The 144179-nt window shown below is 42.3% G+C and overlaps 2 protein-coding genes across 15 annotated transcripts, besides 5 other annotated features; both read right to left on the reverse strand.

Moving 5' to 3' along the window:
* Nucleotides 40600-41104: an enhancer, noted in NCBI's record as "NANOG-H3K27ac hESC enhancer chr5:156441149-156441653 (GRCh37/hg19 assembly coordinates)". NCBI's record gives its function as "activates a minimal SCP1, AML or CMV promoter by ChIP-STARR-seq in primed H9 embryonic stem cells {active_cell/tissue: H9 hESC(primed)}" and the evidence as "EXISTENCE:reporter gene assay evidence [ECO:0000049][PMID:30033119]".
* Nucleotides 41105-41608: an enhancer, noted in NCBI's record as "NANOG-H3K27ac hESC enhancer chr5:156441654-156442157 (GRCh37/hg19 assembly coordinates)". NCBI's record gives its function as "activates a minimal SCP1, AML or CMV promoter by ChIP-STARR-seq in primed H9 embryonic stem cells {active_cell/tissue: H9 hESC(primed)}" and the evidence as "EXISTENCE:reporter gene assay evidence [ECO:0000049][PMID:30033119]".
* HAVCR1 (hepatitis A virus cellular receptor 1) lies at nucleotides 55875-95869 on the reverse strand. 14 transcript variants are annotated; one of them, XM_047417097.1, is made up of 9 exons: nucleotides 95821-95869; nucleotides 84360-84417; nucleotides 81663-81995; nucleotides 78823-79116; nucleotides 75500-75607; nucleotides 69089-69144; nucleotides 63709-63823; nucleotides 59316-59349; nucleotides 55875-56303 (listed from the first exon to the last, which is right to left on the reverse strand). In XM_047417097.1, exons 2-9 carry the CDS (start codon nucleotides 84403-84405, stop codon nucleotides 56195-56197), a joined length of 1095 nt encoding a protein of 364 aa, XP_047273053.1. In that variant the 5' UTR covers nucleotides 84406-84417; nucleotides 95821-95869; the 3' UTR covers nucleotides 55875-56194. The 14 variants fall into 14 exon arrangements, with proteins under 14 accessions (XP_047273053.1, NP_001166864.1, XP_047273052.1 ...); NM_001173393.3 differs by lacking the exon at nucleotides 95821-95869 and adding an exon at nucleotides 85383-85578; XM_047417096.1 differs by lacking the exon at nucleotides 95821-95869 and adding an exon at nucleotides 85383-85578 and having other exon boundaries at nucleotides 84360-84538.
* Nucleotides 76606-77165: an enhancer, noted in NCBI's record as "H3K27ac hESC enhancer chr5:156477155-156477714 (GRCh37/hg19 assembly coordinates)". NCBI's record gives its function as "activates a minimal SCP1, AML or CMV promoter by ChIP-STARR-seq in naive H9 embryonic stem cells {active_cell/tissue: H9 hESC(naive)}" and the evidence as "EXISTENCE:reporter gene assay evidence [ECO:0000049][PMID:30033119]".
* Nucleotides 98627-99826: an enhancer, noted in NCBI's record as "CDK7 strongly-dependent group 2 enhancer chr5:156499176-156500375 (GRCh37/hg19 assembly coordinates)". NCBI's record gives its function as "activates an origin of replication core promoter dependent on BRD2, BRD4, P300/CBP, MED14 and CDK7 cofactors, with strong dependence on CDK7, by STARR-seq in HCT116 cells {active_cell/tissue: HCT116}" and the evidence as "EXISTENCE:reporter gene assay evidence [ECO:0000049][PMID:35650434]".
* HAVCR2 (hepatitis A virus cellular receptor 2) lies at nucleotides 112294-135506 on the reverse strand. The gene is made up of 7 exons (NM_032782.5): nucleotides 135388-135506; nucleotides 133089-133424; nucleotides 131128-131211; nucleotides 125320-125363; nucleotides 121768-121921; nucleotides 115403-115439; nucleotides 112294-113756 (listed from the first exon to the last, which is right to left on the reverse strand). The coding sequence occupies exons 1-7, from the start codon at nucleotides 135443-135445 to the stop codon at nucleotides 113564-113566; spliced, it is 906 nt and encodes a 301-aa protein (NP_116171.3). The 5' UTR covers nucleotides 135446-135506; the 3' UTR covers nucleotides 112294-113563.
* Nucleotides 135293-135442: an enhancer, noted in NCBI's record as "active region_23497". NCBI's record gives its function as "activates an Ori minimal core promoter by ATAC-STARR-seq in GM12878 lymphoblastoid cells {active_cell/tissue: GM12878}" and the evidence as "EXISTENCE:reporter gene assay evidence [ECO:0000049][PMID:35858748]".

Raw genomic sequence — 144179 nt, forward strand, 5'->3', positions numbered from 1 at the left:
GTGGTTTTGATTTGCATTTCCCTGATCATTAGTGATGCTGAGCATTTTTTATATAATTATTTGGCCATTTGTATATCTTCTTTTGAGAATTGTCTATTTATGTCCTTAGCCCACTTTTGATGGGATTTTTTTTTTTTTCTTTCTGATTTGAGTTCATTGTAGATTCTGGATTTAGTCCTTTATCAGATGTATAGATTGTGAAGATTTTCTCCCACTCTGTGGGTTGTCTATTTATGCTGCTGACTGCTCTTTTTTGCCATGCAAAAGCTCTTTAGTTTAATTAGGTCCCAGCTATTTATCTTTGTTTTTATTGCATTTCCTTTTGGGTTCTTGGTATGACTGGTTTAGACCAATCAGGCCTACGCCTTGAGCCTGGGGTAGGGATCTAGGGTCCTTCAGATTGGGAGATGAAACCTGCTGGTTCCCTGAAGAAAATTAGAGTCCTGTTAGAAGAAGAAAAGGCTGTTGCCTGAGCAATGGACAGCAGAGCACAGAGACCAAGTACATACAACCCTGTGGCTGATTCAATGCCAGGCTTCTAATAGATAATAAGTACCTGAAGAATGAATGAATGAATGAGTCAACATTTTGATTCATTAATAGGAGAAAATAACACAAAGTGGAAAGAAGGTAAGAGTGGCTGTCAGAAGATGTAAATATTTCAGAAATCTTCGTGAGACCCTGTCTCACCTCTGAAATTTATTTTCTTTATTTGTAAAAAAGGATTGAATAATGCCTTCAGTGTAGAGTCTATTTGAGAATTAAGTGAGATTACTTATGGGCAAGTTCTTTAAAGTCATAAGACGTAGGAAAAAGTTTCAACTTATAAGCAAAGGAAAAAAGATGGGAAGAAGCTGGCATGAGTCAATTGGCCTCATAAATCAACCTGACAAAGGGAGGATCCACAAATAGAAAAGGAGAAATGGAGCTTGGGTGGATACATGTTGCAGTTGCGTCAAAAAGTCATTGTTACATTAGTTTTAGTCTCGGAAGAGGAAAGAGTTTCCATCTGAAGAAATACAGAAAGTACTGAAATATTGGAAACCCAACTTTTATTCTGCCGGCAAGGCCAGATGTTTGTTAAGAAATTGAAAGTGGATCACGCATGGTGGCTCATGCCTATAATCTCAGCAACTTATGGAGGCTGAGGTGGGAGGATCGCCTGAGCCTGGGAGGTTGATGCTTCAGTGATCTATGATTGCACCACTGCTATCCAGCCTGGGTGACAGAGCAAGACCCATTCGAAAAAAGAAACAGAGAGTGAGAAGAAAAGAGAAAAAAAGAGAGAGAGAGAGGAAGGAAAGAAAGAAAGGAAGAAAGAGTGGGGGGAGGGAGGGAGGGAGGGAAGAAAGAAAGAAAGAGAGAAAGAAAGAAGGAAAGAAAGAAAGAAAGAAAGAAAGAAAGAAAGAAAGAAAGAAAGAAAGAAAGAAAGGAGGGAGGGAGGGAGGGAGGGAGGGAGGGAGGGAGGGAGGGAAGGAAGGAAGAAAGAGAAAGAAAGAAAAGAGAGAAAGAGAGAGCGGGAGGGGGAAGAGAGAGAGGGAAAGAGGGAGGGAGGAAGGAAGGAAGGAAGGCAAGAATTGAAAGCGGAAGAACTGGATGTAAGAATCAAAAAGTACAGCATTAAACTCCCCTGGAAATATCCTGGTTGGTGCAAATATAGTGAAATTACTTCTTCCAGGTGCCATAGTGTGGGACCTCAGATGCATATAAATGGCTGCCATTGGCAATTGAGTTTAATTTTATTTCATATAGCCTTAATTATTTTTACAAATATTCTAGTTTTCTTCTAGGTACATAATAGTGTAATATGCCCCCATCACCATGATGCTCATTATGGACACATGACTGAATTTGGCAAGTGCATGTAACTAAAAGTGTCATGGACCACTTGCAGGTGGAAGCCTAAAAGAATTGGTGTACAATTCACTATGTTTCCTTTGTCTGGCTTCAAATAGTGAAAGACTCCAAACCTGGGTCTCTGATTAAGGATGATGTTAAGTAGAGCCCCACCCTCCACCCCCATGATCCTCAATGGAAACATGTAAAAATAAAAAGCAAACTTTGTTATTCATTTTTTTTTTTTTTTCCCTGAGATGGAGTCTCACTCTGTTGCCAGGCTGAAGTGCAGTGGCACAATTTCAGCTCATTGCAACCTCTGCCTCCCGGGTTCAAGTGATTCTCTTGCCTCAGCCTGCAGCTGGGACTACAGGCACACCCCACCACGCCCAGCTAATTTTTGTATTTTTAGTAGAGATGGGGTTTCATCATGTTGGCCAGGATGGTCTGGATCTCTTGACCTCGTGATCTGCCACCTCGGCCTCCCAAAGTGCTGGGATTACAGGTGTGAGCCACCACGCCCGGCCCAAACTTTGTTATTCTAAACCACTAAATTATTGTTTGTTTAACCACAGCATAATCTTACATATTCTGACTAATACCTCAGTCATGTGGAACCAGTAATGAGAAGTGGTTAAGAACATTCTTTGGAGTGAGACAGTCTGGGATCAACGACTTTGACACCAGGCCAGCTGTGGTGGCCCACGCCTGTAATCCCAGAACTTTGAGAGATCAAGGCAGGCAGATTGCTTGAGCTTAGGAGTTTGAGGCCAGCCTAGGCACCATAGCGAGACCCATCTCATTATTAAAAAAAAATTAAAAGGTTCTGACATTAGCTACATCTCCAACCATTCTGCACCCTTGTGCCTGGCTCCTGTTTCTCTCTCAGTCCAGAGCTGTGGTTCTCAGATCTGGTTACATCTTAAAATCACAAGAGGGATGCAGATTCCACCCCTAGACATGACTTCATTGGTCTGGGCGGGGGCCTAGGCATTAGCATTTTTTTTTTTAACTTAAATGTATAGCTAGGTCTGAGAACCACTTGCCTAAAATTCCCTAATCTTATTTAATTGGTTCACCCTTCAAACTCAGACTGAATCTTCTCCAACACATCTTCTTCAGTGCAAGTTCCCACTTGAGCTCCAGTGGGAACTTCAGCAACCTGGGCACACCTTGTCTCTGTAATTAGAACATTATATTAAGATTATCCATTTTCATATCTTTTTTTTTTTTTTTTTTTTTTTTTGAGATGTAGTCTTGCTCTGTTGCCCAGGCTGGAGTGCAGTGGTGCAATCTTGGCTCACTGCAACCTCCACCTCCCAGGTTCAAGCAATTCTTCTGCCTCACCCTCCCCAAGTAGCTGGGATTACAGGTGTGCACTACAATGCTCAGCTAATTTTTGCATTTTTGGTAGAGATGGGGTTTTGCTGTGTTGGCCAGGCTGGTCTAGAGTTCCTGACCTTGTGATCCACCTGCCTCAGCCTCCCAAAGTGCTGGAATTACAGGCGTGAACCACCATGCCCAGCCTTCATATCTATTTTCTAACCACAGTGTGATCTCCTGGAACACAGGAACTGTAGTGAAATCATCTCATAGCCCCAGCACTTAACATAGACCCTGCCATCATATATCAAAGTATATACCCAATAAATACTTATTGATCTCAACAGAGAAAAGACCACGTGATTAAAAATTAAGAAACCATTGATGACCTTTGAGAAAATAGCTTTAAGGGAAGGGTGGAAGAAATGACCATTGTTGGCCAGGCACGGTGGCTCACTCCTGTAATCCCAGCACTTTGGGAGGCCGAGGCTGGCAGATCACGAGGTCAGGAGTTCAAGACCAGCCTGAACAACGTGGTGAAACCCCATCTCTACTAAAAATACAAAAATTAGCCAGGCGTGGTGGTGCCTGTAAAAAAATAAAAATAAATAAAAAATAAGATAAGAAACTGTCAACAGGTGCGTTTCAGAAGAAAAGTAAAATTATTTTAATCAGGATTCAAAATGGGAGACAGAGGTGGAGAAAAGAGCACAGGTGTACAAAATGTCAAATATGGTTATTTTTATGTGGTAGGATTTGGGTGGTATGTTTTTTTCATTCCAGCAGGTGCTCACTAAGTAATAGTCAGATGAATAGATTTTCCTTGCATGAGTGAATGCATGTATTTTCTTCACAGGTGTAGAACTAAGTTCATCATACATTTTTTTTTTTTTTTTTTTTTTTTTTGAGACGGAGTCTCGCTCTGTCGCCCAGGTCGGACTGCGGACTGCAGTGGCGCAATCTCGGCTCACTGCAAGCTCCGCTTCCCGGGTTCACGCCATTCTCCTGCCTCAGCCTCCCGAGTAGCTGGGACTACAGGCGCCCGCCACCGCGCCCGGCTAATTTTTTGTATTTTTAGTAGAGACGGGGTTTCACCTTGTTAGCCAGGATGGTCTCGATCTCCTGACCTCATGATCCACCCGCCTCGGCCTCCCAAAGTGCTGGGATTACAGGCGTGAGCCACTGCGCCCGGCCTCATCATACATTTTAAGGCACAGTGTCATCATGGGTCTGGTAAGCCTCCTCAGATTTTTCCTGATATCTCAATACATAATGCAAATTTTTGCTAATGTATTAAATCAATGTCACTGGATATATAAGTAACCTTGAAAGATGCACAGTATTGCTTTGTATATTATGTTTTCAAATTACTAAACATTTTGCTGTGGATCTCCTTCTGCTTCCTTTTCCACCCAACTCTATGATCTTAAAATCTAACTGTGTCAACATATGTATATTTAGCTTATAGCTCCTAATTGCTGCATAATATATAATACCACTGTGGACATATCCCCTATTTTATTCATCCATTCTCTTTTTTTTTGAGACTGAGTCTTGCTCTGTCCCCGAGGCTGGAGTGCAGTGGTGCAATGTCGGCTCATTGCAACCTCCACCTCCCGGGTTCAAGTCATTCTCCTGCCTCAGTCTCCCAAGTAGCTGGGATTACAGGCACACGCCACCATGCCCGGCTAATTTTTGTATTTTTAGTGGAGACGGGGCTTCACCACGATGGCCAGGCTGGTCTCAAACTCCTGACCTCAAGCAATCTGCCCACCTTGGCTTCCCAAAGTGCTGGGATTACAGGCGTGAGCCACCGCGCCCTACCTATATTCATCCATTCTCTTAATGAGGAATGTCTAAGTTACCTACTAACACAAAAAGTGTTTCATTGAATAACCTCATACATGTCCCTACATGGACCTGAGAAAGAGTTTATCAGAGTAGGCACCCAGAAAGGGAACTGTTACATCATAGGCTAGCCACACACTTAATTTCACTAAGTACCATCAAATTTCTCTCCAGAGCAAACTGGCCAGCTTTACTCCAACCCCCCGCACATGAGAATTCTGTTAACCTGGGTACTGGCTAGCACTAGTACATCTCTTTATAATTTTTGCCAAGCTCTTGGATATAATGTGTTACTTTGTTGTTGTTCTCTTTTGATTTTTTTGATGATTTTGAGGGTTTAATGATTTGTTCACATATTTGTTAACTGTTTATGTTTCCCCTTCAGCAAACTGACTTCTCACATTTTTGCCCATATTTCTATTTTTCTTCCTCTCCTCCTCTTCTTCCTCCTACTTTTCTGTTTTTCTTTTCCTTTCTCTTTCTCTCTCTTTCTGCCTGGGTATCTGTATAACGTCTTTTCTAAACATTAAAAGTAATTTCTTCTACTCCATCATCCCTCTGCCAAATTTGTCCATTGAACACTGAACAGAAATCCTTAATATTGATATATTAATATTAGAAATCATCCATCTTTATCCTATGGCTCCTGCTTCGGAGATCTTGTTTAAGAAATCTTGGCTGGGTGCAGTGGCTCACCCATGATCTCAGCACTTTGGGAGGTCAAGTTGGGAGGCTCACTTGAGCCCAAAAGTTCAAGACCAGCCTGGGCAACATAGCGAGACCTTCTCTCTACAAAATTTTTTTAAAATATTACCTAGGTGTGGTGGCAAGTACCTGTATTTCCAGCCAATCAGGACACTGAGGTGGGAGGATTGCTTGAGCCCAGGAGGTCAAGGCTGCAGTGAGCCATGATCATGCCACTGTACTCCAGCGTGGGCAACAGAGAAGACCTTGTGTCTATTTTAAAAAAGAAGAAAGAAAAAAAAATCCTTTCCCACTGCAAGATTACCATAATATTTGTCTATAGTTTTTCTATTAACTTCTAGGTTTTGCTTTCCCAATTAGTCATTAATCCCTCTGGAGTTCGCCTTTGGATATAGTATGAGGTATGAATCCAGCTTTATTTTTTCTATGTAACAATATAGTTTTCCCACTACTTTCTGCTAAAAATCCATATTTTCCTCATTTTTATATGATGCTATGTCAATCATATGTGATGAAGGATATTAGATAGGTAGATAAAGGTATGTGATGTATGCATGTCCTATGCTGTTTATTCTGTGGCATTGGAGTTTGTTCTTGCACCAGTATCTCATTATTTATTATGAAGGCTTTGTAACAAACTTCAATATTAATAAAGGGTGAGTCCAACCCTTTCCACTGCTTTTGGTCTTTTTAAACAATTTTTAAAGCTATTTTATACGTTATACTTCCATGAAAATTCCAGAGTCAGCTGTTGAGTACCCCAAAAAATCCTATTAGATTTTCTTATTGGAGTTTCCTTGACTGACCCTATTGACCCAAGAAGAATTTACATCTTTACAAATGTTAAATCATGCCATCCATAAACTCAGCATATTCATGTTTTCTTATGATTCTTAATAAAGTTTTAGATTTTTTGCCATAAAGATTCTGTATACTCTTGATAAGGTTAATTACTACATACTTTAGGCATTTTATTGCCAATGTGATTTGTATGTTATTTTTACATTTTCTAGAAAATTATTGATGAGATAAAGAAATGTTGTATATTGACTTCTTAACTATTTTCTACTTTGTATTTAATCAGCATGGGTTGCTTTTCCAAAAACATTTTATGAAACAAATGGAAAAAAGAAAACACAAATGAAAAGTTTGCCTTTGCAAAGGAACAAGGCTATTTCTTCCTCTAAAATAAGGAGTGAAACAAGAAAGATTAAAGATACAGAAAAATGTAGTCAATTAAGTGGAGAAAGCCAAACAGTTCACTCCTTAAGTTGAAGTAGTCCTGAGGGGTTTAAACCTCATCCCCTGAAGAGGAAAATACTTTCCTGTTAGAAAACTCAGTTCAGTCATTATGAATTAGAGAGTTACTAGTTACTAGGGAAACAACCCTTTTCAAAAATGGTTACAAAGACCAGGTGCAGTGGCTCACACCTGTAATCCCAACATGCTGGGAGGATCACTTGAGCCCAAGAGTTCAAGACAAGCCTGGGCAACGTAGTGAGACTCTGTCTCTACAAGAAATAAAATAAAATAAAAAATGGTTATATAAACCAAGAATTGAAGAGCCAAGCCTTTACAGCAAAAAGAAAACAAAGATCAGAATGAAATCTAAACGATATATTCTCCACATACTCCCTCATGTAGAAAGAAGAAGAGTCTGTACTAAATGATACCTAAACTTCCTTTTGTCTCAAATCTCTGAAAATAGTCTTTTTAGAAAATGAACAAGTGGGGGTAGACAACAATTTTGTGTGAATTAATCTCCACCATTGAGTTTTCTATCATTTTCTTTGTCAAGAAGGCTTTGAGAACAATTCTTCTACTTTTTTTTCTTTCTTTCTTTCTTTCTCTTCTTTCTCTCTCTCTTTCTCTCTCTTCTTTCTCTCTTTCTTTCTCTCTCTTTCTTTCTTTCTTTCTTTCTTTTTTTGAGACAGGGTTTTGCTCTGTTGCCCAGGCTGGAGTGCAGTGGCCTGATCACAGCTCACTGCAGCCTCAACTTCTCAGGCTCAAGCAATCTTCCCACCTCAGCCTTCCAAGCAGCTGGGACTACAGACATATAACACCAGGCCTGGCTAATTTTTTAATTTTTTTATAGAGACAAGGTCTCACTATGTTGCCCACGCTGGTCTTGAACTCCTGGGCTCAAGTGATCTGTGCACCTCAGCCTCCCAAAGTGCTGAGATTATAGGCATGAGCCACCACACCTGGCCAAGAACAGTTATTCTTTAAGGGAACTTGAGGGGAATAAGTTTAGTCTACATAAGTGCACAGATACAATTCAGGAATGGATATTTTTGGACAGGAATTATTTTTACCATTGTCATTTTGGCTAGTTACTGAACTGGCTCTTTCCCTGTCATCAGCTTATCAGCTATATCACCCCCCAACCCCCCACTCTAATACTGAAGCTCTTTTCAACTGGGCCCATGCAATTTAAGTGTTTCCTAGTTTGAAAAGAAAAGAGGAAGAGGGAGAAATGAAACTTCTGGAGTTGTATTGCTAAAGGAAGCTTGTCCTTTCAGACACTTTTCTACCAAATTTTTACTCAAACTTCCTCTTTTGTGGGCTAAGAGAGTTTTTTTCATATTCAGATAAAAAATATATTAGAGAAAACATGCAAAATCCACCACCTGAGTGTCTTGCATAACAGATGTATTTCTTCACTTACATGAAGTTCATTTCTCCATCTATGCACCAGGTCCAATTTCTTCCCCAACATCTCTAGGGTACCTGGGAAAGAAACCAATGTTATACTTTTAAAGAACAGCAGATCTTAAAATCAAATGATCATCTCAAAATGCAAAAGTATGGTTTAGAAGTAGGTGGAGGTACAGTAAATTTCTTAAAAATGAATGCAAGACTAGTGTTAATATCATAAAATTGCAAATAATCTAAGTCTCATGTGCCATCAACATGCATCAAATAAAGATTCTGAGTAATCAAATAAAGATTCAGCAACCATTTATAAGAATATTGTATCACTGATCATTAGAGAAATGCAAATCAAAACCACAATGAGTACCATCTCACACCAGTCAGAATGGCTAATACTAAAACGTCAAAAAGTAACAAGTGCTGATGAGGTTGCAGAGAAAAAGGAACACTTATACACTGTTGGTGGGAGTGTAAATTAGTTTCCGCTATTGTGGAAAACTGTGTGACTATTTTTTGAAGACCTAAAAACAGAACCATCATTCAACTCAGCAATCCCATTACTGGGTATATACCCAAAGAAACATAAATTGCTGTATCATAAAGATATATACACACATATGTTCATTGCAACACTGTTCATAATAACAAAGACATGGAATCAACCTAAATGCCCATCAATGACAGATTGGATAAAGAAAATGTGGGCTGGGCACGGTGGCTCATGCCTGTAATCCCAGCACTTTGGGAGGCTGAGGCAGGTCAATCACCTGAGGTCAGGAATTCGAGACCAGCTTGGGCGACATGGTGAAACCCCATCTCTACTAAGAAACTACAAAATTAGTAGTGCATGCCTGTAATCCCAGCTACTCGGGAGGCTGAGGCAGGAGAATAGCTTGAACCTGGGAGGCGGAGGTTGCAGTGAGCCAAGATTGTGCCACTGCACTCCAGCCTGGGTGACAGAGCAAGACTCTGTCTCAAAAAAAAAAAAAAAAAAAGAAAAGAAAAGAAAGAAAAAGAAAAGAAAAACAAAAATGTGGTACATACAAACCATGGAATACTATGCAGCTATTAAAAAAAAGAATGAGATCATGTCCTTGGCAGGAGCACAGATGGAGCTGGAGGCTATCATCCTTAGCAAACTAACGCAGGAACAGAAACCCAAATAACTCATGTTCTCACTTGTAGGTCGAAGCTAAATGATGAGAATGCCTCGTGGACACGTAAAGGAGAAAATAAACACTGGGGCTTATCAGAGGGTGGAGGGTGGGAAGAGGGAGGGGATCAGGAAAAATAACTAATGGGTACTAGGCTTAATACTTGGGTGACAAAATAATCTGTATAACAAACCCTCATAACACAAGTTTACCTATGCAGTAAACCTGCACATGTACTCCTAACCTTAAAATAAAAGTTAAAAAAAGTAATAAAGAATGTTGTAGGTGCATATTTATTGATGTGAAAAGATCCCCAGGATAGAAGTGAGGAAAATGATCTTCATCTTGAGTGTGACAATTAAAATACAAAAGATCAACAACCTTAACCCACTCTTGTAAGAAGGAGCACATACATACACAGACAAAAGCCTGAAAGGTTATATTTTTAAAATTGTTTAACAATGTGTCTCTTCTGGGCAAAGGAAACAGGTGATTTTTTTATCCTTTTTCTTTTATATATATACATCTTCTAATTTTGTATAACAATTTTATTTTTGAGACAGGCTGTCATTCTGTCACCCAGGATCGAGTGCAGTGGCATGAATATGGCTCACCGCAACCTCCACTTCCCAGGTTCAAGTGATCCTCCCACCTCAGCCTCCCAAGTAGCTGTGATTACAGGTGCACACCACCATACCAGACTAATTTTTTGCATTTTTGGTAGAGACAGAGTTGTGTCATGTTAGTCAGGCTAGTCTCAAACTCCTGAGCTCAGGTGATCCACATGCCTCAGCCACCCAAAGTGCTGGGATTACAGGTGTGAGCCACTGCACCTGGCCCTGTATCTTGAGTGTGTTGGTAGTTATACAATTGTATATATTTGCCAATCTGAGGTATACCCGAAATGGGTGAGTTCTACTGTATGTAAATCATACCCCAATATAGCTGTTTTTACGAAGCATGCAACAAAACTTAAGAAAAAAACACTATCAAAGTATGTGGAAATATAAAATGTAAAGCTCTATAGAAATATAAAGAATTTTTCTTTAGTGCTTTTCTTTGAAAACAAAACAAAGAAGTGGCTGGCAACATGGCCAAATAGGAAGAGCTCCGGTCTGCAGCCCCCAGCGAGTTCACCGCAAAAGGTGGGTGATTTCTGCATTTCCAGCTGAGGTAGCCAGCTCATCTCATAGGGACTGGTTAGACAGCGGGTGCAGCTCACGGTGGGCGAGCCAAGCAGGGTGGGGTGTCGCCTCACCCAGGAAGTGCAAGGGGTTGGGGAACTCCCTCCCCTAGCCAAGGAAAGCCTTGAGGGACTGTGCCATGAGGAACGGTGCATTCCGGTCCAGATACTAAGCTTTTCCCATGGTCTTCACAACCAGCAGACTAGGAGATTCCCTTGGGTGCCTATGCCATCAGGACCTTTATTTAAAGCACAAAACTGGGCGGCCATTTGGACGAACACCAAGCTAGCTACAGGAGTTTTTTTTCATACCCTAGTGGCACCTGGAACACCAGTGAGATAGAACTGTTCACAACCCCCTGGGAAGGGGGCTGAAGCCAGGGAGCCAAGTGGTCTAACTCAGCGGATCCCACCCCCATGGAGCCCAGCAAGCTGAGATCCACTGGCTTGAAATTCTTGCTGCCAGCACAGCAGTCTGAAGTTGATCTGGGATGCTCCACTCCAGCTTGGTGGCAGGAGGGGAGTCCACCATTACTGAGGCTTGAGTAGGTGGTTTTCACCTCACAGTGTAAACAAAGCTGCAGGGAAGTTTGAACTGGATGGAACCCACCACAGCACTGCAAAACCACTGTAGCCAGACTGCCTCTCTGGATTCCTCCTCTCTGGGTAGGGCATCTCTGAAAGAAAGGCAGCAGCCCCAGTCAGGGCTTATAGATAAAACTCCCATCTCCCTGGGACAGAGCACCTGGGGGAAGGGGCAGCTGTGGGCGCAGCTTCAGCAGACTTAAACATTCCTACCTGCCGGCTCTGAAGAGAGCAGGGGATCTCCCAGAACAACACTTGAGCTCTCCTAAGAGACACACTGCCTCCTCAAGTGGGTCCCTGACTCCCGTGCCTCCTCACTGGGAGACACCTTCCAGCAGGGGTCAAGAGAAATCTCATACAGGAGACCTCCAGCTGGCATCTGGCGGGTGCCCCTATGGGATGAAGCTTCCAGAGGAAGGAACAAGCAGCAATCTTTGCTGTTCTGCAGCCTCTGCTGGTGATACCCAGGCAAACAGGGTCTGGAGTGGACCTCCAGCAAACTCCAGCAGACCTGCAGCAGAGAGGCCTGACTGTCAAAAGGAAAACAAACAAACAGAAAGGAATAGGATCAACATCAACAAAAAGGACATCCACACAGAAACCCCAACCAAAGGTCACCAACATTAAAGAGCAAAGGTAGATAAATCCGTGAAGATGAAGAAAAACCAGAGCAAAAAGGCTGAAAATTCCCAAAACCAGAATGGCTCTTCTCCAAAGGATCACAACTCCTCTCCAGCAAGGGAACAAAACTGGACGGTGAATGAATTTGATGAATTGACAGAGGAGGTTTCAGAAGATAGGTAATAACAAACTCCTCTGAGCTAAAAGAGCAGGTTCTAACCCAATGCAAGGAAGCTAAGAACCTGAGAAAAGGTTAGACAAATTGCTAACTAGAATAATCATTTTAGAGAAGAACATAAATAACCTGATGGAGCTGAAAAACACAGCACGAGAACTTGTGTATGCTTTGTGAAGCATACACAAATATCAATAGCAGAATTGATCAAGTGGAAGAAAGGATATCAGAGATTTTAAATCAACTTAATGAAGTAAAGCATGAAGACAAGATTAGAGAAAAAAGAATGAAAAGGACCAAACAAAGCCTCCAAGAAATATTGGACTGTGTGAAAAGACCAAACCTACATTTGATTGGTATACCTGAAAGTGATGGGGAGAATGGAACCAAGTTGGAAAACACTCTTCAGGATATTATCCAGGAGAACTTCCCCAACAGAGCAAGGCAGGCCAACATTCAAATTCAGGAAATACAGAAAACACCACAAAGATACTCCTTGAGAAGAGCAACCCCAAGACACATAATTGTCAGATTCACCAAGGTTGAAATGAAGGAAAAAATGTTAAGGGCAGCCAGAGAGAAAGGTCGGGTTACGCACAAAGGGAAGCCCATCAGACTAACAGCAGATCTCTTTGCAGGAACCCTACAAGCCAGAAGAGTGGGCCAATATTCAATATTCTTAAAGAAAATAATGTTCAACCCAGAATTTCATATCCAGCCAAACTAAGCTTTATAAGTGAAGGAGAAATAAAATCCTTTACACACAAGTAAATGCTGAGAGATTTTGTCACCACCAGGCCTGCCTTACAAGAGCTCCTGAAGGAAGCACTAAACATGGAAAGGAACAACCACTGCAAAAACATACCAAATTGTAAAGACCATCGACACCATGAAGAAACTGCATCATCTATTGGGCAAAATAACCAGCTAGCATCATAATGACAGCATCAAATTCACACATAGCAATATTAACCTCAAATGTAAATGGGCTAAATGCCCCAGTTAAAAGACACAGACTGGCAAATTGGACAAAGAATCAAGACCCATCAGTGTGCTGTATTCAGGAGACCCATCTCACATGCAGAGACACACATAGGCTCAAAATAAAGGGATGGAGGAAGATCTACCAAGCAATGGAAAGCAAAAAAAAGCAGGGGTTGCAATCCTACTCTCTGAAAAAACAGACTTTAAACCAACAAATATCAAAAGAGACAAAAAAGGCCATTACATAATGGTAAAGGGATCAAGCCAACAAGAAGAGCTAACTATCCTAAATATATATGCACCCAATACAGGAGCACCCAGATTCATAAAGCAAGTTCTTAGAAGCCTACAAAGAGACTTAGACTCCCACACAATAATAGTGGGAGATTTTAACATGCCACTGTCAATATTATACAGATCAATGAGACAGAAAATTTACAAGGATATTTAGGACTTGAACTCAGTTCTGGACTAAGCAGACCTAATAGACATCTACAGAACTCTTCACCCCCAAATCAACAATCTTCTCAGCACCACATCGCACTTATTCTAAAATTGACTGCATAATTGGAAGTAAAAGCAAAAGAATGAAAATCATAACAAACAGTCTCTCAGACCACAGTGCAATCAAATTAGAATTCAGGATTAAGAAACTCACTCAAAACCACACAACTACATGGAGACTGAACAACCTGCTCCTGGATGACTCCTGAATGAAAATGAAACTAAGGCAGAAATAAATAAGTTATTTGAAATGAATGAGAGGAAAGACAAAACATATCAGCATATCTGGGACACAGCTAAGGCAGTGTTTAGAGGGAAATGTATAGCACTAAATGCCCACAGGAGAAAGCGGGAAAGATCTAAACTCGACCCCTAACATCACAATTAAAACAACTAGAGAAGCAAGAGCAAACACATTCAAAAGCTAGCAGAAGACAAGAAATAACTAGGATCAGAACAGAACTGAGGGAGATAGAGACACAAAAAACCCTTCAAAAACACAATGAATCCAGGAGCTGGTTTTTTGAAAAGATTAACAAAATAGATAGACTGCTAGCCAGACCAATAAAGAAGAAAAGAGAGAAGAATTGAATAGACACAATAAAAAATGATAAAGGGGATATCATCACTGATCCCACAGAAATACAAACTACCATCAGAGAATACTATAAACACCTCTATGCAAATAAACTAGAAAATCTAGTAGAAATGGATAAATTCCTGGACACATACACCCTCCCAAGACTAAACCAGGAAGAGGTCGAATCCCTGAATAGACCAATAAGAAGTTCTGAAATTGAGGCAGTAATTAATAGCCTACCAACCAAAAAAAGCCCAGGACCAGATGGATTCACAGACAAATTCTACCAGAGGTACAAAGAGGAGCTGGTACCATTCCTTCTGAAACTATTCCAAACAATAGAAAAAGAGGAACTCCTCCCTAACTTATTTTATGGGGCCAGCATCATCCTGATAACAAAACCTGGGAGAGACACAACAACAACAACAAAATTTCAGGCCAATATCCCTGATGAACATTGATGCAAAAATCCTCAATAAAATACTGGCAAACTGAATCCAGCAGCACATCAAAAGGCTTATCCACCACGATCAAGTCAGCTTCATCCCTGGTATGGAAGGCTGGTTCAACATATGCAAATCAATAAATGTAATCCGTCACATAAACAGAACCAATGAGAAAAACCACATGATTATCTCAATAGATGCAGAAAAATCCTTTGACAAATTCAACAGCCCTTCATGCTAAAAACTCTCAATTAACTAGGTATTGATGGAACATATCTCAAAATAATAAGAGCTATTTATGACAAAAAAAAAAAAAAAAGCCAATATACTGCATGGGCAAAAGCGGGAAGCATTCCCCTTGAAAACCAACATGAGACAAGGATGCCCTCTCTCACCACTCCTATTCAACATAGCATTGGAAGTTCTGGCCAGGGCAATCAGGCAAGAGAAAGAAATAGAGGGTATTCAAATAGGAAGAGAGGAAGTCAAATTGTCTCTGTTTGCAGATGACATGATTGCATATTTAGAAAACCCCATAGTCTCAACCCAAAATCTCCTTAAGCTGAAAAGCAACTTCAGCAGTCTAAGAACACAAAATCAATGTGCAAAAATCACAAGCATTCCTATACACCAATAATGGACAAACAGAGAGCCAAATCATGAGTTAACTCCCATTCACAATTGTTACAAAGAGAATAAAATACCTAGGAATACAACTTACAAGGGATGTGAAGGACCTCTTTTCTTTTCTTTTCTTTTCTTTTTTGAGATGGAGCCTCACTCTGTTGCCCAGGTTGGAGTGCAGTGGTGCAATCTCGGCTCACTGCAACCTCTGCCTCCCGGGTTCAAGTGATTCTCCTGCCTCAGCCTTGTGAGTAGCTGGGATTACAGGCGCCTGCCACCAAGCCAAGCTAATTTTTGTATTTTTAGTAGAGATGGGGTTTCACCATATTGCCTAGGCTGGTCTCGAACTCCTGACCTCGTGATCTGCCCACCTCAGCCTCCCAAAGTGCTGGGATTACAGGCGTGAGCTCCCATGCCAGGCCAAAGGACCTCTTTAAGGAGAACTACAAACCACTGCTCAAGGAAATAAGAGATGACACAAACAAATGGAAGAACATTCCATGCTTATGGATAGGAAGGATCAATATTGTGAAAATGGCCATAATGCACAAAGTAATTTATACATTGAATGCTATTCCCATCAAGCTACCATTGACTTTTTTCACAGGATTAGAAAAAAACTACTTTAAATTTCACATGGAATCAAAAAAGAGCCCGCATAGCCAAGACGATCCTAAGCAAAAAGAACAAAATTGGAGGCATCACGCTACCTGACTTCAATCTATACTACAAGGCTACAGTAACCAAAACAGCATGGTACTGGTACCAAAACACGTATGTAGACCAATGGAACAGAACAGAGGCCCCAGAAATAATGCCACACATCTACAACCATCTGATCTTTGACAAACCTGACAAAAACAAGCAATAGGGAAAGGATTCCATATTTAATAAATGGTGTTGGGAAAACTGGCTAGCCATATGCAGAAAACTGAAACTGAACCCCTTCCTTACATTTTATACAAAAATTAACTCAAGATTAATTAAACACTTAAACGTAAGACCTAAAACCATAGAAACCCTAGAAGAAAACCTAGGCAATACCATTCAGGACACAGGCATGGGCAAGGACTTCATGACAAAACACCAAAGGCAATGGCAACAAAAGCCAAAATTGACAAATAGGATCTAATTAAATTAAAGAGCTCCTGCACAGCAAAAGAAACTACCTTCAGAGTGAACAGGCAACTGACAGAATGGGAGAAAATTTTTGCAATCTATCCATCTGACAAAGGGCTAATATCCAAAATCTATAAGGAACTTAAACAAATTTACAAGAAAAACACAAACAACCCCCATCAAGAAGTGGGTGAAGGATATGAACAGACACTTCTCAAAAGAAGACATTTATGCAGCCAAAAAACATATGAAAAAAAGCTCATCATCATTGGTCATTAGAGAAATGCAAGTCAAAACCATAATGAGATACCGTCTCACGCCAGTTAGAATGGCTATCATTAAAAAGTTAGGAAACAATGGATGCTGGAGAGAATGTGGAGAAATAGGAAAGCTTTTACACTGTTGGTGGGAGTGTAAATTAGTTCAACCATTGTAGAAGACAGTGTGGCGATTCCTCAAGGATCTAGAACCTGAAATACCATTTGACATAGCAATCCCATTACTGGGTATATACCCAAAGGATTATAAATCATTCTACTATAAAGACACATTCACACATATGTTTATTGCAGCACTATTCACAATAGCAAAGACTTGGAACCAACCCAAATGCCCATCAATGATAGACTGGATCAACAAAATGTGGTACATATACACCATGGAATACTATGCAGTCATAAAAAAGGATGAGTTCATGTCCTTTGCAGAACGTGGATGAAGCTGGAAACCATCATTCTCAGCAAACTAACACAAGAACAGAAAACCAAACACCGCATGTTCTCACTCATAAGTGGGAGTTGAACAATGAGAACACATGGACACAGGGAGGGGAACATCACACACCGGGGCCTGTCAGAGTGTTGGGAAGTAGGGGAGGGATAACATTAGGAGAAATGCCTAATGTAGGTGATGGGTTGATGGGTGCAGTAAACCACCATGGCCTGTGTATACCTATGTAACAAACCTCCACGTTCTGCCATGTCCCAGAACTTAAAGTATAATAAAAAAAAGTACAAAGAAACAACCTTAGAATATATTCAGCTAATGATGATCTTCCTTTGATGAAAGGAGAAGTGGGTGTAAGCAAGGAGACAAAGAAATAATTGTTATCTGTTCCATTGATTTCTTTTACCTGTGTTAAATTTTATATAACAGTTCAGAGGGAAATATATATCCTCTAAGTTATTTTAATACTGTTCTCTGATAAATACTTAGAAAATAAAGGGAAAAAAAACTTCCTCATCTCCAGCACAAAACTCCGCCAATGGAAAACTTGCGAAAGAGCCATCAGGTGTTAAATATTTGAAAAATCTTCAAGTCCACATTTTCTGCCTCCAGTGACACTTTGTAAAAACTGAATCTAAGAGGATTTTTCTGTTTTTATTTTTATTTTTATTTTTTATTTTTAGAGAGAGGGTCTTGCTCTGTTGCCCAGGCTGGAATGTAGTGGTGTGATCATTGCTCACTGCAGCCTCGAACTCCTGGGCTTAAGTGATCCTCCCCTCAAGCCTCCTGAGTAGCTGGAACCACAGACATGCACCACCACTCCTGGCAATTTTTTTTTGGTAGAGACAGGGGTATCTCATGATGTTGCCCACTCTGGTCTCTAATTCCTAGGCTTAAGCAATCTTCCTGCCTTGGCCTCCAAAAGTGCTGGGATTACAGGTGTGAGCCACCACACCTGGCCTAAGGGTTGTTAAATACTTGCATGATAATGTATATTAATAAGTGGTAGTTACAGTCACAAGGCTGTTTGAAAAATAATAAGTGGTAGAGCCAGATTCTATAGTCTGATGGAGCCTGAATGCCTGGTCATCACCCTATACTGCCTCAAAGAGAAGTTCCCTGCAAACGAATAGACAGTAAGAGTCAATGAGGGGATGGTAGCTATGAAGGAGAAGGAAGTCCTTTGGAAATAAGAAGTGGTAAAGGTGGTGGCCACACAGGGAGGAGGAACCCGACGGAGAAATGGCAAGGAGCTGAATCAGGTCCTCCTTTCATAGCGGTGGCCTGGCTGGCCTCTGGTGTCCCTTTCCATGGACATGGGGGGAGGGGTGACCACATGACACAATTGGGACTGTGTTCAGGGTGACTGCTCAGTTTGTCTGAGTCAGGGATGAGACATTTGTGTGCTAAGAACTCTGAATCTCTGGGCTGAAAGGAGTAGCTACAACCCTAATTGTTAAGCTACTCTATATTCAGCAGACCATTGACTAAAATGAAACACAAAAATAAAAAACAGGCCTGGCATGGTGGCTCACGCCTATAATCCCAGCACTTTGGGAGGCCAAGGTGGGTGGATCATCTGAGGTCAGGAGTTCGAGACCAGCCTGGCCAACATGGTGAAACCCCATCTCTACTAAAATACAAAATTAGCCGGGCTTGGTGGTACACGCCTGTAATCCCAGCTACTTGGGAGGCCGAGACATGAGAATTGCTTGAACCCAAGAGGTGGAGGTTTTTAGTGAGCCAAGGTCATGCTACTGCCCTCCAGCCTGGGTGACAGAGTAAGACTCTGTCTCAAAAATAAAATAAAATAAAATAAAATAAAATAAAATAAAATAAAATAAAATAAAGTACAAATATAAAACAAAACTACTCTACATTTACATTTTGTTTCTAATGTGTCTTGTCTTCCCCCTTTCACAGGTTTCTGGGCTCCTAATATTGGTAAGAGAGCCCTGAATCCATCATCTCTGCTTCGTCACAAATTCCTTTATTAAAGACGGTAGTCTGGAAGAGTTGAAAAACCTACAGACCACAAAGGTTTACACTGCCTTTATACCATTTAATTTCTGGGGGATGTTTTTATAGATAAATTCCATTGGTTTTATATTAGTATTATTACAAAATAAAGCATGGTTATTATTCATCTGTTTATTTCCTACAAAGAAAAAAAAGGTAAATTGCATATGGTCCCACCACTAATCAGTAGTTTGTGATGTAGATCCTGCCAGTCATAATCACAAATAGTATACATATGCTTTCTAATCAGCTTTTTTTTCAGGTACTGCACCTGAACATGTTTCAAATTCACCATATGAACATGTTTCATATTCTTAAATTTTAATTTAAACTTTACTACGTTTTTTTTTCTTTTAATTGAGACCAGAGTCTCACTCTGTCACCCAGGTTGGAGTGCAGTGGCACAATCTCAGCTCACTGCAGCCTCAACCTCTCAGGCTTAAGTGATCCTCCCACCTCTGAACCTCCTAAGTAGCTGGGACTACAGGCACCCACCACCACACCCGGCTAACTTTTGTACTTTTTTGTAGAGACAGAGTCTCACTATATTGCCCAGGCTGGGTCTTGAACACCTAGGCTCAAGCGATCTGCCTGTCTCAGCCTCCCAAAGTGCTGGCTTACAGGCGTGGGCCACCACACCCAGCCTTACTAAGTATTTTTTCTTTCTTTTCTACAGATGGGGTCTCACCATGTTGACCAGGCTGGTCTGAAACTCCTAACCTCAAGCAATCCTCCCATCTCAGCCACCCAAAGTGCTAGGATTATGTGCATGAGTCACTGTGCCCGGCCTTTACTAAGTATTTTTAATATCATAATGATTGTTTGCATTCTGCATGGGTATGTTATAATTGACTTTATATAAGTCCCCTTTATGGGATAGTTAGATTTTCCCCCTCCCCAAATTTTTACTATTAGAAACAATATTTAATAACACCACCTGAGGTAATTTTTTCAAAAATATTAAAACTTAATCTAATATTTCCTAGCAAGCAGAAAAAAAACTATTTGAAGGAAATTAAAAATAATAATAATAAATAGAAAATTGTAAGGCTGAATCTAATAAACCGTCTAGCTCCAACTTGAAGGTTATAGGAAATGAAACCATATGAAAAGTCCACGATGTGGGACATTTTATAGAAAAATTCATCTAGTATCTTCAACAAGTCAATGGCATGATAAAAAGGGGGAAGTCACTATTCTAGATAAATACTTAAATAATACACCATGTTGAGTGGTATCCTGGTCTCTAAAAATGTCTACAATTTGTTTTATTTTTATTTTATTTATTTATTTTATTTTTTTTATTATTTTGAGAGATGGAGTCTTGCTCTGTCACCTAGGCTGGAGTACAGTGGCTCGATCCTGGCTCACTGCAACCTCCACCTCCTGGGTTCAAGTGATTCTCCTGCCTCAAGCTCCAAAGTAGCTAGGAGTACAGGCGCACGCCACCACGCCTGGCTAATTTTTATACTTTTAGCAGAGACAGGGTTTCGCCGTTGTTGGCCGGGCTGGTCTCAAACTCCTGACCTCAAGTGATCCACCCGCCCTGGCCTCCCAAAGTGCTGGGATTACAGGTGTGAGCCACCACAACCAGCTGAATTTGTTTAAAATACTGCAGGAAAAAAAATAAGGGAATCAAATTTAATAACCACCACTAAGCCTAAATCAAGGTGATGAATAAATGCAGGCTTACTTCGGTGCTTTCCATTTCATCTGTGCTTAAAAGAAAAATATCTGAACTCTTTTATTTTAACAAATTCCAAACATGTAAAAGTAGAAACAATATTAAATGAGCTCCCTTTTATCCATTACGCAGGGTCAACAATCATTAGTTCACGGTCAATATTGCTTCCTCTGTATCACCTCCCATTTCTCTATCCCAGATTGTATAAAACAAATCCTACACCTCATATCATGCCATCTGTAAGTATTTTAGAATGTATGTCCATAGAACAAGAACTCTTTTTTTTTCCCTTCCATGATACAGCCTCAGGAGGTCCTGAGAACGTGTGCCTGAGGACTCTTTTTTAACATAATCAAAATGCCATTATTATGCCTAAAATCATTCAATAATAATTTCTCAGTATCATCGAGTAAGCATAAGTGTTTAAATTTCCCTAATTGTCCTAAAATATTTTTCAGTTTTATGATTTGTCTGAATCAGAATCAAAGTAAAATTGATATACTACAATATGCTTTTTAAGGGTCTTTTAATCTACAGATGCTCTACCACCTCTTTTTCTTTTTTTTCTTTAAATTTTTGTTGAAAAAACAGGTTAGTTGTGCCCTAGTGGTTTCTAAAATCTAGATGTTGCTGATTCTGTTCTCACAGTGTTGTTTAACATGTTCATCTTTCCTTTGTATTTCCTATAAATTGATCATAATCTACGAACTTGATAAAATCTGATTTTTTTGGCAGAGTTGGGAATGTGACTTTCTGTCAGGAGGCACATTATGTCTGCTTGTTTCTCTTTTGTGATGTTAAGAACTATTGGTGATCATTGCTTAGCTCCATTAAAATGCCTGAAAATTTTTATTATATAAAATCAAAAAATAAATTTTAACACTTAATAGTAGAAAATGCAAATAGGAAAGAGGTATTCCTATATTTACTAACATGAAAATAACTGAGATATATTGGCACATGAAAAAAAAGTTGGGAAATATTATGCATAGAATAATCCCATATATTATTACAATTATGTGTATGTAAATATGCACATGGGAATATAAATGTACAGAAGAAAATCGTTAGGCAGTGGGTGAGTGGGTGTATGAATAGTGAAAGGACATTTTTTTTTTTTTTCTATTTTTTGAGACGGACTCTCACTCTACCACCCAGGCTGGAGTGCAGTGGTGTGACCTCGGCTCACTGCAACCTCCACCTCCCAGGTTCAAGTGATTCTCCTGCCTCAGCCTCCAGAGTAGCTGGGATTACAGGCATGCACCACCATGCCTGGCTAAATTTTGTAGTTTTAGTAGAGATGGGGTTTCACCATGTTAGCCAGGCTGGTCTCGAACTCCTGACCTCATGTGATCTGCCCACCTTGGCTTCCAGGAGTTCAAGATCAGCCTGGGCAACATGGCAAAAGCCTGCCTCTACCAATAAATAAATAAATTAGCTGGGTGTGGTGGCATCAGCCTGTGCTCCCAGCTACTTGGAAGGCTGAGGTAGAAAGATTACTTGAGCCTGGGAGGTCAAGGCTACAGTAACCCATTATCTCCCACCACTGCACTCCAGTCTGGATAATAGAGAGAAATTTTGTCTCAAAAAAAAAAAAAAAAGAAGAAGAGGCCAGGTACAGTGGTTCATGCCTGTAATCCTAGCACTTTGAGAAGCCAAGGCAGATGAATCACTTGAGGCTGGACATTCAAGGCCAGACTGGGCAACATTACAAAACCCCATCTCTACAAAAAATTAGCTGGGCATGGTGGTGTGCACCAATAGTCCCAGGTACTCAGGAGGCTGAGGCAGAAGGATCATTTGAGTCCAGGTGGAGGCTACAGTGAGCCAAGATCACCACTGCACACCAGCCTGGGTGACAAAGTGAGACCCTGTCTCAAAAAAGACAAAGAAAAAGGGAATGCCATTAATTTTTATATGTTGATTTTGTATCCTGCAACTTTACCGATTCGTTTATCAGTTCTAGGAGTTTCTTGGTTGAGGTTTTAGATTTCTCTCTATATAAGATCACATCATCTGCAAAAAATAAATAAATGACCTTTTCTAATCTGGATGCCTTTTATTTCTTTCTCTTGCTTGATTGCTCTGGCTAGGACTTCTAGTACTGTGTTCAACAAGAGTGGTGAAACTGGGCATCCTCACCGGGGCAACAGAGCAAGACTGTCTAAAAAAAAAAAAAAAGGCAGCCTTGTCTAATTCCCGTTTTTAGAGAAAGGGCTTTCAGCTTTTCCCCATTCAGTATGATGTTAGTTAGTATGATGGGTTTGCCTTATATGGCCTTTATTATATTGAGGAATGTTTCTTCTAAGTTCCTAGTTTGAGAGTTTTTATCATGTAAGGATTTGGATTTTATCAAATGTTTTTTCTTTGTATATTGAAATGATCATATGGTTTTTGTCCTTCATTCTGTTGATGTGATGTAGCACATTTATTCATTTGCATATGTTGAACCATCTTTACATCCCTGGGATAAATCTCAATTGATCATGGCATATTATCTATTTGATGTGTTGTTGGCTTTCGTTTCCTAGTATTTTATCGAGGATTTTTGCATCTATGTTCATCAAAGATGTTGGCATGTAGGGTTTTTTTTGTTGTGTCCTTGTCTGGTTTTGGTTTGAAGCTGGTATCACCTTGATACCCAAACCAAACAAAGATGGTATGGAAGAGAGTATCACCAATATCCCTCATGAATATAAATACTAAAATCCTTAACAAAATATTAGAACATAGAATTTGGCATTGTATAAAAGAAATTATACAACATGACCCAGTGCTGTTTATACCTGGCATGTAAATATGATTCAACATTCAAAAATCAGTCAGTGTAATCTACTATAGTAACAGACTGAGGAAGAAAAATCATGGAATCATATCAATTAAGGCAGAAAATATTTGATAATATTTAGAACTCTTTTATGAGTAAGATTCTCATAAACATAAAAATAGAGAACTTCCCCAAGAATATAAAGAGCATATACATGAGAACCTACAGCTAGCATCATATTAAAGGTGAAAACTGAGTATTTTCCCCTTAAAATTGGTAAGGAGACGAGGATGTCTTTCTCCTCTCACCATCCTTATTCATGAGGATGAGGGCTGCAAGTTCTATTCAGGTCAATAAGACAAGAAAAGGAAATGAAAGACATACAAATCAGAACAGAAAAAATAAAACTGTTCCTGTTTCTATATAACGTGATTGTCTACATAGAAAACCTTAAGAAATCTTCAAAAAAAAAAAAGACCCCTCCTAGAATAAGAGAGTTCAGTAAATATGGAAGATGTAAGATAAATACACAAAAATTTATTGTATTTCTATAAAAATGCAATGAATATATAGACACTGAAATTAAAAATACAATACCATTTTAAATTGTTCAAAAAGAAAAAAGAAATACTTAAGTGTAAGTCTAACAAAAATGTATGGGACTTGTATGCTGAAAACTACAAAATACTAAGGAAAGTAACTTTAAAGAAGATCTAGGCTGAGCGTGGTGGCTCACGCATGCAATCCCAGCACTTTGAGAGGCCAAAGTGGGAGAATTGCTTGAGGCCAGAAGTTCAGGACCAGCCTGGGCAACATAGCAGGACTCTGTTCCTAAAACAAGGAAGAATAATAAGAAGAAGATCTAAATAAATTGAGACATACTGTGTTCATGGATTGTAAGATTTAATATAGTAAATATATCAATTATCCACAAATTGATATATATGTTTAAAGCAATTCCTATCAAAATCTCAGCAAGATTTTAATAATATAGACAAAATTATTCTAAAATATGTATGAAAAAACAAAGGAACTAGAATAGCTGAAATAATCGTAAAAGTAAAAAAGCAGAACAATTTAGGAGGAATCATTCTACCCAATTTCAATATTTACATAGCTATGGTTGTCAAGATTGTGTAGTATTGGCTTAGTGACAGAGTCGTCAATCAATAGAACTGAAAAGAGAACCCAGAAATAGACCCACAAATGCCCCCAATAAATTGTATTTATTGATACAAAATATTTGTATGTATTTATGAGGGGCATGTGATATTTTGTTACATGCAGTGACCAAGTCAGAGTATTTGCTATAAATTTGTACAAAGTTGCAAGCATAATTCAGTGAAGATAGCCTTTTTAACCAATGATGATGGAGCAATTGAATATATATTCATAAGCAAAAAATAAACCTCAACCTAACCTCAGACCTCATATAAAAATTAAACCTCAAATGTATCATGGACTTAAGTTTATATATAATATAAAACTATAAAACATTTAGGAAAAAACATACTAGAAAAATCTTCTGGATCTAGAGCTCAGCAAGGAGTGTTCAGACTAGACACCAAAAGCATGATCTGTAAAAGGAAAAATTGAGGTACATCAAAGTTAAAACTTTTTCTCTGCAAGAGACTCTGTTAAAAGGAAGAAAGGCCGGGTACGGCGGCTAATGCCTGTAATCCCAGTACTTTGGGAAGCCAAGGTGGGCAGATCACCTGAGGTCAGGAGTTCAAGGCCAGCCTGGCCAACATGGTGAAACCCTGTCTCTACTAAAAATATAAAAAATTAGCCAGATATGGTGGTGCATGCCTGTAATCCCAGCTACGCAGGAGGGAGGCATGAGAATCACTTGAACCCAGGAGGCGGAGGTTGCAGTGAGCTGAGATCCTGCCACTGCACTGCAGCCTGGGTGACATAGTGAGTCTCCGTCTGGGGAAAAAAAAAAAAAAAAAAAAAGGAAGAAAGATAAGCTACAGACTGGGAGAAAATATTTGCAAACCACATATCCAGCAAAGAACTGAATCTATAGAATACATAAAGAACACATATAGAATAAATAAAGAGCTCAAAACTCAACAGTTAAAAAAAATCTAGTTAGAAAAGATATAAATGGAAATTTCACTGAAGAGGATGTACAGGTGGCAAATGAGAGTGTGGAAAGATACTTACCATTGTTAGCCATTAGAAAAATGCAAGTTAAGGCTGGGAGCGGTGGCTCACACCTCTAACTCCAACACCTTGGGAGGCAGAGGTGGGCAGATTGCTTGAGCCCAGGAGTTTGAGACCAGCTGGGCAACGTGGCAAAACCCCATCTCTACAAAAAAATACAAAAAAATTAGCTGGGTGTGGTGACATGCACCTATAGTCCCAGCTACTTGGGAAGGTGAGACAGGAGGATGGCTTGAGCCCTGGAGGTGGAGGTTGCAGTGAGGCGAGATTGCATCACTGTACTCCAGCCTGGACAACATAGTGAGAAACTGTATCTACAAAAATAAAATAAAATAAAATAAAATAAAATTAAATTAAATTAAATTAAAATAAAATACAAAAATTTGCAAGTTAAAACTGCAATTAGGTAACATGACACATCCATCAGATTGGCTAAATTTAAAAACAGTAACAATATCAAATGCTGACAAGTGTCCAGAAACACCAAATCACCCATACTTGCTAATGGGAATATAAATGGTGCCACCATTCTGGAAAATTGTTTGGTAGTTTCTTAAAAACCTAATGCACAGGTAGATCCAAAATCAATCGTTAAGTAACAAAACAAGTTACAGAACAATATGCATAATTTGGTCTTCTTTTAAAATTTTATTTCAATCGTTTTGGGAGAACAGGTGGTGTTTGGTTACATGGAAAGGTTCTTTTGTGCTGATTCCTGAGATTTTGGTGCACTCATCACCTGAACAGTGTACACTGTACCCAATGTGTAGTCTTTTATTCCTCACCCTCCTCCCACTTCTCCCCCCAAGTCCCCAGAGTTCATTATATCATTCTTATGCCTTTGCATCTTCATAGCTTAGTTCCCACTTATAAGTGAGAACCCATGATGTTTGGTTTTCCATTCCTGAGTTACTTGACTTAGAATAATGGTTGCTGTGAATGCCATTATTTTGTTCTTTTTTATAGCTGAGTAGTATTCCATGGTATATATATAAAACACATTTTCTTTAACTTGTTGGTTGATGAGCATTTAAGACTGGTTCCATATATTTGCAATTGTGAACAGTGTACTATAAACATGCTGTGCAAGTGTCTTTTTCATATAATGACTTATTTTCCTCTGGGTAGATACCCAGTGGTGGGGTTGTTGGATCAAATGGTAGTTCTACTTTTAGTTCTCTGTGGAATCTCCACACTGTTTTCCATAGTGGTTGTACTAGTTTATATTCCCACCAGCAGTGTAGAAGTGTTCTCTTTTCACCACCTCCAAGCCAACATCTGTTATTATTTATTTTTTAATTATGGCCATTTTTGCAGAAGTAAGGTTGATCTTATTTTTAAAAGCACAACACAAAACAAAATGTATATGGGTATTTATATTTGTATTTGCTTAGGAAAAATTGTGGAAGGGATACACAGGCAACCATGAATTGCAGTAATCACTTCACTATGGAATAAGAAATGAGATTGAAGAAAACACATTTTCTAGATGTGATTAGAAGTAGTCTCTATAGCAGCACTATACAATAAAACATTTTGTGGTGCAGAATTAGAAAAAACTATTTTAAAATTCATATGGATCCAGAAAGGAGTCTGTATAGCCAAGACAATCCCAACCAAAAAGAACAAAGCCGGAGTCATCACTCAACTGAATTTCAAACTATACTGTAAAGCTACAATAACCAAAACTGCACGGTACTGGTACAGAAACAGACACACAGACAAATGGAACAGAATAGAGAACTCAGAAATAAGATCACACATCTACAACCATCAGATCTTTGACAAACCTGACAAAAACAAGCATTGGAGAAAGAACTCCCTATCTAATAAGTGGTGCTGGGACAACTGGCTATCCATTTGCAGAAAATTGAAACTGGACCCCTTCCTCACACCTTATACAAAAATTAACTCAAGATGGATTAAAGACTTAAATGTAAAACCCAAAACTATAAAAATCCTAGAAGAAAATCTAGGCAATACCATTCAGGACATAGGCATGGGCAAAGATTTCATGATAAAATTGCCAAAAGCAATTGCAACAAAAGCCAAAATTGATGAATGGGATCTAATTAAACTAAAGAGCTTCTGCACAGCTAAAGAAACTATCATCAAAGTGAACAGGCAACCTACAGAGTGGGAGAAAATCTTTGCCCTTTTTTTTTTTTTTTTTTTTTTTGAGACAGAGTCTCACTCTGTCACCCAGGCTGGATAGCAATGGCACAATCTCAGCTCACTGCAACCTCTGCCTCTCAGGTTCAAGCGATTCTCCCACCTCAGCCTCCTGAGTAGCTGGGATTACAGGCATCTGCCATCATGCCCAGTATTTTTGTGGAGACAGGGTTTCACCATGTTGGCCAGGCTGGTCTCAAACTCCTGACCTCAGGTGATCTGCCCACCTCAGCCTCCCAAAGTGCTAGGATTACAGGCTTGAGCTACTGCACCTGTCCGAAAACCTTTGCAATTTATCCATCCGACAAATGTCTAATATCCAGAATCTACAAGGAACTCAAACAAATTTACAAGAAAAAGACAAACCCATTAAAAAGTGGGCAAAGGACATGAACAGACATATCTCAAAAGAAGACATTCATGCAGGCAACAAACACATGAAAAGAAAGCTCAACATTACTGATCATTAGAGAAATGCAAATCAAAACCACAATGAGATATCATCTCATGCCAGTCAGAATGGCCATTATTAAAAAGTCAAAAAACAACAGATGCTGGTGAGGTTGTAGAGAAATAGGAATGCTCTTACACTATTGGTGGGAATGTAAATTAGTTAAACCATTGTAGAAGATGGTGTGAAAGAATGATCAAGCAAAATAAAAATTAAGAATACTTGTTTACAAAAAAAAAAAAAATGTGTGATGATGGAAAGGTTCAACACTATGTTGTTCAACAGGGTAGCTCCTAGCCATCTGTGTTTATTGCACACTTTAAAAGTGGCTAATGCAACTGAGGACTGAATTTTTAATTTAATTCCATTTTAATTAATTTTAATTTTAAAATAGCCATATATGGCTACTGGCTGGCTTAGTGAACAGCACAGCTCTAGAATCAAAATGAATATATCCACAGCCTATTTCCACCACTTTCAAGTTATTTAAACACAAGTACATTTCTGAATGCCTCAATTTCTTCACCTATGGAATCTGGATGATAGGAATATTTTACTAGCAAAGTTGTTGTATAATCTCCTCAGAACTATACTTATATATTGATATAATTATTTCACCTCTTATTTAATACTTTGTGTACTTTTTAAATTTTGTACAATAAACATGTATTTCCTTTGTAAGTTTTATAAAATATATTTTTGAAAGCTAAAACTTCTCTGGTTTTGTACAGTCTTTCTTCCATGAATAGAAAAAAATTCACTTTGAGTCCCACTTTTCCCTCTACCCAGTTACAAGTTAAGGCTGACATTATTACATGGGCAATGGTGTAAAGTCAGAAATGGCTGACCTGTGGGTTCCTAAGAAGCCTGAGACTTCTCCGGCTTAAGCTCACATTTTTGCAGTGAGGCACTACTGGATACCTTCCTGGGCCTCTAAGGCTATTTATTTCCTTGAGCTATTTTCCTTCCCCTCTCACATACCTGAGATGTTCCACCCTTTAGAACTATCATGACCTGCTGTCTTCATGGAGCTTAGCATCTAGAGGTGGAGAAAGAGAAAACAAGTAATCAACTAATGTTGTAACAGATGCTATGAATAAAAGAAACAAAGCTGCAGATTAAAAAAAAAAAGGTTGGCAGAAATATTGATCAGAAACAGTCTTTCTGAGAAAATGACTATGACGGTGAATTTTATGTATCAACTTGACTTGGTCACAGGATGCCTACATAGCTAAACATTATTTCTAGGTCTATCTGTGAGAATATTTCCAGACAAGATTAGCATTTGAATTGGTGGACTGAGTAAAGCAGCTGGCCCTCCCCAATATGAGTGGACACCCTCCAGTCTGTGAGGACCTGAATAGAACAAAAAGATGGAGGAAATTAACTCTGCCTGACCACTTGAACTGGAACATCAATCTTCTCTGTTCTCAGTGAATCTGGTTTGCAGGCCTTTAGACCCAGACTATCATCTACACCATCAGCCCTCTGTCTTTCAGGCCTTTGAACTACCCTACCAGTTTTTCTATGTCTTCAGCTTGTAGAACAGCAAACCAAGGGACTTCTCAGCCTCCATAATTGCATAAGCCAATACCGTATAATAAATCTCTTCCTTTATAGGTAGAGAGAGAGAGATGGCATGAAATGAGCCAAAGGCATAGCCTTGCAGATAGAGGAAACAGAATGTGCAAAGACACTAAGTTGAGGAATAACTTGGAATTTCCTAGACATATAAAGAAAGCCGGTATGACCAGAAAGCAGTGAGTGAGAGAAAGATGGTGTGGACCATATTTGAATAACTACCAGAAAAAAGCCATATGACACAGGCCAAAGGAAGAACTGGGGGTTCATTCTAAGGACTATGTATAGATGGATTGTGTAATATAATTCACATTTTAAGGATATTGCTTTATCAGAAATGGAAGAATAATGGCCCTATAGTGCATCAAGCCTTCCTCTTGTTGGCTATTATTAAAAATGGCATCAGTGAGGCTGGGCATGGTAGCTCACATCTGTAATCCCAACACTTTGGGAGGTCAGGAGTTTGAGACAAGCCTAGGCAACATGTAAGATCCTGTCTCCACAAAAAATTTTTATAAAATGAATTTTTTAAATGGCATAAGGGCTCTTTTCACTCTAAGGGGTCATTTCAGTTACCTATTGCTACATGCAAAACACATTAAAACTTAGTGGCTTAAAACCACATTATATTATTATCTCTTATGTTTCTGGAGCATTCTCATTTGGGGTCACTTAAGCAGTTGCTATCAGATGATGGCTTGGACTGTAATCATCTGAAGGCTTGACTGGGCTAGACATCCAAGATGACTCCCTCCCATGGCTTGCAGTTGATGCTGGCTTTTGGTAGAAAACTCAGCTGGGCTGTCAACTACGGTATCTACCCAGCCTCTTCATCTGGCTTGGGCTGCTTTCATTATGACAGTTTGGTTCTGAATAAGAGCATCAAACAGAGAGCATCTTAAGAACAAGTGTTCCAAGAGGTCCAAGTGAAAGCTGCAAGCCTTGTTTTTTTTTTAGACAGAGTTTCACTCTTGTTGCCCAGGCTGGAGTGCAGTGGTGCAATCTTGGCTCACTGTAACCTCCACCTCCCAGGTTCAAGCAATTCTCCTGCCTTAGCCTCCCAAGTAGCTGGGATTACAGGTGTGTGTCACCACACCTGGCTAATTTTTGTATTTTTAGCAGAGACAGGGTTTCACCATATTGGCCAAGCTGGTCTTGAACTCCTGACCTCAGGTGATCTGCCCACCTCAGCCTCCCAAAGTGCTGGGTTTACAGGTGTGAGCCACTGTACCTGGCCTGAAAGTTGCAAGGCTTCTTATGATCTAACTTCAAAAGTTCCCGTAACATCACCTCTGCCACATTCTATAGGTCGAAGATCACTGAGGCTAACCCAGATTCAAGGTGAGAGGAATTAGAGTTCACCTGTCAATGACTGGACACTGTATTAGTTATCTACCACTGGTAAAAACAAACAAACAAACAAAACCCACACAACTATACTGACTTTAAATCACATATATTTATTAACTCATAGTTTCCAGGGGTCAAGAATCTGGGCAGGGCTTGATTGGGTCCTCTGCTTTAGGGTCTCTTACAAGGAAGCAACCAAGGTATCTGCCAGGGCTGGGTCTTATCTGGAGACTCAACTGGGAAAGGATACACTGCTCATTTGCATGGCTGTTGGCAGATTTTAGTTCCTAGTGAGCTATTGGACTGAGGGCCTCATCTTCTTGCTAGCTGTCACACAAAAGCTTCCCTGAGTTCCTTGCCATGGGGGTCTCTCCATATGATGATACCTTACTTCATTAAAGCCAAAAAGGAAGAGAGCCATTAGAGAAACTGGTAGCAAAACAAAAGCTGCAATCTCATTTGCTTCATTCTGTTGGTTAGATGCAATTCACTAGGCTGGTCCACACTCATGAGTAGGGGATTTCACAAGGATGTGAATATCAGGAGTGTGAATCATTAAGGACTCTCTGAAAGTCTGCCCACCACAAGTACAAAAGAATGCAGGGCTGTCTTTAATCTACCACAGAAGCTTGCTGCTAAAGACTAAAAGGAGACTGACAAATATTAATATATTCAACAGTATTTACTGAGTGCCAGCTATGTGCCATCCAGACATCAGAGCAGGCCCAAGAAATACAGGGATGAATAAGACATCATAACTGCCCCCAAGGAGGTCATAGGCCAAAAGAAGAGAAAGACCTTTAAGGAAATTGCAGTGTAATAAATGCAAGAATAAAAACACATGCAATGCGGCTGGGCACGGTGGCTCACACCTGTAATCCCAGCACTGTGGGAGGCCAAGGCAGGAGGATCACCTGAGCCTGGGAGTTCAAGACCAGCCTGGGCAACATGGCAAGACCCAGTTTCTATAAAAATAAAAATAAAAAACACATGCAATGTATAGAATGGCAAAGAGGATGATATAGAGAGGTCTATCAGGAAAAGATGAAGCCTGACCAGGGTACTGAGAGGTGAATGGGAGTTTATGAGATAAACGAAGTTATGCTAAGCCATGGAACTGGCATTGCAATAGAGCAAAATGAGAAACAGCATGGTGTATGTATAGGATAATGAACCTTTTGGCTTGTCTGGAGGATAAAGTAAAAGAAACAGGAAGAACCAAGAGTGGACAGTGACCCAAGAAAAGGTGTAGTCCTAGGGGCCACATTAAGATGCATCAATTCTCTAGGTCATGAGGTAAAAGACAGAATCCTCAGCAGGAGAGAAATATGACACATACATACTTTAAGGTCATCTCTGCAGGCGTTGCATGGAGAATTAGCTGAAGGAAAGTGAAGGGAGAGAGAGAGTAGACAGGTGAGGCTAATGCAGTAATCTAGTCCAAGTTAACCAAATTAGAACTGAAAGTGCAGCTGTGGGGAATGGAAGGGTAGTTATGCATTAAAGGCAGTCATGGGATATAATCAATAGACTGTACTTATTGCTTGCAGTGGATGGAAGAAGAGCTTTGGGAAAGAATGAAGCAAGATGGAAAAATCCAGGCTACATCTGGTTTTTGGACTCAAAGCTGTTTGTGGAAGAAGGAGGGGCTTTAAAAGGCTAAGTTCACGTCTGGACACAGAAGGCTGCAGCTGACTGTGAAATACCCAGGTGGAAATGTGAAGCTAGCAGTTAACAACTGGTTCTGAAGCTCAGGAGAGACATCTGACTGCAATAGAGATTTAGGAATCTCCAGTGAGTAGGGAAAAGATGCCTAGAAAGAAGTATGCACTAGGTTGAGTCCTGAGGGACATAAACACGAAAGGATAGAAAAAGAGGAGCCAGCCACTGCTGCTAAGAACAAAAGTAGAGGATGTGTTAGTTTGTTTTACGTTGCTATAAAGGCATACTTGAGACTGGGTAATTTATGAAGAAAAATGTTTATTTTGGTTCACCATTCTGCAGGCTGTACATAGCACCAGCATCTGTTTAGCTTTTGGTGAGGCCTGAGGAAGCTTTCACTCATGGCAGAAGGCACAAGGAGAGTAGGCATGTCACATGGAGACAGAAGGAGCAAAAGAGCTGCCAGGCTCTTTTAAATAACCAGCTCTTGCATTTACTATTAGAGCAAGAATTTCCTCATTACCACAGGGAGGGCACTAAGCCATTCATGAGTGGTCTGCCCTCATGATCCAAATACCTCCCACAAGGACCCACTTCCAACATGGGGATCACATTTCAACATGAGATTTGGAAGGGACAAAAATCAAAATGATATCATTCTGCCCTGGCCCCCCAAATGTCATGTCCTTCTCACATTGCAAAATGTAATAATGCCTTCCCAATAGTCCCCCAAACTCTTAACTCAATGCAGCGTTAACTCAAAAGCCCCAAGACCAAAGTTCAAAGCCTCATCTAAGACTCAAGGCAAGTTCCTTCCACCTATAAGCCTGTAAATCAAAAACAAGTTATTTACTTCCAAGGTACAATGGTAGAACACACATTGGGTAAATATTCCCATTCCAAAAGAGAGAAATTGGCCAAAAGAAAGGGGCAGCAGACCCCATGCAAGTCTAAAACCCAGCAGGACAGATATTAAAGCTTAAATATCCAAAGTAATCTCCCTTGGATCCATGTTTCACATCCTGGGCACACTGGTGGGAGAGGTAGGCTTCCAAGTTTTGGGCAGCTTCACCCCTATGGCTTTGCTAGTTATAGCTCAAGTGGCTGCTCTCATGAATTGGAGTCTGATGTCTGTGGCTTTTCCACACTAGGGTTGCCGGCTGCTGGTGGTGCCACCATGCTGGAATCTGGACAGTGGCAGTCTTATTCCAACAACTCCACTAGGCAGTGCCCAACTGGGGACTCTGTATGAGGGCTCCAACCCCACATTTCACCTTGGTATTGTGACAGTAGAGGCTCTTGCAGGGAAGGGCTCCACCCCGCAGCAGGCTTCTGCCTGGGCACCCAGGCTTTCCCATTCAACCTCTGAAACCCAGGTAGAAGCTGCCAAGCCTTCTTCACTCTTGCATTCTGTACACCTACAGGCCTAACACCACATGGGAGCTATCAAGGCTTATGGCTTGTGGCTTCCAGGCTGCATGCTCTGAAGTGGCAGCCAGAGCTGAACTTGCAGCCCTTTGAACTCTCTTTTAGTCATTCTAGTCTCTCTAGCAAGCAATCACTTTGTAGCCTGTTTGAATTCCTCCCCTAAAAAAGCTCTTTCCAGGGCCAGGCGTGGTGGCTCACACCTGTAATCCCAGCACTTTGGGAGGCCAAGGCAGGTGGATCACGAGGTCAGCAGTTTGAGACCAGCCTGACCAACATGGTGAAACCCCATCTCTACTAAAAATATAAAAAAAAATAGCTGGGTGTGGTGGCAGGCACCTGTAATCCCAGCAACTTGGGAGGCTGAGGCAGGAGAATTGCTTGAAACTGGAAGGCAGAGGTTGCAGTGAGCCAAAATTGTGCCACTGTACTCTAGTCTGGGCAACGAGAGCAAAACTCCATTCTCAAAAAAAAAAAAAAAAAAGCTCTTTCCTTCTATACCACATAGCCAAGCTAAACATTTTCCAAACTCTTACACTCTGCTTTCAACTATAAATTCCCACTTTAAGTAATTCATTTGCTCCCACATCTGATCATAGGCTGTTAGGAGCAGCCATACCACCTCTTGAATGCTTTGCTGCTAGGAAATTTCTTCCACCAGATGCCCTGTCATCACTCGTCATTTTAACCTTCCACTAATCCCTAGGGCACAGACACAATGCAGCCAAACTCTTTGCTAAGGTGTAACAAGGGTGACCCTTGCCCAGTTTCTCATAAGTTCCTCATTTCCATTTAAGACTACATCAGCATGGCCTTCACTGTCCATAATTCTATGAGCATTTTGGTCACAACCACTTAACAAGTATCTAAGAAGTTCCAAACATTCCCTGGTCTGCCTGTCTTCTTATGAACCCTCCAAATTCTTCCAATCTCAGCCCAGTACCCAGTTTCAAAGCTGCTTCTACATTTTCAAGTGTCTTTATAGCAACACCTCACTCCTTGGTACCAATTTTCTGTGTTAGTCTATTTTGTATCATTATAAAAGAACACCTGAGACTGGATAGTTTATAAAGAAAACGGTTTATTTTGGCTCATGGTTCTGCAGGCTGTACGAGCATAGCACGAGCATCTGCTTGTCTTCTGATGAGGCTGCAGGAAGCTTTTATTCATGGCAGAAGGCACAGAGAAACAGGCATGTCACATGACAAAAAAAGGAAAAAGGATTAAGAGAGATGCCAGCCTCTTTTTAAAAACCTGCTCTGACATGAACTAAGAGTGAGAACACACTCATTACTGTCGGGAGGGCACCAAAGCCATTCATGAGGGATTTGCCCCATGACCCAAATATTTCCTACCAGGCCCCACCTCCAACATTAGGGATCACATTTTAACATGAGATTTGGAGGGGACAAAAATCCAAACAAAGGCCAGGCATGGTGGCTCAAGCCTGTAATCCCAGCACTTTGGGAGGCCAAGGCAGGATTGCTTGAGCCCAGGAGTTTGAGACCAGCCTGGGCAAAATAGGAAGACCCTGTCTCTACAAGAAAATTTAAATAAAAATTTTAAAAAATCCAAACTATATTAGAGGGGTAGAAAGAAAACCAGGATAAGTGGTGTCACTTCATGAGAGCAAAAGGGAAGACAGAGTTGAAAGAAAGATGGTTTGGTCACTGGGGTCAAATGTTACTACGAGATCAAATATAACAAGGAATGACAAATAGCCACTGCACTTATACTGAACTTTTGTTGGAGGGCTTCATTGGAAGGGGAGGAAAATTTTTTAAATCCTTTCTCTTATAGTGCCTAAATCACACATATCCATCTATCAATCAATGCAAGTTCTTTTCCTACTCTTAATTTTGTTGAAATGCAAAAACCATAAAATGCACCAATTTACACTAGTTCTTATATATCCATAAAGTTGTACAATCATCACCACTATCTAATATAAGAACGATTTTATCATCCCAAAATGAAACCGCATATCCCTCCATATTTCATTAACAGTCACTCTCTATTCTTTCCTCTTTTCAGCCCCCATAAGCCAGTAATCTTCATTCTGTTTCTGTATTTTCCTATTCTGGATATTTTATAGAACATAACATATACTACATTGTCTTCTGTGTCTGGCTTTGTTCACTTAGTACAATGTTTTTGAGGTTCACCTATGTTGTGGCATAAATCAGTATTTCATTTCATTTTATGGCTGAGTAATATTCATTAGATGGATATGCCAAGTTTTATTTATCCATTTATCAGTTTTGGACATTTATTTCTGTTTTTTTCCTCCTATAAGTAATGCTGCTATAAACATTTATGTTCAAATTTTTGTGTGAACAGATGTTTTTAATCCTCTTCGGTATATACCTAAAAGTGGAAGTTCTGTATCACATGGTGACTCTACATTGAACTTTTTGAGGAATGACCAGACTAGACTGCTTCCCAAAGTAGCTGCATCATTGTACATTCACAATTAAAGTGTACAAGAATGTTATCTTCTGGTTTTTGTTTGGTTGGTTTTGATTTTCCTTAATTACAGCTACCTTAGCAAGTGTAAAGTAATATTTCATTGTGGCTTTAGTTTCTAGTTACCTAATAACTAATAATGTTAAGGAGTTTTTCATGTAATTATTGGTCATTAGTTTTTTGGTTCGGTTTTGTTTTGGTTTTGAGGCAGAGTCTCACTCTATCACCCAGGCTGGAGAGCGGTGGCAAGAGCTCAGCTCACTATAACCTCTGCCTCCCAGGGATCAAGCGATTCTCCTGCCTCAGCCTCCCGAGTAGCTGGGATTACAGGCACCCACCACCACATCTGGCTAATTTTTATATTTTTAGTAGAGATGAGGTTTCACCATGTTGCCCAGGCTGGTCTCAAACTCCTGGCCTCAAGTGATCCGCTCGCCTCAGCATCCTGGAGTGCTGGGATTACAGGCGTGAGCCACCGTGGCTGGCCTGGTCATTTGTTTATCTTTTTGGAGATGTGCCTATTCAAGTTTTTGTCCATTTTTAAATTAATTATTTATCTTTTGTTGTTGAGTTATGAGTTATTTATATTATTAATTAATTAATTAATTTTAAAAATTGTTTTCTTGTGGATACAAGATCTCCCTATGTTGCCCAGGCTGGCCTCAAACCCCTGGGCTCAAGTAATCCTCCCACCTCAGCTTCCCAAACTGCTAGGACTACAAGCATGAGCCACTCTGCCTGGCAAGAGTTCTTTATATATTTGGGATAATAAACTCCTATCAGATGCCCTCTCTCACCACTCCTATTCAACATAGTGTTGGAAGTTCTGGCCAGGGCAATCAGGCAGGAGAAAGAAATAAAGCATATTCAATTAGGAAAAGGGGAAGTCAAATTGTCTCTGTTTGCAGATGACATGATTGTATATTTAGAAAACCCCATCATCTCAGCCCAAAATCTCCGTAAGTTGATAAGCAACTTCAGCAAAGTCTCAAGATACAAAATCAATGTGCAAAAATCACAAACATTTCTATACACCAATAATAGACAAACAGAGAGCCAAATCATGAGTGAACTCCCATTCACAATTGCTACAAAGGGAATAAAATACCTAGGAATCCAACTTACAAGGGATATGAAGGACCTCTTCAAGGAGAACTACAAACCACTGCTAAACGAAATAAAAGAGGACACAAACAAATGGAAGAATATTCCATGCTCATGGATAGGAAGAATCAATATTGTGAAAATGGCCATACTGCCCAAGGTAATTTATAGATTCAATGCTATAACCATCAAGTTACCATTGACTTTCTTCACAGAATTGGAAAAAACTACTTTAAAGTTCCTATGGAATCAAAAATGTGCCTGCATAGCCAAGACAATACTAAGCAAAAAGAACAAAGCTGGAGGCATCATGCTACCTGACTTCAAACTATACTACAAGGCTATAGTAACAAAAACAGCATGGTACTGGTACCAAAACAGACATATAGACCAATGGAACAGAATAGAAATCTCAGAAATACCACTACACATCTACAACCATCTGATCTTTGACAGACCCGACAAAAACAAGCAATGGGGAAAGGATTTCCTATTTAAAAAATGGTGCTGGGAAAACTGGCTAGTCATATGTAGAAAGCTGAAACTGGACCTCTTCCTTACATCATACAAAAAAAATTAATTCAAGATGGATTACAGACTTAAATGGGCTGGGTGCGGTGGCTCATGCCTGTAAACCCAGCACTTGGGGAGGCCAAGGCATGTGGATCATGAGGTCAGGAGATTGAGACCATCCTGGCCAACATGGTGAAACTCCATCTCTACTAAAAATACAAAAAATTACCCAGGCATGGTGGCAGGCACCTGTAGTCCCAGCTACTCAGGAGGCTGAGGCAGGAGGATGGGTGAACCCGGGAGGCAGAACTTGCAGTGAGCTGAGATTGCACCACTGCACTCCAGCCTGGGTGACAGAGCGAAACTCTGTCTCAAAAAAAAAAAAAAAAAAAAAAAGACTTAAATGGGTCCAGGTGCGGTGGATCATGCCTGTAATCCCAGCACTTTGGGAGGCCAAGGCAGGCAGATCATGAGGTCAAGAGACTGAGACCATTCTGGCCAACCAACATGGTGAAACGCCATCTCTACTAAAAATACAAAAATTAGCTGGGCATAGTGGCTCACACCTGTTGTCCCAGCTACTCAGGAGGCTGAGGCAGGAGAATTGCTTGAACCTGGGAGGTGGAGGTTGCAGTGAGCCGAGATCACACCACTGCACTCCAGCCCAGGCAACAGAGCAAGACTCCATCAAAAACAACAACAACAACAACAACAACCACAACAAAGACGTAAATATAACAAACCCTAGAAGAAAACCTAGGCAGTACCATTCAAGACATAGGCATGGGCAAGGACTTCATGACTAAAACACCAAAAGCAATGGCAACAAAAGCCAAAATAGACAAATGGGATCTAATTAAACTAAAGAGCTCCTGCACAGCAAAAGAAACTATCATCAGAGCGAACAGGCAACCTACAGAATGGGAGAAAATCTTTGCAATCTACCCATCTGACAAAGGGCTAATATCCAGAATCTACAAAGAACTTAAACAAATTTACAAGAAAAAAACAAACAACCCCATCAAAAAGTGGGCGAAGCATACGAACAGACACTTCTCAAAAAAAGACATTTAAGCAGCCAACAGACATATGAAAAAATGCTCATCATCACTGGCCATCAGAGAAATGCAAATCAAAACCATAATGAGATACCATCTCATGCCAGTTAGAATGGTGATCATTAAACAGTCAGGAAACAACAGATGCTGGAGAGGATAGAGGATATGGAGAAATAGGAACACTTTTACACTGTTGGCGGGAGTGTAAATTAGTTCAACCATTGTGGAAGACAGTGTGGCGATTCCTCAAGGATCTAGAACCTGAAATGTCATTTGACATAGCAATCCCATTACTGGTTATATACCCAAAGGATTATAAATCATGCTGCTATAAAGACACATGCACACATATGGTTATTGCAGCACTATTCACAATAGCAAAGACTTGGAACCAACCCAAATGTCCAACAATGATAGACTGGATTAAGAAAATGTGGCATGCTCTCCCTCTCCCTCTCCCCACGGTCTCCCTCTCCCTCTCCCTCTCCCCACGGTCTCCCTCTCCCTCTCCCTCTCCCCACGGTCTCCCTCTCCCTCTCTTTCCACGGTCTCCCTCTGATGCCAAGCCGAAGCTGGACTGTACTGCTGCCATCTCGGCTCACTGCAACCTCCCTGCCTGATTCTCCTGCCTCAGCCTGCCGAGTGCCTGCGATTGCAGGCGCGCGCCGCCACGCCTGACTGGTTTTCGTATTTTTTTGGTGGAGACGAGGTTTCGCTGTGTTGGCCGGGCTGGTCTCCAGCTCCTAACCGCGAGTGATCCACCAGCCTCGGCCTCCCAAGGTGCTGGGATTGCAGACGGAGTCTTGTTCACTCAGTGCTCAATGGTGCCCAGGCTGGAGTGCAGTGGCGTGATCTCGGCTCGCTACAACCTCCACCTCCCAGCCGCCTGCCTTGGCCTCCCAAAGTGCCGAGATTGCAGCCTCTGCCCGGCCGCCACCCTGTCTGGGAAGTGAGGAGCATCTCTGCCTGGCCGCCCATCGTCTGGGATGTGAGGAGCCCCTCTGCCTGGCTGCCCAGTCTGGGAAGTGAGGAGCGCCTCTTCCCGGCCGCCATCCCACCTAGGAAGTGAGGAGCACCTCTGCCCGGCCGCCCATCATCTGAGATGTGGGGAGCGCCTCTGCCCCACCTCCCCGTCTGGGATGTGAGGAGCGCCTCTGCCCGGCCGCCCCGTCTGAGAAGTGAGGAGCCCCTCCACCCAGCAGCCGCCCCGTCTGAGAAGTGAGGAGCCCCTCCGCCCGGCAGCCGCCCCGTCTGAGAAATGAGGAGCCCCTCTGCCTGGCAGCCACCCCGTCTGGGAAGTGAGGAGCATCTCCGCCCAGCAGCCACCCCATCCGGGAGGGAGGTGGGGGTCAGCCCCCGCCCGGCCAGCCACCCCGTCCGGGAGGGAGGTGGGGGGTCAGCCCCCGCCCGGCCAGCCGCCCTGTCCGGGAGGGAGGTGGGGGCGCCTCCGCCCGGCCAGCCACCCCGTCCGGGAGGTGGGGGGCACCTCTGCCCCACCGCCCCTTCTGGGAAGTGAGGAGCCCCTCTGCCCGGCCACCACCCCATCTGGGAGGTGTACCCAACAGCTCATTGAGAACGGGCCATGATGACAATGGTGGTTTTGTGGAATAGAAAGGGGGGAAAGGTGGGGAAAAGATTGAGAAATCGGATGGTTGCTGTGTCTGTGTAGAAAGAAGTAGACATGGGAGACTTTTCATTTTGTTCTGTACTAAGAAAAATTCTTCTGCCTTGGGATCCTGTTGATCTATGACCTTACCCCCAACCCTGTGCTCTCTGAAACATGTGCTGTGTCCACTCAGGGTTAAATGGATTAAGGGGGGTGCAAGTTGTGCTTTGTTAAACAGATGCTTGAAGGCAGCATGCTCGTTAAGAGTCATCACCACTCCCTAATCTCAAGTACCCAGGGACACAAACACTGCGGAAGGCCACAGGGTCCTCTGCCTAGGAAAACCAGAGACCTTTGTTCACTTATTTATCTGCTGACCTTCCCTCCACTATTGTCCTATGACCCTGCCAAATCCCCCTCTGCGAGAAACACCCAAGAATGATCAATTAAAAAAAAAAAGAAAAAGAAAATGTGGCATATATACACCATGGAATACTATGCAGCCATAAAAATGGATGAGTTCATGTCCTTTGCAGGGACATGGATGAAGCTGGAAACCATCATTCTCAGCAAACTATCACAAGAACAGAAAACCAAACACTGGATGTTCTCACTCATAGGTGGGAGTTGAACAATGAGAACACATGGAGACAGAGCGGGGAACATCATACACTGGGGCCTGTCAGGGGGTGGGGGCTTGGGGGAGGGATAGCATTAGGAGAAATACCTAATGTAGATGACGAGTTGATGGGTACAGCAAACAAACATGGCACCTGTATACCTATGTAACAAACGTGCACGTCATGCACATGTACCCTAGAATTTAAAGTATAAAAAATAAAATATATTAAAATAAAATAAACTCCTATCCGATATGTGATTTGTAAATATTTTGTTCCATTCTTTGGGTTGACTTTTCACTTTCGTGATGGTGTCCTTTGATGCACAAAAAGGTTTACATCTTGATGAATCTTAAATTTAGCTGATTAAAAAACAATTTAAAAACAGTCTCAGCATGGTGGTTCATCCCTGTAATCCTAGCACTTTGGGAGGTCAAGGCAGGAGGATCTCTTGAGCCCAGGAGTTCAAGTCCAGCCTGTACAACATAGAAAGACCCTGTCTCTAAAAAGAAAATAATTTAAAAAATTAAAAAAATTTTAAAAGGTTTATATTTTGATAAAGTCAAACATCTGTTTTTTTTCTTTGGTTGCTCATGATTTTGGTGTCATAACTAAGAATCATCTCCTGTATATACCCAAAGGAATATAAATCATGGTGCTATAAAGACACATGCACACGTATGTTTATTGCGGCACTACCCACAATAGCAAAGACTTGGAACCAACCCAAATGTCCATCAATGATAGACTGGATGAAGAAAATGTGGCACATATACACCATGGAATACTATGCAGCCATAAAAAATGATGAGTTCGTGTCCTTTGTAGGGATATGGATGAAGCTGGAAACCATCATTCTCAGCAAACTATCACAAAGACAAAAAACCAAACACCACATGTTCTCACTCATAGGTGGGAATTGAACAATGAGAACACTTGGACACAGAAAGGGGAACATCACACACCAGGACCTTTTGTGGGGTGGCGGGAGGGATAGCACTGGGAGATATACCAAATGTAAATGACCAGCTAATGGGTGCAACATGGCACATGTATACATATGTAACAAATCTGCACATTATGCACATGTACCCTAGAACTTAAAGTATAATAAAAAATAAAATAAAATAAAATAAATAATTTCTTAAAAAAAAAAGAATCATCTCCTATCCAAGGTATTGAAAATTTATGCTTATGTTTTCTTCTACATAAATTCTTTAAATTCCTTGCATGGCAAGTGAATAATAAAGAGTTGTTAAATTTTGAATGAAAGATCAATGAGTGGGGGAGGTTAGAAAAATTAACGTAGGCCAGGCATGGTGGCTCATGCCTATAATCGCAGCACTTTGGGAGGCCAAGTCAGGCAGATCACCTGAGGTCAGGAGTTCCAGACCAAGCTGGCCAACATGGTGAAATCCCACCTCTACTAAAAATACAAAAATTAGCAGGGTGTGATGGCGGGTGCCTATAATCCCAGCTGGTCTTGGGAGGCTGAGGCAAGAGAATCACTTGAACCTGGAAGGCAGAGGTTGCAGTGAGTTGAGATTGCGCCATTGTACTCCAGCCTGGGTGACAGAGCAAGACTCCATCTCAAAAAAAGAAAAAAAAAAAGAAGAAAAAAGAAAAGTTAATGTAACTTTTTTTTTTCTTAAAATGTTCGCAGCTGGAAGTGGTGGCTCACGCCTGCAATCCTAGCACTTTGGGACGCCAAGGCAGGTGGATCACCTGAGGTCAGGAGTTAGAGACTAGCCTGGCCAACATGTTGAAACCCTGTCTCTGCTAAAAACACAAAAAAATTAGCCAGGTGTGGTGGCAGGCGCCTATAGTCCCAGCCACTCCAGAGGCTGAGATATGAGAATTGCTTGAACCTGGGAGGTGGAGGTTGCAGTGAGCCAAGATCATACCATTGTACGCCAGTGTGGGTAACAAGAGTGAAACTCCATCTCAAAGAAAAAAAAAAGTTTGAAGCTGGGTGTGGTGGCTCATGCCTGCAATTCCAGAGCTTTGGGAGGCCAAGGGGAGCAGACCACTTGAGCCCAGGAATTCAAGATCAGCCTGGGCATCATGGTGAAATCCTGTCTCTACAAAAAAATACAATAATTAGCCTGGTGTGGTGGCACACACCTGTAGTCCCAGCTACCGGAGAGGCTGAAGTGAGATCACTTGAGCCTGGGAGGTGGATGCTGGAGTGAGCCATGATCATGCCACTGCACTCCAGCCTGGGCAACAGAGCAAGACCCTGTCTCAAAAAAAAAAAAAAAAAAGTTTGAATCTATGGAAAACTAAACAAAGCAAAAAAGTGTGAATCTGGCTAGGTGCAGTGGCACTTTGGGAGGCTGAGGTGGGTGGATAGCTTGAGGGCAGGAGTTCAAGACCAGCCTAGCCAACATGGCAAAAACTCCCCTCTACTAAAACTCAAAATAAAAAGCTGGGCATGGTGGCATGTGCCTGTAATACCAGCCACTCAAAAAGCTAATGCAGGAGAGTTGCTTGAGCCCAGGGAGCAGGGGTTGCATTGAGCCAAGATCACACCACTGCACTCCAGCCTGGGCGATCCTATTCATTTGGAATGTACCAATGAACCAAAGACCCCTGGCCTTTTTAACTTATTTTCTCTTTTTTTTTTTTTTTTTTTTTGAGACAGAGTCTCACTCTGTTGCCCAGGCTGGAGGGCAGTGGCACAATCTCGGCTCACGGCAACCTCTGCCTTCTGGGTTTAAGCAATTCTTCTGCCTTAGCCTTCCTAGTAGCTGGGATTACAGGTATGCATCACCACACCCAGCTAATTTTTGTATTTTGATTTTTTAAATCTGCAAAAAACCTGCAACTAATACCATACATAATGGTGAAAAACTAGATGCTTTTTCACGGAGATTAGGAAGAAGGCAAGGATATTCCCTCTCACTACTTCTTTCTAACATCATACTGAAAGTCCTCGCTAATGCAATAAGACAAGAAAAGCAAGAAAAAGACATACAGATCACAAAGGAAGCAATACAGCTCTTTGTTCACATGTGACATGATTGTCTATAGAAAATCTCAAAGAATTGACAAAAAAAAATTCCTGAAATCAATAAGCAATTACATCAAGGTTCAGGATACTAGGTTAATATCCAAAATCTATTGCTTTCCTATATGCCAGAAATTAAAAACTGGATTTTAAAATTAAAAACAATACATTAGCACCAAAATAATAAAATAGGTACAAAGCTAACAAAATATATGCAAGAGCTGTATGAAGAAAACTTTGAAAAACTGATCAAAGAAATTGAAGAACTAACTAAATAAAAAGGTATACCATGTTCACGGATAGGAAGAGTCAATATTGCTGTCAGTTCTGCCCAACTTGATGAATAGATTCCAATCAAAATCCTAGAAAGCTGTTTTTGTGAAAATTGACAAACCAATTCTACAGTATATATGGAGAAGCAAAAGACTCAGAGAAGCCAATACAAAACTGAAAGGTTAGAACAAAGTCAGAGGACTGACACTACCCAACTTTAAGTCTTACCATAATTGAACTACAATAACTTTGAGCTACAGGAATCAAACTGTATTATTGCTGAAAAAATAGACAAAGAGATAAGTGCAACAGAAGAGAGAACCCAGAAACAGACTTATACATATACAGTCATTTCACCTTTGACAAAGAAGTAAAAGCAATACAACAGAGCAAATGGTGTCTTATCAGATGGTGCTGAAACAATTGGATGTCCACACATTAAAAAAGTGAACCTAGACACAAACTTTATTCCTTTCACAAAAATTAAATCAAAATGGATCATAGCCCTAAATGTAAAATGCCAAACTACAAAATTCATACAAGATAACAGAAGAATATCTAGATAACCTTGGGGTTGGCAATGACTTTTTAGATACAACACTAAAGACATGATCCATGAAAGAAAAAAGTGACAAGTTGGAATTTAATAAAATTAAAAACTTCTGCTTTGCAAAAAACACCATCAGTAAAAAGACAAGCTATGGACTGGGAGAAAATATTTGCAAAGGACATATCTGATAAAACATACAAAGAACTCTTAAAACTCAACAGTAAGATAATGAACCAGCTGATTAAAAAATGGCCAAAATATCTTAATAAACATTTTTCAAGATATACAGCTGGCAAATAAGCATAAGAAATATGTTTAACATCTTATGTTATTAAGGAATGCAAATTAAAGCAACAATGACATACCAGTACATTCCAATTAGAATGGCTAACATCCAGCACTAAATGCTGGCAAGGATGTGGGGCAATAGGAACTCTCAATCATTGCTGGTGTGAATACAAAATGGCTCAGCCACCTTGAAAAACAGTGTGGCAGTTTCTTACAGAACTAAACATTCTCTTATCAGACAATGCAATAATTGTGTTCCTTGATATTTACCTAAATCAATTGAAAACTTATGTCTATACAAAAGCCTGTGTGCACATGAATGTTTATGGAAGTTTTATTCATAATTTCCAAAACTTGGAAGCAACTAAAGCAAATTAATAAACAAAAATAAGTTGTGATACATCCAGACAATGGAATATTATTTAGCAATAAGAAGAAATGAGCTGTGTAGCTATCAAAAGAATGGAGGAACCTTAAATGCATATTGTTAATTGGAAGAAATCAATCTGAAGAGGCTACATACTGTATGACCCCCAATTATATGACATTCTGAAAAAGATAGAACTATGGAGACAGTGAAAAGATCAGATCAGTGACTTTCAGGGATTTGGGGAGAGGGAAGGATGACTAGGTGGATCTATAAGATTTTTAGGGCAGCAAAACCATTTTGTATGATACTATAATGGTGGGTACATGTCATTACACATTTATCAAAACCCATAGAATGCACAACACAAAGCATGAACCTTAATGTAAACTATGAACTTCAATTGAGAATGATGTGTCAATGTTGATTCATCATTTGTAACAAATATGCCACACTGGTGGGGAAAGTTAACAGTGGTGGCAAAATCATGTGTGTGTGTATTGTGTGAGGAAGGTGTCTATGTGGGAACTCTGTACTTTCTGTTCAACTTTGCTGTTAGCCTAAAACTTTTCTAAAAATTAAAGTCCATTAAGTAATGTGTGCATCAGTCATCATCAAAGTATTTTTTAGAGCTGACCAGGTTATGCTCACCTGGAGTCCCAGCTACTCTGGAGGCTGAGGCAAGAAGATCACTTGAAGCCAGGATTTCAAGGCTGTAGTGCACTAAGATCATGCCTGTGAATAGCCGCTGCACTCAAGCCCAGGCAATATTGCAAGACCTCATTCCCAAATTTTTTTTAAGTATTTTTAGGCTCAAGCAGGTGCAGGCACTTACAGGCAGAGCAAGCCCCATCTCAGCTGTCCACAGCACAAAATAGGGGTTACCCTAGAGCATTTCCTCGCAGTCCAAAGGGGACTTTCTTATTTATTTTTACCAGTTTGTAGGGGAAACATTTAGTTCCTAGGAGGCCCAGGGACAAAGTCAGCTGAACAGCTGTGAGCCAGCTTCCTGGGAAGCTTTCCAAAAGCATGGCAACATTCAGCCTTCTTGTTCCCAGGGGTGCCACCAACATCATGCTCTTGTAGTGGGTGCTAGACATAGGACACACCTGTGGTCACCAGCCTCTTGCCATTTTTCTTACTTGGTTTTTCCCCTGCTCTAGCCTATTGTGGACATTTTCCTGTTTCATTTTGTGTCTTTTATGTCCTTCCAGAGCACTTGACACACACAACATAGAAACATGCTGTCATATCCCCTTCCCAAGTCTCTCAAGGTCAGTGGTTCTCAGTCTCAGCTACACACTCAAATCTCCTGGGGAAGGCTGGTCACAGGGCTCATGCCTGGAATCCCAGCACTTTGAAAGGCTGAGATCGGAGGATCTCTTGAGCCTACGAGTTCAAGAACAGCCTGGGCAACATAACGAGACCCAGTCTCTACAAATAAAAAAATTAGATGGGCATGGTGGTGTGCCTGTAGTCCTAGCTACTCGAAGGCAGAGACAGCAGGATTGCTTGAGCCCAGGTGTTGAGGCTGCAGTGAGCCTTGATCACACTGCTGCTCTCCAGCCTGGACAACACAGCAAGAATCTGTCTCAAAAACATAAAAAATCTGGGGAGATTGAAAAAATTATAATATCTGCGACCCCCTCCTGAAATTCTGATTTAATTGATCTAGGCATGGGTAGTTTCTCAACCTTCCCAGATGATTCTAACACGCAGCTAAGGTTGCAAATTACTGATCTCAGAAAGTCACTGAGATTCACACCGGCTCCAGCCAGTAATATAAATGGACTTGTAAAAGAGACACTCTTCCTTGCTCTATCCCATCCCTAGAGTACACAGGAAGGTTCTAAGAAACATTCTTTTATCAATTTATTTTTTATTTTTATTTATTTATTTATTTGTTTGTTTGTTTGTTTGTTTGTTTGAGACAGAGTCTCACTCTCACCCAGGATAGAGTGCAGTGTCACAATCTCGGCTCACTGCAACCTCAGCCTCCTGGGTTCAAGCGATTCTCCTGCCTCAGCCTCCTGAGACTAGCTGGGATTACAGGCATGCACCAAGACACCTGGCAAATTTTTATATTTTCAGTAGAGATGGGGTTTCACCATGTTGGTCATGCTGGTCTTGAACTTCTGACCTCAAGTGATCCACCCCATCTTAGTCTCCCAAAGTGCTGGGATTACATGGGTGAGCCGCTGCACCTGGCCCTATCCATTTATTAACTAATTTTAATAGATATATATCGAACACCTACTAAGTATAAGCTAGGTGCTGAGAAAATACAGACACTTCCCTCGAAGTGTTGAGTAAAAAAGCACCATCAATGTAAATATCTCTAATACAAGGGACAAAGTTATAGGATCACCATTTATGGTTTTAGTTTGCACAGCACAAAAATCCTAAGTCACACTCCTTTTTACAAGCTCTGTCCTGACTCAGGGCTGTGTCAGCCAGAAAGAAGAGGAAGGCCTCTTTGTAATTTACCCTAAGGTGCCCCACAGGCTAGGCGGAACCCTGGCCTCATGCAGAATAATCTCAGCTAGGTACTAGCACCATGCCTAGAATATGGGAGGTACTCTATTTTTCCATGTTTATTGAGTAATTAAAAAGGGCTGCCCAGAAGTATTCAGAAGAGAGAATTAATTCTGTCCAGGAGGATTAGGACCAGAAGGGCTGAAGCAGTGACGCTGGAGCAGGACTTGGAGGAATGACGTGACCCTTGGAGAAACAGGGAACAAGCATTCCTGGCGGGTGGGATGACCCATGGAGTAGAGAGTGGATATCTGAGGCATTTATAGCCTTTGGAACATAGCAGGAAGGGACTCCATGAAGCAGGCAAAGTGAGTTGGGGATAAGCAGTGGAGGGCTTGCTGTGGAGTTGAGAATTTCACCAAATTGGGAGTAGTTGCAGGATTTCCAGCTAAGATGTTACACAAACAGATCTTAGCTTTGAGGTTATGCTGGTGGCCCTGCGGAGGAAGGACTCAGGAACGACTGGGGTAAGGCACAAGTAGCCACCCAAGACTCTAAGTAAGAGTTGGAAAGGTCCTTAGTGTCCATGAGAATCCCCAAGGGAACATTACAATTCGATTCCCAGGAGTTCTGAGTTATAGACTGTTTCTCTCTCAGCCCCATGTACACCATGCTCACATTCTGTGTCAAGCCTACCAAGGGCACCCTCAGGTTTTCTGGTTGGCTATCATTACTTTTGCAGTGGGTAGAGCAACAGCCTTTGTGTATATATCCTTAGAAAATCTAATGCGATCAACAGTCAAAGAAGAAATAAAGTTTTGAGAGAGCCTGGGCAACATAGGGAGACTCTGTCTCTACAAAAAATACAAAAATGAGCCGGGCATCGTGGCACATGCCTGTAATCCCAGCTACCCAGGAGGCTGAGGTAAGAGGATCACTTGAGCTTAAGAGTTTGAGGCTGCACTTAGGGTTAGCCATGATCACACCACTGCACTCCAGCCTGGCAACATAGCAAGACCTAATCTCCACTTAAAAAAAAAAAATTAGCCAGGCATGGTGGCTTTAAGAGGATATGACTTCTGAGACCCTCCAAAACTGTTTACAATTAATGGCAAAAGGGCCGGGTGTGGTGGCTCATGCCTGCAATCCCAGCACTTTGGGAGGCCAAGGTGGGCAGATTGCTTGGACCCAGGAGTTTGAGACCAGCCTGGGTAACATGGTGAAAATACATCTCTACAAAAATCACAAAAATTAGCCGGGCAAGGTGGTGCACACCTGTGGTCCCAGCTACTCGGGAGGCTGAGGTGGGAGGATACTTGAGCCCAGGACTTCAAGGCTGCAGTGAGCCGTGATCACACCACTGCACTCCAGCCTGGGTGACAGAGCAAGACCCTGTCTCAAAGGAAAAAAAAAAAAAAAAAGCAAAAGGAAATCAACAACAAAAGAAAACCTTAATCAGAGGGAGATCAAATGACTAATTGTCATTCCTTTCCTTCCAGAGAGCACTACGAACCTGTAACAAACATCCACAAACTAGACCATGAAAACCAGAGTGTAAATAAGCTTCCCCTACATTTTTTGGGTCTTCCTATATTTTGGAGACTCCAGGTAATTTTATTTAGCCTCAGAAGTGACAGTGCAAAGCTGGGCATGGTGGCTCACGCCTGTAATCCCAGCACTTTGGGAGGCCGAGGTGGGTGGATCACCTGAGGTCAGGAGTTCAAGACCAGCCTGGCCAACATGGTGAAACCCCATCTCTACTAAAAATACAAAAATTCGCCAGGCGTGGTGGCAAGCACCTGTAATCCCAGCTACTTGGGAGGCTGAGGCAGGAGAATGGCTTGAACCCAGGAGGCGGAGGTTGCAGTGAGCCGAGATTGAGCCATTGCACTCCAGCCTGGGCGACAAGAGCAAAACTCCGTCTCAAAAAGTAACTAAATAAACAAAAGTGGCAGTGCAATACCCAAAGTCCCCTGCAAGAAAGACTTTGGGTTCATTTCCTGAGATTTACATCTGAAATAAGTAGAAGTAAAGGATGATCGTATGCTCTTATTTCCACATGTTCTTTCATGAAGTCTGAATGCTTTTATTGAAATGTAAAATATTTTATAGCAGCTTGTATTCTGTCATTTAAACAAACAAAAATTCTCAGGTCACATCTGTATTGCTAAACCAGAATGTCTAGAAATAGGGCCAAGAAATGTGTATTTTAACAAGCTCCCAGCTGATTTTGATCTATTGACTCTCCGACTTCAGGCATCTACATAACCTTTGCCGTATTCACATTGCTTTTTTGCTATTACTCACTCAAGTTATTTTAGATTAATTAACTTTAACATTTTATTCATCCTAATCAATACCCATTAAATCATGGGTTTGATGCATCTTAAAAAATATACATCAAAAAACTATTTTAAAAATCCATTTGTGGACTGGATAAAATCAGCTCCTGTACCACCCCACTACTGCCTCCCAAAGCAGCAATTTTGGGCCCAAACCAATTAGAGCCAAACGTTGGTGCCAGTTCCCTCTTTTTTCACAACCCCTCTTGCAAGGCCTGGGGGTGTCTCACAGCCCTGTGGAAAGCCCCTTGCTGCCAAGAGGTTCCCTTCTCCCCCTCTTTTTCCCCTGCCTATATCCTTCTGTCCTCCCAACAAACCTGACTCTCGAGCTATACCTGACTTAGAATAGTGTCACTGAAGCATGTTAGTGAATGTTAACATAGAATTTGGTGATGGGTAGCAGGTTTAGCTTTTAATATGCAAAAGTGGTTTTCTAAGATTGGGACTCTTTTCCAAACAGACATCTTCATAGAGCCCTTTTCCTTTCTTTTTTAAATTTTTAATAAGATGGAGGCTCACTTTGTTGCCCAGGCTGGCCTTGAACTCCTGGGCTCAAGTGATCCTCCAGCCTTGGCCCCCTAAAGTGCTGGGATTACAGGTGTGAGCCACTGTGCCTGGCCTGTAGATTCCTTTTCATCCAGCACCTGGCCAGACCCCTTGCACATCTCTTCAGCCTTGCTTCTCTTCATCTCTCCTCACTCACTAGTTTTTTACTCATTGGAACACAACATCCTCTCTTTTAATACACAAGCTTCCTGCTGCCCCACAGCCTTTGCATTTGTTTTCCTTCCACTAGATTTTCATGTGGCTGCCACCTACACATTTTTCTTGGTTTCAACTTAAATGTCACCTCTTTCCTAGAAGCAGCCGCTGACCAACCAGCTAAAGCTACACCACTTCCTACCCCCCAACAAACACCCTCTACCTCAGTGGTTCTCAACTGTGCCCGCAGGGACATTGTCAGTTGTCACCACTGGAGGATGTGACTGGCATCTAGTGGGTGGAGGCCAGGGATGACGCCAAACACCTTACAATGCACAGGACAGCCCCCTACAACAGAGATTTCTGTCCCCAAATGCCATAGTTGAGAAGCCAGTCTCTATCACAAGATTCTTTCTCTTAGTAATAATCAGTATCAGAAGTGATAGGTTTTGTATTTCTTCCCTACTAAGCTCCTTAGAACCTGGAGTTCAGGGTTGTTTCCTGAAGAGCACCTGACACCTGTGTGACTTGCCACAAATTTGATCCACTTTGACTAGAGCTCACAGCAAGTTGAAGATGGCTGACCCAAACTAAATGATGAGCCAGAGAAAATATCGAGTCGGTTTTCAAATTTGTTCCATTGCTGTTTTGTTAAAACAAAGCTGTTTTGTTTTCAAGAGACAAACAAAAAAAAACTTTTATTAATGAGTATGCATATAAATAAACCTAGACAACCACGAAGAGTCCCTCACAGTTTCATGTATTCACAGAATTATTTCATCTTTAAAGCCATCAGTGAACAATTAGTTCTGCTACTTGTTAAAGTTGTGCAAAATTTCTCAATTTAAACATACAGTCTTAATTATACCACTGTTCTAATGTCCCAAGACTGATTGGAGGTAATGGAATCTCAACAATATCTTAAATAGTAATTTAAAAAATTCATTGCGATCTACAAGACTAATATATCTAAAGGAAAATAATTCATATTCACTAAATTCCTCCCCTTTCTTCCTTCTTACCTATTCTCCCTTTCACTTGACAATTTTTTTCTACAGTATATGATGATGGCCAAATTACCCAATATCAACTGTTTCAAAAAAGAAATGTTATTTTAAAAGATACCATACAGCAAGAGACTTATAGGTGTAACACCATTGAAATTATTTGCTAAGCCCTGGCCAGGCACGGTGGCTCACACCTGCAATTCCAATACTTTGGGAGGCTGAGCAGGCAGATCACTTGACATCAGGAGTTCAAGACCACCCTGGCCAATATGGTGGAACCCTGTCTCTACTAAAAATACAAAAATTAAGTGGACATGGTGGCTATCCCAGCTACTCAGGTGGCTGAGGCAGGAGAATTGCTTGAGCCCGAGAGGCAGAGGTTGCAGTGAGCCAAGATTCTGCCACTACACTCTAGCCTGGATGACAGAGCCAGACTCTGTCTCAAAAGAAAAAAAAAATTATTTACCAAGCTGTGTTTTCGTAGTGTTTTTTAATTCTCCAAACTGCTTCAGTATCTGTAGTGTTTTTTACATTTCAAAGACTTCTCACATGTAACATTTCATTGGAATTAGCACTGTACATCATAGTTGATATGGAAATTATTACATCTACAGATGAAGAAAATGTAGACGTAAAGAACCATTTGCTCTAATGTCATCCAGTGTAACTGCTAAGAGTTAGGATTAGACTCAAGTCCTATCCCTAATCCTGTATACTACCCTAAACTCCTAAGCCCCCATACATTGTACTGCACAGAATGCTACTAGTGACTGTACTCATGCATTCAAACAAGTTTTGGAAATGTGTTAAGCAAAGCTAACCAGATTCCTGGAGTATTACGCATCATAAATCCTCAGGAAGGATCCAGAGAATAGGGCAGTTGCCATAAAGTTAAAAGCCCCACAGGTGTCAGGCAGGTAACAAAGGTGAGCATGCAGGGAACATAAGGATTTGGGGATTAGAGGATGCAGCCCCATCTAGTGGGACCCTGGTCACATAGCAATCCAGTCCAATCTTGCCAGGTCTTTCCAGAGAAACTACAAATCTTGGCTTTAATTTCAAATCTCCAATTTTGTGCATGTTGCCTCAAATTTAAGAAAAAAAGACACTATAGCTTTTAAAAAATAAAATTTTTGACCAGATCGGGCTGGCCACATTTGGGAAAACTGAAATACCATGTATCACAATCTTATTTGCCCACAGAATTTTCCTTCAAAGGACCTATAAATTTCCTAGAATGATAACTGCGTTAAAAAATGTTGCCTCTGGCTGGGCGCGGTGGCTTATGCCTGTAATCCCAACACTTTGGGGAGGCCAAAGCGGGTGGCTCACCTGAGGTCAGGAGTTGGAGGCCAGCCTGGCCAATATGGTGAAACCCTGTCTCTACTAAAAATAAGCTGGGCGTTGTGGCGGGCATCTGTAATCCCAGCTACTCAGGAGGCTGAGGCAGGAGAATCACTTGAACCTGGGAGGTGGAGGTTGCAGTGAGCCAAGATTGTGCCATTGCATTTCAGCCTGGGTGACAAGAGCAAAACTCCATCTCAAAAAAACAAAAACAAAAACAAAAAGTTTCCTCTGAAAGCAAGCATCCTGTTGCCCCAGACAACTATGGTATGGGTAGCTCTGAACCTCAACCATGAATTATTTCAGAGTTTACTCAAACTGAAATTGAAATTAATACCCAGCCTTAACTGTTCATGTAGAAATGTTTCTTTTCTGACAAATCTAGCCCTTGCAAATCTATACTTAGTAGAGAACAGTGTTTCTCCATGTTGGTCAGGCTGGTCTCAAACTCCCGACCTCTAGTGATCCACTCACCTCAGCCTTCCAAAGCCCTGGGATTACAGGCATGAGCCACCATGCCCGGCCGGCAAATATATACTTCTAAACAATTATACTGGTTTAGTATAATTGTTTTTTATATATTTTTATACTGACTAAAGATATCCTTACAATAAGCCTAATTGAATTGTAAAAAAAAAAAAAAAAAAAATACAGGAATTGATTAGATATGAGAAAGACACTTTGCCTTTCCAAAACAATTTTATCTTTTTTTTTTTTCCTTAAATTTTTTTCTTAATAGAGATGGGGTATTGCCATGTTGCCCAGGCTGGTCTCAAACTTCTGGGCTCAAGCTACCTGCCCACCTTGGCTTCACAAAGTGCTGGGATTACAGGCATGAGCCACGGCGCTAGCCTCCTAAACAATTTTAAACATGAAAGTGGTTTGGAGGCGATTTAGAATTTGGGTCAAAACTAGTGAGTTTCAAACACTTATATCTGCAATGTAACTTATAAGGCAGAAAAGGCAGACTTTTCCCTACTCCCGCCTTTTTTTTTTCTTTTATTGCTGATCTTCTTGGTTCTAAAAATTTGTTCAGAAAGCCTGATGGTTGTTTAAATGCTTAGCACCATGACACACGTGTAATAAAAATTGCATAAATGGACCAGGCACGGTGGCTCATGCCTGTAATCCCAGCACTTTGGAAGGCCAAGGAGGCTGGATCCTCTGAGGTCAGGAGTTCGAGATCATTCTGGCCAACATGATGAAACCCTGTCTCTACTAAAAAAATACAAAAAATTAGCTGAGCATAGTGGCGGACACCTGTAATCCCAGCTACTCGTGAGGCTGAGGCGGGAGAATTGCTTGAACCCGGAAGGTGGAGGTTACAGTGAGCCGAGATTTCACCATCGCACTCCAGCCTGGGCAACAAGAGCAAAGCTCCATCTCAAAAAAAAAAAAAAAAATTGCATAAATATGTTAAATCACCTGGCAAATGATTTTCTTCCCCTGGTGTCTATGTGTTCCATACTATTGTAGGCTCTTTAACTGGTAAAACAGCTACCCCAATTCAGAGATCCAGTACTTAATGCATCACATTTCCAGAGTTATGAGAAAACAGCTAAACCTGTGAGTTAGACTCACTTTGTTTCCCCACGGAGGAAATAAAAACCCACGATTTGAAACCTTTGGAAAACATAGGAAATGCAACATTTGGAAGTATAACATAGAAACAAGAGATAATCATACAATGCTTCCAAATGAAGTCTCACGTTGGATTTGCTGGTTTTTAAGACAGATTCCCCTCTTCTGGACAGCTGTGATGGCCAAGATAGAAGTTCATTTGCTATGTTTCCAGGGACTATTCTCTTTGATGTATACAGGATTTATGGGGTCTAAAAAGAACATACAATTATAAAGTGTTCATATTTGAGAGAAAACTGCAATGATCAGAAGGATTGAGCCAGTTTTAGCATAAAAAATTAGGACTACATTAATGATGAGGTTGACTATACACAGTTTGGAGTGAGAGAGTTACTCTACCCAGTATCACTGACATGTTGGAATGCCAGATGAAACTGAAACAGAAAAATTGTCTTGGGGTCTAAAAGACGTCTGATGTGCTGATGTCTGTTCAGTCTTCTGCACTCATGGGCGTAAACTCTCAAAGAGCACCACTGGGTCTTAGTCCGTGGCATAAAGACTATTCTCAATGTAGATATTGTCTTCTGCTTGGACTTCCTTTTCAACTGCATTTTGCAAAGCTTTAATTTGAAGGCTGCTAAATGAAACACTGTAGAAAGAGTTGTTGAAGAATAACATGAGTAAGAAAAAAAGCAGACCACTTCTCACATATAAGCTGCACTTTTGTTTATGATCAGGCAATATCAGGTATTCGAGACTCCAGGAGCCCCGTTCACACAAAGTATAAAATAAATAGTGCCTTCCAGAGTTGTAAAAGGTGTGGCTCTTATTATTAAGTTGAAGAAAAGTCTGTTTAATAAGCATGTAGACAATCTAAGAAGTATTCAAAAACTCAGACTGGTCTCTTTGAAACTCGCATAATAGAATACAAAAATGGAAAATCTAAAAATACAGAGCTCTGACATCAAACTAAGTGGCTGAATCAAGATGCATATTTTCAAATGTGGCTAAGCATTGGATGACTGGTGCTTTTCCAACTGTAGCTTGTGATCCTTTAGAGAGGGTTGTTAAATCTACTTAGCCATCTACATCCTATATTCAAGATAAAAACAGAACAGAGAAACATTGAATATAGTTAAATAGTACTGTTTCACAAGTATACACTGGATCATAGTGTTAAAAATCTTCCTGTGCTGGATGCAGTAGCTCATGCCTCTAATCCCAGCATTTTGGGAGGCCATGGCAGGAGGATCCCTTGAGGCCAGCGTGAGCAACATAGCGAGACCCCGTCTCTACAGATTTTTTTTTTAATTAGCCAGGTGTGGTGGCTTGTGCCCATAATCCTGGCTACTTGGGAGGCTGAGACAGAAGAATCACTTGAACCCAGGAGGTAGAGGTTGCAGTGAGCCGAGATCACACCACTGCACTCCAGCCTGGGCTGGAGACTCTGTCTCAAAAAAAGAAATCAGTAGAAACAGTGGAAATACAAGTGAGGGAAGAAAGTAGACTTAGTTTTAACTTACGTGTAGCATTTTGATGTAACTGGTTATTTTTATATATTTGTATATAGTGACTATTTGTTACCAAAGCCTGCCCCCAAAATATGGAACTTGTCTTCATTCAGCTGCAGATGAAACACATGTCCACACATTTAAAGAACTGTGAAAAACAAAGCTCCACTATGGTCCCTAAACAGGTCAGTCATACATGTGTGAAGACACTTAGTTTAAGTGTCAATGAGCTCAAATGACTCAGTGTGATATAACTGCCGAGAAGATAATGTCATGAAGAAGTGTTCATAATTTGTTAGTGTGGGTTTTTTTTTTTTTGGCTTTTTTTATACTTTACACATTTCTCTTCCATTCCAGAAATATTTATGAGCACAGATTCGTGAGATTGAGTCCTTTATATGCTATGTGATGTGACCTTACATGTCACTCAACATTTCTGAAACTGTTTTCCAATCTGTAAAATGAGAATAGTGCCTCTCTCGCAGTTTATTGCTGTGAAGGGCTTGAATGCAATAACAAAAGTCGATGTGTATTGAGCACTTACAGTATGCTGGGCACTGTTCAGACAGGTTCTGTGGATTGGCTCAGGTAATTAACTCAGACTCAGGAAAGTCTGTGTACAAGCATCCAATGAAGGAGAACTAGACTTAATAGATGGCAGCCTAAGTAAGAGGGATAGATTCTGAATCAGAGAAAGTCCTTGCTTAAAACTCAGCCTGAACCAAATGAAGCAGGCTGGCTGGCTTTAGAACTAGGTAGTTGTCTCCTACCACTACAGGCAGTGTGGCAGATGGCCTTGGGGCATAGATGCAGTAAAGGGGATTTAAATTGTACCTGGGGCCAGGTGCGGTCCCTCACGCCTATAATCCCAGCACTTTGGGAGGCCAAGGTAGGCGGATCACCTGAGGTGAGGAGTTTGAGACCAGCCTAACATGGCAGAACCCCGTCTCTATTAAAAATACAAAAATTAGCCAGGCATGGTGGCAGGTGCCTGTGATCCCAGCTACTCAGCAGGCTGAGGCTGGAGAATTGCTTGAATCCAGGAGGTGGAGGTTGCAGATCACACCATTGCATTCCAGCCTGGGTGTCTCAAAAAAAAAAAAAAAAAAAAAAGTAACTAGGCAGCAGGGTAGACTGAAAGGTCTTTAAAGGCAAATTCAAGTGCCTGCAAGGCTAGACAGCTAATATAGATCAGTGGAGCAGGCTGGGTAGGGAGCAGCAGGGAATGATGGAAGCTGTGGAAAACTGGAGGCACTTGCCCTACCTCAGTGCCTTTGCACTCCCTGCCCCTGCAGCCAGGAATTATCTTCCTCCAAATTAGCTGCTTTCTTGGCACTCAATCAAACAGATCCTTATCCTGTTCTATAGTCCCCATGGTGTTTATCTGTAAGCATGTAAAAGAACCATGCTTATTTGCTTACATGGTTTTTGTCTGTTATATTCATCTCTTTGGAATATAATAGCCAATAACACTCAGTAAGACAAAGCATCGAATATGGTGAAACCCTGTCTCTACTAAAAGTATGAAAAAATGGCCGGGCGCGGTGGCTCATGTCTGTAATTCCAGCACTTTGGGAGGCCGAGGCAGGCAGATCACCGGAGGTCAGGAGTTTGAAACCAGCCTAACCAACATGGAGAAACCCCGTCTCTACTAAAAATACAAAATTAGCTGGGTATGGTGGCACATGTCTGTAATCCCAGCTACTGGGGAGGCTGAGGCAGGAGAATCGCTTGAACCCAGGAGGTGGAGGTTGTGGTGAGCCGAGAAGGTGCCATTGCACTCCAGCCAGGGCAGCAAGAGTGAAATTCAGTCTCAAAAAAGACAAAGCGTTAAACGAAATAAAAGAACAAACTAAAGCAAATCATTCAATGTTTACTTCCATCGAGCAAATCTTGCAATTTAGTTATCTTGCCCTATGGGGTTTGCTTAGGATTGAGGTGCTCCCTCTGTACCAGCTCTGCCACAACTCCAGGGAAATACACAAAGCTACAAATATCACTGGAAGGTGTAAATAATAGAATTGCTCATTAAAGTGGACTGTCAGGATCCAAGGTATGCGATGGAGAGTTTAGGAGAGAGACAGAAATCTATTTTTATTTTACCAGAGTAGGAACCTCAAAAGTATTGATAGAAATATTTTCGAGCTTACCTTAGTTGTTGAACCTCCTTTTTGAAGAAATACTCTAAATTGAAGGGGTGGGGAGAGAGGAGTTGAAGAGAAAACTAAACATCTCAGCAAGAGTTTTAATCTTTTTTTCAATCAAGTGTATTATTTCTGTTATTACTTAGATTTTTCCCTGGTACCTTGAGGTGTCTCCTTCCCATGTCCCTTTTGATTCTGCAGGACCCAAACAAGCCATTTACTGTCCAGTATCTCAATTTCATTAATGGTTTGGTGTATTCATCCACATATCCTCCCTAACTTTAATGCAATTCTTAAATTATCTTTCATTTTTTTAAAAAAAATGAGTAAGTCCAAGATCCTTCTGATAGGCTACTGAACAACAGGCGTCAACCAAGATTTGTTTTAGATGAACTGGGTCATAAAGATACTTTAAGAGTCACCTCTATCAAAGGATACTTTTGCAAGAGTTTGTACTACCAGTCATCTCTCTCCTAAACAAGGAAATAATGAGTTATTTTTGCTTAAGGAGTAAAGTATATTTTGAGGTTGTTAGGGCTCAGAATACAATACCCTCAAATAGGCTTCTTTGGAATTCAAAGTGAGAGCACCTGGGGAGGAGCATATTTAGGAAAGGGCTTTCTCTGAAGCTCCCCTATCTAGCTAAAGGCCAGATCCTCCAGAAGATATTCTGTTGTTGTCAATCCTTTCCCCAGATATCTCGATATCTCATCAATGGCAGGGCGGGGGCGGGGGCGGGTGGGGGTGGTGGGGGAACTGATGCACATCACAGGAAGGAGACTAGAGCTGACAACACATCCAGAGTCCAGAGGAATTTGTCCTGCCCTACAGTCTGTTCTTTGGGCCCATTCATCTCCCCTAAAAATCATTTACTCTTCCTCTAAAATTGTCTACATCCATCACTTTTCTCTCCCCTAAGAAAAGGGTATTTAAGGCCAGGTGCAGTGGCTCATGCCTGCAATCCCAACACTTTGGGAGGCAGAGGCAGGCGGTCAGGAGTTCAAGACCAGCCTGACCAACATGGTGAAAACCCCATCTCTACTAAAAACACGAAAATCATTCGGGTGTGGTGGCACGAGCCTGTAATCCCAGCTACTCAGGAGGCTGAGGCAGGAGAATTGCTTGAACCTGGGAGGCAGAGGTTGCAGTGAGCTTTAAGGGGGCCAGCCCCTCCACACCTGTGGGTATTTCTCATCAGGTGGGACAAGAGACTGAGAAAAGAAATAAGACACAGAGACAAAGTATAGAGAAAGAGCAGTGGGCCCAAGGGACCGGCGCTCAGCATACGGAGGACCCACGCCGGCACTTGTCTCTGAGTTCCCTCAGTATTTATTGATCTCTATCTCTACTGTCTCAGTGAGGGGGATGTGGCAGGACTATAGGGTAATGGTGGGGAGAGGGTCAGCAGGAAAACATGTGAGCAAAGGTCTCTGTGTCATAAATAAGTTTAAGGAAAGGTGCTGTGCCTCGATGTGCACGTAGGCCAGGTTTATGTTTGACTTTACACAAACATCTCAGTGCAGTAAAGAGCAGTATTGCTGCCAGCATGTCCCACCTCCAGCCATAAGGCAGTTTTCTTCTATCTCAGTAAATAGAATGTATGATCGGGTTTTACACCGAGACATTCCATTCCCAGGGACAAGCAGGAGACAGATGCCTTCCTCTTATCTCAACTGCAAAGAGGCCTTCCTCTTTCACTAATCCTCAGCACAGACCCTTTACGGGTGTCGGGCTCGGGGAGGGTCAGGTCTTTCCCTTCCCACAAGGCCATATCTCGGGCTGTCTCAGTGGGGAGAAACCTTGGACAATACCTAGGCTTTCTTGGGCAGAGGTCCCTGAGGCCTTCCGCAGTGCATTTTGTCCCTGGGTACTCGAGACTGGAGAATGGCGATGACTTTTACCAAGCATACTGCCTGCAAACACATTTTTAACAAAGCACCTCCTGCACAGCCCTAATCCATTAAACCTTGAGTCAACACAGCACATGTTTCTGCGAGCACAGGGTTGGGGTTAGGGTTACAGATTAACAGCATCTCAAGGCAGAAGAATTTTTCTTAGTACAGAACAAACTGGAGTTCCTTATGTCTTCTTCTTTCTACATAGACACAGTAACAGTCTGATCTCTCTTTCTTTTCCCCCACAGAGCTGAGATCACACCACTGCATTCCAGTCTGAGTGACAGAGCAAGAGACTCTGTCTCCAAAAAAAAAGAAAGAAAAGGGTATTTAAGCTCCAGTCATCTGGCCCTTTCTTCCATCTCATATTTTGTGTGGCTTCTGTACACATAATAAATATGTATTCATTTTCTCCTGTTAATCTCCTAATAATCTATTTTTTTTTTGGCGTACTCAAGTATCAAAATTTCAGAGGGAAAGTTTGAACTTCCCTGCAAGGTATTTTACCCAATTTCTAAATAACTTTGACTAAGCAAGCTCCAAAATAATTATATAAAAACTTCCTCAAATTTGCCAAACATACTCTTAATTTTCTGATTCTCCTCTGCCTAGACCCATGAACTAAATCAGTCATGGCTTCAAATACCACATCTTGCAAAATAGCTAACTAGGGTTCTTTTATGGGAGGCAGGTTATACTGAGACAAACACACACACACACAGTTAGCAGAAGGGAGACATGAAGCCTGGGGTGGTTGCTTTTTGAAGACTTTTGTTTTACTTTTTTAGTCTGTGTCTTGCTATCAGTTTCCCCTCCCAGTGTCTCATGTGCCTCTTCTGCTAAATGAGTGTTGCAAAATTTTAACAATATCACCCCCACAGGGAAAAAAATTAGATCTTGTAGGGTGGAGAAAATAAATCTTATATATCACAATGGTGTGTTGACTTCCAGATCGCAACACTACCCAACAAACTCCTATTTCTTGATACAGTTGGCCCTCGATGTCCACAGGTTTGGCATCCTCAGTTTCAACCACTCGCAAATTGAAAATTAAAAAAAAAATAAAAATAATACACAACAATAATAATACAGATAAAAACAATACAATATAACAACTATTTACATGGCATTTACGTTGTATATTAGGTGTTCTAAGTAATCTAGGGAAGATTTAAAGTATACTGGAGGAAGTGAGTAGGCTATGTGCAAATACTACACCATTTTATAAGGGACTTGAGCATCTGCAGATTTTGGAATCAAGGGGCTCTGGAACCAATCCCCCAAGGGTACTGAGGAACACCTGTATTTAGTTTTTCTTGGCCTGGCATTGTGGCTCATGCCTGTAATCCTAGAACTTTGGGAGGCCGAGGCAGGTGGATCACCTGAGGTTAGGAGTTTGAGACCAGCCTAGCCAACATGGCAAAACCCCGTCTCTACTAAAAATACAAAAATTCGGCCGGGCGTGGTGGCTCATGCCTGTAATCCCAGCACTTTGGGAGGCCAAGGCAGGCGGATCACAAGGTCAGGAGATCGAGACCATCCTGACTAACACGGTGAAACCCCATCTCTACTAAAAAATACAAAAAATTAGCCGGGCGTGGTGGCGGGCGCCTGTAGTCCCAGCTACTCAGGAGGCTGAGGCAGGAGAATGGCTTGAACTCAGGAGGTGGAGGTTGCAGTGAGCCACGATCGTGCCATTGCACTCCAGCCTGTGAGACAAGAGAGAAACTCTGTCTCAAAAAAATTCTTATAGAATTAAATTTTTTCCATAGGGGAATAATAATTGAAAAATAACAAGTTTAAAAAATAGTGGTTTTAAGTGAAAACTCCACTAGAATGTAACTTCCATGAGATTTATAGAGATTTATGGCAAAAGGATCTTTCTAACTACAATTACAGTTTAAGATTGCTGTGCACTTGTCATGTGCCAGGAACCATTCTCAGTGCTTTTTCTTTTTGTTCTTTTCCTTTTATTTTAGAGACAATGTCTCACTATGTTGCCCAGGCTGGTTTTGAACTCCTGGGCTCAAGCAATCCTCCTGCCTCAGCCTCCCAAAGTGCTGGGATTACAGACATGAGCCACTGCTCCTGGCTGGTGCTTTTTTTAATGGTTTTTTTGTTTGTTTGTTTTGTTTTGCTTTTTTGTTTTGTTTTTGTTTTTTTTTAAGAAATGGGGTCCCACCATGTTGTTCAGGCTAGTCTTGAACTCCTGGGCTCAAGCAATCCTCCTGCCTCACTCAGCCTCCCAAGTAGCTAGGATTACAGGCATAAGACCCCACACCCAGCTCCCATTCTTAGTGCTTTGTAGGTACCAATGCATTTAAACTTCATTTCCCTTCCCCCTTGAGGTAGATGGTATTACCATGTGACTTTTACAAATGAGGATTTGGGGAGACAAAGGGAAGTCGTGTGAAATCAAAATCATGTGACTTATGAAACTAGTGAACCCAGGCAATTTTGCTGTACATCCCTTGTCCCTTAGGAACAATCTCGAAATGACTTACTTTTGGCAATGATGACACCCAAAAGAGCAAGAAGCACCAAGACAGAAATACAGACTCCAGCATAGATTCCTTTAGTGGTATTGGCCGTCAGTAGACTATGTTCTAGGAACAGTTGCTGAGGAAACAACAACAGATCAAAAAAGCATCTTGTTAGAAAGTTATGAAGAGAAAACATTTCCCAGAATCACTTACCCAGCCACATTTACCTGTATTGGTGCTTGGGGACTTCTGGAACATAAGGGTAAGACCAAATGATCTCAGTTTATAACCATACGGTGAAAATCTAGGACAACTTGAAACGCAAAACATATTTTACAATGATGGAGGTGTTTTCTAGCTTGCTTGAGGTTGTATTTACATAGGTGTACACATTTGTCAAAACTAAAACTGTATGCTTAAAATGGGTTTGTATGTAAATTTTTTAATTTACTGTTTTAAAAGTCAATAGGCTATTTCCACAAATACATCCTCTTGTGATATTAAAAAAGAAAAAATGTCAGGCATGGTAGCTCACATCTCTAATCCCAGCACTTTGGGAGCCCAGGCATCCTGAGGTCAGGTGTTCGAGACCAGCCTGGGCAACATGGTGAAACCCCATCTCTACTAAAAATACAAAAATCAGCTGGGTGTGGTGCTGCACGCCTGTAATCCCAGCTACTTGGGAGGCGGAGGCAAAAAATTGCTTGAACCCGGGAGGTTGCAGTGAGCCAAGATTTCGCCATTGCACTCCAGCCTGGGCAACAGAGTGAGACTCCATCTCGAAAAAAAGAAAAAAAGAAAAAAAAATTGTTTATATAAATTGACTTGATGTGATGTTATCTTAATGTGCTCAGTTATTGAATTTTGTCCTTGGTTACAGTCCTTACTTGTCTTTTTACCTGTAATAGAAGATTCTGTCTCTATCTAAATAAATAGATTTGAGAGTAGCTGCACACAGACATGGCCATGATTAACAATTCAACGCTATGCAATCATGAAGAAATGTAAAATTGTTTAAGTCTTCTGGTGCCTATCACAAGAGATCATCACCTCCTGGAATAGGCCTGAAATGTGCCTGGCTTCCTGCTGGTCCCCATTTCATGGCTTAGTTCTAATCCTAAAGAGAGCCCACCGGGAAGGTATTTTAATAGAAGGAAGGGGGAGAATCTGAGTGAAGGACAAATCTTCTCATTTGTAAAATCTTAATCCCTGGAGTCAGAATCCCAGGTCTTCTACTTAGTCACTATGTGACCATGGACAAGCTATTTAGCCTCTCTGAATCTATTTCTATGTCTAGCAATAGACATAGACAGTAGATTCAATAGGGTTCTTTGCAAGGGTACTTTCAGGTCCTTCCTGATAAACACTATGAATATAGTGGAGTAACAGCATTTGAGCCATGCTTGCTTAGAAGCGGCATAGCCAGTGTCTGGGAGTGCAAAACTATGTTGTTATTACTTTACCTACAGGGTGGGAGGGAAGTGTAATGTGGGTAGATGGAGAATGGGGTTTCAGGAGGCAGGCTTTGCTTTCATTTTTTAATTACAACACACAAATACTGCATGCTCATTTTAGAATGTGCAGCTAAGCATAAAAAAGGAAAACTAAAAAAACCACAACCAGGTCACGGACAGTGGCTCACACCCATAATCCTAGCACTTTGGGAGGCTAAGGCAGGAGGATAGCCTGAGCCCAGGAGTTTGAGACCAGTTTGGTGAGACCCTGTCTCCAGAAAAAAATAAAACTGGCCAGGCGTGGTGATGCATGCCTGTGGTCCCAGCTACTTGGGAGGCTTGGGGTGGGAGGATCACTTGAGCCTGGGAGGATGAGTCTGCAGTGAGCTGTGATCGTGCCACTGCACTCCAGCCTGAGCAATGGAGTGAGACTCTGTCTCGAATAAATAAATAAACCATAACTTTAACATCCAGAAATGAGCACTTTTGCCATTTTGCTTTATATACTTTTATAGAATTTTATCCTTCTAGGATTTTTTCTTAACAGAAATAATTACTATATTCTATATGAACTATAGTATATCCTAATTGTATACTATTTTAAAAGTAGCTTCTTTCACTTAATAATGTGTTATAACCAACATATTATAACATTCTATAACCTATGTCAGTAAATGCACTGCAATGACTACATTCTTATGCTCTGTTGCCCAGGCTGGAGTACAGTGGTGCAATCTCGGCTCACTGCAATCTCCACCTCCTGGGTTGAAGCGATTCTCCTGCCTCAGCCTCCCAAGTAGCTGGGATTACAGGCACCCGCCACCACACCCAGCTAATTTTTCTATTTTTAGTACAGAGGAGGTTTCATCATATTGGTCAGGCTGGTCTCAAACTCCTGACCTCAGGTGATCCACCTGCCTCAGCCTCCCAAAGTGCTGGAATTACAGGCGTGAGCCAGCGTGCCCTGCCAATGACTACATTCTTTACGGCAATACGTGCACATGCTTAACTAAGTAATCCCTTACTATTAAACATTTAGGTTGTTTATAATATTTTCATGATTATAAGTGTTAACAATGAACATCCTTCTCATACATTTTTATTTATTAGTTCAATTTTTTCCTTAAGATAGAGCCCAGGAAAGTGACCTACTGGGTCAAAATGTATTCTGCATGTTTTCAAGATACCTGGGAGAAGACATCTTGACATCTTCAGTCAAGGCACAGAAAGCCCAAGTTTCTGCTACTGCCAACCTTGAACCGGCCTCTAAATTGTTTTCCCTTACTTCTAAACATACCTATTCTGTAGGTAACTGAGACCAAGAATAACCTCACCGGCCAGGCGCGGTAGCTCACGTCTGTGGAATCCCAGCACTTTGGAAGGCCAAGGCGGGTGGATCACCTGAGGTCGGGAGTTGGAGACCAGCCTGACCAACATGGAAAAACCCTGTCTCTACTAAAAACACAAAATTAGCCAGGCCTGGTGGCAGGTGCCTGTAATCCCAGCTACTCGGGAGGCTGAGGCAGGAGAATTGCTTGAACCTGGGAGGCGGAGGTTGCAGTGAGCCAAGATCGCGCCATTGCCCTCCAGCCTGGGTAACAAGAGTGAAACTCTGTCTCAAAAAAAAAAAAAGAAAAGAAAAGAATAACCTCACTATCCTGAGGAGTATTTTTTAAATCCAGCACAAATCTAGCCACACGTCAACACATTGAACATATACATGGTGGTAGTTCTGATATTTAGCCAGTATGTCAGATCAATCAGTGCATGCCATACAAGTTGCTAAATGTTTAAATGTTACGCCATGTAATGGCATTCACAATGTCACTAAGGTATTTGGCTCTACACTAAATAGCCCCACTTTGATCATTTTGAATTTTTTATACAATGGCCACGTTGTCATTTCTTACAACTGGCTATCAGAAGGATTATTCTCGGGCCAGCTGCGGTGGCTCATGCCTGTAATCCCAGCACTTGTGGGAGGCCAAGGCAGGCAGATCACCTGAGGTCAGGAGTTCCAGACCAGCATGGCCAACGTGGTGAAATTCCATCTCTACTAAAAACACAAAAACTAGCCAGGCATGGTGGTGGGCGCCTATAATCCCAGCTACTGGGGAGGCTGAGGCACAAGAATCACTTGAACCCGGAAGGTGGAGGTTGCAGTGAGCTGAGATTGTGAAACTGTACTCCAGCCTGGGCGATGAAAGTAAAACCCTGTCTCAAAAATAAATAAATAAATAAATAATAAAAAATAAAAACCTCAGAAGGATTATTCTCATAACCTCAGACTTTTTTTGTTTGTTACTTCAAAAAGTTACTTGCACATACTAAAAGGCAGATTGTTTCTTACAGGAGCCAAAAGAAAAGATCTTATTAGTAAATCTATCTAACTTACATGGAGGTAGAAGACTTTGATGAGCATCATAAGACTAAGTCCCTTAAATTTTTCCCAAGTTCACTGAGAAAAAAAGTATGGAAACATTTTACAGAATCAAAGTTATTATCTAGGACTTTGTTATCTTAAAAAATCATCCTGGGCCGGGTACGGTGGCTCACGCCTGTAATTCCAGCACTTTGGGAGGCCAAGGCGGGAGGATCACTTGAGATCAGAAGTTCAAGACCAGCCTGGTAAACATGATGAAACCTCATCTCTACTAAAAACACAAAAATTATCCAGGTATGGTGGTATGCACCTGTAATCCTAGCTACTTGGAAGGCTGAGGCAGGGGAATCACTTGAACCCAAGAAGAGGAGGTTGCAGTGAGCTGGGATCCCGCCAGTGCACTCCAGCCTGGGTGACAGAACAAGACTGTCTCAAAAAATAAAAAAAAGAAAGAAAGAATAAAAAGTCATCCCATGGGGAGGTTTATGTATAGAAAAACATCAATAGACATTTTAAAATTTCTACATAAAATGGTCATTAGGTAGGGAAAATATATTAGGAAAATAAACATATTATGTTCCTTTCACTTACATTTTACTTTTGTTTGGGGCAGCCTCTACTCCACCCCATCAAAGCATGCTGTTTCCCTATTGATAATTGAATTCCTCCTTGGTGTGTTATCTTAACTTGTTCTCCTTAAATTAGCTCATTCGGGCCCGGGCGCGGTGGCTCACGCCTGTAATCCCAGCACTTTGGGAGGCCGAGGCGGGTAGATTGCCTGAGGTCAGGAGTTTGAGACTAGCCTGGCCAACATGGTGAAACCCCACCTCTACTAAAAATACAAAAATTAGCCAGGCGTGGTGGCGTGCGCCTGTAGTCCCAACTACTCTGGAGGCCGAGGCAGGAGAATTGCTTGAACCCAGGAGGCGGAGGTTGCAGTGAGCTGAGATCGCATCACTACACTCCAGCCTAGGAGACAGAGTGATGTTCTGTCTCAAAAAATTAGCTCATTCTTTCTTCCCCTATTTTCTCCCAACAGAAAGTCTGTGTACTATGTATCTAAGTACGCTATTCAGTAACATAATCTCTTTGGGCATCTCTGACAAACTGGGTCACCTAAATGAACTTTCCAAATTAAAGCATCCCGAGGCGGGCGGATCATGAGGTCAGGAGATCGAGACTATCCTGGCTAACACGGTGAAACCCCGTCTCTACTAAAAATACAAAAAATTAGCCGGGCATGGTGGCGGGCGCCTGTAGTCCCAGCTATTCGGGAGGCTGAGGCAGGAGAATGGCCTGAACCCGGGAAGCGGAGCTTACAGTGAGCAGAGATTGCACCACTGCACTCCAGCCTGGGCAACAGAGCAAGACTCCGTCTCAAAAAAAAAAAAAAAAAAAATTAAAGCATCCTATTTAAGAGTGAAATTATTTTCTTCAACTTTTTTTTAAGAAGAAAAAAAAAATTCTGTGGGCTAGTCTTACAGACATAGTCTTTAAATGTAACTTGCTTCCAAGGAGATATACAAGTGAATCTGGCTAATCAAATAGGGCGGAATATGCTTACAGTTTGATTGTTATTCCAAAGGCCATCTGAAGACTCTGTCACGGTGTCATTCCCATCTACTCAACAAGAAGGAAATTTAATTAGAATTACAAAAAATATTGAATTTTCACTGCAGACACTAAATATATTCACATTACCTTCTGGCGATGAAAAGTTGAATGATAATATGACCAAATTCTGCAGGCACTGCAAGAGTCATACCAAGTTATTAATGTTATATTAATTTCTCCTGTAAAGTTGTATTTCTTAACCTTTCTGTCACCGGCTCTTTGAAAATGGACTCTTGTTTTTTCTTTATTAAAAAAATAATGCATGTGCACACACATGAATTTTATCTACTATTTTAGGGTCATCACAGAAGCCCATTCATGGAACCAGGTTAAGAATGCCATTTAAAGGCAATCAATACTTTTATGCTATCTAAACAGCTGTAAATGAATGGTCAGAGGCATGTACATCCAAAAACCAGAACCACCCTTTTCAGAATGGACATCATATTGGTTTTATATTCAGAAGGAGTAAAATATGCTGTAATATCAAAAACAGGTGGCATATAACTCCTGTGTTGTTGCCGATGTGCTTACATTTTGATCTAGAAGTGCTTTAGAAAATATGGCAGCCACCAGATCAAGCATATTATGCCATATAAGGATTAAGATTTTATGTAATATATAAGATACATTTCTCTTAGAGTTGAACATTTAAAAATTTCAACATGTTTTAAAATATCTGCTTTGTAATAGACAGTATATTCTCAGCCAGGCATGGGTGGCTCATGCCTATAAACCCAAGCACTTTGGGAGTCCAAGGCAGGCGGATCACTTGAGGTCAGGAGTTCAAGACCAGCCTGGCCAACATAGTGAAATCCCATCTCTAACAAAAAATACAAAAAATTAGCTGGGCATGGTGGCACATGCCTGTAGACTTAGCTACTCGGATGGCTGAGGTAGGAGAATCCCTGAACCTTGGAGGCAGAGGTTTCGGTGAGCTGTGATGGCACCACTGCACTCCAGGCTGGGCAACAGAGTGAGACCCTGTCCCCAAAAAAGAGTATATTCTGTTGGCCTTCCTAGACAACTATAGGTCAAATACAGAACTGACTTTTTACTGAGCATCTACCATGTAGTGAACACTTTACCTTCTAACAACCAGTTAGTTCCTTAATCCCATTTTTATGGATAAAGAAATACACAGGAAATGGTTAAACGATGATTTCTAATTAAGTGACAAGAGCCTCTGCTGATAACCTACACAACACATTGCACTTCTATCAAATGGAAATACTTAGGTCTATGAAATTCTGTAACTGGTGACAATGCTATAGGGCTCAACATGAATAAACTTGGACTAATATCTCCCCAACATTTACATTACTGTGTTTACATTTTACTGCTTCTGAGGCTTCCTAGAAAGCCAAAGGCAAGGCCAGGCACAGTGGCTCATGCCTGTAATCCCAGCACTTAGGGAGGCTGAGGCAGGCAGATCCCTTGAAGTCAGGAGTTCAAGATCAGCCTGGCCAATGTGGTGAAACCCCATCTCTACTAAAAATATAAAAAATTAGCCAGCGTGATGCTGCACATCTGTAATTCCAGCTACTTGGGAGGCTGAGACACAAGAATTGCTTGAACTCAGGGGGTGGAGATTACAGTGAGCCAAGATTGTGCCACTGCACTCCAGCCTGGGCAACAGAGTGAGACTGAGAAAGAAGGAAGGAAAGGGAAGGGAAGGGAGAAAGAAAGGACGAAGGAAGGAAGGAAGGAAGGAAGGAAGGAAGGAAGGAAGGAAGGAAGGAAGGAGAAAGAAAGAAAGAAAGAAAGAAAGAAAGAAAGAAAGAAAGAAAGAAAGGAAGGAAGGAAGGAAGGAAGGAAGGAAGGAAGGAAGGAGGAAGGAAGGAAAGAAAGAAAGGAAAGAAGAAAGGAGGAAGGAAGGAAGGAGAGAGAAAGAAAGACAAAGAAAGAAGGAAAGAAAGAAAGAAAGAAAGAAAGAAAGAGAAAGAAAGAAAGAAAGAAAGAAAGAAAGAAAGAAAGAAAGAAAGAAAGAAAGAAAGAAAGGAGGGAGGGAGGAAGGAAGGAAGGAAGGAGAAAAGAAAGCCAAAAGCAATATGTAGGTTTATGCAATATATAGAATCTCAGCCCTGTTTGTGACAGGTATTATGACCTTAAGTAACAGTTTCAGGAAGAGGATGGGGTGATGCAGAAAAACAGCACGGACCGGAGTCAATAAAATTTCAGTTCAATGCTGACAATGTCTGTTAGCAATGTAACTTTGATACTCAAGGTCCTTTTCATACACACAGTTATGTATGTATGTATAGGTATATAAAGGGGTGTGTGTTTATGTGTGTATGTGTGTGTGTGTATACAGTAGTGCCCCCTTATCCACAGGGGATATGTTCCAAGACCCTCAAGTAGATGCATGAAACCAAGGATAGTACCAAACCCTATAGAGACCATGTTTTTCCTAGATATACATACCTATGATAAAAGTTCAATTTACAAATTAGGCACAGAACGATATTAACAGCAATAAATAATATAATAGAAAAATTATAGAAATAAACTGTAATAAAAGCTATGGGAATTTAGTCTCTCTCAAAATATCTTAGTATTTGAGGAATATAGTTGACTGCTACAGAAAAGCAAAACTGCAGATAAGGGGAAAACTACTATATATATATTTCTAGCTACAGTACGCATGAACTACAACCTATTAATAGTACACAGCCCATCAAGTTGTTACAATTAAATTAGATGATGCATGTAAAGTGGTTGGCACTAAGCTATTATTATTATATAATGGGAAGAGGAGTGGGGAGGAGGGAGGGATAGATACTATGCAATGCACTTTCCAAATATCATATACTCTAATCATTCAAAGAGGAATGTTCAACAATTTTCCTGTGGGCACAGAACTAGTAACTTATAGCTGAAATGGGAGTTGTGTGTCTCCAGAGCAGATTTATAGCGCCTCCTCAATCTGGCAATAGCATTAAATATGGCCTGCCTTGAAAGAATTAAACAAGATAATATATCCATTTCCTGGCACATACATCTGTCAAAGGTGGGTAGTGGGCCATATGACAGCTCCAATCCTTTCCAGATCTAATATTCCTTGCTTCCATGGGCTTTAGGCAACTGAGGGCCAACCCAGGCACAGTAAGAACTTGGCCCAAGAGCCTTGGATCCACGGCCAAAATGGCAGCAGCCACACAAATCCTGGGGATACAGCTGCTCCACTGTCTGTTCCACCTGGAAAACTCTACTTTGACCAGGTTTCACTGACATAGTATTTCGGAGAATGATTCCCCACTCCTACTTTCTTCCTCCTTACACTCTCAAAGAGTGGGGTGCAGCTGCTCCTACCACTGTTACGTTGTGTTTTTATCTATTTTCATTTTGCTTTTGTGCCTGGAAACAGTTTGCGCTGAGGATTACACTTTCAAAACGAAATGTCGCCATTATCTAATCCCAGTTGAATGAGTCCCTCTGTGAATCACACTGCAGGTCCATTTTAAATTAACCAGCTACCAGGAATGATTGGCAAAAAAAGTAGGCCATGTAGGCTGGGGAGCAGCTGCCTACAGATTGGCAACAGCTGAGTACAATGAGTCATACACACAAGGAGGCCTGCAAGGTGTGACCTTGCTTGGATGCCACACAAGGACACAGAGCCAGCTCAGCATCACAGAGGAGCTCAGCACAGGGCACTCCCAGAGCTTACCACTAAGGGAAACAAGGAGAGTTAGCTGGGAAAGATGACAGGTTTCAGCATCAACTTTCTCCATCACAAGGAAAGACAGGTCAATTCTACACTTCCAAGGAGCAGAGACTCTAAGAGGCCTGTTCAGACTTGAAAGAATAGTAAGGATTGTTTGGAGCAGAGTAGCAGGATCTCAGAGGGTCATGCCTCTTTGATGTTGGTGTGGGTGTCCTCAACTCATCTGTCTTAGTCTGTTCAGGCTGCTATGATAAGATAGCTTAGATTGGGTAATTTAAACAGAAATTTATTGCTCACAGTTCGAGGCTGGGTAGTCCAAGATCAAGGCACAGGCTGATTACTCAATCTAGTGAGGGTCCTCTTTCCTATAGATGGTGTCTTCTATTTGTTCTTATATGGGGGAAGGGTCAAACAAGTTCCCTTGGGCCTCTTTTTGTTTAACTAATTAATTTATTGTTTCTCTCCCATCCAGAAAATGTAACTTGGGCCTTTTATAAGAGCATTGATTCCATTCATGAAGGCGGGGCTCTCATGACCTAATCATGCTCCGAAGGCCCCAGCTCTTAATACTTGCATTGGGAATTAGCTATCAACATGAATTTGGGAATTATCTATCAACATGAATTTAGGGGTGTGGTGTTATGAGATTATACATACATATATAGATAGATAGAGGTCTGTGCATGGTTCCTGGCTCATAACTCCCATATCCCTGATTATAGTCTTTTCTTATCATGGTAAGTATGTTTGACCTCAGGAAACAATATTGGACTTTCTCCTGCTCTCCTTTCACCTGACAAGGCAGAACTTTAATTTCCCCCGCCTTTCTGATTGTGGGTCATAAGACACTTCCCAGAGAGAGTCCTTCCCTGTGCCCCTGGGGGATGGAATGTTGATGTCTTGAAGTTTCCATAAAAACCCAAAAGGCCTGGGTGCGGTGGCTCACGCCTGTAATCTCAACACTTTGGAAGGCTGAGGTGGGCAGATCACCTGAGGTCAGGAGTTCAAGACCAGCCTGGACAACATGATGAAACCCCATCTCTACTAAAAATACAAAATTAGCCGGGCAGGATGACGCATACGTGTAATCCCAGCTACTTGGAAAGCTGAGGCAGGAGAATTGCTTGAACTTGGGAGCAGAGGTTGCAGTGAGCCAAGATCATGTCACTGCCCTCTAGCCTGGGTGATGACAGAGCAAGACTCCGTCTCAAAAAAAAAAAAAGTACAAGAAGACTAGGTTTTGAGAGCTTCCAGATAGTCAAACACTTGGAGGTTCCTAGAAGGTGAAGTTCCCAAGGAAGAGCATGGAACCCTTTCCCATATACCTCATCCTGTGCATCTCATCATCAGTATCCTTTGCAATATCCTTTATAATTATCTGGTAAACATAAGTGTTTCCCTGAGTTCTGGAAGCCACTCCAGGAAATTAATAGAACCCAAAGAGAGGGTTGTGGGAACCCCAACTTGAAACTGGCCGCTCAGAAGTTCCAGAGACCCGAACTTGTGACTGGTGTGTGTGGTGGGGTTGGGAGGGGCAGTCTTGGGGACTGAGCCCCTTACCTGTGGGATATGACCCTCTCTCCGGGTAGACAGTGTAAGAACTGAATTAAAGACACAGCCGGTGTCCACTGCTTGATGTATGGGGAAAAAACTCCACACATTCGGTCACAGAAGTCTTCATCTGAGTTGATGATTGTTGTTGACGTGGTGTGAGAAGAGACAGAAAACCCAGTTTGGGAGTTTCCCTTAATAGCGAGGACACAAACATTCAAATCATAGCCCCATCTGAGAATGCTCATGTAAATACAAATTTGATGAATCAGTGGAAGCCTCCTGGTACTTTTTGGGGTCTGGGACTTGTCAGAAGCATAGGGTCTGGTGTTTGAGCTAAACATCAGAGGGCTGGATTTAATTGTTTTAAGGCCCTGGCCCAAGGAATCAAGTCAAAATAATATGTTCAGATTCAAGACTGGTTGATTTGATTTCTAAAAACAAGGTAATATGCATGTGGATGTTTCCAAATCACATAAGCTATCTGTGCAGTCAGGCATTTGGATTCTTGATGTTCTAAGGAATAATAATAATAGCTGCTATTATATTTATCACTTACCCCCTGTAACCATGTCCCAAATCTTTCATCCCATTTGATCCTCACAAGCATTCTGCAAGATCTTGGTATTACATCCTTTTTACAAATGACAAAACAGCTGGGCACGGTGGCTGATGCCTGTAATCCCAGCACTTTGGGAGGTGGAGGCGGGCAGATCACGAGGTCAGGAGATCGAGACAATCGTGACTAAGACGGTGAAACCCCGACTCTACTAAAAATACAAAAAATTAGCCGGGCGTGGTGGCGGGCGCCTGTAGTCCCAGCTACTCGGGAGGCTGAGGCAGGAGAATGGCGTGAACCTGGGAGGCGGAGCTTGCAGTGAGCCGAGATCGTGCCACTGCACTCCAGCCTGGGCAACAATGCGAGACTCCATCTCAGAAAAAAAAAGAAAACACACACACACACACACACACCAATGACAAAACATTCAGAAAGGGTAGATATTTGTACAAGTCAAATGACTGATCTGTGTGCCTGGTGTTGGCACTCAGATCAGTCGTATTCCAGAGCGTGTGCTCTCAACAAAGTCAATGGTTATCAAGGTTTGAATGATCCCAGGTCTTCAGGAAAGAGAACGCAGTTACCTGTTGTGTAAGAGTACAATGGTGAGCTGGTGGGTTCTCTCCTTATTGCTCCCTGCAGTGTCGTAGGGTGGGTTTCTGCTGGCTGAGGTGAAGATGGTGAAGTGGCTACTGGAATGAAAAGAATGGAAGAATTGTTCCATTTGTGGAGGAAAATGTGCACCCCAAGAAAAATAAAGAACAAAACTAGAATCAGGAATTACCATCACCTTTCCATGGGCCCTTCTCCTGGCCTTCCACAGTGGGCATGCAGGGCTTCTACCGACCCACTTCTGAACCTTTCGGCTCCTCTTAGAAATGTATTCAAAGATGGCCTTCAGGCATTGCCCTGCTATCTAATTATCTCATTAACATGAGGAAATGCGATCTAGATAATGTTCCACATAGTCAATATATACGATTATCTCAAACTTTCTATACTCCCAGGTTCCCTCTAAATAGACAAAGCCAACAACAGGGCATTTTATGTAGAATACCCAATTAAGCTTTATTTTATTCATACAAGTGATATTTCACTTTCAGAAAATGGGGGCTTAGGAATTTGCACTAACATGCCCTACCCCCTTCACAACAGCCCCATTCTGGGTTTCCTGGCCTTACTCAAGTTCAATTATCCACACATCTAATAACTAACAGAGAATAGATACAATATTAATTCCTTGAGGTCTCTTAAAGCTGACAATATTGCCCAATGTCAGCCTTGGTAATGATTTACAACCCTAAAGGTAAGGTTCCTGGCAGGACCTGACCCCAGCTCCTTCTGCATCTGCATTCTAGTCATTCCTTTAGGGGTGATTTCCTGTGTTTTCTGACTCATCTTACACTTCTCACGGTAAAGCTTCCATTAGGAATTCTCCAGCATAGGGCTACATTCCCCTTTCCTTTCCTGAAATCCCTCCTTTATTTCCTATCAGATATCTCACCTTATTTGCAAAGTTGATCACTTGCCTCTTCACAAAGCATTTACATGATTCCCTTCTCTTAGAGCACCACAGAAATTTAGAGTCAATTAGTGACGGTGACTGGATGAATTCCCAAACCTGGCTTTCCTTATTGCCTCTCACTGGTCTGTTTCTCTTTCTCCACCACAGTCTCAATAACTTCACTTTTCAACATCGCTCTTTCTCCTGTTCTCAACTTTTTCCTGTTTTCCTCTAGTGCTCAAACCTGTAAGAGGATGTGGCTCTCTTTCGGAACGAAAAACAGAACAACACAGGAGAGTCACGTGGGCAGTCTGTACCCAATTGAGTTCTGTGCAAAAGATCTCTTGAGCTTAACTTCTTTCCTAAGTTTGGGTCCTTATGGCATCTTTCTTTTCTCCACTGCTCCTACAACCATACATACAATTGTTCCCTGGAGTTTTAGGCAGCAAGCAGGTACTAGGGGCACTGAGCAGGGAAGATTGGATGCAAAGATAAATGTCCCTGCGTTCTATTTGCTCCAGGGTTCTCTCATTCCTGGACTGTAATGTTCAACTCATGCAAACTCTTTAGAGAACTATCCAGATAAGAATAACCTCAAGTGATACCATCCTCCAAGTTATAGCCATATAAACCAACTCTTAGGAGAAAGGCAACTTTCTCCCATATCTCGGCTTTAAATGAAATCAGTGACTTGGGGATGTTCTCCAAAACCAGTCCACTAATCCATCCACCTTAGCAGACACAAGCTAAGTATTAGAAAGTGAAATCAACATTGAGAAAGTCTAACAGACTCTCTAGTGTGTGCGGCTGCCTGGAACAAAACTGTTTTTCTTACAAAACTTTTATGGCTCTAAAATCCCAGGTATGACCTAATTAACACCCTCTATTTCAAACTGAGCTACTAGCCCAACCCTTCAGATCTCTCCTGGTTAAACACACAATTCAATGGCAGTCAAGGGAAATCAATATGTTCCATCAGATTTTTCCAGCTAAGAGGCTGCGACATTTGTTACTCCTCAGAATCCAGAGCCACCCTAAGGGGTCAATGGATTTCTGAGGGCTTTGAGAATCTCCACTAAAAGTTATCTTTTAAATCCCGAAAATGGAAGATTTGAACCTATACTTGTCCTCAGAATGACAAGCTATTTCCCTACCTATAAGTCAAGTTATCCTCTATTTGTATTAAATCTAATGTCTTATTTACAGGGAATTTGAAGTATCAACTATATGGCCTGAACTGAAAAAAATAAACTGTACATTCTAAATCCCTAAAGCCCTTAAATCCAATGTTACTTTTTCCTAAGTATAAATCACACCTTTTGCAATTTCCACTGTACATAAATAAATTAAAGGACCTTTGAAGTAAAAATGTGTAAGTCATTGACTACCCTGAAAAGACAGTGTGGTTGTTTAAGGGTTTTTTTCAGTAAAAATGTTAGATCAGGGCAAACTCATCCAAACATAAAACTCAGTGCTGATAATAGGAGGCATGATCCAGTAGTTAAAAGTACTGGCCCTATTTCAAGCTAACAGAGATCAAAACGTGACTCGACCACTTTCTATCTGTGTAAATTTCTTTTTTCTTTCTCTTTTCTTTCTTTTTCACTCTGTTACCCAGGCTAGAGTGCAGTGGTGCAATCATGGCTCACTGTAGACTTGACCTCCCGGCCCCAAGCGATTCCTCCACCTCAGCCTCCCAAGTGGCTGGGACTAGAGGCATGCACCACCATGTAGAGACAAGGTCTCTCACTATGTTGCCCAGGCTGGTTTTGAACTCCTCGGCTAAAATTACAGTCATGAGCCACCGCACCTGGCTTCTATCTGTGTAACTTTCAACAATGAACTTTTAGACTCTGTCTCAGTTCTAACAATTATAAACCACACCTACAGTGGATATAATTATCCTAAGAATTAAATGCATGAGGCATGGTGCCTGGTAGATAGAAAACAGTAAATGTTAACTTCTCTGAAATCAAGGTCTGCTTTCAGAATGGACTAAATGATCTCTCTTCAGAGCTCTTCGTGAGGACACTATCTCATTTATCTGACCTTGGTTCTCTGGCATTCCCTGTGTTTTCATCATAAAGCCATACCTAGCTGAGTCAGATCCACAGTATCCCTGTTAGATGTTCTACATCCGTGGTCCAGCTATTTTTGGTTAATAATCAATTTCTTTGAGAATTGACAAAAAGCAATGGGTCCCCTCACTCCAAAAATGCTCATTGGTGCAAAAGACGCATACAACTTGGGAGTTGGGGAGGATCACAAACCCTGAGGAGACCCTGATTGAAACCCAGGTAAGACCCCTCACTCTAGACTGTCCTTCTACCTTGATACAATGCCCTGGATGGTCCGCAGCTCCTCATTAGAAGGCCTTTGGGCTTCCAAACACATCTGTTTTACCTGGTTCATGGTTCTGCCTGGGCAAAGGCATTGGAGGAACAAAGGTAGAGACAGTTGTTGTCACTGGAACACTTGTTGTTGTTGGAATGCTCGTTGTCGTTGGAACGCTCGTTGTCGTTGAAACAGTCATTGTCGTCAGAACAGTCGTTGTCGTTGGAATGCTCATTGTTGTTGGAACAGTTGTCGTTGGAACAGTCGTCATTGGAACAGTCGTTGTCGTTGGAACAGTGGTGCTCGTTCGAACAGTCGTGACGGTTGGAACAGTTGTGACAATTGGAGTAGTCGTGACCTTGGCTGGAGTCAGAAATCAACATGAGAGTGAGCATAAGTCAAACAAGAAACAAGAGCCTCAGGCTGGAACTGTACCCTAGCACACCAATGACAGACTGTCCCTAGGTGGAGTTAACTTCCTGAACTGTCAATCTTGGTCATTGCCCAGCTAGAAACTGTGACAGGAGAGGGCCTTGGAGACATACCCCTCCTTCCAAAAGAAAAGCAGATGTATTGAAAGGTGCATGCATATTCAGCAAATAAGAACAGACGCCTCATATTTGCACTGAAGCACTTTTTTGGGGGCAGGGTCTCACTCTGTCATCCAGGCCGGACTGCAGTGGCATGATCAACTCACTGCTGCCTCGAACTCCCAGGCTGAAGCAATCCTCCTGTGTCAGCTTCCCAAGTAGCTGGGACTACATGCAGGCATCACCACACCCGGCTAATTTTTAAAAAAACTTTTTTTGTAGAGACTGGGCGTGGTGGCTCACGCCTGTAATCCCAGCACTTTATGGGGCCAAGGTGGGTGGACTACTTCAGCTCAGGAGTTCAGAGTTCCAGACCAGCCTGGGCAACAGGTGAAACCCCATCTCTACAAAAAATAGTCAAGTGTGATGACACATGCCTGAAATCTCAGCTACTTGAAAGGCTGAGGCATAAGGATTGATGAACCCCAGAGGTGGAGGTTGCAGTGAGTAGAGACTGGGCCACTGCACTCCAGCCTGAGAAACAGAGCGAGACCCTGTCTTAAAAAAAAAAAAGAAAAAAAGAATTGACCTCATCTTGCTCACCCTTATAAGGGAAACAATCCAAGTCCAAAAGCTAAGAGACTGCAAATTAAAATTCCTCTTAATTAAAACGAAAATAGAGACATAGCTTATTAAGGTCGTAGGTATTGGGTTCTATTATCATTGTAAGACCTTAGTGGAAGAAGATTCATTAAGAAACAGCAACGGCCGGGCGCGGCAGCTCACGCCTGTAATCCCAGCACTTTGGGAGGCCGAGGCGGGTAGACTGCCTGAGGTCAGGAGTTTGAGACCAGCTTGGCCAACATGATGAAACCCCATCTTTACTAAAAATACAAAAATTAGCCAGGCATGGTGGTGCGCACCTGTAGTCCCAGCTACTCAGGAGGCCGAGGCAGGAGAATTGCTTGAACCCAGGAGGCAGAGGTTGCAGTGAGCTGAGATCGCATCACTGCACCCCAGCCTGGGCGACAGAGAAAGACTCTGTCTCAAAAAAACAAAACAAAAAGTCAGCAGCAAGGCTGGGTGCTGTGGCTCATGTCTGTAGGCCCAGCCCTTTGGGAGGCCGAGGCAAGTGGATCACTTGAGCCCAGAAGTTTGAGACCAGCCTGGGCAACATAGCGAAACCATATCTCTACAAAAAAAATTTTAAAAATTAGCCGGGCATGGTGATGCACTCCTGTAGTCCCAGCTACTCAGGAGGTTGAGGCAGGACAATCACTTGAACCCAGGAGGCAGGGGTTGCAGTGAGTAGCAATCACACCACCGCACTCCAGCCTGCTACCTGGGCAACCGAGTGAGACTCCATCTCAAAAAAAAAAAAAAAAAAAAAAACAAAGGCCCTGCATGGTGGCTTACACCTGTAATCCCAGCACTTTGGGAGACTGAGGCAGGCAGAACATCTGAGGTCAGGAGTTCAAGACCAGCCTGGCCAACATGGTGAAACCCCATCTCTACTAACACAAAATACAAAAACTAGCTGGGTATGGTGGTGCCTGCCTATAGTTCCAGCTACTTGGGAGGCTGAGGCAGGAGAATTGCTTGAACCTGGGAGGCAGAGGGTTGCAGTGAGCCACGATTGTGACATTGCACTTCAGCCTGGGCAACAGCGAGACTCTGTCTCAAAAAAAGTAAATAAAAAAATAAAAAAGGACAGTTCCTCAAGGTGAATAAATTCAGCTTGATAAAAATATTCACTGTATTTTACTATGGAACAGTAAATGCTATTTCTTGGGCCAACTACTATGTTTGAAGTATATTTGGACCTCCATATTTGTGGGTTCTATATCTGTAGATATAACCAAGACTTTGGATGGAAAATGTATGGTGGAAAAAGAAGGATATGTTGTCTGCTGTACTGAACAAATACAGACTTTTTTGTTTGTCATTATTCCCTAAATATTTCAGTAAAACAACCAATTGCATAGTATTTACATTGTATTCGGTGTTATAAGTAATCTAGAGATGATTTAAAGCATATGGGACTATGTGCATAGTTTACATGCAAATACTACACCATTTTATATAGGGACTTGAGCATCTGCAGATTTTGGTATCAAGGGGGTCCTGGAAACAATTTCCCATAGATATCAAGGAACAATTGTACTGCTGTAGGAGCTAGTTTGCTGATTCTAGCCTGACCTTGAATTATGCTTGGCCTTGTAACTTCATCTACACAAAAGTTATTCTATTTCCCAAGAACAAGAGTTTATTTAAAAACAGGACTTACGGGAACCTCCTCTTTCCCTATTAAGAAAAAAGAAAATTACTACCGAACAGAAAATTCAATTAACTAGCAAGAAATATCAAAGAAAAACTTACGTGGCACAATCTCCAATGATACGGTGATTTTCATGTCATTGAACCACCCACGGTGCTCAACACGGCAACAATATACGCCACTGTCAGACACAGCTGTATTTTCTATGGTCAAAGAGACATCCCTTCTTGAAAGGTCCCCCAATAGCTTATAGCGTGTGTCCTTCCGATAGGTGACGTGGGTTCCATTGGTCCAGACAATGCCATTTTGGCATGTGAATAGAGAACATGAGCCTCTATTCCAGCACATGGATGTGACAGCTCCACTGTAGTGGCAGGGTAGTGTGACAGATGGACCTGCCTCTCCACCAACCTTTACAGAACCAGCTACAGAATCTGCAAAGAAGAAAAGACAAACTGAGAATGAGCCCTCACTATTTCATCTTGGCTGGGCACAATGGCTCACGCCTGTAATCCAAGAACTTTGGGAGACCAAGGCAGGCAGATCAACCCAGGTCAGGAGTTCAAGACCAGCCTAGCCAACATGGCAAAACCCGATCTCTACTAAAAAAAAAATTACAAAAATTAGCGGGGTGTAGTGGTGTAATCCCAGCTACTCAGGAGGCTAAGGCAGGGAGAAGTGCTTGAACCTGGGAGGCGGAGGTTGCAGCAAGCTGAGCTCGTGCCACTACACTCCAGCCTGGGTGACAGAGCAGACTCTGTCTCCCCCTCCCCCAAAAAAAAATTCTCTTAATTTTTTTTACTTGTTTTACTTTCTTTAAAAAAATATTTTATTCATTTTTTAATTGTTTATTTTTTATTTTTTTAAGACAGAGTCTTGCTCTGTCACCCAGGCTGTAGTGCAGTGGCGCAAAGATCTTGGCTCACTGCTACCCCCGCCTCCTGGGTTCAAGCAATTCTCATGCATCAGCCTCCCAAGTAGCTGGGATTACAGGCACATGCCACCACGCCCGGCTAATTTTTGTATTTTTAGTAGAGACAGGCTAGTCTTGAACTCCTGACCTCAAGTGATCCACCCACCTGAGCATCCCAAAGTGCTGGGATTACAGGCATGAGCCACCATGCCCAGCCTTGTAAATAGACATTATAGCTGGAAGGTTTTTCCCCTTTTTCCAAGTTAGCTGATATAGCTGGAATTTTTAAAATTTGAGATTATAAGCATTTTTCTATGCTAGCATTCTTTTAATTTTTTTTTTTAGACAAAGTCTTTCTAAAAAGAATTTCTTCTTTTTTTTTTTTGAGACAGAGTCTTGCTCTGTCGCCCAGGCTGGAGTGCAGTGGTGTGATCTCGGCTCACTGCAAGCTCCGCCTCCCAGGTTCACGCCATTCTCCCGCCTCAGCCTCCCCAGCAGCTGAGACTACAGGCACACGCCGCCACGCCCGGCTAATTTTTTTGTATTTTTAGTAGAGACGGGGTTTCACCATGTTAGCCAGGATGGTCTCGATTTCCTGACCTCGTGATCTGCCCGCCTTGGCCTCCCAAAGTGCTGGGATTACAGGTGTGAGCCACCACGCCCGGCCACCAAGAAATTCTTGTTTAATTTTGCCTAATACTAGTATCATTTTTTTGGATTACACATATAATGCATGCTATTACAATTTGGTTATAGAAGTATATAATGAGAGATTATTTTTCCCCCATAATCCCAAAGGCATATATCACTCCAGAAATTTGTGTTTAAAAATTAGGATATGTCTATTTTACTCTTTCCTTATCTCATAGAATGTTTTGAATTAAAGTGTTTATTTCAAAATAAAATACTTAGGCCAGATGTGGTGGCTAACGCCTATAATCCCAGCACTTTGGGAGACTGAGGTGGGAGAATCACTTGAGCCCAGGAGGTCGAGGTTGCAGTGAATCAAGATTGCCCAACTAGGCCAGGCGCGGTGACTCACGCCTATAATTCCAGCACTTTGGGAGGCCGAGGCAGGTGGATCACAAGGTCAGGAGTTCAAGATCAGCTTGGCCAAGATGGGGAAACCTTGTCTCTACTAAAAATACAAAAAAATTAGCTGGTAGTGGTGGCAGGTACCTGTAATCCCAGCTACTTGGGAGACTGAGGCAGAGAATTGCTTGAACCCAGGAGGCGGAGGCTGCAGTGAGCCGAGATCACGCCACTGAACTCTAGCCTGGGCGACAGAGTGAGACTCTGTCTCAAAAAAAAAAAGATTGCCCTACTGCACTCCAGAGTGAGACCTCATGAAGAGAGAGAGAGAGAGAGAGAGAGGAAAGAAAGAAAGAAAGAAAGAAAGAAAGAAAGAAAGAAAGAAAGAAAGAAAGAAAGAAAGAAAGAAAGAAAGAAAGAGAATTGAATGTGGCTGAAAAAAATCGGAAGGCACAAAAAAATACAATAAGGATTAACTCTCCCTCCACCTCCCACCCTCTGCCCCCATCCCACATTACCCACTGTCACTATTTCCTATATACATGTGTCTATGCATATACATCTAACCACACCCTTTTTGTTTAAACACAAAGGGCAGCCTGTGACACACTGTGCTGCATCTTGCCTTGTTCATTTAGCCATGAATGTTGTAATTCACAGCAGTTAAGCAATTTCTTTGGCCTAAAACTTTATTCTGGTCCTGCTCACTAGTTAACTCATAGCCATACAACGGTACCCAAAGAACATCTACATTAATCCACCACCACCATCCCCTCCCCTTCCCCTACCCCATTCTCTGGCTTCTAACCCCCCTCTACTCCCTTCTTCCCGCCCAGGGCACCTACTCACTTACCTGCCAGATGTAGGATGAGGCTTAAGATGACCACTTGAGGATGCATTATGGGATCAGCCTGAAGGAAAATGAGCAGACAGGCTGGTTGGTACCCTCCACCAGATGGTATCTGATCAAGTCTTAAATCTCAGATTGCAACTTATCTTTTCACCCAGTTGGTTGATTCATATGAGCCTGCTCTGCTGGAAATGAGAGAAGACCACATATAACGGCTTCAGAGCTCTGTTAGTTCCCTGCAGCTGAGAGCTCTGTGCCTTCCAAAGGACAGGGAAAGCTGTCCACAGAAACAGCCCCTGACTTCCCAGCTTCTTCCCCACACATAACCGCCAAACTGACTCCTGGTCCTGATACAGGGTATCAGGGGAACAAACAAAAAGGAAACAGGGCCGGGCGCGGTGGCTCAAACCTGTAATCCTAGCACTTTGGGAGGCCAAGGCGGGCAGATCACGAAGTCAGGAGATCGAGACCATCCTGGCTAAAAGGGTGAAACCCCGTCTCTACTAAAAATACAAAAAATTAGCCGGGCGTGGTCACTGGCGCCTGTAGTCCCAGCTACTCGGGAGGCTGAGGCAGGAGAATGGCGTGAACCCGCGGGAGGCGGAGCTTGCGGTGAGCCGAGATCGCGCCACTGCACTCCAGCCTGGGCGACAGAGCAAGACTCCGTCTCAAAAAACAAAACAAAAAAAAAGAAAAGAAAAGGAAACTGGAAGCAGAGAACCAGCGTGGCTCAATGGCAGCACGAGAGCAAATGCCAGCCTTCCAGTGGCAGAGATGCACTTGCTTTTCAGAGTAAACTGGGCCTCTGGTGGACGTGGAGCTTTTCCTACTCAGTGGCCACAACGACTTATCCCTAGCCTTAACAGTCATATTGCCAAGTTTGCCATTAGCAAGAGAAATTGAGAGTGAATGTGAATCACTGTGCCTAACCTTTCATGCTCCTGTACAACATGCTTCAGACTACACCTCCTTACCAAGGGACTTCAAGAGAATGCTTCAGGAAACAGAAGTCTGGAGCAGACTTACGTTCAGATCCAGGCTCTGTCACTCACAATGCTGGGTAACCCTGAGAGTTCCTGAGTTCTCTTCAAACCTCTATTTCCTCAGTTGTAAAATAGCACTAAAAATGCTTCCTCTATCTCCCACCAAGGATTGATATAATAAGCAAAAAGGGCCACGGAAGAACTTGGAAAACTAAACCTACATCATATGCAGTAATAGCACTAGCTGAGGTTTTTGGAGAATACTATATAGCAGGCTCTGTGTCAAGCACCCACATGCGTTAAATCGGGCTGTTGACTTCTGCTGTTAATCATTAAACCATACAAACATGAGTAAGCTTGCCTAGTACTTCATTAACTCCTCTTCTGGTCTAAGAATTCAGTAACTTCCAAGGAGGCAGTGGTGGTCTGTATCTTGCAGCTCATGACAGGGTTCATGGGGAAGTGGATGATCTCAGCATAGTGTTTTGTATGGCAGCGTTTAAAAATTCATTTCTTGACCGGGCATGGTGGCTCGTGCCTGTAACCCCAGCACTTTGGGAGGCCGAGTAGGCCAGTCACCTGAGGTCGGGAGTTCAAGACCAGCCTGGCTAACACGGTGAAACCCCGACTCTACTAAAAATACAAAAATTAGCTGGGGGTGGTGGCGGGCGCCTGTAATCCCAGCTACTTAGGAGGCTGAGGTAGAAGAATTGCTTGAACCTGGAAGGTGGAGGTTGCAGTGAGCCGAGATCAAGCCATTGCACTCTAGCCTGGACAACAAGAACAAAACTCCATCTCAAAAATAAAAATAAAAATTCATTTCTTGCCAGGCACAGTGGCTCACGCCTGTAATCCCAACACTTTGGGAGGCCAAGGCAAGTGGATCACCTGAGGTAAGGAGTTTGAGACCAACCTGGGCAACATAGCAAGACTCCCTCTCTGCAAAAAAAACGAACAAAAAATATAGTCAGGCCTTGTGTACCTGACCGTAGTCCCAGCTACTCAGGAGGCTGAGGCAGGAGGGTTGCTTGAGCCCAGCAGTTGGAGGCTATGATTGTGCCACTGCACACCAGCCGGGGTGACAGAGCAAGACCCTGTTTCTTAAGGAAAAAAAGATTGAAAAAAAAAAGCTAATTCAATTCAACCAGTTATTACTAACATATTGAGCTGATGGGACATGACTCAATATACTAGGGACGTCAAAAATCCAGACTTGTGCAATCGGGCAGGGACATGGGTAAGTAAGCAACTAATGAAATCAGGATAAGTGAGGTAAAGGTAAATATATAATCAGACTACATCATTCCCCCACTTATAACCCTCTCATAACTCTCTCAGAAAAATAATAATAATAATAATAATAATAATTCCTAAATCTTTACTCAAATTACTGAAGCCCTGGTGGTCTGGCCCTGACCTACCCCATAGATTTCTTCTACCACTCTCTCCCCTGCTGACTCAGCCCCAGCTACTAGAGCTTTCTTTCCAACTTGCCTCAACCCTAAGGCCTTTTCCGTGGCTGTGTTCTCCATCTAGCTCCCCAGCCCCACCATTTTCACTTTTTTCCTTTTCATTTTTATCCCGGCTTAAATATGACCTCCCTGGACATTTTTCACAGGTCCTTCAATCTAAAGTAGCCAACCAGTCCCTCTCACTATTATTATCTTGTTTTCCTTAATCCATTTTATCTGTGTGTGCAATATATGTGGTGTCTGTCTCTATTCCCTCCTATAGAGTGCTGCCCGGTAGAATTTTAGTAATGGAGTTATTCTGGTAACGGAGTTATTCTGGAACTGATGAGCCACAGAGAGCCAAGACAGGGATGTGGAGCCAGTGCTCTGAGATGTTACATAACTGTACAATTCCATAGGATTTGAATTTGAATTCCATAGGATCGATTCTGTCTCCAGTAGAATATTGGTTACAGAGTTATTCTGTGTGAGTGTCGTGCACTACAGCAGCCACTAGCCACATATGACTATTGAGCACTTGAAATGTGGCTAAGGCAACCAAGGCATTTTTAATTTTTTTTTTTTCCAAGACAGAGCCTGACTCTGTCACCCAGGCTGGAGTGCAGTGTCACAATCTCAGCTCAGTGCAACCTCCATCTCCTGGGTTTAAGTGATTCTCTTGCCACAGTCTCCTGAGTAGCTGGGACTACAGACACGCGCCACCATGCCTGGCTAATTTTTGTATTTTTAGCAGAGGTGGAGTTTCACCATGTTGGCCAGGCTGGGCTGGAACTCCTGGCCTCAAGTGATACGCTCATCTCAACTTCCAAAAGTGCTGGAATTACAGGTGTGAGCCGCCATGCCTGGCCTAAAAATTTTTATTTAATTTCATTTTAATTAAAATTTCAGATTGCTTGAGCCCAGGAGACAGTCTTCGGGGAGTTGAGATGGCACCACTGCACTCAAGCCTTAGATGACAGAGCTTTCAAAAAAATAAATTAATTAAAAACAAAAAAATAAAATTTAAATTGTCACACATAGTGACTGTGTTGTGTGGCACCCAACTCCAGACCATAAACTCCTTTAAGGCAATTTAAGTGTTGAAGCCAGGCATGGTTGCTCACACCTGTAATCCAAAGGAGGCCGAGGTGGGAGGATCACTTGAGGTCAGGGGTTCCAAACCAGCCTGGCCAACATGGTGAAACCCAACTCTACCAAAAATGCAAAAATTAGCCAGGCGTGGTGGCGGGTGCCTGTAATCCCAGCTACTCAGGAGGCTGAGGCAAGAGAATCGCCTGAACCCGGGAGGCAGAATTTACCCTGAGCGGAGATCATGCCACTGCACTCTGGCCTGGGCCACAGAGTGAGACTTCTCAAAAAAAAAAAAGTTATTAATTGAATAGATAAACAAATGGAAACACAAACCCATAGGGAAAGACCATTCATTTTGATGACGGAATGTGGGGGGTGGGAAGAATTTCTTAAAAAGTGACATGTGAGAAGAATGGGTGGAGGGTGTTTCAACTGGAGGAAATGATGAGCCAGAGAGAGCCAGGACAGGGATGTGGAGCCAAGGCTCTGAGATGTTACATAACTGTACAATTCCATAGGGTTGAATTTTCTGACACAGGACCATCTCCCATGAGAGACGCCTGTGTTCTAAAGACTCCCAAACAATATAGCACAGTGGATTTTTTTAATGAGCTATACAACCTCCAGGGATCACTACTCTTTAGGGCAAACTTCATGACCCCCCTGAAGGATGCATCCCAGTTGTAGGGTAAAGCTGGAAGTGACAATACTTGGGCACCAAAGCTGAATTTCCAGCTGCTCACTAGGGAGCTGCATCTGTATAAACCAAGATTAACGGCAGTGAATTGAAATGATTCAGAACATGGGCCGGGCACGGTGGTGGGTGCCTGTAATCCCAGCTACTTGGGAGGCTGAGGCAGGAGAATTGCTCGAACCCGGGAGGTGGAGGTTGCAGTGAGCTGAGATCGTGCCACTGCACTCCAGCCTGGACAACAGATTGACACCCTGTCTCAAAAAAAAGAAAGAATTCAGAAAAGAAAATAATTCACTGTTCTTTCTTGCAATCACCACTTACTTCCCTGCTATCTCAGCGCACATCGTACCTCCAGCTCCAGCCTCCTGCAAAACAGTTCAGCTGTTCATATTCCCCATGCTTTCACCACAGCAAGATCTTCTTAGGCCCCCTCCACAACTAGGGACTCACCAACTCCACATCATTGTACCTGTCAGTCTCTCCCTCATCCCCATCACTTTATATTAGGCCTCTATAATCCAGACTTCTGCAATTCCCTCCAAAACTGTCTTCCTACCTTTCAGTTCTCTTCCTGCCCTGCCCACTGCCCTAAGCTAGTTATTTTCCTTCACTTACTCCTCTGATTTCATAACAAGTAATATAATGCTTCTTTTTTTTATATCTTTTACAAAGATATAAAAATTACAGGGTACCACCTATGTTTACCATAGAAAATACATAAAAGCCCAAGTATGGTGGCTCACACCTGTAATCCCAGCACTTTGGGAGGCCAAGGCAGGAGGATCACTTGAGGTTAGGAGTTCAAGACCAGCCTGGCCAATATGGCAAACCCCTGTCTCTACTAAAACTACAAAAATTAGCCAGGCGTGGTGGCGCGTGCCTGTAGTCTCAGATACTAGGGAGGCTGAGGCAAGAGAATCGCTTGAACCTGGGAGGTGGAGGTTGCAGTGAGCTGAGATCACACACCACTGCACTCCAGCCTGGGTGACAGAGCGAGATTCTGTCTCAAAAAAAAAAAGAAAGAAAGAAAGAAAGAAAGAAAATATATAAAAATACCAAAAGTGTACTCATTTAACAATTATTTGTTGATGATCTGCGATATGTTAGAAATGATCCTATTCATCTGGAATGTACCAATGAACCAAAGACCCCTGGCCTCATGTAACTTACATTTTTTTTTTTTTTTTTGAGATGGAGCTTCGCTTTTTTTGCCCAGGCTGGAGGGCAATGGCACGATCTCAGCTCACTGCAAACTCTGCCTCCTGGGTTCAAGCGATTCTCCTACCTCAGCCTCCCAAGAAGCTGGGATTACAGGCATGCATCACCACACCGGCTAATTTTTGTAATTTTAGCAGAGACGGGGTTTCACCATGTTGGTTAGGCTGGTCACGAACTCCTGACCTCAAGTGATCTGCCCGCCTTGGCCTCCCAAAGTGCTGGGATTATAGGCGTGAGCACCACTCCTGGCCTCATGTAACTAACTTTTAACTGAAAAATAAATATACAGATTTTTAAAACATCACTAAAATGTAATTTATCAGCATATTACAAGTTGAGGAATGCTAATGCAAAAAAGGCAAAAGGATACACAAGAGCAGGGTGAAGGTGGTTGGGAGTGGAGGGTTGAGGAGGCACTGAGTTGCAATTTTAAACAAGGTGGTCAGGTTTGAATAGTCTCTATTACTTTCACCAAGAAGGTGATTATTTGAACTAAGACAAAGGACAAGGAAGTTAGCCAAGACAGCAAACGCTTTCCATGGAGACAGACAAGAAGGGCAAAGGCCCTAAGGCAGGAGGGTGCCTGGTGTGTTTACAGGGCAAGAGAGGCCAGCGTGACTGCAACAGAGCGAGGGACAGGGATCACAGAGGAGTGAGGGCAGAGGACAGACACATGGGGCTTAGGAGCCATATTCTGAGGACATAGGCTTTCACCCCACATGAAAAGAAGCACCACTGCAAGGGCATAGGGTGACAGTATCTAACTTCCTTTGAGAAGGACCACTGTGGTTGCTAGATTGAGAAGCAGGAAGACCTGTCAGGAGACTATGGAAAGATTCCAGAAGAGATGGGTTAGCAGTGGAAGTGGTCAATGAACTTTCCTCACTCAACCTAGAGTAGCCAGATGTGATGGCTCACAGCTGTAATCCCTGGACTTTGGGAGGCCAAGGCGGGAGGACTGCTTGAGCCCAGGAGCTCAGGGCAACATAGTGAGACCCTGTCTCTACAAAAAAAAAAAAAAAAGAAAGAAAAAGAAAAATTAGCCAGGCATGCTGGCATGCAACTTGTAGTCCCAGCTACTAAAGAGGCTGAGGCAGGAGAATGGCTTGAGCCAAGGAGGTGGAGAAGGTGGAGCAAACAGGATTTCCTGTAGGATATGAGGAGAAAGGGCCTAAGATGACTCCAAGGATTTCGGCCTGAGCCACGGGAAGAGCTGGAGGTTCCAGCCAATTAAGACAAGGAGAGCTGCAAAGGCTGGGCTCAGTGGCTCACACCTGTAATCCTAACACCTTGGGAGGCCAAGGCAGGTGGATCACCTGAGGTCAGGAGTTCAAGACCAACCTGGCCAACATGGCAAAACCCTGTCTCTACTAAAAATACAAAAATTTAGCCAGGCATGGTCGTGGGTGCCTGTAATCTGAGCTACTCAGGAGGCTGAGCCAGGAGAATTGCTTGAACCCAGGAGGCAGAGGTTGGAGTGAGCCAAGATCGTGACACTGCACTCTAGTCTGGGCAACAGAGCAAGACTCCATCTCAAAAAAAACAAAAAACAAAAAACAAAAACCTGCATGACCACAGGTTTTAGAGGAAATATTCAGGGTTTTAAGTATGTTGAGTTTGACATGTCTTAGACCTGTGTGGAGACTGCTGGAGTTCAGGAGGGAGGTCTGAGCTAAAGATACAGTTACAAGTTACTGGCTTAGAAATGGTATTGGCTGGGTGCGGTGGCTCACGCCTGTAATCCCAGCACTTTGGGAGGCCGAGGTGGGCGGATCACGAGATCGAGACTGTGCTGGGTAACACGATGAAACCCCGTCTCTACTGAAAATACAAAAAATTAGCCAGGCGTGGTGGCAGGTGCCTGTAGTCCCAGCTACTCGGGAGGCTGAGGCAGGAGAATGGTGTGAACCTGGGAGGCGGAGCTTGCAGTGAGCTGAGATCGCGCCACTGCGCGACAGAGCGAGACTCCGCCTCAAAAAAAAAAAAATGGTATTTTAAAGCCAGGAGCCTGAATGAGGTAGGAATTCAAAGGATGAGATTCAAAGGAATGCCTGATGCTAAGGACTAGGTCCTGGGGCCTTCCAGCATCAAAAGATTAAAATGGGGACAAGCATGTTGACTCATGCAGGTAATCCCAACACTTTGGGAGACCGGGGCAGGCTGATAACTTAAGGTCAGGAGTTCCAGGTCAGCCTGGCCAACATGGTGAAACACCATCTCTACATAAGAATAAATTTTAAGGCCGGGTGTGGCGACTCACACCTGCAGTCTTAGCACTTTAGGAGACCAAGGCAGGCTGATCACTTGAGGTCAGGAGTTCCAGGCCAGCCTGGCCAACATGGTGAAACCCCGTCTCTACTAAAAACACAAAAATTGGCCGGGTGTGATGGCGCATGCCTGTAATCCCAGCTACTCAGGAGGCTGAGGCAGGAGAATTGCTTGAACCTGGGAGGCAGAGGTCGCAGTGAGCCGAGATCATGCCACTGCACTCCAGCTTGAGTGACAGAGCAAGACTCCGTCTCAAAAAAAAAAATTAATTAATTTTAAAAAAATTTGTTAAAGCTGAGGTGGAAATTAGCCGGGCGTGGTGGCGGGCGCCTATAGTCCCAGCTACTCAGGAGGCTGAGGCAGGAGAATGGCGTGAACCTGGGAGGCGGAGCTTGCAGTGAGCCGAGATCGCACCACTGCACTCCAGCCTGGGCGAGAGAGCGAGACTCCGTCTTAAAAAAAAAAAAAAAAAAAAATGCTGAGGTGGAAGAGGCACCAATACAGAAATGGAAGCAGCCCAAGGAGGTAAGAGAAAAAGCAAAAAGGTCCTAGAAGCCAAGTGAAGCAAACGCATCAAAGAACAGGCAGCAATCATGAGTCAAATGCTGCAAAGGAAAGGAATAAGATTTGTCATAGACTGAGCAAGCTGGAGATTATCAGTGAGCCCCAGTACTTTATACTGCAGTAAAAAGTTTACAAGAAGGAAAATCAGGAGATAATTGAATACAGGAAACACTTTCAAGGAGTTTGCATGGAGAAAAGCAGTTGGACTTGAGTGCCTATAGTACCAGCCATTTGGGAGGCTAAGCGGGAGGGATCACTTGAGCCCAGGAGTTTGAGGCTGCAGTGAGATATGGTAGTACTACTGCATTCCAGCCTGAGTGACAGAGTGAGTCCCCATCTTCCAAAAAAAAAATAAAAGTTTTGCAAAAATGGAAGGAGAAAATCCTGGGTGTTTTTTTTTTAAGTGATAAAAATAACAGCATGTTTGTATGATCTGGAGACAATCAAGGGGAAGAAAGGGAAAATTTGCTGGGGCAACAAGTAAACAGAGGAGTGTGATCCTTTGTCCAAGTAGAAGGTTCTAATTCACAACCAGGGATAGCCTGTTGGTGCACACGCTAAGTGGGCACATATGTCTGGGGAAACTCCAGGTTGATTGCTTCCTCAGTGAAAAAGGAAACAGTTAAAAGTTAGCAGTAAGGGCCGGGCACGGTGGCTCATGCCTGTAATCCCAGCACTTTGGGAGGCTGAGGCAGGCGGATCACTGGAGGTCGGGAGTTCGAGACCAGCCTGACCAACACAGAGAAACCCTGTCTCTACTAAAAATACAAAATTAGCCGGGCGTGGTGGTACATGCTTGTAATCCCAGCTACTCAGGAGGCTGAGGCATGAGAATCACTTGAACCCGGGAGGCGGAGATTGTGGTTAGCAGTAAGGATGGGGAAGAGGTTTGGGGAATTTGAAGAGAGCTTTAGGAGAGCAAATGAAGTAAGGACAAATGTTCCACCATCTGGCAGCACTCAGGTATCACTGGAAGTAGGAGGTCATGTGGTTGATGCTCTGCAGCTACCTGCAGGTGCAGGCTATGGGGGAGGAAGAGGACTCACATCAGCAGATAACTTCTTAATCTTCCCATGTATTTCTCTAAAATCATTTCCACTTCAAAGGCATTTAATGGCTTGCCAGTGCCTTTAAGGCAAAGTCCAAACTCTAAAAGCTGCCCACCTTCCCAGGCTGGTCACACCCTATCACTCTAAGCTTCACAAAGTTCCAAACAAACCAAATTGCTTATACTCACTAATCTTTGCAAGCTCAATAATTTCTAACACATGAGACTACTACAAACCTTCAAAAATCAGCAGCCCAGCCTGAGCAACAGAGTGAGTCCCCATCTCTACAAAAAATAAAAATAAAAAAATTAGCTGTGCATGGTTGCACAAGTGTGTGGTCCCAACTACCTGGAAGGCTGAGATTGAAGGATCAATTGAGCAGGGGTCAAGGCTGCAAGGAGCTGTGATTGCACCCCTGCATTCCAGCCTGGGCAGCAGAACCAGACCCTTTCTCTCTCTCTCTCTTTTTCTTTATTTTTATTTTTATTTTTTGAGACAAAGTTTCACTTTTGTTGCCCAGGCTGGAGTGCAATGGCTCGATCTCGGCCCACTGCAACCTCCGCCTCCCGGGTTAAAGCGATTCTCCTGTGTCAGCTGGAATTACAGGCATGTGCCACCACACCCAGCTAATTTTTTGTATTTTTAGTAGAGACAGGGTTTCACCATGTTAGCAAGGATGGTCTCCATCTCCCAACCTCAGGTGATCTGCCTGCCTCGGCCTCCCAAAGTGCTGGGATTACAGGCGTGAGCCACCACTCCCGGTGAGCAAGACCCGTTCTCAAAACAAAACAGCCGGATGTATAATCCCAGCACTTTGGGAGGCCGAGGTAGACAGATCACTTGAGGTCAGGAGTTCCAGACCAGCCTGGCCAACATGGTGAAACCCCAACTGTACTAAAAATACAAAAAAATTAGCCAGGCATGGTTGCGGGTGCTTCTAGTCCCAACTACTCAGGAGGCTGAGGCAGGAGAATTGCTTGAACTTGGGAGGTGGAGGTTGCAGTGAGCTGAGATGGAGCCACTGCACCCCAGCCTGGGTGACAGAGCAAGATTCTGTCTCAAAAAGCAAAACAAAAAGTCAGCAGCAAGGCTGGGTGCTGTGGCTTACACCTGTAGGCCCAGCCCTTTGGGAGGCCGATGCAAGTGGATTGCTTGAGCCCAGAAGTTTGAGACCAGCCTGGGCAACATAGCGAAACCGTATCTCTACAAAAAAAATTTTTTTAATTAGCCGGGCATGGTGATGCACTCCTGTAGTCCCAGCTACTCAGGAGGCTGGGGTGGGAGGATCGCTTGGGCCCAGGAGTTCAAGGTTACAGTGAGCTATGATTGAGCCACTGCACTCCAGCCTGTGTAACAAAGCAAGACTCTGTCATAAAAGTCAGCAGCCAGTACTAGGCTTCTGCTTTACTGCACATTATCTTTATATGGGCTTTTTTTTTACATTTTTTTTTTTGAGACAGAGTTTTCTGGCTCACTTCATCCTCCACCTCCCAGGCTCAATCCATCCTCCTGCCTCAGCCTCCCCAGTAACTGAGACTGCAAGCATGTGCCACCACACTCAGCAAATTTTTCTATTATTTTTCAGGCGGATCTCACTATGTCGCCTAGGCTGGTCTCAGATTCCTGGGCTCAAGCAATCCCCCTGCTTCAGACTCCCAGAGCACTGGGATTATAGGCATGAGCCACCACGCCCCCTAATATTTTTACTTTAAAAATTATAAAACTACTAACAGAGCTATGCCCTCAACACATTTCCATATTATTACACAATACCCATCTTACAGATAAGGAGAAGCTCACCAAAAGTATGTATTGCGCCTAAAGTCACAGTTTCAAGCCAGCCTGAATAAATACGGCTTAACACAAATGTACCACACAATTTTCTGCAGTTTTAGTTTTTCCTCCTATTTCTCACACTAAACTTGCCCAGGCAAAGTTTAAATAAGGCCACTATGGCAGTCCATGATTCCATTGAAATAAAAGCCAATTTCTCAGGAAATCCAAAAAACTCTGTTTTATGTAAATTTCCCCTAAATTTCTTGGCTCAATCATTATTGTCCTTATATCTCATATAAAACTACGAAAGTCCAAGCAACTATATCCTGATTTTCTCTTTGTCATAAGTTTCCAGAGGACCGCACTTACCGGTTAGTTAGAAGGCGGTTTTCCAGCTTCTCCTCCCTCCTCCTGGTCTGTTTGTAGCCCTCCTCCAAAGATCTTTATAGATTAAGACTACTTTCTCCCAGAATTCCATTCTTTATCTCTTTGCCACACCTTTACATAAGAATACGGGGAAGCACGTTTGAACATTACATTTCTCCAGTTGGCTGATCTTTTTACTGGATTTGATCCACTTACAAATTTAAACAGATTACAGGGAGATTGTTACAGTACTTGTTCTCTACTGGGCATTTGTTTTGTTTTGTTTTTGTTTTTGTTTTTGTTTTGAGATGGAGTCTTGCTCCGTCCGTCGCCCAGGTTGGAGTGCAGTGGCCCAATCTCGGCTCACTGCAACCTCCACCTCCCGCGTTTAAGCGATTCTCCTGCCTCAGCCTCCTGAGTAGCTGGAACTAAAGCACTCGCTACCATGCCTGGCTAATTTTTGTATTTTTAGTAGAGTCGGGGTTTCACCATGTTGGCCAGGCTGGTCTCTAACTCCTGACCTCCAGTGATCCACCCCTCCCTGACCTCCTAAAGTGCCGTGATTACAGGCGGGAGCCACCACGCTCTGCTGGGCTATTTTTAAAGATTCAGCCAAGATCTGGATGTTAGGTCAGACTCCAGGCTTGAAAAACTATACAGACTTTGTGAACGCTGGTGCAGGAAAGGACTTTAAACTACCTGGGGCCAAGTTTCTCAATTTATAGTGAATAAACCAAGGTCCAAACAGTGGAATAGAGTGTGGGACCCACAGAAGCCACTGGGGGCAGAGGCAGAAATAAAAGCCAGGTTAACTTTTCCTATTCCACTGTTCTTGTTACGCAACAAACATTACTTCAATAAATATTTATTGAGCACCCCATGCTAAGAATGGAACACTTAGATTTTTCTTTCTTTCTTTCTTTCTTTTTTTTCTTAGACACGGTCTTGTTCTGTTGCCCAGGCTGGAGTGCAGTAGCACATTCATGGTTCACTGCAGCCTTGACTTCCTGGGCTCAAGCGATCCTTCTGCCTCAGCCTCCTGAGTAGCTCAAGCACTCGTCCCGCCTTGGCCTGCTAAAGTTCTGGGATTATGTGTGTGAGCCACCATGCCCAGCCTTCTTATTCATTCTTTCTATTTTTTTTTTTAACCCATTAAGCATTCTCACCCCCAAGAACAAGGTGTACGTTCTTGGCACCTTTGTCGAAAATGAGTTCACCGTAGGTGTGGCATGGGGCTTTTACCAGATGGGATTAGAGAAGTTTTTAAAGAACTCTGTACACTCCCAAACCAAGACCACCACAGGACCTGGACACCAAATTGAACTGCTCATGACAGTAAGTAACGACTATGTAAAACGTATGCTGAGTTCTATCAAAACCTTTATCAAAACGTTGTGCTAGTGGTGGGCATTGTGGCTTTAAAAAATGTTGACTCTGCTTAATAATGATATATGTTGATAAAATGCCAACTTTTTATTGGGAACTATGACATGGAAATATTTTCAAGAAATATGGCTGGGATGGCTGGGTGTGGTGGTTCACACCTATAATCCCAGAACTTTAGAGGCTGAGGTGGGAGGATCACTTGAAGCCAAGAGTTCTAGTCCAGCCTAGCCGACATGGTGAACTTAGTATTTAGTATTTTATTGTATTTTATTTATTTTTGAGACAAAGTCTCGCTCTGTTGCCTAGGCTGGAGTGCAGTGACACAATTTCAGCTCACTGCAACCTCCACCTCCCAGGTTCAAGTGATTCTCCTGCCTCAGCCTCCCTAGTAGCTAGAACTACAGGCTTTTGCCACCACACCTGGCTAATTTTTATATTTTTAGTAGAGATGGGGTTTCACCATGTTGGCCAGGCTGGTCTCTAATTCCTAACCTCAGGTGTTCCACCCACCTCAGCCTCCCAAAGTGCTGGGATTACAAGTGTGAGCCACTGGGCCCGGCCAGTATTTAGTATTTAGACACTACTAAAAAAAGAAAAAAATTAACTGGCAGTTGTAGCACATGCCTGTAATTCCAGTTACTCTGAACGCTGAGCCACAAGAATTGTTTGAACCCAGGAGGCAGAGGTTGCAATGAGCCAAGACGGCACCACTGCACTACAGCCTGGGTGACAGAATGAGACTCTGTTTAAAAATAAAAAGAAAAGAAGTATTTCCAGGAAATATTAAATTAGGCCAGGCATGGTGGCAGGTGTCTGTAGTCCCAGCTACTAGAGAGGCTGAGGCAGGAGGATCACTTGAGCCCAGAGTTCGAGGCTGCAGTGAGCCGTGATTGCAACACTGCACTCCAGCCTGGGTGACAGAGGGAGACGCTGTCTCAAAAAAATACAAAAACAAACAAAAAAGAAATACTAGATCAAAAAAACAACAACACGGTGGCTCATGCCTGTTATCTCAGCACTTTAGGAGGCTGAGGTGGGAAGATCACTGAGTCCAGGAGTTTGAGACCAACCGGGGCAATGCAGTGAGACCTTGCATCTACGAAAAACAAAAATAGCTGAGTGTGGTGGCGTGTGCCTATAGTCCCAGATACTTGAGAGGCTGAGGTGAGAGGAAAACACAATTTAAAACACACACAAACACACACACACAACCACCACCACCTAGTTTATAGGAATCCATTTTTGCAAAAATGCTACAACAAAATGACACATATGTATGTATATATGTATATGTACCTATACGGAAAAGTTACAGGAAAGAATCTACGAAACTAGTCAGGTCAGAGTATCCTATCTGGTAGCGAAGCCAGCTGAGACAAGAGGAACTTTCAGTTTGAGGCTATATATTTATGTATCACTTGTTTGTTTGTTTGTTTGTTTTGAGAGGGAGTTTCGCTCCTGTTGCCTAGACTGGAGTGCAATAGCACTATCTCACCTCACCGCAACCTCTGCCTCCCAGGTTCAAGCGATTCTCCAGCCTCAGCCTCCCGAGTAGCTGGGATTACAGGCATGCACCGCCACACCTGGCTAATTTTGTATTTTTAGTAGAGACGGGGTTTCTCCATGTGGTCAGGCTGGTCTCGAACTCCCGACCTCAGGTGATCTGCCCACCTTGGCTTCTCAAAGTGCTGGGGTTACAGGTGTGAGCCACTGTGCCCAGCCATTTATGTATCATTTCAGTATTTTACAAGAATGTACCAATATACTGTTTATATAACATAATGCATGCAAAGTGTTTTAACAACAACGACAAAAAGCAAAACCCAATCCCAAAACTGTACATTCTTGCAAAAGTAATGTTCTTTTTTTTTTTTCTTTTGAGACAGGGTGTTTGTCTGTCACCCAGGGTGGAGTGCAGTGACACAAACATGACTCACTGTAGCCTCGACCTCCTGGGCTCAATCAATTCTCCCACCTCAACCTCCTGAGTAGGTGGAACGACAGGCACATGCCACCAGCCACCACACCCTGCTAATATTTTTTATATTTTGTGGAGACAAGGTCCCACTATGTTGCCCAGGCTGTTCTGAAACTCCTGGGCTCAAGCAGTCCTCCTGTCTTGGCTTCCTAAAGTGCTGGGATTACAGGTGTGAGCTACCTCACCCAGCCATAAGTGGAAGTTCTTTTACATTCACATAATGTACTTCATTTTTCACAGCCTAATTACAATCATCCTTTTCTTTAACCCAGAAAGACAGAGAGAAAAGATAGCAGCTGAAGTTGCCAAAAGCTAGACTCGGACATCACCAAGCATCTAGAAAGATGGAAGATTATGAAATAATGCTTTAATAAACATAAAAGCGCTATACCACAAAGCACATGTTCTTCTACAAAGAAAATACATCCGGTCACTATAGTTCACCCTTGAACAACATGGCTTTGAACTGCAAGGGTCCACTTATTCGCAGATTTTTTTCAGTAAAAGTTATACGAAGTGTGCCTGCTTTTCCTGCCTCACCTCCATCTCCACTTCTTTCACCTCTACTCCCCCTGGGACAGCAAGACCAACCCCTCCTCTTCCTCCTCCTCCTTCACATTGAGCTTACTCAATGGAAAGACGACGAGGATGATCCTTATAATGAGCAGTAAATATATTTTGTCTTCCATAGGATTTCTTAGTAACATTTTCTTTTCTCCAGCTTACTTTAAGAATATAGCATATATATATAATATACAAAAATGTGTTTTAATAGACTGTTCACATTATCAGTAAGGCTTCCTGTCAACAGTAGGCTGTTAGCAAATTTTTTGGAGAGTCAAAAATTATATGCAGCCCGGGCACGATGGTTCATGCCTGTAGTCCCAGCACTTTGGGAAGCCAAGGCAGGAGGATCACTTGAGCCTAGGTGTTTAAGACCAGCCTCAGCAACATGGCAAAACCCTATCTCTACAAAAAATGCAAAAATTAGCCAGGCATAGTGGCACACACATATAGTTCCAGCTACTAAAGAGGGTGAGATGGGAAAATTGCTTACAGAAGGTCAAGCCTGCAGTAAGCAGTGATCATGCCACCACACTCCAGCCTGAGCAACAGAGTGAGACCGTCTCAAAAAGAGAAAAAAAAAAAAGAGAGAGAGAGATAAAAGTTATATGCATATTTTCAACTGCACAGGGGATCAGTGCCACTAGCCCTCATATTGTTCAAGAGTCAACTATATATATTTATTTGAGGGACTGCTGTTAGAATCTGCGTCACCTCTGTCACTTTATGCATTCACCCATTTATATTTACTGAGCACTTGCTATGTGCCAGGCAACCTTATTCTATGAGACTCATTTGGAGTTTTACAGAGTTAAGTTAGGCAAGTGGTAAAGCTAAGGATTTGTATTTCCAGAAATTTTTATTCTGAATGATACAGAAAAGGGCTTTTTGGTGATGTCTTTAAATTTTTATTTTTTTATTTAAATAAAATTTAAATGTCTTTAAATTTTTATTTAAAGACATCATCAAAAAGCCCTTTTCTGTATCATTCAGATTCTAGTGTGTGGGTCTGCTATATGCTTATTGCCTTTTATTGTAACTATATTCTTGGGGATCAGGTTGCCCTGCCATATTCTGACTTCCTTGAAGGAAAAACGTAAACCTTTTTGTGGTGCCTGTGTCACAGCTTGTGTTTGCAATACAGCAGGCATATGTTCATTCATTCATTCAGTCTACAAATACTTATTTCACACCCACTGTAAGCCAAGCATTGTACTAGGCCCCTGGGATAGAGGCCATGAATGATAGAGTTTACTTTCCAGTTGAGGGTTGGGGTGGATAGATCACACACACAGAAAAATGTAAGCAAGAGAATTTCAGATTGGAACAAACTATGTAGGAAACCAACTGAATTAGAGATGGGAAGATAGTTACTTAGATTTGGTGGTTGGGGAAAAGCTCTTAGATGAAATTTAGGCTGGGCGCTGTGGCTCACGCCTATAATCCCAGCACTTTGGGAGGCCGAGACGGGCAGATCACTTGAGGCAAGGAGTTTGAGACCAGCCTGGGCAACATGGGGAAACCCCATCTCTATTAAAAATACAAAAAACATTAGCCGGGCGTGGTGGTGTGCGCCTGTAGTCCCAGCTACTCGGGAGGCTGAGGCAGAGAATCGCTTGAACTCATGAGGAGGAGGTTGCAGTGAGCTGAGATCACGCCACTGCATTCCAGTCTGGGTGACAGAGCAAGACTCTGTCCCAAAAATAAATAAGTAAAATTAAAAATTTAAATTAAAAAAAAAAAGAAATTTAAACTAGAAACCAAAAGATGAGAAAGGGGAAGCTTTATACCAACAGTCTTAGAGAAGTATTCTGAAGAGAGGAAATGGCCTGAAAAGGGGCTGGAATCAGAAAGAACATGGGCTGTTCTAGAAGCAGAAACATCAGTGTGGCTGAAACAGAGAATAAGGAGTGGTTGGTGAGGTCAGCAGACTTTCAGTTCAATGGCAAGCTATGGAAAGGTTTTAAATAAGAGTAATTGAATCCAGTTAATGATTTAAGAAAGAAAAAAACGACAGGTGCGGTGGCTCACGCCTGTAATCCCAGCACTTTGGGAGGCCTAAGCAGGCGGATCACGAGGTCAGGAGTTCGAGACCAGCCTGGCCAACATAGTGAAACACCATCTCTACTAAAAATACAAAAATTATCTGGGCAGGCATGGAGGTGTGTGCCTGTAGTCACAGCTATTTGGGGGGCTGAGGCAGGAGAATCACTTGAACCTGGGAGGCGAGGTTGAAGTGAGCCGAGATCGTGCCACTGCACTCCAGCCTGAGTGATGACAGAGCAAGACTCCGTCTCAAAAAAAAAAAGAAAAAGAAAAAAAGAAAAAGGAAATACTGGAAATACTTAGGCTACTGTGTGAGGAGAATGAACTACCAGGAGAGCAAAAGTGGACTAGGTGGCTACCAATTAGGAAGCCATTTCTTGGATGGATGCATGGACAGATGGATGGAAGGAAGGAAGGAAAGAGAGAAGGGAGGAAAGACAGAAACAGATGAATGAGAGATAAAAATAACTCTGATTACAGGTTGGGGCCGGTGGCTCACGCCTGTAATCCCAGCACTTTGGGAAGCCAAGGCGAGTGGATCACTTCAGTTTAGGAGTTCAAGACAAGCCTGGCCAACATGGTAAACCCTGTCTTTACAAAAAATACCAAAATTAGTCAGGCGTGGTGGCAAGCACCTGTAGTCTCAGCTACTTAGGAGGCTGAGGCTGGAGAATTGCTTGAGCCCAAGAGGTGGGGGTTGCAGTAAGCCATGATCAAGCCCCTGCACTCCAGCCTGAGTGACAGAGCGAGATCTTGCCTCAAAAAATAAAAATAACTCTGATTACAAAAGAGCAAGCCTCATGAGACTCACTTGACCTAGATTTTTTAGCTTAAACTGGTTTTTAAGTCAAATTTCAAAAAGCAAAACCAAATTATTTTTAGTGAACGAACATGCTGGAATTAAAATGTGGTTTTCTAAAATGATTGCCTTGAAACAGATGGTATATATTTAGCTATACACTTGCTAGCATATTGGTTTGAAATATATATTATTGTTTTATAGTCATAATACTTCCACCAGCATCATAACCTTTGACAAAGCAATTCTGTATCTAGACCTCTATACCTTGAAAATACACAAATGCATGTAAGTTTTTGTATAAAGGATGTTCCTTAGAGCCTTATTTGAAACAGAGAAAGAAAATAAATATATTTCAATAGGGAAATGATTTAATAGAACATACATGTTTATTCTACTCAATACTATGTAGCTATCTAAATAAAAGGTATTCTCCCAAATATTCTGACATGGACTAATAGCCTTCTACAAATGGTTAAAAAAAAAAAAAAAAGTAAGTTACAACCTGTATCTGTTTGTGTGTATGTGTGTGTATGAGAGACAGACTGGGCATCGTGGCTCACTGTGACTCATGCCTGTAATCCAGCACTTTGTTATTTTTGGAGGTTCTTGTTTTGGTTTGGTTTTTTAACTTCTACCCAAAAGCTACTATGCAATCTCAGCATTTTAAGAGGCTGAGGTGGGAGGATTGCTTGAGCCCCGGAGTCAAAGGCCATCCTAAGCAACATAGTGAGACCCCCATCTCTATTTTTAAAAAACAGGGCCAGGTGCAGTGACTCACGCCTGTAATACCAGAACCTTAGGAAGCCGAGGTGGGAGGATCACTTGAGGTCAGGAGTTTGAGACCAGCCTGGCCAACATGTTGAAACCCTGTCCCTGCTAAAAATACAAAAATTAGCCAGGTGTGATGGTGGGCGCCTATAATTCCAGCTACTCAGGAGGCTGAGACAGGAGAATCGCTTGAACCTGGGAGGCAAAGTTTGCAGTGAGCCAAGATTGCACCATTGCACTCCAGCCTGGGCAACAGAGTGAGACTCTGTCTCAAAAAATAATAATAATAAAATAAATAAATAAATGAGAGAGAGAGAGAGAGAGTGAGAATAGAGAATGGTGCAGAACTGTGCTGTCTAATACTGTAGCCACTAGCCACACGTAGCTACTGAGCACTTAAAATGCAGCTAGTCAGAACTGAGATGTGCTTTAAATGTAAAGTGCACACTGAATTTTTACTGAATTCTGAAAATTTACAATGAAAGAACATAAACTCTCTCCCCCATTTTCTTTTTTGAGACAGGGTCTTCCTGTGTCACCAAGGCTGGAGTGCAATGGCGTGATCTTGGCTCACTACAGCCTTGACCTCCCAGGCTCAAGCAATCCTCCTACCTCTCAGCCTCTCAGGTAGCTGAAACTAGAGGCACACATCACCATACCAAGCTAATTTTTGCATTTTTATAGAGATGCGGTTTTGCCATGTTACCCAGGCTGGTCTCAAACTCCTGGACTCAGGTGGTCTGCCCATCTCAGGCTCCCAAAGTGCTGGGATCACAGGTGTGCACCATCACGCACAGCCCTCATTAATTATTTTTATCTTTATTCCATATTGAAATAATAGTTTAGATGAATGGAGTTAAATAAAATATATTCTTAAAATTAATTTCATGGCCGGGCATGGTGGCTCATGCCTGTAATCCCAGCACTTTGGGAGGTCTAGGCAGGCGGATCACCAGGTCAGAAGTTTGAGACCACCCTGACCAATATGGTGAACTCTCATCTCTACTAAAAATACAAAAATTAGCTGGGCATGGGGTGGCGCGTGCCTGTTATCCCAGCTACTCAGGAGCCTGAGGCAGGAGAATCACTTGAACCCGGGAGGCGGAGGATGCAGTGAGCCAAATCCCACCACTACACTCCAGCCTGGGTGATAAAGCAAGACTCTGTCTCAAAAAACAAAAAAAATTAAAATTAAATAATAATAATAATAATATGCACATTTAAACAGATGAGCTCATACCACCACCACCACATGTGAATAGTTTAAATAGCCTTTTTTTTTTCAGTCTCACTGCTCTCTTTGTAAAAAGAGTCACACCTTAAGCAAAAGAAATTGGAATGTTAATTCACGAGAGATTCATGACTATGAGTAGGTGAGTTGCTTGGAATAACCTTTGTAAATGCAGTCTATATGGCTGAGAAAAAGATACAGAGGCTCTATTAGGTTGGTGCAAAAGTTATTACGGTTTTCGCCATTACTTTCGATGGCAAAAACTGCAGTAATTTTTGCACCAACCTAATAGAAGCCTAAAATTAACATCTGATTGATATTCTCCCTTGCACAGCTTTTCCACTGAAAATCAAGCAAAATCCAAGCCCTCCTAAAACTTAAGAACCTCCCAGCCTACTGGGTAGCTGCCTCTCTCCTCTGCCCCACTTTCCAACTGAGTTCCAGAAAATGATGATAGAAAATCTTGCAAGTGACTACTCTAGGGCATCTCTAATTATCTCTAGAAGCATCCAGACTTTTTCAGTAGAAATCAGGACACAAAATTAATTTGTGTTCAGTTTAATTTTTTTAAATCAATAAATTATCATTGGAAGTAGACAGGAGGGCCCTTTGAACTTCAAAATATATTTTGAGATGGTGGAAATGTTTTATATCTTGCTTGGGGTAGTATTTACATAGGTGTATATTTGTGGAATTTTTTTATTTTATTTATTTTATTTTTATTTTTTATTTTTTTTGAGATGAAGTCTCACTTTTGTCCCCCAGGCTGGAGTGCAATGGTACAATCTCGGCTCACTGCAACCTCTGCCTCCCAAGTTCAAGCAGTTCTCCTGCCTCAGCCTCCCTAGTAGCTGGGATTACAGGCACCTGTCACCACGCCTGGCTAATTTTTGTATTTTTAGTAGAGACTGAGTTTCACCATATAGGCCAGGCTGGTCTCGAACTCCTAACCTCAGGTGATCTGCCTGCTTTGGCCTCCCAAAGTGCTGGGATTGCAGGCGTGAGCCACCATGCCTGGACTATTTGCGGAATTTAAATTGTCTGCTTAAAATGAGAGCATTTTGGCCAGGCGTGGTGGCTCATGCCTGTAATCCCAGCACTTTGGGAGGCCAAGGTGGGCAGATCACTTGAGGCCAGGAGTTTGAGACCAACCTGGTCAACATGGCAAAACCCTGTCTATACTAAAATACAAAAAATTCACCGGGCATGACGGTGCGTGCCTGTAATCCCAGCTACTGGGGAGGCTGAGGCACGAGATTAGCTTGAGCCTGGGAGGCAGAAGTTGCAGTGAGCAAGATGGCGCCACTGCACTCTAGCCTTGGAGACAGAGGGAAAAATCTGTCTCAAAGAAAAAAGAAAAAAAGAGAGCATTTTAATGCATTTAAATTGTTCCTGTTTAAAAATTTATCCACATGATGGCAGAATGAAAAATAATAATAAAAATAAAAATTCAGGCCAGGCGCAGTGGCTCACTCCTGTAATCCCAGCACTTTAGGAGGCCAAGGCGGGCGGATCACGAGGTCAGGAGATCGAGACCATCCTGGCTAACACGGTGAAACCCCGTCTCTACTAAAAACACAAAAATTTAGCCGGGCAAGGTGGCGGGTGCCTGTAGTCCCAGCTACTCGGGAGGCTGAGGCAGGAGAATAGCATGAACCCAGGAGGCGGAGCTTGCAGTGAGCCGAGATCACGCCACTGCATTCCAGCCTGGGCGACAGAGTGAGACTCTGTCTCAAAAAAAAAAAAAAAAAAAAAAAAAAATTCAATAAGTGATTTCCATATATACATTCTCTCATAACATTAAAAAAGGAAAAAAACAATTTTCATTTACATAAATTGACTTGATGTTATCTGAATCAATTAATGAGCAATTGACCTGCTTGGAATTTCTGCCTTGGGAATTCTAAATCTAGAAGTGATGGGCAGATAAAACACAGTAGACTTTACTTTTTTTCAGTCTAAAAAAGATCAGGGACTCTCCCCCTTTTCAGAGCCTGTGGGCTTTCTGTGGGCAGCTCTGGAAGAAAAATCCTAAGGCATTTCTAAGAGCAAACCACACATTCAATTTTATTGCATTTTTTTATTTTAATTTTATATGAAGTTTTATGCTTCAAATATATAAAACACACACACACACACCAAGGGACTAAGATGTTATTTCACAGCACTTGCTTGCCTCAGTCTTTATGAAGAACACAATTCCAAACTAATGGACAAGTTCCTCCCTGTACTCTAGGTCATTCAAAGGAGGCAAGCTCCTTTGTCAAATCAGGAGCTCCATCAGCTGATCAGGAGCTCAGATGCCAGCGTGGGAGTTTCTTAGTGGGATCTAGTATTGCTAGAAAAGCCTTGCTTATGCAGCAAAAGACAGGCACATGGGCCTCTTCCCTTAGAATGTATCTGTCTCACATGCTTGGGAACTGCTGTGCAGGAACACCTGGTGTGGCCTGAGGCAGTGTATATACGTGGCTCCCCAACATTGGTCTATGTTGCACTGTTTTTAATTTTTTTTTTTTTTTTGAGACAGAGTTTTGCTCTTGTCCCCAGGTTGGAGTGCGATGGCACGATCTTGGCTCACTGCAGCCTCTGCCTCCCGGGTTCAAGCAATTCTGCTGCCTCAGGCTCCCAAGTAGCTGGGATTACAGGTGCCCGCCACCGTGCCTGGCTAATTTTTGTATTTTTAATAGAGACGGGGTTTCATCATGTTGGCCAGGCTGGTCTCAAACTCCTGGCCTCAGGTGATCCACCCGCCTCGACCTCCCAAAGTGCTGAGATTACAGGCATGAGCCACCTCGCCCAGCTGTTTTTAATTCTCTAAGTTATCATTTGCCATCTCCTTGGCCCTTTGTAGTAATTCCCCTCCCTTTTTTGTTTTTCTGTGTCCATCTTTCCCATTCCAAATACTTGATGTAAAGGGAGATTCCACCTTGAAAACCAGAGTTCCAGTCCTGGCTTGCTGCTACACTCTACTGCTGACCTTGATCTTGACCTTGACCTTGTCTGCATTTATTTCTTTGATGAGGAGGGCAGACAGAAAAACATTGCTATAGTGCTTAATTTTTTTTTATTACAAAAGAAAATGAAGAAAATAATTCAAACTATAGCAGAAACATGAAAAAGGGAAAAGTGAGTCTTCACTATTTGTCTCCTTCAGTAACCATATTTATTTGGGTATATTCTTGCATGTTTTTACGGCAAAAACAAATTCAACAGATATATATATATACTATTATGGAACCCTTTTTATTTTCCTTTGAACTTAACTACGTAGCATTCTCTGATAAGTAATGTAAGCTCCAGACAGCAAGGATTTTTGACTGCTTCATTCACTGCTATATTTCTGGAGACTAGAATACTGTTTGGCATAAAGTAGGTGCCAACAAATATTCACTGAACGCACCAGACGTGGTGGCTCACGGCTGTAATCCTAGCACTTTGGGAGGCCAAGACGAGCAGATCACTTGAGGCCAGGAGTTCAAGACCAGCCTGACCAACATGGTGAAACCCCGTCTCTATTAAAAATACAAAAATTAGCCAGGTATGGGGGCGCATACCTGTAATTCCAGCTACTCCAGTGAGTATCTGGACAGGGGAATCGCTTAAACCTAGGAGGCGAAGGCTGCAATGAGCCAAGATTGCACCACTGCACTCCAGCCTGAGCAACAGAGTGAGACTCTGTCTCAAAAAAAAAAAACTTAAAAATTAAAAAAAAAAAAAAAAACAGAAGGGGACCAAATATACACATCCCTGGCTCCATGGAACTCCCAGTTGACCTGACGGAAAAAAAAAAAAAGAAGAAGTAGTATATATACATATATATAGGTAGTATATAAATATATATATAGTAGTATATAAATATATAGTAGTATATAAATATATATATAGTAGTATATAAATATATAGTAGTATATAAATATATATATTAGTAGTATATAAATATATATATATTTTTTTTTTTTTTTCACTGAATGAATGAAAGGACACAAATCCTCCTTGCTGTCAGATCAACTAGGAGTTGAATGGAATGGAGCCGGGAATGTGTCTATTTGGTCCCCTTCTGTGGTCCCAGCACCAAACAAAGTGCCTGGCACACAGTAAGCATTTAATAAGTATTTGTTGATTTAGCAAAAAAGCTTAATGATAAAACCACCTAATTCTTTTTACTTGCACCAGTGTATTGACATAACACTGTAATCAACAATTCCCTTATTCATTGTAAAAATCTCCGCAAACACCATTGCAATGATCAGCCTTGTACACATACCCTTATTTAAAGATTTTGGTAGGATAAGAATGTCTTTTGAGGGGGACCATTGATCTGCTTCAAATGTGTCGTGAAGTTTCTTCTCACTAGGATTTCATGGCATTAAGACACTTATGGGCTGGGCACGATAACCCAACGCCTGTAATCCCAGAACTTTGGGAGGCCGAGGCGAGTGGATCACCTGAGGTCAGGAGTTCGAGACCAGCCTGGTCAATATGGCAAAACCTCATCTCTACTAAAAATACAAAAAATTAGCCGAGTGTGGTGATGTGCACCTGTAATCCCAGCTATTTGGGAGGCTTTGGTAGGAGAATCACTTGAACTCAGGAGGTGGAGGTTGCAGTGAGCCAAGATTGTACCAATGCACTCCACCCTGGGCGACAGAGCAAGACTCTATGTCAAAAAATTTAAAAAGACAGTTCAGATTAATTTTTTAGCCTGTATGAGAGCTGTTCCCTACAATTAATTTTGCAAAATGATCTCCCTTACGTATCTGCCTACAGAATGTCAGTCTGTCCCGAAACTATCTAGATGCAGCCCAATGCTCTAATTCACACGAGACTGTCAGAAAGACTTCTAGAAACAAGCAGGCTGGCGACAGCCTTGCTGGCCAACATCTTCTGCATGCAACACAATCACAGCTTAGTCATCACCTGGGGAGGACCAGTTTTTAGGCAGTGATAGGCCCATATTGTTAATTCATTCCGATGTGCTGAGGATGGCTCAGCAGAAAGAAGGAAATAGACAAAAGAGTAAGACCCCAACAAAGGCCTGAGCTGAACAATGTTGAGAAACAAAGGCCACTTTGGCCTGGATAAGAGTTAATATGGGGCTGGGCACAGTGGGTCACACCTGTAATCCCAGCAATGTGGGAGGTCGAGGCGGTCAGATCACACAGTCAGGAGCTTAAGACCAGCCTGGCCAACATAGTGAAACCCCGTCTCTACTAAAAATACAAAAATTAGCTGGGTGTGGTGGTGCATGCCTGTAGTCCCAGCTACTTGGGAGGCTGAGGCAGGAGAATCGCTTGAACCCAGGATGCACAGGTTGTGATGAGCCGAGATTGTGCCACTGCACTCCAGCCTGGGCAACAGAGTGAGACTCTGTCTCAAAACAAACAAACAAACAAAAGAGTGAATATGGGAGCTTCTGGGTATTTGTGAGTTCCCTAAGAAGTGAACTTGCAGAGTCACACTCTCTCTGAGCTGTCTAATGGAAGTCTTCCAGAAAGCTACCTTTCTGATTATTTAAGTTTTTCACTCCAAAAATATTTAGTCCGGGCACGGTGGCTCACGCCTCAAATCCCAGCACTTTGGGAAGTCGAGGCAGGGGGGATTGCTTGAGCCCAGGAGATTGAGACCAGCCTAGCCAACATGGTGAAACCTTGTCTCTACTAAAACTATGCAAATTAGCTTGGCATGGTGGTGCATGGCTATAGTCCCAGCTACTGGGGAGGCTGAGGCAGAAGAGTGAATTGTGCCCAGGAGGTCAAGGCTGCAGTGAGTGAAGATCATGCCACTGCACTCCAGCCTGGGCGACAGAGTGAGATTCTTTTATTATTATTATTATTATTATTATTATTATTATTATTATTATTATTATACTTTAAGTTTTAGGGTACATGTGCACAGTGTGCCTGTTAGTTACATATGTATACATGTGCCATGCTGGTGTGCTGCACCCATTAACTCGTCATTTAGCATTAGGTATATCTCCTAATGCTATCCCTCCCCCCTTCCCCCACCCCACAACAGTCCCCAGAGTATGATGTTCCCCTTCCTATGTCCATGTGTTCTCATTGTTCAATTCCCATCTATGAGTGAGAACATGCGGTGTTTGGGTTTTTGTCCTTGCAATAGTTTACTGAGAATGATGATTTCCAATTTCATCCATGTCCCTACAAAGGACATGAACTCATCATTTCTTATGGCTGCATAGTATTCCATGGTGTATATGTGCCACATTTTCTTAATCCGGTCTATCATTGTCAGACATTTGGGTTGGTTCCAAGTCTTTGCTATTGTGAATAGTGCCACAATAAACATACGTGTGCATGTGCCTTTATAGCAGCATGATTTATAGTCCTTTGGGTATATACCCAGTAATGGGATGGTGGGGTCAAATGGTATTTCTAGTTCTAGATCCCTGAGGAATTGCCACACTGACTTCCACAAAGGTTGAACTACTTTACAGTCCCACCAACAGTGTAAAAGTGTTCCTATTTCTCCACATCCTCTCCAGCACCTGTTGTTTCCTGACTTTTTAATGATTGCCATTCTAACTGGTGTGAGATGGTATCTCATTGTGGTTTTGATTTGCATTTCTCTGATGGCCAGTGATGATGAGCATTTTCTAATGTGTCTTTTGGCTGCATAAATGTCCTCTTTTGAGAAGTGTCTGTTCATATCCTTTGCCTACTTTTTGATGGGGTTGTTTGTTTTTTTCTTGTAAATTTGTTTGAGTTCAAACAGAGCCAAATCATGAGTGAACTCCCATTCACAATTGCTTCAAAGAGAATAAAATACCTAGGAATCCAACTTACAAGGGACGTAAAGGACCTCTTCAAGGAGAACTACAAACCACTGCTCAATGAAATAAAAGAGGATACAAACAAATGGAAGAACATTCCATGCTCATGGGTAGGAAGAATCAATATGGTGAAAATGGCCATACTGCCCAAGGTAATTTATAGATTCAATGCCATCCCCATCAAGCTACCAATGACTTTCTTCACAGAATTGGAAAAAACTACTTTAAAGTTCATATGGAACCAAAAAAGAGCCCGCATCACCAAGTCAATCCTAAGCCAAAAGAACAAAGCTGGAGGCATCACGCTACCTGACTTCAAACTATACTACAAGTCTACAGTAATCAAAACAGCATGGTACTGGTACCAAAACAGAGATATAGATCAATGGAACAGAACAGAGCCCTCAGAAATAATGCCGCATATCTACAACTATCTGATCTTTGACAAACCTGAGAAAAACAAGCAATGGGGAAAGGATTCCCTATTTAATAAATGGTGCTGGGAAAACTGGCTAGCCATATGTAGAAAGCTGAAACTGGATCCCTTCCTTACACCTTATACAAAAATTAATTCAAGATGGATTAAAGACTTAAACGTTAGACCTAAAACCCTAAAAACCCTAGAAGAAAACCTAGACATTACCATTCAGGACATAGGCATGGGCAAGGACTTCATGTCTAAAACACCAAAAGCAATGGCCACAAAAGCCAAAATTGACAAATGGGATCTAATTAAACTAAAGAGCTTCTGCACAGCAAAAGAAACTACCATCAGAGTGAACAGGCAACCTATAAAATGGGAGAAAATTTTCGCAACCTACTCATCTGACAAAGGGCTAATATCCAGAATCTACAATGAACTCAGACAGAGCGAGATTCTATCTCAAAAAACAAACAAACAAACAAAAAACAGTAAAAAAAAATTTTTAGTAAGTTCCAATTGTGTGTCAGAATTGTGCTAGGCGCAGGGGGCAACAATAAGCAAGACAGATCAAGCCTATACCGTCTTGAAATTTAAGTTTAGGGACCACTCTCTGTCAAAGGATCCAGCGCTGGTAATATAGATTGCTGAAGGCCTTTGCCTTCTTTCCACCAGGCAACAGAATTTGTGTCCCCGTCACTGCTTCTTCTTCTGTGAAAAATATAGCTTCAGTTTGGTCCACGAATACAGAAGTTGGTCAGAGATATTTTCTTTCAAGCACACAACAAGCAAAACTTGGCCAATACACACCAATCAAATGCACTTCGTTTTTCCCTGGGAGCTCCTGCCACATCTCAGCCCTGCAGGGCAGTCTTCATAAGGGAGACAAAAGAAGGGCTATGCACTGGCACTGACAGTTGGGCAGGCAGTGCTCAAATAAGCCTAAATCTCAACATTCCAAGGGAATCTTCAAGATCAAGGTAGACCTGGTCCAGTCATCTCTTAATCTTTTAAGGATCACTGGCTGGATGTGGTGGCTCACGCCTGTAATCCCAGTGCTTTGGGAGGCCGAGGCAGGCAAATCATGAGGTCAGGAGTTTGAGACCACACTGGCCAACATGGTGAAACCCTGTCTCTACTAAAAATACAACAAATTAGCTGGGCATGGTGGTGCATGCCTGTAATCCCAGCCACTCAGGAGGCTGAGGCAGGAGAATCGCTTGAACCCAGGAGGCGGAGCTTGCAGTGAGCCGAGATTGTGCCATTGCACTCCAGCCTGGGCAACAGAGCAAGACTCCATCTCAAAAACAAAAAACAAAAAGGGATCACAGATCTCTTTGAAAATCAGTGGCCCCTTTAGACTTTCTGTGCCAAAAAAGTTATGCTTTCACCTCAGCACCCAGTTTTCCCTAGTTTATCTGAAGTTTCATGGACATATGATGTGCCCGAATTTCCTGGAGCTCCAGAGACCCCACGTCAAGAATTCCTAGTGTATATAAAAGCCCGTTTGAGCTCTAACATCCATGATTAACAGTCTCTGGGTTGGGTAACTCTGTTGGCTTAAATACAGAGGCAATGACATGCCTGTTTAAGTTCAGTGCAGGTCCCAGTTCAATTCCCATGTGAGTCATTATCTTCTGAAAATGGGAAAACTCTGCTCCATAGCAGTGGACAGAACCTCCAAAACCAGTCAGGTGACACAGCTCATAGTTTCTGAAAAAGACAAAACACCAAGCTCAAAAATAAGGTGGTTGGATCTATGGCATTGCAAAGCGACAACCCAAAGGTTGTGAGGGTTGCTGCCTGCTGCTGACATAGCAATAATACTCATTGGGCTCCTCCACTTCATATACGTTCTCTTCAATGGTATAGATGTTTTCTTCTGAGCGAATTCCCTCTGCTACTGCATTTGCCAATCCTGAGGGAGGGAGGTTGGCCAAAGAGATGAGGCTGTGGAAATAAAGTGTTGCGGTTGAGTTAAGCATTTCCCAGGTAACACGGAATAGAGTTAAGAGAATAGGCTTTCCCAAAGAGACAGCAACTAAATATAGTGCATGATCTTTGATCAGATGCTGAACAAGTGGAAAAGCCAAGAAATAGCAATAAAATACTATGGGGAAACAATTGAGAAAATGTCCATTAATTTTAATTTTCTTAGGTATAACAACAGCATTGTGATAGCTAAGAGAATATTTTTATTTCTCGGAGGTGCAGGCTGAAGTTTAGGTGAAGTATCAAGATGTCTGCAATTATGTACACATTTAGATTTTCAAAAAATGGGCCGGGCGCCGTGGCTCACGCCTGTAATCCCAGCACTTTGGGAGGCTGAGCCTGGCAGATCACGAGGTCAGGAGTTCGAGACCAGCCTGGCCAACATAGTGAAACCCCGTCTCTACTAAACATACAAAAAATTAGCCAGCGTGGTGGCATGCACCTGTAATCCCAGCTACTTGGGAGGCTAATGCAGAGAATCGCTTGAACCCGAGAAGCAGAGGTTATAGTGAGCCGAGGTTGTGCCACTGCACTCCAGCCTGGGTGACAGAGCCAGACTCCGTCTCAAAAAAAAAAAAAAAAAATTATTAATGCTTTAGATAGCATTCAATGGACAGAGGTTTTTGTTTTGTTTTGTTTGATGCTGGGTCTTTCTCTGTCACCCAGGTGGGAATGCAGTGGCACAATCATGGCTCATTGCAGCCTTCATCTCCTGTGCTCCAGCAATCCTTCCACCTAATGTTTCCATTTTTTTGTAGAGAAGAGGTCTCATCATGTTGCCCAGGCTGGTCTTGAACTCCTGGGCTCATGTGATCCTCCCACCTCAGCCTCCCAAAGTGCTGGGCTTATAGGCGTAAGCCACAGCACCTAGCCCAGAATCATTTTTGTAATCCAAATATATTGTATTCCATTCATGTGCCAAACATCACTAAAAGTCTAAAATCTAGTAAGTTATGTAAGCCATACCTATTTGAAATGGATGTGTGGGTGTGTATAATCAGGAACGAAGGTCAAGACAGGAGTCTATAACAGACTAGCAGTTCTCAGCCCTGACTGTTCACTAGAATCACCTGGAGAGCTTTTAGAACAATTTCTATGCTTAGGCTTCATCCCCAGAGATTCTGATTCAGTTGCTCTGGGGTTGGCCCTGCATTAGTACACTTCAGTGCCTGGGTGATTCTAATAGGAAACTAAAGTTGAAAATGCCTGGGCTGTTTACAGAAATGCTGAGAACAGATACTGGGTTTCTTGCTCACTTCTGTAACGCCTAAGTGCAGCCCAGACCCTGGATATAATAGGAGCTCAATCCGTTGATGTTTCAGTTCAGTGGAAAAACCATTAATATCGAGATGAATAAGCATGTTGTATTATTAGGGTGATAAATTCTATACCTTAACTTTAGAACTAAAGAAGCTAGAGGTGTCAGGAAGTACACACAGTAGCATGTTACATTTTCACTTCATAACTAGACCTAGAGAAAGAAGGAAGTATAAACTCAGATCTCAAAGCCCCAGGACAGGATTTCTCAGAGAAAAGATCAGACATGTTAGAGTAGGGACTTCCAAGATTCTCACCTTTTCCCAACCCCATTCCATTATTCTTACCTTAAATTCTGTATCTTCTCTTTGCTATGAGAATACCCTAGTAAGGGGGAAACAAAAGCCAATAAAAATGCATTCATAAAATAAATGAGACAAGAAATCAAATAGGTTCACTGGAAGCACGCATAGTTTAGGGAAATCTGGTCTCATCTCAGATTGAGTTAAATGAAACTCTCAACGTGTGCCTTAGATAGTTATATGGACTGTGTTAGAAAATAATAATAAAGATGCATTTTTCTTATTTAACAAATATTATGAGACCTCTACTATGTGTCTGGCAGTTTGCCTGGCACAAGGAACACAGGAACATAAAAGTGAATTGTGAGCCCTAATTTCACGAAGCTCACGCTCTCCTGTGGGAGACCAAAGAAATAAAAGAAAACAGTACCCCAGACCCAAGACCAGCCTGACCAACATGGAGAAACCCCGTCTCTACTAAAAATACAAAATTAGCTGGATGTGGTGGCCCATGCCTGTAATCCCAGCTACTCGGGAGGCTGAGGCAGGAGAATCACATGAACCCGGGAGACGGAGGTTGCGGTGAGCCAAGATTGCGCCATTGCACTCCAGCCTGGGCAACGAGAGCGAAACTCCGTCTCAAAAAAAAAAAAACAACAACAAAAAGGAAATAGTAAATAGGAAAACAAAATAATTTCAAATTATGATGTATTATAAAGGAAACCAACATCATAGTGAAACAGATAATAGAGAGGGTGGTCAGGGAAGGACCCTCAGAGATGAACTTTAAGCTCGTTTCTGAAATGAGTCAGCCAAGTAAAGAGCCAGAAGGAGCATTCCAGGATGAGGGAGCCCCTTGTAAAGATCTTGCTGAGTACCTGAAACTGAAAACGTGGCTGGATTAAGGGAGCGGCCCAAGATAAGGTCTGAAAGGTAGGCTGGGGCTAGGTCCAATAAGACCTTTCCAGCCATAATCAGGAGTCTGGATTTTATTCTAAGACCTGTAGGAAACCTTAGATTTCCTTGAAGGGCAGAGATGTGATCCTTATTTGTTTTGGGTTTCTTTTACCCGCTGAAAACAACTACGTTATCTCATCATTTCTGTGTTGTGGGTCAGGAATCCAGGTGTGGCTTACTGGGTACCTCTGGATCAAGGTCTTTCAAGGTGTCTTCTGGGGATGCAGTTTCAAAAATTTGAAACTTAAAATTTTCCTTTCTTTTCTTTTCTTTTTTTTTTTTTTTTTTTTTTTTTGAGACAGGGTCTTGCTCTGTTGGCCAGGCTGGAATGCAGTAGTAAGATCATATCTGATTGCAACTTTGAACTCCTGGGCTCAAGGGATCTACCCATCTCAGCTTCTGAGTAGCTAGAACTATAGGTGCACACTACCACAGCTGGATAATTTTTTTTAATGTTTTTGGGCTGGATGCAGTGGCTCACGCCTGTAATCCTAGCACTTTGGGAGGCAAGGCAGGTGGATTTCTTGAGCTTGGGAGTTCGAGACCAGCCTGGGCAACATGGTAAAACCTCATCTCTACTAAAAATACAAAAACTAGCCAGGTATGCTGGCACATGCCCGTGGTCCTAGCTACTTGGAGGCTGAGGCAGGAGAGTTGCTTGAACTCGGGAGGTAGAGGTTGCAGTGAGCCATGATCACACCACTGCACTCCAGCCTGGGTGAATCTCAATATGTTGCCCAGGCTAGTCTCAAACTCCTGGCCTCAAGTGACTCTCCTGTCTTGGCCTCCCGAAGTGTTAGGATTATAGGCATGAGCCATTGTGCTCAGACATTGATTTGGGTTTTAATATTGGATTCGAAGGAGGAATAAAGAAATGAGAAGATAAATTAAGTAGAAATAATGGTGTCTTGGAGTAAGGAATGGCCAAAAGAGATGCAGAATAATGAAAACACTTTAGATGTATGTTGGAGGAAGACTGCAGGAATCTTCTGTTGTTGTTTTTCTCTGAGACAGGGTCTCCCTGTGCTGTGTCACCCAGGCTAGAATGCAGCAGCAAGATCATAGTTCATAGCCTCAAACTCCTGGGCTCAAGTGATCTTCCTGCTTCATTCTCCTGAGTAGCTGGGACGATAGGCGTGCACCACCATACCCAGCCCTAAGGAATCTCAACATCTAAGGATCAGGCAGAAGAAGATCTGAAAAGCAATGGATCAAAGAGAAGAATGTCATTTCAGAAGCCAAGAGAAGGAGGACTTTCTAGAATGAGTGATCAATTTAAAAGGTTGACTATAATAAAGATAAAGGTATCAGGCTGGGAACGGTGGCTCACGCCTATAATCCCAGCACTTTGGGAGGCCAAGGCGGGCAGATCATCTGAGGTCAAGAGTTTGAGACCAGCCTGGCCAACATGGTGAAACCCCCGTCTCTACTAAAAATACAAAATTAGCCAGGCATGGCGGCACATGCATGAAATCCCAGCTACTCAGGAGGCTGAGGGGGGAGAATCACTTGAACCCGGGGAGGCAGAGGTTGCAGTGAGCCAAGATTGCACCATTGCACTCCAGCCTAAGCAACAAGAGTGAAACTCTGTCTCAAAAAAAAAAAAAAAGATAAAGGTATCTGTTAATATTTAATTTAGAAAACTGAAGGTCAGTGGTGAGCTTGACCATTTCCGTTGTGCTTTGGAGCAGAAACTAGATGATGGTGGGTCAAGGAGTGTAGATGGGTGAAAAGTAGAGACAACTCCTTTGAAAAATATGGCTGTGAGAACGAGTTGAGAAATGGGACTAGCTGGAGAGGAATGCATGGACTAGAACATATATTCTGCTAATGAAAATAGCATAAACAGAAAAGGAGAGAGATGACTCAGAAGAAAGGGATAAAAAGAAGGATGAAGTCTTGGCCTAGGCAATGGAGATTAAAAAGCCCTTTCATATTTCATCAGTTAGGAGAGGGGCAAAGAAGTTTTGAGCAGCAGTGAGGTATGGATGGTCATCTCAGAGAGTACACTAGAAAGATGGAAGATTGTGGGGCATTATTGAGTGTCAGTTTGTTTTTGTGAGGTCATGACTTAAAAAGCTGTCACCTTGATTTTAATATTTTCTCCAGCAACTTCCAGGGAAAAGATTGGAAATGAAACAGGCCTTTCTTATCTGTACTTCTCAGTAGCCATGTTTTTTTGGAGTGGCATATATGTGTGTGTACAAAGCATCAGATTTCCTCTAGATCCCATCACTCTTTATACAAACTAGAATAAGTGCTAATATGTATAAATTATGGTCATATTATATATATATATATATATATATATACACACACACATATATATATAAAGTGGTCTCTAATATATATAATAGTAAAGCTCAAAGTTTTACTTTGAGCCATGGCAGAAGTCAAAAAAGTAGTGAGTGTTATCAGTGCTCCTTAACAATCCCTAGTCTGTTTTGGAAATACTCAAGTGAGGCTAAGTGCAATGACTCATGCCTATAATCCCAACATTTTGGGAGGCTGAGGTGGGAGGATTATTTAAGCCCAGGAGTTTGAGACCAGCTTGAGCAACATAGCAAGATCTCATTTCTATTTTTATTTTATTTTATTTTATTTATTTTTTGAGATGGAGTTTCACTCTTGTTGCCCAGGCTGGAGTGCAATGGCACGATCTCAGCTCACTGCAACCTCCGCCTCCTGGGCTCAAGTGATTCTCCCACCTCAGCTTCCCGAGTAGCTGGAATTATAGGCATGTGCCCCCATGCCCGGCTAATTTTGTATTTTTAGTAGAGATGAGGTTTCTCCACGTTGGTCAGGCTGGTCTCAAACTCCCAGCCTCAGGTTATCCACTCACCTCGGCCTCCCAAAGTGCTAGGATTACAGGCGTAAGCCACCGTGCTCAGCCTCTATTTTTAAATATGTATATATTCATCACGCCTGTAATCCCAGCACTTTGGGAGGCTGAAGTAGGAGGATCACCTGAGCTCAGGAGATTGAGACCAATTTTCTGGGCAACATGGCAAAACCCTGTCTCTACCAAAAAAAAAAAAAAAAAAAAAAAAAAAAAAAAAAAAAAAACTAGCCAGGTGTGGTGGCATATGCCTGTAATCTCAGCTACTTGGGAGGCTGAGGCACAAGAATTGCTTGAACCCAGGAGGCAGAGGTTGAAGTGAGCCAAGATCACACCACTGTAGTCCAGCTCCCAGGTGACAGAGTAAGACTCTGTCCCAATAATAATAAATATATATATATATGTGTATACATATATATACATATATATATATTCATGTGATCAATTCAAAAATTCCATGGCTATCTCTGAATAAACCCAGGTAAGTGTGGGTGGGGTAGTTTCTTTTTCTGAATAATCCATTTAACCATAATCGCAGAAACCATAAAGATGAGGAGCAGGACAGTCCTGGTTTCAAATCCAGTATCTATCAATTAACTGTGTAAATGCAGGCAAGTGACCTAACCTTTTAGCATGCTGATTCTCCATTAGAAACATATTAGTACCTATCTCATAGGGTAGTTACGAGAATTTAATGCACGTAAAGCACTTGGCAGCTTCAGTCCACAGTTAGTGGGGGGACCAACTCATGTTTTTCTTGGACTGTTCCAGTTTTAGCCCTAGAAGTCCCATATATCTTAGGAACACCCTTTAGTCTTGAGCTAATCTGAGGTGATTGCTCACTCTACACACACAGTCCCTGTTTGTGTATTAGTAAGAAAGGCTGCTATGTCATATTACGCTCTGGGGCATAAGGACTTGGTTTCTGCCCTAAAAGAAAATAAAATAGACACAATTATAAAAGTGTGTGAGTGGCCAGGCACAGTGGCTCACGCCTGTAATCCCAAAACATTGGGAGGTCGAGGTGGACGGATCACAAGGTCAGGAGATCAAGAACATCTTGCCCAACATGGTGAAACCCTGTCTCTACTAAAAATATAAAAATTAGCCAGGCGTGGTGGTACATGCCTGTAGTCCCAGCTACTCTGGAAGCTGAGTCAGGAGAAACACTTGAACCCGGGAGGCAGAGGTTACAGTGAGCTGAGATCGTGCCACTGCACTCCAGCGTCCATCTCCAAAAAAACAAAAGTGTGCGAGGTTTTGGGGGTACTGGAAGTATTTAGATCTTGATTGTGATGATGGCTTCCTACTGTAATTCTCCATCAAAATTCATCAACTTCAACACACTTCTTTTTTTTTTTTTTTTTGGAGACTGTCTTATTCTGTTGCCCAGGGTGGAGTGCAATGATGCAATCACCGCTCACTGCAGCCTCCTGAGCTCAAGTGATCCTCCCACCTCAGCCTCCTGAGTAGATGGGACTACAGGTGTGTGCCACCATGCCCAGCTCATTATTATTATTATTACGTTGTAGAGGCAGGATCCTGCTTTGCTGCCCAGGCTGATCTTGGTCTCAAACTCCTGGGCTCAACTGATCCTCTCACCTCAGCTTCCGAAAGTGTTGAAAATACAGGCATGAGCCACTGCACCTGGCCATTGTATTTATTTATTTATTTATTTGCTTATTTATTTATATTTTATTACTTTTTTTTTTAAGACAGTCTCACTCTGTCACCCAGGCTGGAGTGCAGTGGCATGATCTGAGCTCACTGTAACCTCCACCTACCAGGTTTGAGTGATTCCTCTGCCTCAGCCTCCTGAGTAGCTGGGATTACAGGCATGCGCCACCACACCCGGCTAATTTTGTATTTTTAGTAGAGATGGGGTCTCACCATGTTGGCCAAGCTGGTCTCGAACTCCTGACCTCAAATGATCCACCCCCCTCAGCCTCCCAAAGTGCTGGGATTACAGGCGTGAGCCACTGCGCCGGGCCTGTTTTTTTGTTTTTGTTTGTTTGCTAGTTTAAAAAAAAAAAAGGGATAAGTAACTTAGAAAAAGCTATGTGCTAAGTACCATGATGGAGGAAAACATTCTCTAACCCCAGTCACGACCCAGTGTTAAAGGGACTTGCAGTCTACTGCCAGAGAGGTATGCCTGAGAAACCAATAACAGAAAAGTGCACAGAAGGAAGTGTTTTTTGTTGTTGTGTTTCGTAACAAACCTAGACATATTCATGAATTAAAGAAATTAGTTTACTGGAATCAGCCTGCCTGGATTTGATTTCCGGTTCTGCCAGGTACTGATGTTGAAACCTCGGGAAGGCAGCTTACTCTAAGCTTGACTTCCCTTCACTGTAAAATGGGGATGGTACTATTCCTTATCTCATAAGACAGTAATGATGATAAAATGTATGTAAAACATTTAACGCAGTGGCTGCCTGACACACAATAAATATTAAATAAAAATTAGCCATTATTGTTAGGATTTGGATGGACAAAAGGGTATTTAGTCTAATCATCTTTGGGTATAAACATGAATTTGCATTTCTATCTAGGTTTTTACTGGTTCTCACTGAAGAATTTGTTATCAGAGGGAGAGAGAAACAAAAACACTTACATTTGAAAATTAAAGCGCCGAAGATAAGAGCCAGAGCCAGCCCAGCACAGATCCCTGCTCCGATGTAGATGCCTATTCTGATGGTTGCTCCAGAGTCCCGTAAGTCATTGGCCAATCTAGAGTCCCGTAACTCATTGGCCAATGTGGATATTTGCTATGGAAACACAAACAGGATTTAAGCAGAAAACAGCTAGAAATCGCTTGTGTAATCAGCTTCAAGATTTGTGAATTGGACCATCCCTTTTACAACATCACAGGATGGCTGAGTCCTTCAAATCACCTTTGATCTGTCACCTTGTAGCCAACACTCAAGCCAACCCAAGAAAGGGTCTCCCTTAACCTTTGGAGTTAGCAAGGAAACAAAATGTGCCCTTCTGTGTTGTGGGTAGAGAAGGAGCTCTTAAAAAAAAAAAAAAAAAAAGAGAGAAGGAGCTCTTAAGACCCTTTCCCTGCCCCTGCAAAAATTGGCTTTAGAGTGGAGTCTTGTTGGTTCAAGATCCCCTAAGATTCCCCAGAGAGTTTTAGAGTAGTTTACATTTAGTGTCTTGCTATGAAACGTCTATTTTTCACAAAAAGACAGTGATTCAATAGCCAAGACTTTACAGCCAGACGGTCGTGGATTCAAATCCCAGCTCTGAGGCCGGGCGCGGTGGCTAATGCCTGTAATCCCAGCACTTTGGGAGGCCTAGGCAGGCGGATCACCTGACATCAGGAGTTTGAGACCAGCCTGGACAACATGGTGAAACCCCGTCTCTACTAAAAATACAAAACTTAGCCAGGCGTGGTAACACATGCCTGTAATCCTAGCTAGTGGGGAGGCTGAGGCAGGAGAATCACTTAAACCCAGGAGGCAAAGACTGGAGTACTCGAGTTGAGATCATGCCACTGCACGCCAACCTGGGCAACAGAGCGAGACTCCATCTCAAAAAAAAAAAAAAAAAAAAAATTCCCAGCTCTGCCACTAAGGGCTGAGTAATCCTGTAGAGTTATCAGGAAAACTAAGTGAGAGAAAATATAAAATGCTTAGTACAGGGCCTGGTACATAATAAATGTTCAATCAATCGTAGCTATTATTGCTATTGCTCTAGTTAACTTGATTTTCTGATAACTGAGAGCCACACAAAATAAATCCTGTTTCTAAAATTTCAGTCTATGGGTTCTCTCTTTTTCTCTCTTTAAAAACAATGATTAGGCCAGGTGCGGTGGCTCACGCCTGTAGTCCCAGCACTTTGGGAGGCCAAGGCAGGCAGATCACGAGGTCAGGAGTTCAAGACCAGCCTGGCCAACATGGTGAAACCCCATCTCTACTAAAAATACAAAAATTAGCCAGGTGTGGTGGCGGGCACCTATAGTCCCAGCTATTTGGGAGGCTGAGGCAGGACAATCGCTTGAACCCAGGAGGCAGAGGTTGCAGTGAGCCAAGGTTGTGCCATTGTACTCCAGCCTGGGCGACAAGAGCAAAACTCCATCTCAAAAATAAATAATAAATTAATAAATAAATAATAATTATAGGCCAGGCTCACACCTATAATCCCAGCACTTTGGGAAGCTGAGATGGGAGGATCACTTGAGACCAGGAGTTAGGGACCAGCCTAATAATATTGAGACCCCATTTATACAAAACACACACACACACACACACACACACACACACACACATATAATTATAAGCATTTTTAAAACAATGAATTTAAGGAAGTTAAATCTTCCATTTATTCAATATACATTTACAAATTGATTCAATACACATTACTCCTGCAATAACAGGAGTCCTATATGCAAGATATTGTGCATTAAGCATTGTGGGCACATACAGGTCCTTAAAAAGCACTGTTTGATTGCAAAGAGAGAAGGAGCAAATACAAGATGCTGAGCATCAGTTGTGAATACACAAGCAAGAAACTGAGTCAAATAAATGTGGGCTCCTGGATATGCCCTCAAGTAATTTTTTTTTTTTTTTTTTTTTTGAGACAAGGCCTTGCCCTGTCACCTAGGATGGAGTGCAGGGGCATGATCACAGCTCAATGCAGCCTCAACCTACTGGGCTCAAGTGATCCTCCTGCCTCAGCCTCCCAAGTAGCTGGAACTACAGGTTTGCAGCACCATGCCTGGCCAAATTTTAAAAAATATTTTTTGTAGAGACAGGGTGTCACTATGTGGCCCAGGCTAGTCTCAAACTCCTGGTCTCAAGCATTCCTTCCACCTTGGCCTCCTAAAGTGCTGGGATTACAGGCATGAGACACTGTGCCCGGCCTCCTCAAAGAATTTTTAAGTCATTGCTGCAAGCTTGCCTTCTAGTGGTTTTTCTTTTATGAGGGAATTTCGCTCTTGTTGCCCAGGCTGGTGTGCAGTGGCGCGACCTCAGCTCACTGCAACCTCCACCTCCTGGATTCAAGCGATTCTCCTGTCTCAGCCTCCTGAGTAGCTGAGACTACACAGGCACACACCACCATACCTGGCTAATTTTTTGTATTTTTAGTAGAGATGGGGTTTCACCATGTTGACCAGGCTGGTCTCAAACCCCTGACAGGTGATCCACCCTACTTAGCCTCCCAAAGTGCTGGGATTACAGACGTGAGTCACTGCGCCCAGCCAGTTTTTCTTTTATTCTGAGAAGGTAGCAGGGACAGTAAAATTGAGGTTTATTAAGGTATGGCTTTATTTATAGTTAAATACATAAAACTGGCTGGGCACCATGGCTCATGCCTGTAATCCCAGCACTTTGGGAGGCCAAGTTGGGCGGATCACCTGAGGTCAGGAGTTCAAGACCAGCCTGACCAACATGGAGAAACCCTGTCTCTACTAAAAATACAAAATTAGGCCAGGTGCCATGGCTCACGCCTGCAATCTCAGCACTTTGGGAGGCCGAGGCAGGTGGATCACCTGAGGTCAGGAGTTCAAGATCAGCCTGGCCAATGTGGTGAAACTCCGTCTCTACTAAAAATAAAAAAATTAGCCGGGTGTGGTGGCTCATGCCTGTAATCCCAGCTACTCGGAAGGCTGAGGCAGGAGAATCGCTTGAACCCGGGAGGCGGAGGTTGAGGTGAGCCAGGATCACACCCTTGCACTCCAGCCTGGGCAACAAGAGCGAAATTCTGTCTAAAAAAAAAAAAAAAAAACCTCTTCACTTTGAATATTCCTGACTGGTGTCTTGCCATATTTAAAGAGATAAATTTAAATACTCTTTCCCATTAGGATTGCAATGGAAGCAAGAAGAATGGTATTCTAGGGAGATGAAGAATCTTTGAACCTTCCACAGGGTAGACAGTTGTGAAATTGAAGAATAAGAGGGACAAAATGCTAATGTTTCTTCTTTGTGGTTTTCAAGCTCTTACTATATGCCAGGCACTTTACACACATCATGTCAGTCCTTCATTACAGCAGGCCTATGAGGTTAGAACTGTCATCATCAACATGTTACAGCCCAGGAATCTGAAGCTAAGGGAACTTAAGGCTTTTTACCCCAAGGACAAGGTGGGCATGAAGGAAGTCTAAAGCCATGATTTCCCCTCCAAGTTGAGTACAACATAGCTCACAAAAAAAGTTACTTACTGTTAGATTTATATCAGGGAGGCTCCCCAGTGTCTGTGTCTCTGCTATAAAAAGAGAGAGAGAGAGAGAGAGAGGAAAAATAGCCAATAGTATAGTTAAGAACGTTTTCTTTTATCTAAGTTTTTAAAAAATCTTAATGATGCCTATAATCCTATTTGAAATGAATTCTACTCCGTACTTGTCACAATAATTAATGGAGAGACAGACAAAATTTACTGAACACCCAGGAATCAACTTTAGGATGGCCACATTTTTTCATCTAGATAATGAACCGTACTGTTTTATGAAATAGAGACTTCTGCCAGGAAGTCCTACATTAAATATGTGCTTTGTTTTTTTCACAGGACCCTAATGAGTTCTACAAACATCTAGCAATATTGATAAGACTCAGGCATTATTTATTTATTTATTTATTTAGACACAGAATTTCACTCTGTCACCCAGGCTGGAGTGCAGTGGCATAATCTCAGCTCACCGCAACCTCGGCCTCCCTGGTTCAAGCAATTCTCATCCCTCATCCTCCCAAGTAGCTGGGACTACATGCATGCACCACCACGCCCAGCTAATTTTTGTATTTTTAGTAGAGACGAGGCCATGTTGACCAGGCTGGTTGTGAACTCCTGACCTCAGGTGATCTGCCCACCTCAGCCTCCCAAAATGCTGGGATTACAGGTGTGAACGACCAGGCTTGGCCTCAGGCATTATATTCTAATTAGATTTTAAAAGACAACAAAAATTCATTTCCTTCTTTTTTGTTTTTTTGAGACAGTCTCACTCTGTTGCCCAGGCTGGAGTGCAGTGGCACAATCTCAACTCACTGCAACCTCCATGTTCTTTTTCTTTTTTTTCTTTTTGCGAGACAGAATCTCACTCTATCACCCAGGCTGGAGTGCAGTAGCATGATCTCTGCTCACTGCAACCTCCATCTCCTGAGTTCAAGCGATTCTCCTGCCTCAGCCTCCCTGGTAGCTGGGACTACAGGGGCACACCACCACACACAGCTAATTTTTGTATTTTTAGTAGAGACGGGGTTTCGCCATGTTGGCCAGGCTAGTCTCGAACTCCTGACCTCAAGTGATCCACCCGCCTCGGCCTCCCAAAGTGCTGGGATTACAGGCGTGAGCCACCGTGCCGTGCCCAGCCTCCATTTTCTTAAATAAGTTTTGCATTTACTCATGAGAAGGGAGACAGGGTTGCCAACAAATGAAAATAATCACTGTGGTCACAATGTAATAGGAGCCAGGCCTTGTGCTAAATAAACTCTTTCAGTGAAGAAGCTCATTTTAGAGATACTTAGAAGCACTTACTTTAGAACTACGCTTCTAAAGTAGAGACTGTTAGTCCCATTGCACAGATGAAGAAACTGAAAATTAGGGAAGTGAAGTGACTAACCCAAGGTCACATGACTTAGCAAATGACAAAATGGCCTTCCAATTTAGGTCTGCATAGCCTTAAATGCACATTCTTAATTATACTGCCTTCACCAGCCCTTACCTCAGTGCTGTCATTATGAAGAGGGTCACGTTGCCCAGCCACCCACTCACCATCTTTCCTTCCTGTTCATTTGTTTATTTCTTCATCTGCTGATCCATTCCATGAATATGCACTATGCCCTTACTCTAGGCACAGGGGACAGAGCAGGAAACAAGAGGGGCACAGGCCCTGACCTCATGAACACTGAATTCTAAAAATAAGTACATTGCCAGCTTTTGGAAAACTAAGCATGCTTACTCATTTTTATGGCTGAGTCAGAGATGTTGAAACTTCTTAAATGTCACTGTCACCTTCTGGAAGCCTTAATGTGTATAAAGGGTTTGACTAAATGCTGGTTTAGCAAACTATAGTTTAAATATTATAAAGGCATAGCCTCAGCCTAAAATTATTGAAGAAAAAAAGATTATGTTCCAATTACTTTTGCCCTAATTACCAGAAAAAAATTTAAAATATAAAAACCACAGGCCTGGTGCAGTGGCTCACACCTGTAATCCCAGCACTTTGGGAGGCCGAGGGCAGGCAGATCACGAGGTCAGGAGATCGAGACCATCCTGGCCAATATGGTGAAACCCCATCTCTACTAAAATACAAAAAATTAGCCGGGCGTGGTGGTGTACGCCTGTAGTCCCAGCTACTCAGGAGGCTGAGGCAGTGGAATCGCTTGAACCCAGGAGGTGGAGGTTGCAGTGAGCCGAGATCACACCATTGCACTCCAGCCTGGTGACAGAGCAAGACTCCATATCAAAAAAATAAAAAAAAGACCCTCATCAGTACAACTGCTAAGTAAACATGAATCTTAAGTGCACATAAGATTTTAAATGTAAATCCAGTTTCAGACTCCTTATAATTATTTTTCTTGATAAAAATGGTAAAACTAACTTTTTAAAAACTTCATTTTGCTATGAAAATGATCAGTAAAATCAAGCACTGTTGTGTCATTACAGCTTTTTTTCACACAGATTTGGCCACCAACCAAGATGGATGGGACAGTTGAAGGGAGTGGCAATGTTCTTTCTGGAGAAACCAAGATTTGCCTGGTGGGGCAGGTAGCAGCGGAGGTGAGATGTGATGGCCTTAACAGTGTATAAATTTAGTAGTTACCATCTATTTGGTACTTATTAGGTGCCAGACATGGTGCTTAGCACCATATACATACAATCTCATTTAATCCTCAACCACAATAAGTAGGTACTACTATTTTCCCCATTTTTCAGATGAAGATACTGAGTCTGAGAGAGCCACTTTGCCCAAGATCACACAGCTATTAATTGGGAAAGCTAGGATTTAAAGCAGATCTACTCTAGAGCTGAGGACTCACCTGTGACCCAGTCCTTACTCCTTCAGGTAGAAGACAAGTTGCATTTGTTCTGTGTTCAAATTCCAGGCCCTTGGATCTCTTACTTTTAAAGGCTCTACTCCATTTTTTTTTTTTTTTTTTCTGAGAAAGGGTCTCGCTCTGTTGCCCAGGTTTGGAGTACAGTGGCACCAACTCGGCTCAGTGAATCCTCAACCTCCTGAGTTCAAGCAATCTTCCTGCCTCAGCCCTGCCAAGTAGCTGGGACTACAGGCACATGCCACCATGCCCGGCTATTTTTTTTTTTTTTTTTTTTTTTGGGATGGAATCTCGCTCTGTTTTCCAGGCTTCAGGACAGTGGTGAGATCTCGGTTCACTCCTCCCAGGCTCAGACAATTCTCCTGCCTCAGCCTCCTGAGTAGCTGGAATTATAGGCATGCACCACCATGACCAGCTAATTTTTGTATTTTTAGTAGAGACAGGGGTTTCACCATCTTGGCCAGGCTGGCTTAAACTCCTGACCTCAGGTGATCCATCTGCCTTGGCCTCCCAAAGTGCTGGGATTACAGGTGTGAGCCACTGCACTCAGCCTAATTTTTTGTATTCTTAGTAGAGATGGGGTTTTGCCATGTTGCCCAGGCTGGTCTTGAACTCCTGAGCTCCAGTGATCTGCCTGCCTTGGCCTCCCATAGTGCTGGGATTACACATGTGAGCCACTGTGCCCAGCCCCATTTTTATATTAAATGCTCCCACATCCCACATTTAGAGTTGGTTTGCCAGCAGCCAATTTACATAATGTTACATATTATAGACAAACCATTAAATATTCATTCATTTCAATTTTTTATTTTATTTTCCTATTTAGGAGCTACTGACCTATTTTTGGTTGTTTCAATATTTTTTCTCAGTCAGGCCCTTGAGAAGCTCAGAGGTTCGAGGTATTATTCCTATATTCCCATTTTTGTTGCCCTAGAGGGAAGGAACTAACAAACAAAAACTAAAGGGAAGGCTGGGCGTGGTGGCTTACACCTGTAATCCCAGCGCTTTGGGAGGCCGAGGCAGAGGGATCACCTGAGGTTAGGAGTTCGAGACCAGCATGGCCACCATGGTGAAACCCCGTCTCTAATAAAAATACAAAAATTAGCGGGGCGTGGTGGCGCGCGTCTGTAATCCCAGCTACTTGGGAGGCTGAGGCAGGAGAATGGCATGAACCTGGGAGGCAGAGTTTGCAGTGAGCCAAGATCGTGTCATTGCACTCCAGCCTGGGTGAGAGAGTGAGACTCCGTCTCAAAAAAAAAAAAAAAGGAAAGAAAAACTAAAGGAAAGAAGACTTCTGTCTGTGGTAGAGACAAGTATAAGGAAATGCACCACCTCGACAGGGAGTGAACTCCGTCTACAGCAAATGCCCATTCAGTGGTGATGTAGTAAAAAGTACTGGCCGGGCGCGGTGGCTCACGCGTGTAATCCCAGCACTTTGGGAGGCCGAGGCGGGAGGATCACAAGGTCAGGAGATGGAGACCATCCTGGCTAACACGGTGAAACTCTGTCTCTACTAAAAATACAAAAAAGAAAAAAATTAGCTGGGCTTGATGGTGGGCGCCTGTAGTCCCAGCTACTTGGGAGGCTGAGGCAGGAGAATGGCGTGAACCCAGGAGGCGGAACTTGCAGTGAGCCGAGATTGCGCCACTGCACTCTAGTCTGGGTGACAGAGCAAGACTCCGTCTCAATTAAAAAAAAAAAAAAAAGTACTGAAGCACAGGATGGGAAAGTGAGACTAAATGACCCTTGAAGTCCCTTCTAGCACTATGGTTGTAAGATTCTTTAAAATATAACAATGGCATACAATAAGTATCTGGTATAACTTTATTATTTTCTGTCCCCACCATATTTAGTTTCCTCTCTAATTGCATAAAAGATGTTGGCTACCAATCACTAAAGACTAACCAAAGACTGAAACTTTGGAGAGCTAAAACCAGTAACTATAGTAATAATAAACAGTTGAGTGCTTTTTATGGGCCAGGTACTATGCTGAGCATTTTACATACATTATCATGTTTATACATTACAACCACCTCATGACATGGGCACTGGAATTATCCTCATTGTAGAGATGAGCAAACTGAGCTTCAGAGAATTTGAGCAACTTGACTGAGGTCACAGAGCTATCAAGAACAGCTGAAATTAGAACCCATTCCACCTGTCACTGAAGTACTTTAACCACAATCTCACTGTGCCTCCTGATCTTATAATATTAACGACAACAGCTAACATGTACAAATTGTGGTCAGACATTGGGATAAACGTTTTAGACATTTTCTTATTTAAAGCCCATAAGGTGTGATTTATGAGATTTATGACATTATGAGGTGGGACTCACCTATTAACCTCATTTTACAGAAGAAAAAAAAAATGGAGCTCCAGAGAGTTTAGAAGAGACCAGGACACTGACAAGAAATACCTTAAAATTAACCTTCATGATCAATGTGACTTGACTTCTGCTTTATGCCCAGTGTTCTCTTCTGGAGCACCCTGAGTACGTCCTTGCTGAATTACATGAAGAATTTAACTATTCTTTCTGTGGCTGGAATCCAGGGAAGGTGATGGGCTTTATTCTAGCTAGAAGGCATCCTAGAAATCACCTAATCCAATGTGTCAGTTCCCAAACACAGACTGACACCAGTTCATGACCAAACATCACCAGTCCAGGGTCAGTCAGAAAATGTGGACAAAGTAATGAGCATTTCATTCAATTTAGTTAATATTTAAGTAAAATTAAAGACTATAAAGTTTATTAACTTTTTTCCAGTTAAAATTTAAGTAAAATAATCCTAAGCCAGACCATCTTTTTCCCAGCACAGGTGTGTCTCCACCACTTCCCTCTTTTCAAACACTATTTCAGGTGCACGGAGATATCCATGCCTCCACTCTCACACTGTTTTCTCATCTTTTTTTCCCACATTCAAAATCCTCTGAATTCAGAGCCAGCTAAAGATTCCCTCCTCTGCCCCATGCATAGTTACCTGGGCCATGTCCCCTGGTGGTAAGCATCCTTGGAAAGGCTGCAGTGAAGTCTCTCTGCCGAGTCGGTGCAGGGGTGACCTTGGCTAATGTCAGAAACAACATAAGGATGAAAATTATCTGAGAGCAGAAAGCTTATTTCAGGGAATCAAAGGGGCAGCAAGAAAAAAATGCGAAAGACAATTAAGAAAGAGAAATACACCCTCAGCTTCCAAACCTGCCTGGATACCTACGTTGAGAGTGTATCACACACTTCAAATGTTTGACAAAGGTAAGATGCAGTCATCATTGTTACATTCTGATTATTAATAGCGGAACTAACAGCCACACAAATGGCCATAATTACAGGTTGAAGACTCCTTATCTGAAATGCTTGAGATCAGAAATGTTTTAGATTTTGAATTTTTTTTTTTTTTTTGAAACGGAGTTTTGCTCTTGTTGCCCAGGCTGGAGTGCAATGGCATAATCTCGGCTCACTGCAACCTCCGCCTCCTGGGTTCAAGCAATTCTCCTGCCTCAGACTCCTGAGTAGCTGGGACTACAGGCATGTGCAACCACACCTGGCTAATTTTGTATTTTTAGTAGAGACAGGGTTTCTCCATGTTGGTCAGACTGGTCTCGAACTCCCGACCTCAGGTGATCCACCCACCTCAGCCTCCCAAAGTGCTGGGATTATAGGCATGAGCCACCACGCCCAGCCATGTTTTTATTTTTTTATTTTTTAGTATCTGCCTATACTTATGTTCCAATGAGCTTTTCCTTTGAATGTCATGTCAGTGTCCAAAAAGTTTTGGATTTTAGAGCATTTCAGATTTTGGTGCATTTTAGGTTTTAGATTTTCAGATTTGGGATGCCCAACCTATAAAGGCTTTTAATAAAATATTATCACATAAAATCCTTCTAATGGCCCACATGATCGGTATTATTGTCATATTTTATAGAAGAGGAGCTCACAGCGTTTCAATAACTTGCTCAGGATTATATAGCTAGTAAGAGGCAGAGTTAGATGTAAACTCAGCTCTATCTGGGCACAAAGTACATGTTATAGAAATCTTAAGTCTGTTCACCTCCCAGCATACATGCATAACCCAGCAGTTCACCATGCTGGCTGCACCTGGGGTAAAATCACCTGAGGTAGACTCTGTAAAAAGCTAATGCTTAGCATCTACCTCCAGAGATGCTGATTTCTCTGGTTTTTGGTAGTGGGGTTTTTTCTTCTGCTTTTTAAGAGATAGGGGTAGCCACAGTATATCAGCCAGGCTGGTCTCAAACTCCTGACCTCAAGTGATCCTCCTGCTTCAGCCTCTCAAAGTATTGGGATTATAGGCATGAGCCACTGTACCTGGCATCTATAGTTGTTTAAAAACTCTCTATGTGATTCTAATGAGAGTCAGGGTCTCTAACCACTGATCTAGGCCTTTCATCCCATCTATACATTCCACCCATGAGTTTTGGCTTTTCTTTTCTTTTCTTTTTTTTTTTTTGAGACAGAGTTTCACCCTTGTCAGCCAGGCTGGAGTACAATGGCGAGATCTTGGCTTACCACAACCTCCGACTCCCAGGTTCAAGTGATTCTCCTGCTTCAGCCCCCCAAGTAGCTAGAATTACAGGCTCCCGTAACCATGCCTGGCTAATTTTTTGTATTTTTAGTGGAGACAAGGTTTTACTATGTTGGCCAGGCTGGTCTCGAATTCCTGACCTCATGATCCACCGGCCTCAGCCTCCCAAAGTGCTGGGATTAGAGGTGTGAGCCACCACGCCCAGGCACACCCATGAGTTTTAAAACAGAGAGAAGGTGTTAAATATCACTGAGCATCACCAATGGGGCCTGTTAAACTTTAGGTCTTAGTGGCCCTCCTCCAGGGCTATAATTAGGGAAGTCAGAGATGAGAACAATCAGTACCTTTAATATGATCCACAGATAAATCTTATTCATAAAGATGGCATGCAAATGTCCACTCACCTGGTTTGATGACCAACTTCAGGTTAAATTTTTCATCATTCATTATGCCTGGGATTTGGATCCGGCAGCAGTAGATCCCACTGTCTGCTAGAGTCACATTCTCTATGGTCAGGGACACATCTCCTTTGCGGAAATCCCCATTTAGCCAGTATCTGGATGTCCAATAATTCACATCCCTTTCATCAGTCCTGAGCACCACGTTGCCACATTCAAACACAGGACAGGCTCCTTTGCCCCAGCAGACGGGCACGAGGTTCCCTGGGGCGGCTGGGGTGTAGAAGCAGGGCAGATAGGCATTCTGACCGACCTCCGCTCTGTATTCCACTTCTGAGGACCCTGCATAGAGAGAGAAGGAGAGCCAAGACTCAAGCGGTGAGTGAGGTTACTCCATTTCAGGAAAACTGCAAGCCATGTCTTACAGAATAAAGAGGAAGCTACTGCTGCAGTCCTGTTTGGAGGATGATTCGCTGTGACAATGCTTCTCAGATGTGAAGGCCATCAGAATCACTGGGAAGCCTTGCGAAAACACAGATTGCTGGGCTCAACTGCTAGAGTTCCTGACTCAGTTGGCCTGTGGTAGAGCCTGAGAACTTTTATTTCTAACAAGTTCTCAAGTGTTGCTGAAGTGGCTGGTCTCAGAACCTCACTTTCAGAAACACTGCCCTAGGAGAGAATTGTGGCCCAATTCTGTGAACACGGGAGAACAGGGCTGATGGAAACAGACAATCAGAAAATTAGTCATGGTCAGCCAGGAAACGGCCCGCCCATCTGGGCTACTTGCTTGTTCATCAACAAAGGGAGGCTCTCCTAACATACTTCTCTTTTTAAGCAGCAAGTGCACAGTAAATACAAACCCTTGGTTAAATAAGGATCTTGTGTATTTGAAACTACTCATGGAGTTGTTTTAAGGTTTAAAGTTGTGAAAAGAAATTAAATTTTGGGACCCCAAACTCATTCAGTCAAAGGGAAAAGTCAAGCTGGGAACTGGGTCACAGAAACCTGCCTCCTCTTTTTGATTCCTGAATAAGATGGCTACAGGATGAAAGGCTGCATACCTCCCCCATATTTTGCCCACAAGGAAATTCCTGGTCAGCTGTGCAATGCAGATTGATAGCTCATCTTTACCGGTGCGGTCACCCTGGCCAGACACAAATGCGTTATCTGATTGTTTCCCTACCCCATTTTGTCTGTGTTATCTAATGTAAAATGCAGATTCCCCATATTTTTCCTCTGCCCCCCCCCCTTTTTTATGTGAAAACTGAGTGCTTCTCAATATCCCACCTTGTCCCCTTTAAATCTGGAGCCCTCAAAATCATCTTCTGAGAAAGTCATAGACCTGTCTCTCAGGTGCCTCCTTAACTTTGGCAAACAAATCTCCTAAAATGATTGAGACTTGTCTCCTCATTTTCCTCAAATGACAAAGTTAATTCCATTAAAAAAAAACTATATATATTTTATATATGATAAAACATTCATTATATATTTTCTTTTGATTTTTTATGTCCCCTTTGTTTTCATATGACTCAACTACAGTAAAAACATTCAAACACTATCAAAGGTGTATGAAAAAGTGGCCGGGCACACGGTGGGTCACGCCTGTAATCCCAGCACTTTGGGAGGCTGAGATGGGCAGATTACTTGAGGCCATGAGTTTGAGACCAGCCTGACCAACATGGTAAAACCCTGTCTCTACTAAAAATTAAAAACATTAGCTGGGTGTGGTGGTGCACGCCTGTGATCCCAGCTACTCCGGTGCCTAAGGCAGGAGAATCACTTGAACCTGGGAGGCGGAGATTGCAGTGAGCCAAAATGGTGCCACCACTGCACTCCAGCCTGGGCAATAGAGTGAGACTCCATCTCAATTGAAAAAAAGAAAAAGAAAGAAAAGAAAAAGAAAAAAAGGAAAGAAAAGAAAAGAAAAATATGCCTTACTCTCCCAACTCTTTACCATTCCCTGGTTCCTTTTCCTAGAGCTTATACATTAAGAAATGTCCACATATTCCTGCTCCCCGACAATGCACACACACAAATAGAAGCCTAATATATGCATTATTCTGCAACTTTTTTTCTTTAATAACATTATAATTTTGAGACATTCTATACCAGTATGTTTTGTCAGACTCACTGTTTGTATCATGATTATATCACATTTATTTACCCACTCCCTCATCGACGGACATTTAGGTTGCTTCCAAGCTTTTGCTATTACAAACAACATTACAATGGCCATCCTTGTATCTCTCCCTTGTCCTCTGTACAGCACCATTATGTCATTGTAAATATCCATGCCGAGACTTACTTGTAAGTAGTAGCAGCAGCAGCAGCAGGACACAGTCAAAGGGAAGATGTGAAAACATGGAGCTTGCAGAAGAAAAGTCAGAGGACACCTCTGTTAGGCACAGTTTTAACTCTCCAAATGGACTGGGTACTTCTTCCAACTGTCTACTCCACAATCACATGAGCAGTAGCCGCCCCCACTGAGTGCTAGCTCAGCACACCCGGGTGTCTGATTGCCAGTGATTCTTATAGTAACACTGCCAGGTCTACAGTCACATTAAAGGAAACCAAAGTTCTCTGTCATGCCACACTACACACATCCTGTAAGTGTTCTGATGTCTGTCCTGTGATATCAACAAAGAGGAAGCAATACTTCAGTGGAAGAAAACGCTACTCAGTCATGGCACATAAAGAGAACCCTCTAATAATGTCTCAGATGAGATACACCTGAAATGGAGCATGTCCGAGTCCATCTGACTAGCGGGGAACACAAAGTACAGATGCATCATCCATGGATTCATTCACTCAAATCAGTCCCTTCATCAGGCCTGTGACCAAAGTTTATGAAGCCCCTACTTTGCACCAGGCACTGGACTAGGAAGTGGAACACAACAGTGAATGGCATGTTCCTTATCCTCACATTTACAGACCATAGCAACTCCCAGCATAAGCCTCACTCTCATCCTTCTTCTAACACAGATTAGGTTGTATCCTATAACCTTGCTGAGTCTCAGTTTCCTCATTTATATAATTTATAAAATGAGAAAATTGTATTAGATAATACATGCATGGCTCTCTGTTCTAATATTCTGACTTTGACCTTCAAACTTCCAACTCTTCAATTTAGAAAAAACATGTTCCTTTTGGCAACAGTTCCTTTCCTCTACTCTGAGTAGAATTAAGGGGATCTTGGTATCCTGTTTCATCTCATGCATACAAGGTGCCCCCTCTCCCCTACCCCAAGAGGCTTTGGCCATGAATGATCAGAAAGTGTTGAGTTCCAGCCACACTCCCATAACTGAGGTAACAGCTTAGACTCACGTAGCCTCAGCTCTGGGAGTGTGACCTTTATCTGGACACCTTAAAAGCAAAAGCTTTTTTTTATAAAAGGGAAGTGAGCTCACAGGCTGAGTGGTTTCTGAAAAGCCAGTGGCCTTCCTCTATGTCTTGCCTTCCTGAGTTTCTTTGTCATTCACATTTATGCCATTAAATGCATTGGGTATAAATACCAAATTTGTTCAATATAAACAAATGGCATTTAATATAAATATGCAACTTGTTCAATGTGTGTACTTCCCATAGCATTGCAGAGTGGCAGTTACTCAAGAGATCATAATCAATTTCTCATTTTATTTTATTTTATTTTTATTTATTTATTTATTTTTTTGAGATGGAGTTTCGCTCTTTTTGTCCAGGCTGGAGTGCAATGGCATGATCTCGGCTCACTGCAACCTCTGCCTCCCGGGTTCAAGTGATTCTCCTGCCTCAGCCTCCTGAGTAGCTGGGATTACAGGCATGTGCCACCACCCCGGATAATTTTGTATTTTTAGTAGAGACGGGGTTTCTCCATGTTGGTCAGGCTGTTCTTGAACTCCCGACCTCAGGCGATCCACCCGCCTCGGCCTCCCAAAGTGCTGGGTTTACAGGCATAGCCACCGCGCCCGGCCAATTTCTCATTTTATAGACAAGGAATCTGAGACTTCAGAAAATTGATTTGCCGAAAGGCACATGATTGGTGATTTAGAATGAGAGCATAAGCCCCCTAAGTGACAGATTTTTTCCACTATAAATTATGTTTTATTAATTTAATGTTTGTCTTCCCACATAACTAATAACCAGCAAATGACCATATTCAAGCATAAGGTAGAATAGATTAAATATGGGGTCTGGGGTTATTTTTATTAGCAGCATGAACTTGGTCAAGGCTCTTAAAAGCATCAGCCCTCAGTTTCTGTGTTTTGTTTTGTTTTGTTTTTGTTTTTGTTTTGAGACAGAGTCTTGCTCTGTCGCCCAGGCTGGAGTGCAGTGGCGCGATCTCGGCTCACTGCAAACTCCGCCTCCTGTGTTCAAGCAATTCTCCTGTCTCAGCCTCCCAAGTAGCTGGGACTAAGAGCGCACACCACCATGCCCGGCTAATTTTTGTATTTTTAGTAGAGACAGGGTTTCACCATATTGGTCAGGCTGGTCTCGAACTTCTGACCTCAGGTGATCTACCTGCCTCGGCCTCTCAAAATGCTGGGATTACAGGCATGAGCCACCGTGCCCAGCGATGTTTTGTTTTTACCACTTTGTTTTCTGCTCATTTCTAGAATTGCTACTGAGACCAGCTTTATAAAACATTAACAATTTATTAGTTCATTAAAGTCTAGATATGAAGGGGTCTAGAGATCTCCTTTAACTCTCTTGTGTGTGTAGGGAGCTGGTTCTGAACATTTTCATGTTCACTTAACTTTTATTTCCTGTTTATTTTCTTAAAAACTTTAGATAATACATTCAAATAGTTAAAAAGTAAAAGGAATATAAAAAGCTCAAGAAGCCTTGATCCCATGATCCCATCCTTCCATGTTTACCCCCATTTCTCCCACCTATGCTATAGGTTTTCTTTTTTTTTTTTTTTTGACATAGAGTCTCGCCCTGTCACCCAGGCTGGAGTGCAGCGTCACGATCTCAGCTCACTGCAACCTGCGACTCCCAAGTTCAAGCGATTCTCCTGCCTCAGCCTCCTGAGTAGCTGAGATTATAGGCACCTGCCACCGTGCCCAGCTAATTTTTGTATTTTTAGTAGAGATGGGTTTTCACCATGTTGGTCAGGCTGATCTCGAACTCCTGACCTTGCAATCTGCCCACTTCAGCCTCCCAAAGTGCTGGGATTACAGGCTTGAGCCACTGCACCCGACCAGGTTTTCATTTTCATAAGTTTCTTGTGTATACTCCCAATGCAAACCCAAGAAAATAAAATATATATTCTCATACTCTCTTTTCTTAGACAAAATACCATATACCTTTTTTGAAACTTGCATTTTCCTATTGTTATTTGCTGAAATATTTATTTTTAAAATTTTATTTATTTTATTTATTTTATTTTTATTTATTTATTTATTTATTTTTTGAGATGGAGTTTCACTCTTGTCTCTCAGGCTGGAGTGCAATGGTGCTATCTCGGCTTACTGCAACCTCTGCCTCCCCTCAGCCTCCCAAGTAGCTGGGATTATAGGCACCTGTCACCATGCCCGGTTAATTTTTGTATTTTTAGTAGAGACAGGGTTTTACCATGTTGGCCAGGCTGGTCTCAAATTCCTGACCTCAGGTGATCTGCCCGTCCCAGCATTCCAAATTGCTGATTACAGGCAGGAGCCGCCGCACCTGGCCCTTTATTTTTTTTTAAATTTGTTTTAATTTATTTTTAGAGACAAGGGTCTCACTAGGTTACCCAGGCTGGTCTCAAACTCCTGGGCTCAAGGGATCCTCCTGCCTCAGCCTCCCAAAGTGCTGGGATTACAGGTGTGAGCCACCATGCCGAGTCTGCTGAAATATTTTTAAACGAATCCCAGACATCGTGCTATTTCACTTTTACGTACTTTAGTGTGCAATCTTCCTTTTTAAAAAATGGGCATTCTGAAGCCGGGTGTGGTGACTCACGGCTGTAATCCCAGCACTTTGGGAGGCCGAGGCAGGTGGATCACCTGAGGTCAGAAGATCGAGACCAGCCTGGCTAACACGGTGAAAACCCCATCTCTACTAAAAATACAAAAAATTAGCCAGGCATGGTGGTGGGTGCCTGTAATCGCAGCTACTTGGGAGGCTGAGGCAGGAGAATCGCTTGAACCAGGGAGGCAGAGGTTGCAGTGAGCCGAGATTGTGCCACTGCATTCCAGCCTGGACAACAAGCGCAAAATTTCGTCTCAAAACAAACCAACCAACAAACAAAAATGGACATTCTGCTAATATAATCATAATATCATTATCGCACATAACAAATTTAATGATGCCTTAGAAGCACCTAGTACTTCAGTCTATAGCCAAATCTCCCTGATTATCTCAAAAATGTCTTTTTTCAATCAGTTTGTTTAAATCCAGATCCAAACAAGTCCCAGCATTGCATTTGTTTGCTATGTCCCTCAAGTCTCTTTTAATCGAAGACAGTCTGCCCTCCACCCCCTTGCCATTGGTTATACAAACCAGTTATACAAACCAGGTTTTGTCCTGTGAAATGCTCCACATTCAGGGTTTGTCTGTTTCCCTGTGGGGTCATTTACATTATTCCTCTTTTCTTCGAATTTGCTGAAAATGAAAGTTTGCTCTAGAGGTTTAGTTGGAACGTGGTTTGACTTCTTGGCAAAAACACGTCACAGCTGGTGCCTTGTGCTTCACATTTCATCACAATTGTCTGGTTGCTCCACAGCATGCAACCTTCTTTTTTAAATGTATTTAAATTTTTTTTTTTTTTTTTTGAGACGAAGTCTTGCTCCATCACCCAGGTCAGAGCACAATGGTGCAAACTCGGTTCACTGTAAACTCTGCCTCAAGCAGTTCTCCTGCCTCAGCCTCCTGAGTAGCTGGGATTACAAACACGAGCCACCATGCCCAGCAAATTTTTTGTATTTTTAGTAGGGACAAGGTTTCACCATGTTGACCAGGCTGGTCTCGAACTCCTGACCTTAAGTGATCCAACTACCTCGGCCTCCCAAAGTTCTGGGATTACAGGCATGAGCAACCGCGCCCAGCCTAAAATCTTTTGTTTCAGCTCATGTAGAATGTCCTCATTCTTTTTTATTTTTTCGCTCTGTCCCCAGGCTGGAGTGCAATGGCGCGATCTCGGCTCACTGCAAGCTCTGCCTCCCAGATTCATGCCATTCTCCAGCCTCAGCCTCCCGAGTAGCTGGGACTACAGGTGCCTGCCACCACGCCCGGCTAGTTTTTTGTATTTTTAGTAGAGACTGGGTTTCATCGTGTTAGCCAGGATGGTCTCGATCTTCTGACCTCATGATCCGCCCGCCTTGGCCTCCCAAAGTGCTGGGATTACAGGCGTGAGCCACCGCGCCTGGCCGAATGTCCTCATTTTTTTATTACAGCTACATAGACTCCATTAGATGAACTCACTGGGCCAGGCACAGTGTGCATAGAGTGTAACTCTAATTATGCAAAAGTTCATAAAATGGAAGTTAGAGCCAGATCAGGAGACAGGATAATATGGGTTATTTAGATGGCAGCATCCGGAAAATCTCAGTCCAACTAGAATCTTCCCTACACAATTGGGAAGTGCAGTGGAGTAGATACTGGGGAGTAACCACAATGACCACTTAAGGTGGGGACCCTATATGTACTTAAATTGAGTTGATAATTAACTTGGTTAAATCACATCTCAGGTTACATAGACCTAACTGAGATTAGTTCAAAATTTTGCAAAGGAAGAAACAGGTTGAATATTAAGGGTAAGAGGTTAAATTAAGCAATTGTGAGCCAGATGTTCTGACTTCCAGATTGTAACTAGCCACGTGAGTTCCCATGAAGGGTACTGTCACCTTGTGTGTTTGTACAGTACTTTAAAAACCTTTTTAAAAAATTATATAAATCATATTCACTGCAGAAAATTTTGAAAAATACGAATTAAAAAATAAATAAATAAAACAAATGTTGTCATAATCTCAGTACCATGAAATAGCCACTTTCAACTTAATGAGTCTTCTTTCAGATTCTTTTTTTTTTTTTTTTTGTAGAGATGGGAATCTCACTGTGTTGCCCAGGCTGGTCTTGAACTCCTGGGTTCAAGTGATCTGCCCATCTCAGCCTCCCAAAGTGCTGGGATTATAGGTGTGAGCTACTGGGCCCAGCTTAAGTTAACTTTCAACACTTTTGCCCTCCTCACCAGGTCCCAGCACTAAGAGGGCTACGTCAGACCACCAAGATCCTGGGCATACCTGGAAGAAACTTCAGGTTTTTCAGGGTCTTCAGAATAACGTGTTTACAAAGATAAATAAATTTCCCCTTTGCTATTGACTACCTCTCACAGCATGACTATGGCGTGTTCTTATATTGATTTTGATGCACCCATATGCCAACAAAACTCTCTTACCAAAGACTCCATACATTATTATGCTGCCAATGAGAGAAAACCCAACTCAAGCTGGCTTCAACTATAAAGTGAATTTATTAACTGACATTATGGAAAAATCCAGGTTCAGGCAAGGCTTGATTCAGTGGCTCTCAGAGAGGTCACCAAGAACCTAGTTTCTGACTGATGTTAACATTCAGTTGCCTCCAGGGCTGTCTCTTTTCTCAGATTCTACACAGTGCCCCTCTCTTGCACCCACAGAGCACACATCTGTGTGAATCACTCCCCTATTGGTTAAGGGATTTATACTCTTTCAAAGGCCCAAGTCTGGGTCTGAGTCACAGACTCATTCCTGAAAAATCACTGTCCCCAAAGGGTCAAAAAGCATTAATAGGCTTAGGCCTGGGTCACCTCCCCACACTTCATGTTCTGAAATGAGAGAAGAGTGATTCCCCTAAATAAAAACTGCAGTGCATTTCAGGAGGAGAGACAGAAGTTGGACAACAAAAACAAACATCCACTAGAGACCCCTTACACAAAAAGGGAAGAGGCAGGAGATGGGGAAAGAAACTTTCTCCTCCAAGTATATATGGTTTTTTTCTTACCTAAAAATGACATTTTACTAATGCAGCGTTTTTTAAGTTACAAGGACATGCTCTTCACAACCCTGAAGAGATGATAAAGAGCTCCTGTGTTTATAGAGAGTTTTTTATTTAGTAACCATGAATGGATGCCAGAGAGATTAAGCTTGAGGTCACACTCAAGTGAGTGCAAGGCCAGCTTAAAGCCCCTTCCAATATAGAATACAGTGGCCCAGGAAGGACAAGTCAGCATTCTGAGCTATCACAACATTTATCCAGCAAGTAATTTTTTAAAAATTATTTTAGTGACAGAGTCTCTCTCTGTCACCCATGCTGAAGTGCAGTAGTGCAAGCATTACTTACTGTAGCCTCAAACTCCTGGGCTTAAGCTCAATACTTACAGTTTATAAGTACTTACAAACTATAAATTTATGCTATGTAATGTTCTTTATTCTGTTATATTTTTCCATTAAACAATAGTTTAACCTTAAAGCCATAATGTGACATCTACATATCCATTGTTTTATAAAAAATTAAAAAGTCTGATGGTAGTAATACTGGCAGTGTCATGGAGCAAGATAAATACTTATCTTCCCTATTCAGCCTCCTGAGCAGCTGGGACCACAGGCATGAGCTACCACACCCTGTTTGTTATTTTTATTTTTGTACAGAAGGGGTCTCACTTTGTTGCCCAAGCTGATCTTGAGCTCCAGGATTCAAGCAATCCTCCCACCTCAGCCTCCCAAAGTGCTGGGATTACAGGTGTGAGCCACCGCACCCAGCCTTATCCATTAAGTAACTTCTAAGGGAAATTGATGCTGCTCCTGCCTGAGTAACTAAATGTCTTTCGAGTAGAGGAAATGGAGAGGGGTATAGAAATACTACACCCTTAATAGCTCAGCTAGGCTCCCAATGATGAAAATGAAAAGAATGAAAAGGGGTTCCTCACCCAAAAAATTCAGCTGAGCTATGTGAGTTACTGTGGGAAATCTTATCTGCAGTCTCATCTTGAAAGTGAAGGTCCCACAACCTCCTACAGAGGCCCCACTGGTGGGGGAGCAGCATGAGTGGTCTCTCATTCTGAGCATGGTTTCCAGTGTGGCATCGCCCTTATCTTTCTGTTTGCTGGTTATTAGCCTTTTACCCCGGGTTCAGATAGTTAAGCTTATCATAGTCTTCAATACATGGACGTACTCATCGTCAGTCCCTTGAGGTCCTTTGCTTGTTTTTGTTTTTGTTTTTTTTTTTCACTTTACTATTTCCCCCGCATTGTCTCTGACCCACATTCTCATTTTTCTCTTCTCAAAGGCATCCACCTTACAGGGGAATGTTGAGCAGCTTTCAAAAGCTCACATTCTCACCGACAGTGAGAACTCTTTTGATGTTCTATGCTGCTGCCAATATCAGTACCATCAGGCTATTTCATTTTTTCCAAAACAATGGATATGTAATGATGTCACAATATGGCTTTAAGGTCAAACTACTGTTTAATGGAAATATAACAGAATATAGGACGTTATATAAACATAAATTTATAGTTTATAAATACTTTGAAGCAAAAACTCAAGTAACTAGGACTCCAAAAAAAAAAAAAAAAACACTGCTAGTCTCCATAAGTCTCTTCTATTCCCCATGCCAAGACCATGTACTTCTTCCTGATCACAAAATCTTCCCAGCTTGGCACAGTGGCTCATGCCTGGGAGGCTGAGGTAGGAGGATTGCTTGAAGCCAGGAGTTCAAGGCCAGCCTAGGCAACAGGGCAAGACTGTCTCTCCAAAACAAAGTAGCTGGGTGCAATGGCTCACACCTGTAATCTCAGCACTTTGGGAAGCCAAGTGGGAGGACTGCTTGAGGCCAGGAGTTCAAGACCTGGACAACAGAGTGAGATCTCATCTCTACAAAAAAAAAAAAATTATTTATAAAAATCTTCCCTCTCTCCTACAGGAAATCACCCTGAATTTTGCAATTATAGTCTTTTTTATAGCTTTACCAGCTATGTGTGTATCCCAAAATTATATGTATAGTTTTCCTTGGGTTTGAACATTATGTGAATAAAATCATATAGTCTGTAGTCTTTTGTGTTTTATTTAAGTCAATAGCATATTTGTGAAATCCATTCATGCTGTTTGTATCCCTGTAGGTTGTTTATGTATTTTTACTAAACAGTTTTTCTGGGAATGA

This window comes from Homo sapiens, chromosome 5, assembly GCF_000001405.40.
Source record: "Homo sapiens chromosome 5, GRCh38.p14 Primary Assembly".
Classification (NCBI taxonomy): Eukaryota; Metazoa; Chordata; class Mammalia; order Primates; family Hominidae; genus Homo; species Homo sapiens.

Excerpts from the sequence above, each read along its gene's own strand:
- HAVCR1 (XM_024446023.2), bottom strand. The coding sequence starts at position 84,405 with ATGCATCCTCAAGTGGTCATCTTAAGCCTCATCCTACATCTGGCAG. Across the intron at positions 63,824-69,088 it reads TTTGGAATAACAATCAAACT|CAACTGTTCCTAGAACATAG; the intron begins GTAAGCATATTC and ends TTGTTTCCTCAG. Across the intron at positions 56,304-63,708 it reads GGGTGTCATCATTGCCAAAA|TGTTTCATTTAGCAGCCTTC; the intron begins GTAAGTCATTTC and ends CTCTTTCTACAG.
- HAVCR2 (NM_032782.5), bottom strand. The coding sequence starts at position 135,445 with ATGTTTTCACATCTTCCCTTTGACTGTGTCCTGCTGCTGCTGCTGCTA. Across the intron at positions 133,425-135,387 it reads GCTGCTGCTACTACTTACAA|GGTCCTCAGAAGTGGAATAC; the intron begins GTAAGTCTCGGC and ends CTCTCTATGCAG. Across the intron at positions 113,757-115,402 it reads GAGAAGATACAGAATTTAAG|CCTCATCTCTTTGGCCAACC; the intron begins GTAAGAATAATG and ends TTATTTCCACAG.